Source organism: Melanotaenia boesemani, chromosome 6 (genome assembly GCF_017639745.1).
Source record: "Melanotaenia boesemani isolate fMelBoe1 chromosome 6, fMelBoe1.pri, whole genome shotgun sequence".
Lineage (NCBI taxonomy): Eukaryota > Metazoa > Chordata > Actinopteri > Atheriniformes > Melanotaeniidae > Melanotaenia > Melanotaenia boesemani.
Genome location: NC_055687.1, coordinates 4605947 through 4725374, shown reverse-complemented (window position 1 = coordinate 4725374; position 119428 = coordinate 4605947). Strand labels below are relative to the sequence as shown.

Below are 119428 nucleotides of genomic sequence, written 5' to 3'. Positions count from 1 at the left end.
AGTGTTTGGTGTGTAACATTTAAAGTGTTTATAGTTTTTACATATTCAGTTCTGTGTGGTCTGTTGGGATCAGTACAGATTGGATTCTGGGGGCAGCAGCAGGGAATAACCTGTCATAAAACACCTGATCTCATTTTGGATTCAGCAGACTGTCCCTGAAGGAGCTTCAGGAGAAGGCCATCAAAAAGGCAGAGATACAAACTACAGAACCAAAGCCTTCATTTCTCATCGTGGGGCTTCCTATCTTTTAGATAGGGGGGTTTGTATTTACTCGCAGCTTTTGTTTATATTGCATAAAGCAATGATGGAGATGGTGAAGAATTTTCCTACATTTTTGAACGCCTCGCATTTCCTCGTGCTCCGTGTGAAGGGAAAGCATCTGTGACAACCGGACTGGCAGTATTGGAGTTTTTCTGAGAAATGGCTCCCAGATCCGTCAGAGAGTGTATAAACGAAATCCTGAGCAAACTGTCCAATGAAAACTTTGACAGGTTCGTCCACGAGCTCGTGAAAAGAGAGCAGGAACCGCGCGTGTTGCTGGACAGGGTGGAGGGGAAAAGGCGCTGGGAAGTTACGGATGTGATGGTGGATACTTTTACCGACAATGCAGCCGTGGAGGTGGCCAAAGAGTTACTTGAACAGATGAACCTCAGCAAGACAGCGCAGGATCTGGGTAAGCGTCCCCACATCTGCTTCACGCGGTTATTCAGGCGGAATTTTACCAAACACCCACGCCTCAACTCCCATCTTTATCCGGGGCGGTCTTGGCAAATGGACTTGTTAAAGTAAAGGGTCATCCACGAGCAGTGTTGGAGTAGTTACTCTAAAAAAGTAATTAGTTACTAGTTAATGATTAATCCTATAGCCTATATTGTAATGAAATTACTTTACTTGTTACTGCATTTGAAAAGTAACATCACTACTTATTACTTTTCTTAATTCACCCTGTAGACCTGGACTAACACCATCTCTGCCTGTCTGTAGAGTGTTTACTGTATATTGTAAACAAAATGGCTTTAAAACCATAAAAACAACGTCCCTGTCTGTGGGAAGAAATGAACACACTTCTCTCCTCATCATTTTATCTTGTGTTTTTCTAAACCTGGGCCGACAGGGGGAGCATGTCTCCTACAATAAACCTGCAACTAGCTTGTTAAATTCTGTCGACTGGCTGCTGCGCTCCAGGAAATATTGAAAAAGGCTGAGCTTCTTTGGGTGGATCGGATACTTGTTTAGGCAGGTCGGCTGCTTGTTAAGGTGGGTCGGCTGCTTGTTTAGGCGGGTCGGCTGCTTGTTTAGGTGGGCCGGCTGCTTGTTTAGGCGGGTCAGCTGCTTGTTTAGGCGGGTCGACTGCTTGTTTAGGTGGATCGGATACTTGTTTAGGCGGGTTGGCTGCTTGTTAAGGTGGGTCGGCTGCTTGTTTAGGCGGGTCGGCTGCTTGTTTAGGTGGGCCGGCTGCTTGTTTAGGCGGGTCAGCTGCTTGTTTAGGCGGGTCAGCTGCTTGTTTAGGCGGGTCGACTGCTTGTTTAGGTGGGTCGGCTGCTTGTTTAGGCGGGTCAGCTGCTTGTTTAGGCGGGTCAGCTGCTTGTTTAGGCGGGTCAGCTGCTTGTTTAGGCGGGTCAGCTGCTTGTTTAGGCGGGTTGGCTGCTTGTTAAGGTGGGTCGGCTGCTTGTTTAGGCGGGTCAGCTGCTTGTTTAGGCGGGTCAGCTGCTTGTTTAGGCCGGTCGGCTGCTTGTTTAGGCGGGTCAGCTGCTTGTTTAGGCCGGTCGGCTGCTTGTTTAGGTGGATCGGATACTTGTTTAGGCAGGTTGGCTGCTTGTTAAGGTGGGCCGGCTGCTTGTTTAGGTGGATCGGATACTTGTTTAGGCGGGTCGGCTGCTTGTTTAGATGGATCGGATACTTGTTTAGGCAGGTCGGCTGCTTGTTTAGGCGGGTCGGCTGCTTGTTTAGGCGGGTCGGCTGCTTGTTTAGGTGGATCGGATACTTGTTTAGGCGGGTCGGCTGCTTGTTTAGGTGGATCAGATACTTGTTTAGGCGGGTCGGCTGCTTGTTTAGGCGGGTCGGCTGCTGAAGGACTCCTTCCACTGACCGGCGAGAAGGATCTTTCTTCACAAGTTTGGACTGAAAACTGAACTGAACTGAAAATAATGCGAACATCGTATTGCCGACTCTCCAGCTACCTCACGCAAATCGATCTCTATGGCAACGTGCCCAGGCAAGCACACACACAGGCAGCAGCATGCACGTACCACTTAAAACAGATCAGAACTTTACGTTTTACGCAAACACGGCTTGAATAACACAGAAAACATGTTACTGTAGTCCAGTAAAGTAATTTTGTTACCAGTATTTTAAGTGTAACGCATTACTTTACTTCGCTGCCCAAAAAAGTAATATTGTTACTCCCAACACTGCCCACGAGTGCATATAGGTGTGCATGCACATGTACTACAAACAAACACTTGTGTCTTTAAACACACCTGAGAAGTCTGGTTAGAGTCCAGTGTGTCTTCATCCCACGTAACTGGAGACACATGAAAATGTAAAAGGAGCTCCAAAATATTTGCTTTTAGGCTATATCACCCAGTTATACTTAGATAATAATTCAGTCTCCACAATCCCACCCACTGCCTGCCTGGATGATAAAATCTGTCCAAACTACATTTCATGAGGATGTAAAAGTCATAAAACCACCAGATGAGACAAAATTAAACGGCCAGTAATGATGAAGAAACACTGATAAATTTGGCTCAAAGCAAGTTTTTCCTCGTTTGAAGGCACATATCCATCTGTATAATATGTTCAGTACCCACTCTGTAAATCACCTGTAAATTACTGGCATAATGTACTATGTAGGCTACATACAGGTAATTTATGCTTATTTTATCTGCTCTTGCTGCTTCTGGTTAGATGCTACACTGCCTTCTGTTGCTCTGAACCGGTACATGTGTAATGACAGTAAAGTTGAATCTAATCTAATCTACTGATGGACATTGACATTTTAACCAATATATGGAAAAGAATGCCCAAAACATACACAGTAGTAACCCGGTGAGACTGTAATCCCTGCTCGGATTCATCTGTCCTTTCGTGCCCGTCTCATCTTCCACGATGTCATATTTTAATATCTGATCTTCTACCTTTGTGCACCAGGCTGTAGTTGCATCATATTTTTAATGAATGAAACTGTGTGTCCTCCTTGTTTTTACAGTGAAATCAGCACAGAAATGTGGATATAAACAAACATCTGGTCCTGGTGATGGTGAGTTCGCCTTAACTTCTGGTGTAAGACGAGACGTGTGCACTCCTCCAAACACAGCCGTGACATCATATCTTAATACCACAGCTACTAAAGTTGCATAACAGTTTTAACTGCATCACATGGAACGAATCTAACACTGTTGGTTGTATTTTCACAGCTGTAACAGCTGTTCATCCTCCAGGTGAGTTAAACAAGAGACACGACCATTTATCTGAACATCTGATGTTTTATGTGCATTTTTCAGTGTTTTTTTTAACAAGTGGTTGAGATAACAGTTAATAATCTAGTAAAAACAGAGAAAAAGCAGAGTTACAGGTAGAACCTCTTTTTTTTACTTTTGTTTTTTATTTTGCAGTCTGGTATTTTTTATAGCAGCTTGTAGATTTTGTTTAACACGTTGCTCTCAGAGTTAAATCTGTATTTCTGTAAATCAGGGGTACCCACGTCCGGTCCTTAAGATCAACTATCCTGCAGCCGTTAGACGCATTCTTTCTCCAACACGCCTGATGTCACCTTAGCAGGCCTCTGCAGAGCTGAAGGGCTTGCAGATGAGGGAATTTATACATCTGATTCCGGTGTGTTGGAGAAGGGTTGCATCTAAAAGCTGTAGGATAGCAGATCTCCAGGACCGGACGTGAGCACGTCCGTCCTTAATGCTCGATGGTCCGCTCAGGTCATGATTTTAGAACAAAGTATAATTATTGTTTTTCAGCCTAAAAGAGAGCTAAAATGATATATTACCTGTTCTAACGTCCCATTTCTTGAAGTAAATTGTGCAAGTGAAACACCAGGTCCATGATGACAATGTTCAGCTGTAGACTCATTTCTTGTTGTTATGACATGAAATCTTCCTGGTTCACCGATTTCCTTCTCATTCAGCTGAGAGGAAAGTATCAGGTGTGATACGAGGATCAGCAAGTATGAAAGGAAAGGTGTAGAACAGGGCTACTCAATTCGGTCCTACGAGGGCCGCAATCCAGCAGGTTTTCCATGTATCCCTGTACCAACACACCTGAAAAACCTGCTGGACTGCGGCCCTCGTAGGACCGAATTGAGTAGCCCTGGTGTAGAAGATGGTCTGGAGATGGTGGCCTTAAGAAAAAGACAGGAAAGGGAAGGAGGAAAGTCAGAGAAGCCAGACTGAGGTGGTTTGGGTAGGAGGGTTGGTGAAGGATGCTGAGATTGGAACTACCAACCAGGAGGCCCAGAGGAAGAGCAAAGAGGAGATTTATGATGTAATGAAAGAGGACTTGAAGATTTGGGTGTAAGAGAAGAGGATGGGGTTAGATGGAGGCAGATGATTCGCCATGGCGACGGGACCTGATAATGTTTCATTATATTAGTTTTTTTTAATGACTGTTCTGTTTCCAGGACATCGTTTTTATTTTTTCTCTGCTTCTGTCCTCAGTCGTGTCTTTCCACCATTATATAGCCTACTCTGTAAATATGAAACCTGACATTAGAATCGATTCAGTCTTTTTAGGATGGCTCTTACTTTAATTCAGTGATTAAAACATGCTTTCTTTCCTTTTCCTTAGTTGCATGGGTTGAGCCCACAATGGATCTTAGATAAAAAAAAGGATTGAATCCAGGGATGAGTGTTAAATTTAGAGGTCAGCAAACCCTCCGAGAAGAAATACGGAAGCTAAACGAACATCTCGATGGAAGTGGTGAAGAAGGCAAAGACGACTGCTTGTCATCGGGCTCCAGCAGCAGTTTCTCATCAGGACTCTTAAAGGCGTTAAAAAGTGGAATCTAATCAGTTTTGCAGCCCAACAGAAATGATCTATCTGAACATGAAAAGATTTTAAAGTAGAAATGTGTGATTTTACCTGATAATGTGTGTAGACCGGAAACCGCGACCACTGAGCCTCATTTAGACCTCATTCTATAAGCAACACAGAGGAAAATGTTTTGGTCTGATCATATAAATGTTTATGAATTACAAACTCGATGCTATTCAGAAAAAAAATGTTTCAACGCAGTAAATATCTAACGAGGATCTGATTTAAAGCTTTTCAGTTTCACTAGAAAGAAGAAAAGTGCCTTAATGTTTTATTCAGGAGGACATTTTCCCCGTCTGAGGATGATTTTCTGATGGTTCTTCATGCAAAATGTTGATCATTTGAACGTTTATAATAAAATCCTCTTTTTCAGTTTATTTTGAGTGACTCACTTTACCTTAATTTAGTTTAATTCTCTTTGTCTTTTATTTTACAAAAGAGGGAGGCTGTCAGGCAAAAGAGATTATGAAGATACTTCTCTTGTTAGATACCTGTGTGTGTATATATATATATATATATATATATATGTATGTGTGGGGGGGCTAGACCATAATTCATCCAGCATCACCTCACCAACCATCTCCAATATCTCTCATGAAACCACCAGATGTGACGACTGAAGTTCAACAGCCAACACTAATGAAGAAACTCTGATAAAACTGATGATCTGAAAGGTCTCATTTGTGCCCCCCGGGTTGGTTGTGGTTGGAACAGAGGACCACCACGTAGATAACATGAGATCTCTGATATTCTTGCAGGGTTTTGATTTGGTGTAAACAGCTGTGGGTATTTTAAATAAAAGTTTGACAACTGTAGCTCTGAAATTCAGCGAGTTACGGCTGCTGAAGCAGATAACACCTGCTGTTATAAATTTAATGTCTGCCAGAAACTGATAAGACGACAGTGCAGCTTGTTAACGCTCAGTTTCTCTCTCTGGTCTGCGGCTGTTCCTCTGGATATAAAACATAACACACAAATGCAAGTGACAGCGTGTCCGTTCACTGCAATGGTTCAGTTTTTTCACAGCAATGGCGGCGTATGGAGCCCCTCAAAAGTTCCCGGTAGTTAGCAAAAGCTAAGCGACGGTCAATGTATTTCAATGGAGCAGATTGTCGGAGCTACACTTCTTCAAGGTAAGATGTTTTAATAGTCATATTTCCATATCAGTTGGGAGTAAATAAATATGTTGACGGATTGTCCCCGTCTAGATTAATATATTTAGAGATTACAAACCGATAAAAGTTTATGCTAGCACACTGATAGCAACAGATGCCACAGGCTGATGAATGTAAATTCTGTTCGTCAATATAAATTGATCCAACGCCGTTGATAGCGAGGTTAATGTGTAGGGAGAGCGATTGTAGTTACATTTTTATTTAATTTTAATGTATTTATAAGGCTGTGGAATTATGGACAAAGATATGAAGATGAATACACAGTATTAGATAGCACAATACTCTTAGTATATATGTTTACAATCTTTGCAACTATAAAACCTAACCTGTTAAATGTAACAAACATGTTAACCTTAAGAACTAAAATATACAAAATAAGTGGCTGATTGTACTTGAGTGCATTTGCTGCACTAGACAGCACTCAGTGTGCAGGATGAGAGCAGAGAAGCAGAGAGATGCTTAAGGGAAGTATATCACTCTTCCCTCGTGCAGCATTGTCCTGAAGAACTTTCAGCAGTTCTGGGGTTGCCTGACGTTAACTGGGATACTGTTCTTCTTAACCTTCCTGGTTTGGCCACTTTTAAGTGTTGTTTCCTGTCTTTTTTTCTACATTCTGCAACCTCAACCATATAAATCTCCCTGTGATGTGTTCTCTGTGTTTAATTTAAAAATATTAAACTTCCCAATGATATGGTCTTTGAAAATGTGTAAATGCATTGTTTTAATATGATTACCGCACATATTTTTTTGTTTTCACAGTCCCTGATGGTGGTCAAATGTATCCTGCTGACTTTGGCCATCCATATTTTCCTTCTGTCCCTGTCTTTGGGGAAGCCATACATACGCACGCCTTTCTCTGAGCGATTGGAGCATCCCCATGCAGCACAGCATACCATGGTGAAGACTGTATTCAAGGATAGCAGAGAAAAGAAATGGCTAGATATGCTGATCTTGTCGAGTTTTATTGTAAAGGAATTCTTTTAGGTATTAAATGCATTTGGAAAACAAAGGGTGTTTGTCTGATTTATTATGTATATGTAGGGAGTAAGTCTTGGGATAGTTAACAAATAGTGATAGAAAGCCATGTATTTTCCATGAATTGAAATCAAAATTTTATTTATTTGCCATGGATTTTCTGTAAGAACACATTATATTGTGAGTCCAGACTTGTGTAGTTATCAGTCTGCCTCAGTCAAAATAAGTCTTAAGACTTAAAAGCAATTCACACAAGTAGATACTAATAAGTAAGAATAGATAACGCATTTATTTGAAATGAATTGGGATCTAAATTTTATTTATTGGATATAGATTTCCAGTAAGAACAGTTATCATTATGCTGTGAGCCTAGATTTATTGTGTAGTCACTTGGTAAATCATTGTCGTCACCTGTTGGTATGCCTCAGTCTGAAAGATAAAGTTAAAAAAACAGAAAATATTACGATTTACATGCTGCTGATGTCATACAGGTTTAGTTAACATGATTCATATCAATGAACACAACTATAAAAATATTGCAAAGCAAAGTCTTCATTGATCATTATTTACCGATTATCGTAGTTTTCTTATTATTTTGTATTGGCCGCCAAGCACTTCCTGGAACTTTTGGAGGCTACATGGACCACGTGATCGGCAAGCGTTTTGAGCTTCCGGTGGCGCGAGAGGAAAACGCGCTGGGAAGTTGTGGATGTGATGGTGGATACTTTTACCGACAATGCAGCCGTGAAGGTGGCCAAGGAGATACTGGAGAAGATGAACCTTAACCAGAAAGCACAGGAACTGGGTAAGCCTCTAAACAGGATTCATATCGGTCATTAGTAGTAAGTAAGTTTATTTCGAGCTCATACAAAACCACATGTACAGCCATGAGAATCCCAAATACAAAAAAAATAAAAATAAAAACAGATCATGCTCGAAAAGGGCGGGAAGAAGTCAAACTTATTAAACCCCACCCCTTCTCCAAAGTTAAAATATTTTCCACTTCCTGTTAATTTTCCATCTGAACTGTACAGTCCTATATCACAATACACATTTAAATGATTTCATATTGTTCGACCATCGCAAGTATTTCATTTTAAACCAACACAAAAATACATATTTCAAAAAGAAGCTTCTTCATTCATATATTGTGTGAAAGTAACATCGTTAAACATTTAGTGAGAAGGTGTTGTATTTTTGGGAGGGACAGGGATGAGTAGAATCAGGAATGAGGGATAACACAAGATGTTTCAGAGACAAAGTCAGAGAAGCCAGACTGAGGTGGTTTGGGTGCAGAGGTGAAGGATGCTGAGGCTGGAACTATAATGAGACATGAAGTGTGGTGAAGGAAGACATGATGGGTGCAAGAGAAGAGGATGAGGTTAGATGGAGGGAAGAGCCAAAAAGGAAATGACGTTGAGAACTAGATAATGGTTCATTATGTTGTGATACACAAAACCGTAGTTTTGTTTTTAATGACTGTTCTGTTTTCAGGCCATCTTTTTTCTCTCTTCCTCTGCCTCAGAGTCGTGTCTTTCCACCATTATATACTCTGCAAATATGAAACCTGACATTAAACTTGATTAAATCTTTTTAGGGTGACTGTTATTTTATTTTATTAATTATTCAGTGACTAAAAGACTCTCTTTCCTTTTTCCCTTAGTGGAGCTCGCTGATCCCCCTATGGATATTAGATAAAATATATTAAAAAAGGATTGAATCCAGAGATGAGCGTGAAATTTAGAGCTCAGCAAACCCTCCCGGAAGAAGAAATACGGAAGCTCTACGAACATCTCGATGGAAGCGGTGAAGAAGGCAAAGATGTCTGCTTGTCATCGAGGTCCAGCAGCAGTTTCTCGTCAGGACTTTTAGAGACAACGCAAAAAAATCAGTTTTGACTACAAACAAAATCTACTTGATGAAATATTTAGTTTTTGTTTGTTGTTTTGGCCTGAACATATAAATGTTCATGAATAACAAACTTGATGCTTAAAAAATAATTTCAAACCAGTAAAAATGTGATGGAACGGGGATCTGATTTAAAGCTTTTTATTTTCACTAGAAAGAAGAAAACTGTGGTGCCTTATTGTTTATTCAGGAGGAACTTTTTCCAAGTCTGATGATGATTTTCTGCTGGTTCTTCATGCAAAATCTTTAATAATTTGAACATTTATAATAAAATTATGTTTGAATTCGTTTTGAGTGACTCATTTTACCTTAATTTGATCTTTATCTTGTTCTCATATATTTTACAAGCAGAGATTTTTGGGGTACCAACGTAAATATTAGTTTATGTTGACAAGAGTCTTTGACGAAGTCTTTTTGTAGCCTATGTACACGTTAGGGTCAGTGTTATATAGTTGATATTTCTGACTAGAAATGAGCTACAACCACCAAACTATACTGTTTTTAAATCAAAGATTATGTACTCCAATTAAATAATTGTGAAGGATTTAGCAAACTGGACCGTAAACAGTGTCAGGACAGAGGATTGGATTGGAAACAGGTTTATTGAATAATTGTGAGTAGCTTCCAGGAAAACCGGGTCTGGTCTCGTAGCCCGCTAGCCTGCGAGAATAGGAGAACCAAGGTGAGAACAGGTGTGACAAAATGGGGATTTATGTATACAGAAGATTACGTACCTGTGGAAGAAATAGGAGCGAGCCGGCAGAATCCCTGTACTGCAATAACAGTGAGGAGATCCGCTGCGTCTGTCGGGGCTGCTGAACCAGGACGGGTTAGCAGGGGTAGATAATGGTTAAACTGAGACTTTGAGTTGGGTATATGTTCAAAGAAGGGGGGTCCGGATGGATCCTCCAGCGGAAGGGAGAGAGAGGCAGGTTGCGTTAATCCAAATCCAAAATTCACATCCACATCCAAATCCAAAATTCAAATCCACATCCAAATCCGATATTCAAATCCTCATCCAATAACACAGTCCAAGGGTCAGATTACCAGCAGGGTCCAAACAACAGAAAAGTCAGAATTACCAGACAGGGGACAGGCAAAAATCCAATATCCAGGTCAGAAGCGGGTTGGTGGTCAAAACAGGCAGGCAGGCCGAAATCAGGGCTGGAAACGTGCAGGGAGTTAACCAAGACGACCTGGCAAAGAAGTGGTGTTATGCACTGGTATATAAAGCACGCAGCGCAGGTGGAGCGCATCAGTAATCAGGAGCGCGCTGGAGGAAGGATGCCTTCAGGGACAGCTGAGAGATTCTGACTATAGGCAACCACCGTGACAAGTAATGCTGGGCCCAGCCTTCCTCCTGTTTCAGACTAAGACTGCTTCTCACGCACACCAGCATCTACGAGAGTCGTACATGCACATAATTTGACATTAAAATACAACATCTGGTGGGAAATAAAGGCCCTTGATCAAAATATGTGAACCCCCACGATGAAATATTCTAATTCCTCACTTTGACGATAACAAGCAATCTAATGGAGAAACTTCCGACAGTACGTGAACGCATCGCTTGTTTCCGCTCGTGCTCCGCGTGAACCGGCATCTCTAACAACCGGATCGCCAGTCTTGGAACTTTTTCTCTGACAAATGCCTCCCAAATCCATCAGAAAGTGTTTGGACGGGATCCTCGGCAGCTTGTCCAAAGAAAACTTTGACAAGTTCGTCCACGAGCTCGTGCAAAGACAGCAGGAACCGCGCGTGCTGCGAAACAGGGTGGAGGGGGAACGATATTGGCGAGTTGTAGAGGTGATGATCCAAACCTTTACTGAAAATACAGCTGTGGATGTGGCCATGGAGTTACTGGAAGAGATCGAACTCAGCTGTGAAGCAAAGGAACTGGGTAAGCGTGTCAGCGTCTCACCAGCCAGCATTTTACTAAAGATTAAAGCTTCAACTTCCATCTTTATGAACTCATTCTAGTTTGGTTCAGTTCATTGTGAGCAGGGAAACAAACACACACACAGTAAAAGATTCCCGCTTCTTCATTTCTTCTTCTTTTTTTAAACTTTCACTTTGACATTAACCCCTTCCTCCCGGGTCACATTGTTCCGGGTGTCTGGAGACGTCGAGCGTCCTCAGAGAAAATCTTCCGTATCACAAATGTGCCTGTTACTCTGTTTTCTGGTTTCAGGAAAACTAGTTTGTGCTGATGATTAGACTGTTAGTTTAGCAGACAGATATTAAAGTAGTGTTGTGAAAAGAAAGTACACACTCTTCTGAATTTAAGGTTTTGTGAACCATAACAGTAAAATTATCAATCTGGTTCTTAGCTCTTAAAATGAGGCAAGTAAAAGCCCAGATGAACAATACAAACATATATTATTTATCAAAAAGAAATCAAACATGTAAGAAGTCCACCCCTTTAAGTTTGTGTTCGGGGAATAATAACAGTATAATATGTCATGTGTTGTTCATCTGAAGTTGCTTTTTACTTTACTTAAATCCCATCAAGCTAATGGTTAGTCTATATAAACAAATAAATAAAAGGATGAATAGAATCAGAATGAGTGGAAGGTTAAAAGAAAATGGAAAACAGAAGCTGTGAGGCTGTAAGCATGAGCTTCTAAAGACGTCTAGTTTTAGTTCAGTCTGGAGACAATCAGGAGCTTTATTCTTCAGACATTTATAGGAAAGTATTGCCGTCTGAGCAGCAGCTCAGATCATTTGTGTTGGAGGAAAACCGTCAGCAGCAGGGCTGCAGCAGCTGTCGTGGTTCAGTGTACCACCTCTACCAGCCTTTCTTATTTAAAGCTATTCTACACCAAATCACGTTAGCAAGCATTTTTCTGCTTCCCAACCTCATAATCTAACCCAAACCACTTGATGCGATTACTCGAAAATATGCATACACACCCAAAGTGGCGTGCTGCTTATTCTCATGCTATGAGATTATGTTTGATGGTACAAAAAACTCAAGAGACACAAGAACCGATATTTTAACGTGATCATCAGCGTGACACAAACACACCAGCAGCCCGGTGAGACCATGATCCCCGCTCAGATATCTGCATCATCACATCATGCAGTCATAGTTAAACTTTCTAACTCTGTCAGGCTTTAGTTGCATCATATTTATAAATGTAACTCTGTGCCTTCCTTGTTTTTACAGGTAAGTCAGCCCGGTCATGTGGGTATAAACCACCATCTGGTCCCAGTGACGGTGAGTTGTCCCTAACTTCTGTTATAACACGAGACATGTGGGGTCCTTATACACAACCATGAAATCCTGTCTTTATATCAAAGCTTCTAAAGTTGCATGAAAAGTTGCATCACATTGTAAGAACTGAACACTTGGTTTTATTTTCACAGCTGGAGCAGCTGGACCTCCTCCAGGTGAGTGTGTTGGCTCTACTTCTATGTAAAGATGAGATTTTTTTTCATTTATCTGGTGCTAAATAACAGCGTTTAGATCTGAACGTATTAAGCAACAGAAAACACAAAACCCTTAAACATCTGTAGCTCCGAGGGACCAGCTTCTCACTTTGTTATAATATAATTATCTAAGTCACATTTGAATGTTTTATAAGCAGAGACGTGCAGTGAATCAGCCGTACAGGAGAGCAGAGTCAGGCAGAATTTACAATTTGTGTCATCACAACCATGAAATCGTGTCTCAATATGACAGCTTCCACACTTGCATGGAAAGTTTTAACTGCATCAAACTGGAAGAATCTAACGCTGTTGAACTTATTTTTGCAGCTGCAGCAGGTGGTCCTCCTCCAGGTGAGATAGCTTCACCCATTTACACTGAGACTGTTGTTAGAAAAGCACAAGCATTACCTCATTTAAATCATTGTTAGCTTTTTGTTTGTTCATTCTGAATTTCTTGTTCAACGCTGTCCTGGAAGAACCGAGCCATGAAGTCAGAGATAAATCTGTTTCTCTACATGCCAGCCTGACAGTCTCTTAACCGTTCACTCGGTGCCCTGCTCAGAGTAAAATATAATTATTGTTAGTCTCCCCAAAACTGAACTAAACGATGATTTAGCTGTTCTAACATCAAATGTCTTTACTTTGGAGTCGGTGCTGATAATGTTCATCTACGCTGTAGAATCTGAATCAGAACGTCTCTGTTCGACGTGAAGACGTCACCTTAACACATTTTCCTCCTGCGGTTAGTGTCAAAGATTTTATGATTGTCAGAATTATTCTGCGTTAATTTCCCAACACTGTACATGTAAAACCACATGAACATCCCTAAAAGTTCTGCTTAGTGAAAATGCGGCGTTATCTCAGCCAGACCAGAGAAGGTGATCTTCAGCATGTAGATGCTTTCTCACCACAGTGAACAGAATCCACCAAAACCCACGTTTTCCTCCTTATTCCTGAAGATCCTGACAGTTTTGTCTGACATATGAAATAACTTCGTAGCGCTGATCTGCGTCCTGGTTCTGACTTGATCTTTTATGGGAAGTGACAATATTAAGGAATCTTTACGATGAATTGTGAAACACCAGGTCCATGATGACAATGTTCAGCTGTAGACTCATTTCTTGTTGTTATGACATGAAATCTTCCTGGTTCACCGATTTCCTTCTCATTCAGCTGAGAGGAAAGTATCAGGTGTGATACGAGGATCAGCAAGTATGAAAGGAAAGGTGTAGAACAGGGCTACTCAATTCGGTCCTACGAGGGCCGCAATCCAGCAGGTTTTCCATGTATCCCTGTACCAACACACCTGAAAAACCTGCTGGACTGCGGCCCTCGTAGGACCGAATTGAGTAGCCCTGGTGTAGAAGATGGTCTGGAGATGGTGGCCTTAAGAAAAAGACAGGAAAGGGAAGGAGGAAAGTCAGAGAAGCCAGACTGAGGTGGTTTGGGTAGGAGGGTTGGTGAAGGATGCTGAGATTGGAACTACCAACCAGGAGGCCCAGAAGAAGAGCAAAGAGGAGATTTATGATGTAATGAAAGAGGACTTGAAGATTTGGGTGTAAGAGAAGAGGATGGGGTTAGATGGAGGCAGATGATTCGCCATGGCGACGGGACCTGATAATGTTTCATTATATTAGTTTTTTTTAATGACTGTTCTGTTTCCAGGACATCGTTTTTATTTTTTCTCTGCTTCTGTCCTCAGTCGTGTCTTTCCACCATTATATAGCCTACTCTGTAAATATGAAACCTGACATTAGAATCGATTCAGTCTTTTTAGGATGGCTCTTACTTTAATTCAGTGATTAAAACATGCTTTCTTTCCTTTTCCTTAGTTGCGCGGGTTGAGCCCACAATGGATCTTAGATAAAAAAAAAGGATTGAATCCAGGGATGAGTGTTAAATTTAGAGGTCAGCAAACCCTCCGAGAAGAAATACGGAAGCTAAACGAACATCTCGATGGAAGTGGTGAAGAAGGCAAAGAGGATGATTTTCTGATGGTTCTTCATGCAAAATGTTGATCATTTGAACGTTTATAATAAAATCCTCTTTTTCAGTTTATTTTGAGTGACTCACTTTACCTTAATTTAGTTTAATTCTCTTTGTCTTTTATTTTACAAAAGAGGGAGGCTGTCAGGCAAAAGAGATTATGAAGATACTTCTCTTGTTAGATACCATATGTGTGTGTGTGTGTATATATATATATATATATATATATATATATATATATATGTATGTGTGGGGGGGCTAGACCATAATTCATCCAGCATCACCTCACCAACCATCTCCAATATCTCTCATGAAACCACCAGATGTGACGACTGAAGTTCAACAGCCAACACTAATGAAGAAACTCTGATAAAACTGATGATCTGAAAGGTCTCATTTGTGCCCCCCGGGTTGGTTGTGGTTGGAACAGAGGACCACCACGTAGATAACATGAGATCTCTGATATTCTTGCAGGGTTTTGATTTGGTGTAAACAGCTGTGGGTATTTTAAATAAAAGTTTGACAACTGTAGCTCTGAAATTCAGCGAGTTACGGCTGCTGAAGCAGATAACACCTGCTGTTATAAATTTAATGTCTGCCAGAAACTGATAAGACGACAGTGCAGCTTGTTAACGCTCAGTTTCTCTCTCTGGTCTGCGGCTGTTCCTCTGGATATAAAACATAACACACAAATGCATGTGACAGCGTGTCCACACTAACAAAGAAAGTCTCCTTTTCCAAGTGCTTTAACGGATTATTTACAGCTGCAGAGTTTCTGTACAGTATGATCACTTTCTGGCACAACGATAGTTGGTCAGTAATCTGTACGGTGTAACTCTTGAATGAAAGCAGACCAGTTTCATGTAGATTCTGCATTTTATTAACAAGAAATGTACTGTAACCAAACCTAAACAGTGAAGCAACATGCCTGAATATCGTTTCTGATGACAGCACCACTGTAATTAATCCGTGTTAAGTCTGTTTTATACCCAGAGGAACAGCCGCAGACCTGAGAGAAAAACGGGGCAACATGGCGTTAACAAGCCGCGCGGTGGCAGGCTCTTCAGTTTCTGGCAGACATTCACTTTATGGAACAACACTGGAGGTGTTTTTTTAAAGCATCAGGACAGACGTGCTGAAGCAGAGACACATTGAAAACCTGCAGGACACTAGAGGTCCGGATTTGATCCTGATGCTTGTCTTTGATTTATTCGTGTACACACAGTAGTAATGTGGGAGTTACGCAGGACATGCCGTCACCTGCCTGCCCGCAGCGAGTCGGTGCGTGCGTGCATGTGTGTCTGTGTTTTGCTCTTACTTTTCATTCACCAGCTGTTACACACGTCTTAGCTAACTCCTGAAAACTACAATACAAATAACACACATGCACCGCAGGGAGAATAAAGCTGAAGACGCAGCATGGACATACTGACAGCGTCATTATGGGGCGCCAAGTGTAAAAGTTCAGTATAAAAGTTGTAGCTGACACATTTTCATTATTTATCTCACTTTTCTCACATTTAGCACATTTTCCCTACATTTTCCTACATTTAACATAACTTTTAACCACATGTATAATGGTCCAACAGAACATCTAAATCTAAATGTTAAATCTAAATCTAAATGTTATATGTTAAATCTAAATGTTAAATCTAAATCTAAATGTTATATGTTAAATCTAAATGTTAAATCTAAATCTAAATGTTATATGTTAAATCTAAATGTTAAATCTAAATCTAAATGTTATATGTTAAATCTAAATGTTAAATCTAAATCTAAATGTTTAAATCTAAATCTAAATGTTATATGTTAAATCTAAATGTTAAATCTAAATCTAAATGTTATATGTTAAATCTAAATGTTAAATCTAAATCTAAATGTTAAATCTAAATCTAAATGTTATATGTTAAATCTAAATGTTAAATCTAAATCTAAATGTTTAAATCTAAATCTAAATGTTATATGTTAAATCTAAATGTTAAATCTAAATCTAAATGTTATATGTTAAATCTAAATGTTAAATCTAAATCTAAATGTTTAAATCTAAATCTAAATGTTATATGTTAAATCTAAATGTTTAAATCTAAATCTAAATGTTATATGTTAAATCTAAATGTTAAATCTAAATCTAAATGTTAAATCTAAATCTAAATGTTATATGTTAAATCTAAATGTTAAATCTAAATCTAAATGTTAAATCTAAATCTAAATGTTATATGTTAAATCTAAATGTTAAATCTAAATCTAAATGTTAAATCTAAATCTAAATGTTATATGTTAAATCTAAATGTTAAATCTAAATCTAAATCTAAATGTTATATGTTAAATCTAAATGTTAAATCTAAATCTAAATGTTGAACCTAAATGTTTCGAATATATGCTAATTCACCCCGCCCCTTTTAGCCTCAACCAATAGGCTAGTAGGGAAACACTCGCGCACGCACACACACACACAGGCGCTCGCACACACGTCTTTACTGTGAATGTGTTGGTTGTTATATCTTAAAAACCAAAGCAGCAAAAACGAAGATTTTTTCAGCACAAACCAGCACTAACGCAGCACAAACGATCGAGACCATTTTTGTTCAATTTGAACAATGTGGGGGGCTGGATGAACTTACAGTGACCTTAAAAACATGTTTTAATATTGTAACGTCCTGCCGGACGTGTAAAGAACAGGTCGGAAGCTTCTCCAAGAACGGCAGCTTTATTGCTCTCAATAACGGTTACTGTTGGCCGTAACCACGCCGTACACTTGACAACAGCTCTCCCTCCAAGAACTTTTTGAGCAGAGAAGAAGAAGAAAAGAAACTACCCCCCTCCTTTTCCCCGCCCCTCGAACATTTTAACACTCATAACATTGGCTAGAACCATGGGAGAATAACACAACTCTTAACATTAGTGGGACCACAATGGAACCGCTACAATATCTTAAAAACTAAAGCAGCACAAACGAAAATGTTTTCAGCACAAACCAGCACTAACGCAGCACAAACGATCGAGACCATTTCCGCTGTGTTTTGCGTGGGGTGGGGGGCCAGCTTCACGCAGGTCATCCACCGACACATTCACAGTAAAGACGTGTGTGCGAGCGCCTGTGAGTGCGTGCGCGCGCGCGAGTGTTTCCCTACTAGCCTATTGGTTGAGGCTAAAAGGGGCGGGGTTAATTAGCATATATTCGAAACATTTAGGTTCAACATTTAGATTTAGATTTAGATTTAACATTTAGATTTAACATATAACATTTAGATTTAGATTTAACATTTAGATTTAACATATAACATTTAGATTTAGATTTAACATTTAGATTTAACATATAACATTTAGATTTAGATTTAAACATTTAGATTTAGATTTAACATTTAGATTTAACATATAATATTTAGATTTAGATTTAACATTTAGATTTAACATATAACATTTAGATTTAGATTTAACATTTAGATTTAACATATAACATTTAGATTTAGATTTAACATTTAGATTTAACATATAACATTTAGATTTAGATTTAACATTTAGATTTAACATATAACATTTAGATTTAGATTTAACATTTAGATTTAGATGTTCTGTTGGACCATTATACATGTGGTTAAAAGTTATGTTAAATGTAGGAAAATGTAGGGAAAATGTGCTAAATGTGAGAAAAGTGAGATAAATAATGAAAATGTGTCAGCTACAACTTTTATACTGAACTTTTACACTTGGCGCCCCATAACAATACACATTTAAATGATTTCATATTGTTCGACCATCGCAAGTATTTCATTTTAAACCAACACAAAAAATACATATTTAAAAAAGAAGCTTCTTCATTCATATTGTGTGAAAGTAACATCGTTAAACATTTAGTGAGAAGGTGTTGTATTTTTGGGAGGGACAGGGATGAGTAGAATCAGGAATGAGGGATAACACAAGATGTTTCAGAGACAAAGTCAGAGAAGCCAGACTGAGGTGGTTTGGGTGCAGAGGTGAAGGATGCTGAGGCTGGAACTATAATGAGACATGAAGTGTGGTGAAGGAAGACATGATGGGTGCAAGAGAAGAGGATGAGGTTAGATGGAGGGAAGAGCCAAAAAGGAAATGACGTTGAGAACTAGATAATGGTTCATTATGTTGTGATACACAAAACCGTAGTTTTATTTTTAATGACTGTTCTGTTTTCAGGCCATCTTTTTTCTCTCTTCCTCTGCCTCAGAGTCGTGTCTTTCCACCATTATATACTCTGCAAATATGAAACCTGACATTAAACTTGATTAAATCTTTTTAGGGTGACTGTTATAATTATTCAGTGACTAAAAGACTCTTTCCTTTTTCCTTAGTGGACCTCGCTGATCCCCCTATTGATATTAGATAAAATATATTAAAGAAGGACTGAATCCAGAGATGAGCGTGAAATTTGGAGTTCAGCAAACCCTCCCGGAAGAAGAAATACGGAAGCTCTACGAACATCTCGATGGAAGCGGTGAAGAAGGCAAAGATGTCTGCTTGTCATCGAGGTCCAGCAGCAGTTTCTCGTCAGGACTTTTAGAGACAACGCAAAAAAATCAGTTTTGACTACAAACAAAATCTACTTGATCATGAAATATTTAGTTTTTGTTTGTTGTTTTGGCCTGAACATATAAATGTTCATGAATAACAAACTTGATGCTTAAAAAATAATTTCAAACCAGTAAAAATGTGATGGAACGGGGATCTGATTTAAAGCTTTTTATTTTCACTAGAAAGAAGAAAACTGTTGAACTTTTTCCAAGTCTGATGATGATTTTCTGCTGGTTCTTCATGCAAACGCTTTAATAATTTGAACATTTATAATAAAATTATCTTTGAATTCGTTTTGAGTGACTCATTTTACCTTAATTTGATCTTTATCTTGTTCTCATATATTTTACAAGCAGAGATTTTTGGGGTACCAACGTAAATATTAGTTTATGTTGACAAGAGTCTTTGACGAAGTCTTTTTGTAGCCTATGTACACGTTAGGGTCAGTGTTATAGTTGATATTTCTGACTAGAAATGAGCTACAACCACCAAACTATACTGTTTTTAAATCAAAGATTATGTACTCCAATTAAATAATTGTGAAGGATTTAGCAAACTGGACCGTAAACAGTGTCAGGACAGAGGATTGGATTGGAAACAGGTTTATTGAATAATTGTGAGTAGCTTCCAGGAAAACCGGGTCTGGTCTCGTAGCCCGCTAGCCTGCGAGAATAGGAGAACCAAGGTGAGAACAGGTGTGACAAAATGGGGATTTATGTATACAGAAGATTACGTACCGGCGGAAGAAATAGGAGCGAGCCGGCAGAATCCCTGTACTGCAATAACAGTGAGGAGATCCGCTGCGTCTGTCGGGGCTGCTGAACCAGGACGGGTTAGCAGGGGTAGATAATGGTTAAACTGAGACTTTGAGTTGGGTATATGTTCAAAGAAGGGGGGTCCGGATGGATCCTCCAGTGGAAGGGAGAGAGGCAGGTTGCGTTAATCCAAATCCAAAATTCACATCCACATCCAAATCCGATATTCAAATCCTCATCCAAATCCGATATTCAAATCCTCATCCAATAACACAGTCCAAGGGTCAGATTACCAGCGGGGTCCAAACAACAGAAAAGTCAGAATTACCAAACAGGGGGCAGGCAAAAATCCAATATCCAGGTCAGAAGCGGGTTGGTGGTCAAAACAGGCAGGCAGGCCGAAATCAGGGCTGGAAATGTGCAGGGAGTTAATCAAAACGATCTGGCAAAGGAGTGGTGTTGTGCACTGGTATATAAAGCACGCAGCGCAGGTGGAGCGCATCAGTAATCAGGAGCGCGCTGGAGGAAGGATGCCTTCAGGGACAGCTGGGAGATTCTGACTATAGGCAACCACCGTGACAAGTAATGCTGGGCCCAGCCTTCCTCCTGTTTCAGACTAAGACTGCTTCTCACGCACACCAGCATCTACGAAAGTCGTACATGCACATAATTTGACATTAACATACAACATCTGGTGGGAAATAAAGGCCCTTGATCAAAATATGTGAACCCCCACGATGAAATATTCTAATTCCTCACTTTGACGATAACAAGCAATCTAATGGAGAAATTTCCGACAGTACGTGAACGCATCGCTTGTTTCCGCTCGTGCTCCGCGTGAACCGGCATCTCTAACAACCGGATCGCCAGTCTTGGAACTTTTTCTCTGACAAATGCCTCCCAAATCCATCAGAAAGTGTTTGGACGGGATCCTCGGCAGCTTGTCCAAAGAAAACTTTGACAAGTTCGTCCACGAGCTCGTGCAAAGACAGCAGGAACCGCGCGTGCTGCGAAACAGGGTGGAGGGGAAACGATATTGGCAAGTTGTAGAGGTGATGATCCAAACCTTTACTGAAAATACAGCTGTGGATGTGGCCATGGAGTTACTGGAAGAGATCGACCTCAGCTGTGAAGCAGAGGAACTGGGTAAGCGTGTCAGCGTCTCACCAGCCAGCATTTTACTAAAGATTAAAGCTTCAACTTCCATCTTTATGAACTCATTCTAGTTTGGTTCAATTCATTGTGAGCAGGGAAACAAACACACACACAGTAAAAGATTCCCGCTTCTTCATTTCTTCTTTTTTTTTTTAACTTTCACTTTGACATTAACCCCTTCCTCCCGGGTCACATTGTTCCGGGTGTCTGGAGACGTCGAGCGTCCTCAGAGAAAATCTTTCGTATCACAAATGTGTCTGTTTTCTGGTTTCAGGAAAACTAGTTTGTGCTGATGATTAGACTGTTAGTTTAGCAGACAGATATTAAAGTAGTGTTGTGAAAAGAAAGTACACACTCTTCTGAATTTAAGGTTTTGTGAACCATAACAGTAAAATTATCAATCTGGTTCTTAGCTCTTAAAATGAGGCAAGTAAAAGCCCAGATGAACAATACAAACATATATTATTTAACAAAAAGAAATCAAACATGTAAGAAGTCCACCCCTTTAAGTTTGTGTTCGGGGAATAATAACAGTATAATATGTCATGTGTTGTTCATCTGAAGTTGCTTTTTACTTTACTTAAATCCCATCAAGCTAATGGTTATTCTATATAAACAAATAAATAAAAGGATGAATAGAATCAGAATGAGTGGAAGGTTAAAAGAAAATGGAAAACAGAAGCTGTGAGGCTGTAAGCATGAGCTTCTAAAGACGTCTAGTTTTAGTTCAGTCTGGAGACAATCAGGAGCTTTATTCTTCAGACATTTATAGGAAAGTATTGCCGTCTGAGCAGCAGCTCAGATCATTTGTGTTGGAGGAAAACCGTCAGCAGCAGGGCTGCAGCAGCTGTCGTGGTTCAGTGTACCACCTCTACCAGCCTTTCTTATTTAAAGCTATTCTACACCAAATCACGTTAGCAAGCATTTTTCTGCTTCCCAACCTCATAATCTAACCCAAACCACTTGATGCGATTACTCGAAAATATGCATACACACCCAAAGTGGCGTGCTGCTTATTCTCATGCTATGAGATTATGTTTGATGGTACAAAAAACTCAAGAGACACAAGAACCGATATTTTAACGTGATCATCAGCGTGACACAAACACACCAGCAGCCCGGTGAGACCATGATCCCCGCTCAGATATCTGCATCATCACATCATGCAGTCATAGTTAAACTTTCTAACTCTGTCAGGCTTTAGTTGCATCATATTTATAAATGTAACTCTGTGCCTTCCTTGTTTTTACAGGTAAGTCAGCCCGGTCATGTGGGTATAAACCACCATCTGGTCCCAGTGATGGTGAGTTGTCCCTAACTTCTGTTATAACACGAGACATGTGGGGTCCTTATACACAACCATGAAATCCTGTCTTTATATCAAAGCTTCTAAAGTTGCATGAAAAGTTGCATCACATTGTAAGAACTGAACACTTGGTTTTATTTTCACAGCTGGAGCAGCTGGACCTCCTCCAGGTGAGTGTGTTGGCTATACTTCTATGTAAAGATGAGATTTTTTTTCATTTATCTGGTGCTAAATAACAGCGTTTAGATCTGAACGTATTAAGCAACAGAAAACACAAAACCCTTAAACATCTGTAGCTCCGAGGGACCAGCTTCTCACTTTGTTATAATATAATTATCTAAGTCACATTTGAATGTTTTATAAGCAGAGACGTGCAGTGAATCAGCCGTACAGGAGAGCAGAGTCAGGCAGAATTTACAATTTGTGTCATCACAACCATGAAATCGTGTCTCAATATGACAGCTTCCACACTTGCATGGAAAGTTTTAACTGCATCAAACTGGAAGAATCTAACGCTGTTGAACTTATTTTTGCAGCTGCAGCAGGTGGTCCTCCTCCAGGTGAGATAGCTTCACCCATTTACACTGAGACTGTTGTTAGAAAAGCACAAGCATTACCTCATTTAAATCATTGTTAGCTTTTTGTTTGTTCATTCTGAATTTCTTGTTCAACGCTGTCCTGGAAGAACCGAGCCATGAAGTCAGAGATAAATCTGTTTCTCTACATGCCAGCCTGACAGTCTCTTAACCGTTCACTCGGTGCCCTGCTCAGAGTAAAGTATAATTATTGTTAGTCTCCCCAAAACTGAACTAAACGATGATTTAGCTGTTCTAACATCAAATGTCTTTACTTTGGAGTCGGTGCTGATGATGTTCATCTACGCTGTAGAATCTGAATCAGAACGTCTCTGTTCGACGTGAAGACGTCACCTTAACACATTTTCCTCCTACGGTTAGTGTCAAAGATTTTATGATTATCAGAATTATTCCACGTTAATTTCCCAACACTGTACAACACTGTACATGTGTAAAACCACATGAACATCCTTCATCCAAGTTCTGCTTAGTGAAAATGCGGCGTTATCTCAGCCAGACCAGAGAAGGTGATCTTCAGCATGTAGATGCTTTCTCACCACAGTGAACAGATTCCACCAAAACCCACGTTTTCCTCCTTATTCCTGAAGATCCTGACAGTTTTGTCTGACGTATTAAATGACTTCGTAGCGCTGATCTGCGTCCTTCTTCTGACTTGATCTTTTATGGGAAGTGACAATATTAAGGAATCTTTACGATGAATTCATCTATTTATTTGTTTAAAAGACACAATGCACATTAATGAGCATAAAATGTAAAAAAGCAGGAATTAGCCGGTGGCATCTTTCCGTCTGTGGTTCCTAGCAGATCAAGAACATATAGAAGCAGTTATTAAAGACAAGGATCATCCACACAATCCAACACTGGAGCCATGAGACGTAACTGAGAGAACAGTCACACGTCTGCGTCCTCTTTAGCAACATCTGAGTTTTGGTTTAAATATTTTTAATGTGGCAAACTTTCCTGATATCAGCTGGGTTGCTGTTATAAATTCCAGTTTTTAATTCTGTGATTAAATATGAAATTTATTTATTGTTACATCTCTGATAGAGAGATTAATTAAAAACAGTATCATAACATAAATAGATCAAATAAATAAAAAAGGAACAATAAAAAACACCTCCACATGGTGTTATGGCTTCTGTAGCCAGACCTTTGATATCAGACACTCCACATACAAAAAGTTCAGCCTCTTTTCATTTTAAATGTTTAATAGAAGAATCCTGCAGAGCAACATAGTGCTTTTATTTAGGATCAGTTTCCATGACGACCAGATCACTTTTCATTGATGCATAAAACCTTAGTTTTCTTTTTCAAGACAATTGTTGTCTTTTACCCTTATTTTCTAGTTTCCCCAAATACCTGCAGCAGACGTAGATTTAAAGATAAAAAATGAATAACTGTGACCAACAGAGCCATAACTTACACACTCATGAAAGTCTTTTCAGGTAGTTTGTTCCTGTAATTATTCAGGAACTAAAAGACTTTGCTTTCTCCTCAGAGAGGCACTTCGTGGACACACACAGGACGGCCTTGATCCAGGATCTGAGCCTCGTTGACCCCATTTTGGACGTGCTCCGGGGAGAAGGAGTAATCAATCCTGAAATGTACAATAACATAAGAGCAGAGAGAACTCCCCAGAATAAGATGAGGAAACTTTTTGAATATCTTGATGCAATGGGTGAAGAGGGAAAAGATGTCTTCCTGTCGGCCCTCAAGGACCAGCAGCCGTTTCTTTACAACAAACTTTGTTCGTCTGCTCAGGTTTCCAAATGAGTTTGTCCAGAAACATCTCACCTGGTAAAATAAAGGCCCAGAAAAATGTAAAATATTGTGATAAAATCAAGTTTGGAGCCAAACAGAAAGGATCTACCTGAACATAAACGTCTCTGTTCTACCGTAGAAACCAGCAAATGTACCTGATAATGTATCTTGATGCCACTGCTCCTCATTTGATAGAAGAAATTTTATTTTTACAAGTCAGATTATTTAATCTGTTTTGAATCTTTTTATTTACACATTTATGTTTGTTTGGGTTGAAATGTGTCATTTCATAATCAAAATGTTTTATAATCTGGAAACTTTAATTCTGATTGACTCAAAGTGATTTTTATTGCTTTCTGATGTATTTTACCAGAAATAAAACAGATGCTGCAGATGAAAGAAATGTCTAACTTGTGATGAAGTAGTACTTCATGCTGAGGCATGGAGAGATTCTGCTGGATGACGCTGTCATTATGTCCATGATGCGTCTTCAGCTTTATTCTCCCTGCGGTGCATGTGTGTTATTTGTATTGTAGTTTTCAGGAGTTAGCTAAGACGTGTGTAACAGCTGGTGAATGAAAAGCAAAATACAAAACACAGACACACGTGCACGCACGCACCGACTCACTGCGCGCAGGCAGGTGACGGCATGTCCTGCGTAACTCCCACATTACTACTGTGTGTACATGAATAAATCAAAGACAAGCATCAGGACCAAATCCGGACCTCTAGTGTCCTGCAGGTTTTCAATGTGTCCCTGCTTCAGCACGTCTGACTCAAATTAATGAGTGATTGTGTAGAACTGGTTGCTGGATCCATTTCATTTAGGTCATGTGTGTTGGAGCGGGGACACGTTGAAACCCTGCGGGGCACTGACCCACGAGGTCCGGTTTGGAGCTATCTGTATGGCGCCTCAATGTTTCGTGTCCCGATATTTTAAGATCACAATAACATAATTTACATATTCGCGTGTCACGTTATGACAATAAAACTATGACGTCATAACCCCACACCCTCAAGCTGGCTGCAGATCGTGTTTATAAAAATTTCCGGCACTTTCCGCTGCTCAGTTCGAGGTGGAAGAGCTTCGAGAGTAAAGGCATCCGGACCGCCAGTCTTGGAACTTTTTCTCTGACAAATGCCTCCCAAATCCATCAGAAAGTGTTTGGACGGGATCCTCGGCAGCTTGTCCAAAGAAAACTTTGACAAGTTCGTCCACGAGCTCGTGCAAAGACAGCAGGAACCGCGCGTGCTGCGAAACAGGGTGGAGGGGGAACGATATTGGCAAGTTGTAGAGGTGATGATCCAAACCTTTACTGAAAATACAGCTGTGGATGTGGCCATGGAGTTACTGGAAGAGATCGACCTCAGCTGTGAAGCAGAGGAACTGGGTAAGCGTGTCAGCGTCTCACCAGCCAGCATTTTACTAAAGATTAAAGCTTCAACTTCCATCTTTATTTAACTCATTCTAGTTTGGTTCAATTCATTGTGAGCAGGGAAACAAACACACACACAGTAAAAGATTCCCGCTTCTTCATTTCTTCTTTTTTTTTTTAACTTTCACTTTGACATTAACCCCTTCCTCCCGGGTCACATTGTTCCGGGTGTCTGGAGACGTCGAGCGTCCTCAGAGAAAATCTTTCGTATCATAAATGTGTCTGTTTTCTGGTTTCAGGAAAACTAGTTTGTGCTGATGATTAGACTGTTAGTTTAGCAGACAGATATTAAAGTAGTGTTGTGAAAAGAAAATACACACTCTTCTGAATTTAAGGTTTTGTGAACCATAACAGTAAAATTATCAATCTGGTTCTTAGCTCTTAAAATGAGGCAAGTAAAAGCCCAGATGAACAATACAAACATATATTATTTAACAAAAAGAAATCAAACATGTAAGAAGTCCACCCCTTTAAGTTTGTGTTCGGGGAATAATAACAGTATAATATGTCATGTGTTGTTCATCTGAAGTTGCTTTTTACTTTACTTAAATCCCATCAAGCTAATGGTTAGTCTATATAAACAAATAAATAAAAGGATGAATAGAATCAGAATGAGTGGAAGGTTAAAAGAAAATGGAAAAAGAAGCTGTGAGGCTGTAAGCATGAGCTTCTAAAGACGTCTAGTTTTAGTTCAGTCTGGAGACAATCAGGAGCTTTATTCTTCAGACATTTATAGGAAAGTATTGCCGTCTGAGCAGCAGCTCAGATCATTTGTGTTGGAGGAAAACCGTCAGCAGCAGGGCTGCAGCAGCTGTCGTGGTTCAGTGTACCACCTCTACCAGCCTTTCTTATTTAAAGCTATTCTACACCAAATCACGTTAGCAAGCATTTTTCTGCTTCCCAACCTCATAATCTAACCCAAACCACTTGATGCGATTACTCGAAAATATGCATACACACCCAAAGTGGCGTGCTGCTTATTCTCATGCTATGAGATTATGTTTGATGGTACAAAAAACTCAAGAGACACAAGAACCGATATTTTAACGTGATCATCAGCGTGACACAAACACACCAGCAGCCCGGTGAGACCATGATCCCCGCTCAGATATCTGCATCATCACATCATGCAGTCATAGTTAAACTTTCTAACTCTGTCAGGCTTTAGTTGCATCATATTTATAAATGTAACTCTGTGCCTTCCTTGTTTTTACAGGTAAGTCAGCCCGGTCATGTGGGTATAAACCAACATCTGGTCCCAGTGACGGTGAGTTGTCCCTAACTTCTGTTATAACACGAGACATGTGGGGTCCTTATACACAACCATGAAATCCTGTCTTTATATCAAAGCTTCTAAAGTTGCATGAAAAGTTGCATCACATTGTAAGAACTGAACACTTGGTTTTATTTTCACAGCTGGAGCAGCTGGACCTCCTCCAGGTGAGTGTGTTGGCTATACTTCTATGTAAAGATGAGATTTTTTTTCATTTATCTGGTGCTAAATAACAGCGTTTAGATCTGAACGTATTAAGCAACAGAAAACACAAAACCCTTAAACATCTGTAGCTCCGAGGGACCAGCTTCTCACTTTGTTATAATATAATTATCTAAGTCACATTTGAATGTTTTATAAGCAGAGACGTGCAGTGAATCAGCCGTACAGGAGAGCAGAGTCAGGCAGAATTTACAATTTGTGTCATCACAACCATGAAATCGTGTCTCAATATGACAGCTTCCACACTTGCATGGAAAGTTTTAACTGCATCAAACTGGAAGAATCTAACGCTGTTGAACTTATTTTTGCAGCTGCAGCAGGTGGTCCTCCTCCAGGTGAGATAGCTTCACCCATTTACACTGAGACTGTTGTTAGAAAAGCACAAGCATTACCTCATTTAAATCATTGTTAGCTTTTTGTTTGTTCATTCTGAATTTCTTGTTCAACGCTGTCCTGGAAGAACCGAGCCATGAAGTCAGAGATAAATCTGTTTCTCTACATGCCAGCCTGACAGTCTCTTAACCGTTCACTCGGTGCCCTGCTCAGAGTAAAATATAATTATTGTTAGTCTCCCCAAAACTGAACTAAACGATGATTTAGCTGTTCTAACATCAAATGTCTTTACTTTGGAGTCGGTGCTGATAATGTTCATCTACGCTGTAGAATCTGAATCAGAACGTCTCTGTTCGACGTGAAGACGTCACCTTAACACATTTTCCTCCTGCGGTTAGTGTCAAAGATTTTATGATTGTCAGAATTATTCTGCGTTAATTTCCCAACACTGTACATGTAAAACCACATGAACATCCCTAAAAGTTCTGCTTAGTGAAAATGCGGCGTTATCTCAGCCAGACCAGAGAAGGTGATCTTCAGCATGTAGATGCTTTCTCACCACAGTGAACAGAATCCACCAAAACCCACGTTTTCCTCCTTATTCCTGAAGATCCTGACAGTTTTGTCTGACATATGAAATAACCTCGTAGCGCTGATCTGCGTCCTTCTTCTGACTTGATCTTTTATGGGAAGTGACAATATTAAGGAATCTTTACGATGAATTCATCTATTTATTTGTTTAAAAGAGACAATGCACATTAATGAGCATAAAATGTAAAAAAGCAGGAATTAGCCGGTGGCATCTTTCCGTCTGTGGTTCCTAGCAGATCAAGAACATATAGAAGCAGTTATTAAAGACAAGGATCATCCACACAATCCAACACTGGAGCCATGAGACGTAACTGAGAGAACAGTCACACGTCTGCGTCCTCTTTAGCAACATCTGAGTTTTGGTTTAAATATTTTTAATGTGGCAAACTTTCCTGATATCAGCTGGGTTGCTGTTATAAATTCCAGTTTTTAATTCTGTGATTAAATATGAAATTTATTTATTGTTACATCTCTGATAGAGAGATTAATTACAAACAGCATCATAACATAAATAGATCAAATAAATAGAAAAAAGGAACAATAAAAAACACCTCCACATGGTGTTATGGCTTCTGTAGCCAGACCTTTGATATCAGACACTCCACATACAAAAAGTTCAGCCTCTTTTCATTTTAAATGTTTAATAGAAGAATCCTGCAGAGCAACATTCTGCTTTTATTTAGGATCAGTTTCCATGACGACCAGATCACTTTTCATTGATGCATAAAACCTTAGTTTTCTTTTTCAAGACAATTGTTGTCTTTTACCCTTATTTTCTAGTTTCCCCAAATACCTGCAGCAGACGTAGATTTAAAGATAAAAAAATGAATAACTGTGACCAACAGAGCCATAACTTACACACTCATGAAAGTCTTTTCAGGTAGTTTGTTCCTGTAATTATTCAGGAACTAAAAGACTTTTCTTTCTCCTCAGAGAGGCACTTCGTGGACACACACAGGACGGCCTTGATCCAGGATCTGAGCCTCGTTGACCCCATTTTGGACGTGCTCCGGGGAGAAGGAGTAATCAATCCTGAAATGTACAGTAACATAAGAGCAGAGAGAACTCCCCAGAATAAGATGAGGAAACTTTTTGAATATCTTGATGCAATGGGTGAAGAGGGAAAAGATGTCTTCCTGTCGGCCCTCAAGGACCAGCAGCCGTTTCTTTACAACAAACTTTGTTCGTCTGCTCAGGTTTCCAAATGAGTTTGTCCAGAAACATCTCACCTGGTAAAATAAAGGCCCAGAAAAACTTAAAATATTGTGATAAAATCAAGTTTGGAGCCAAACAGAAAGGATCTACCTGAACATAAACGTCTCTGTTCTACCGTAGAAACCAGCAAATGTACCTGATAATGTATCTTGATGCCACTGCGCCTCATTTGATAGAAGAAATTTTATTTTTACAAGTCAGATTATTTAATCTGTTTTGAATCTTTTTATTTACACATTTATGTTTGTTTGGGTTGAAATGTGTCATTTCATAATCAAAATGTTTTATAATCTGGAAACTTTAATTCTGATTGACTCAAAGTGATTTTTATTGTTTTCTGATGTATTTTACCAGAAATAAAGCAGATGCTGCAGATGAAAGAAATGTCTAACTTGTGATGAAGTAGTACTTCATGCTGAGGCATGGAGAGATTCTGCTGGATGACGCTGTCATTATGTCCATGATGCGTCTTCAGCTTTATTCTCCCTGCGGTGCATGTGTGTTATTTGTATTGTAGTTTTCAGGAGTTAGCTAAGACGTGTGTAACAGCTGGTGAATGAAAAGCAAAATACAAAACACAGACACACGTGCACGCACGCACCGACTCGCTGCGCGCGGGCAGGTGACGGCATGTCCTGCGTAACTCCCACATTACTACTGTGTGTACATGAATAAATCAAAGACAAGCATCTGGACCAAATCCGGACCTCTAGTGTCCTGCAGGTTTTCAATGTGTCCCTGCTTCAGCACGTCTGACTCAAATTAATGAGTGATTGTGTAGAACTGGTTGCTGGATCCATTTCATTTAGGTCATGTGTGTTGGAGCGGGGACACGTTGAAACCCTGCGGGGCACTGACCCACGAGGTCCGGTTTGGAGCTATCTGTATGGCGCCTCAATGTTTCGTGTCCCGATATTTTAAGATCACAATAACATAATTTGCATATTCGCGTGTCACGTTATGACAATAAAACTATGACGTCATAACCCCACACCCTCGAGCTGGCTGCAGATCGTGTTTATAAAAATTTCCGGCACTTTCCGCTGCTCAGTTGGAGGTGGAAGAGCTTCGAGAGTAAAGGCATCCGGATCGCCAGTTTTGGAACTTTTTCTCTGACAAATGCCTCCCAAATCCATCAGAAAGTGTTTGGACCGGATCCTGGGCAGCTTGTCCAAAGAAAACTTTGACAAGTTCGTCCACGAGCTCGTGCAAAGACAGCAGGAGCCGCGCGTGCTGCGAAACAAGGTGGAGGGCGAACGAGACTGGGAAGTTGCAGAGGTGATGATCCAAATCTTTACTGAAAATACAGCTGTGGATGTGGCCATGGAGTTACTGAAAGAGATCGACCTCACCAGTGAAGCAGAGGAACTGGGTAAGCGCATCTCACCAGCCAGCATTTTACTAAAGCTTCAACTTCCATCTTTATTTATCTAAGTAATCTAAGTATCTAAGTGAGCAATATATATATATATATATATATATTGGACTTTCCCATTTTTAGTCTAATAGCAGAATTTCTTAGGTCATGTTTAAAGGTTTTAAAGGAAACTATGCACAATGATGCTCTGAGGCTTTTCCTGTTTGTGTCATAACATCCATGAAATCGTATCTTGATATTAAAGCTTCCAAACTTCCATGAAATAAAAATTAAATGCATGAAATTTTTCAGAATCTAACCGTGTTGGTTTTATTCTCACAGCTGGAGCAGCTGGTCCTCCAGGTGAGTTTTCACTACTGCTTCTATTTAAACAATAACAAGTATAACTTTATTTAAATTTGGCTGTTTCTCCTTTAAAGATGAGAAGATTTTTGCTTTTTATTTCTTCAGTCTGAACTTTTATTCAACACTGTTGTCAGACTTCGTCTATCTTTCTATAAATGTTAAACTATGACGTCACTCTTTATAATTCACTCAGTTTGTTTCTATAATTTGAACAAAGTATGAGTATTGTTCGTTTCCTGGCGGTTACATGAAAACGAAAGTCCATCATTTTAGTTTTAAGGATTTATGGAATAATCATGCAGAGCAGCAAAATGACTAAACTTCTGCTTTTATAGACGATCCCACTAATGATGATGAGTTGATCAGCAGCACGACGCAGTGGGACATGTGGTGTTACTGTTCAACTGAGGTTATATTTACCTCATTTTAGGTTTCCATGACAACCAGTAAATTTTTCTTTAGGTGACGTAACATTAAACCTTAGTTTTCCTTTTCCAGACAGTTATCTTTTAGGCCGTCCTCTGCTTCTGTCCTCAGTCTTGTCCTTCCACCCTTACATATTTTCCTTGTTTCCCTAAACGTCTACAGCAGACATAGATTTAACAATAAGTAAATTACGGCAACCTATAGAGACAAAAATGACACGTTTATGAAAACTGGATAAATCTTTTTAGGATGGCTGTTTGTTTATTCAGGAACTAAAAGATTATTTTCTTTCTTTTTCTCAGAGAAACACTTTGTGGACAAACACAGGACGGCCCTGATCCAAAAGCTGAGCCTGCTTGACCCCATTTTAGATGTACTCATGGATGAAGGTGTAATTAATTCAGAAATGTACAGTGAGATTAGATTAGAGAAACAGACAAAACAGGAAAAGGTGAGGAGACTTCTAGATTATCTCGAAGGAACTGGTGAGGAAGGTAAAGATGTCTTCTTGTCGGCCCTCAGGGACCAGCAGTCGTTTCTCGTCAAGAGCCTAGAAAAAAATTAAAAGAAAAACACAAAAGAAAACACAAGTTTAGTTTTATAAAAATAAAAATCTTCTGGTCTGAAAATATGAACATTTATTAATTAGAAGTTCACTTTTTTTTTTAATGCAATAAGCACCAAACTGAACGGGAATCAGTTTTTAGGCCTTTGAATTTGAGTCAGAAGAACAGAATTATACCTAAATGTTTACTCAGGTTTATTCAGGTCTGAGGATCATTTTCTGTTGGTTCTTTATCATTTATTATAAAATGATCTTGTTGGACTAATGTTATTGGTTTTCTCATATAGAGAGGAGAAAGGAGAAGCAAGAAGACAATATTATGACGTTTCTCCTTTATATGCCAGCATATATATACATATATATATATATATGTGTGTGTGTATATATATATATATATATATATATATAAGTTACTAAACTAAGCAGTGATATGAGTGAAATAATTACAAGACTCTTGCACATTGATCCCATTTATCAGGACTCTCTTTTGTGTAAGTGTGTGTATGTAGGTGTGTGTACCAAGCGTTATGGGTAAGTTGTGTTGAGTGATCATGCAAATGTAACTGCTCCACCTCCGAGGATCAGAGGCAGACCGAGAGGGCCCAGGCCCTGTGTAACCAGCAGCCACAGAGACCAGAACCGGGGCAGACCACCGCAGGAACGGCCATAGACCCGGCCCGGTCAGAAGGAGCCAGAACCCCTCTTCATCTTCAGACTGAACCGTTTTCTCTCTGACAATCAAGCATAAAACTTAACATATCTGAGTATTACATTTTAAACAAGTTAGTATTTTATTGACAGTTATTTAGTTTTATCATCAGTAAGTTGAGTCTCAACATGAATCTCACATATAAAAGTCTGTATTTAACAGGTGTGGATATAACTACGTATCCATACATTGAGGAGTGAGTGTTTGTTACTTGATAGATATTTATTCTATGGTATATGACTAATTAGAATTGTGTAGAATTGAGGGTTCCTAAGATCAACTTTATATAAGTTTCTCCTGTTTATATTATCGCAGAAGCAGCTAAACCTGCTGAGACATGAATACTTATTTCCTGTGTCAGAGGAACATCTCTGAACTGTTCCCACACACTTCATAGCGTAGCGTTCAACTCTCGTTTTACATTAACTGGTAGAAAATTTCCATTGTGACATAAAGTTACAGCGTTTATTTAACACGCATCACTTTTTAGGTCCACCTACCTACGATTTAACTTGATGCTAAAGTGGACCTGATCATGTGGTCGATGAGAGTGTAAATGCAACAGGAAGCATAAAGGTAACGGCTGGTATGTGGAGCTGCGCAATAGCTGCAACTAAAACTACATGTTTATCAGAGAAGAATAACCCGCTCAGATTTCTGCTTCTGGGAGCTGAATAAGCTACAGGTATGAACATCAGTGTGTTATTAAAGTTTTCAGTCTCACAGACGAGACCGGTTATTTCACTCTTTCACTCCGCAAGACGAGACACGTTCACTGATGGGAAATACTCGCTAGTGGCAGCAACATGAATCATTTTACATAGAAGTAAACATAAGAGGATGGATTTCAGATAAACTACTTAATGTGAAAGTTATTTTAAAACATGTTATATCCCAAATTCCTTCCCTCGCATTTCCAGTCCTACTTTCTCCGTCAAGCTGGCTTTAAAGTGAGCCGGTCAGCAGTAACAACAGACTGCTCCATTTGGTAAAAGCTGCTCGTCATGAGGGAAGAATGGAGCAGGAGATCTTTGAGTTCTGGAGATCTGCAGGAGCTCTGTGGGGTTGGCACTAATGCAGGCTCTGCATCAGTCTGATTTACATCTTTCTTTACTGGTTGATCTACATTCCTACCCTCACCCATGGCCATGAGCTGTGGGTAATGGCAGAAAGAATGAGATCACGAGTACAGGCGGCCAAAGGAGTTTCCTCTGCAGGGTGTCGGGCTCTCCCTTAGAGACAGGGTGAGAAGCTCAGACATACAGGAGGATGCCTCGTGGACACCTCCCTGTGGAGGTTTTCCCACTGGGAGGACACCCCAGGGAAGATCAAAAGCAGGATGGAGGGATGGCTGGTTTGAAAACGCCTTAGGATTCCCTCTGGGAAGCTTGAAGAAGTGGCAGGGAGCTGCTGCTACTAGTCCACCTGACCCCATAAGCAGTAGATAATGGATGGATGTGTGTTGTTAACTGGGAATTTAGCAATATCAAAAAATATGAAATCTTTTATTCAACCTTTAGCTGTTTAAGAGTGACTGTCTCAGACTTTGGAAACAGTAATAACTTAAGAGTTTTATTTGTCATAAAGGGAAAAAAATGTAACTCTTGCAGCAGAAAAAGGAGGGAAAAAAAACAGCAGTCAGTACTGGAAATCCAGTACTGGCTTTAATACTGGAGCTAAATACAGAAAAACATTTAAATATTTACATAAAACCTTTTTTACAGACATCAGTGACATGTGGTGAGGCTCAAGGCTGGAGTCACATTTACAATTAGAAGAACTGAAAAGAGAATCTTATTTTACTATTCATCCAACAGCATGCAACTACTGGTAATGCTTCACATCCCTCTTTCAATCACAACACAGTGTGTGGGTGTGTGAGTGCGCCCCCTTGTGGTGAGGCAAAGTACTGCCTGCCTCACCTGCTGACTTTTCTTGCACTTCATTGTAGATCAGCAGGAATAATTCTCTCACACACATTAAAGACATTACACAGACTGTGGAGAGTCATGGTGTATAACAAATATTTCTGTGATGTTCATATTGGCGATAAGCTGAGGACCAGAATGCGTCATGCAACCCAGTTTAAATTGGACCGGGCAGCCGAGAGGAAGCACAGCTTGCTACCGCCTCACCTGAAGTTTCTGCCCTGGATTTGATGGGGAAATACTCAAAATCTGCAATTTTTACTTAATACAGTGTCAAAAATGTGTAGAGTCATACTGAAAATGCATTTTAACACAGATCCGTGGAAAATAATAATATTTATGTCCTGTACTTTTTTTCTTGACCGTTTCCACTTTGTTCGTAGTGCTGAGGGACGATTCCTCTGACCAATCACATTTCCCAGTTTTTGGCAAAAAATGCGTATAGACCCATAATGTACCGAATCCGTTGGTGATTATTTACTGATCATATAAAGGAGATTAAACATGTTTACCAGTTATTGGCTACTTAGCAGTCATCGCTGCGAATCAAAACAGAAGCAGTGTTCGTTGTGCCAACCCGGAACGCCTGGACCGAGAGACGGATTTATCCTCATCTACTTCCTTTGTTGAGGTCAGCGATGAGATGTGGTTCAGTTTTCAGAAGGACTGAGTAGAAGATATCTTTGCAGGCTTTGCCAGCTTTCAGGGGACCACAGTAGAGCTCTCTTATCTGACTTTCAGAGGTATCAAGACGTTGTATCTTATTGTAAGTTTCTTGGTGGATAACTTCTGCCTTTAGAAGGGCATCCAAAATGGGTCCAACGGGGCTCACTCTCTGGATCAACTCCACCATGTGTTTGTCTACAAAATGTTCCTCTGGAAAAGAAGGAAAGATGAGCTCAGATCAGTTCAGGCTTGATGTAAGGATCCAGGTATCTCTTAAATGATCCAGGATCAGTGACAGTCCGCCTACCTTCAGGCTCAGGGTTCCCTCCAGCTGCTGCAGACAAGGCTGTCGCAACTGAAACAAAGTCAAAGAAAAATCATCAGTTTACTGTTTTCCTGTTCTTCCTCTGTGTCGGATAAATATTCAACTAAAACATCTCGATGTTCTGATGCTGAGTTGATATTTGGATCAGCTCCAGAACAGATGTGACAGTTAGAGCCTTTAAACTCACCATCAGCCATGGAACTGAAGCCTGTTGCTCCTCCTGAGGACCCTGCAGCCGTAACATAAAACACTTCAGTAACGTATTCCTCGTTATTGTGTTAAAGCATTTATAAACAACATTTACAGCTTCCCTCCTTAACAGAAGATGTTCTGGACCTGTAGGAAGCTGAAATCTGATGTTTTCATCAGTGTGTTTTCTTGTATTTCTGCTGCATTATGAAGCCATTTCTGAGCATAAAGAATCAATTCTGCATCTTCAGGCGTCTACAGAAAAATAACCAACCACAACATAAAACTGTAAGAAAAATTACAGCGATATAAACATTAACTCCACCGTATGACGTGTGGTCTCACCTCAATTAAAGATTCTCTAAGCTGAAAAAATTAAACCAAGTTTTATACCATGAACACATTTTCCTTAACCAACATCCATCCAACAAGGTCGAACCAGAATGGACGGAGAATACTTATTTTAATTAATTTATTGTATAGTTCCAACCTTTCGCTTTGTTATCTTTATCTGATTTGATGGATAGTTTATTATAAAAAAAACATCTTAATTTAAAAAGGAAAATGTTTTTCATGGTAGAGGTGGTCAAGATGCCAAAGCCTGAACAGATCTTTAGTGATGAACAAGGCAAATCCACTTACCTTGTGTGTAGCTTTCATATTCCTCTGAAAATAAAGACAAATATTTAGTGTTTATTTAGAAGTAAAACATCAGCTTTTCTCTGTTCTCATGCCTTATAAGCTGGAGAAAAGAAGATTTCCTGTCTGGTTTTTGGGGGTGGAGAATGTTGTATTGCTTCATGAATTAATGTTCTATGGAGCCTCTTTTACAACAAGCGACGCTCCGTGTGCTGCATCTCGGTGTAAATGTTGAAACGTTTGGCACAATTTGCACATTACTCAACACAAACTGCTCCAGCTCCTTCACCCTGGACGGGTTCTGATGGTTTTCAGAAATCATGATGACAAACCTCCAGTTCTTAATCAGTCTCGGGTCGTTGCTGTGACGACGCCATTCAAAGACATTTAAACATGTCCCTTAAACCTCAAAGTTCCTTTAAGAGGATGTTGGTCTCAAATGTGTCCCTTTTTAGGACCCTGCATCGTTCCTTCAATTCTGGCCAATTCCCCATGACAAACATCAAAACAGCATGATGCTTCCGCCACCATGCTTCATCATGCTGTTCTTAGGCTAATGGGTCATTGGAAACTCCTGAGTTGGTCTATTATAATAAAATGTAATACATTATTTCTTTGAATAATTAGAATTATAAGTTGTAAGGCAACAAAATGCAAGCGGTATTCACCTCAGGGGGAATACTTTGGAATCAACCGTTAACTAATTAATTAGTAAATAAATCCAAATGAAATTCTTTCTAAAAGAACTAAAATAATTCAGCACAGACCTCTTCGAATGTCGCACCCCCACACTGACTGAGTGTCCTTTGCAGGAGTGAGTTCAAGGTTGAAGTTTCTGTCTGGATTTTCAATGTACACTTCGTAGAAATCTGGCGATCCAGCGGGATATTTAAGTTTTACTGCTTCCTAAAGAAAAACATGAGAGAAGGATTTCAGTATCATTAGCTGCTGGTGTGACGATGCTACGCTAAAATCCAGGATTTCCAGCCATGATCATGAAGATGGTATCATGTTTACCATGAGAGAGATTCTTTGCATCATAAGAAAAAAGTTTTGCATGTAAAACAGAAACAAATTGTCAACAAGATGCAGTCTGGAAACTTGAGGTGGTTGAAATAAAGCTAAAGCTCAGGCTCAGAGATGAAGGTTGGTGATTCTCTGACAGCATGTCAACAAGCTATTGGGTGAAGCCGCTGGTTTGATCCCATCATAGAAAGAATTTTATGGTCTAACACATATGTAAATAATTAAAAAGCATACCCTAGGATAGATAACTGCTTCCTCAACACTGGCTGTGAGGATGAAACGCTCACGCATTTTCAGGGATCTGGTTGGAGGCGGCTTTGAGATTATTTTATGTCCACAAGAAGTTTTCTCGAGGTCCATCTTCTGTAAATAACAACATGAAACAAGATTACAGCAGTCTATTAATTAAGCTACGACATGATAATAACAACAATAACAGCAATAATTACTGTATACATTTTACAGTGTGTTATATTTGGGACTGTGCTATACAGTCTATGTCTGATAAACACGGCTGCTGGTGAGGAGAAAATCTTTAATGACCTGTTGGAGACCAGGATCACGTGGGATCAGATAAACATGCAGTGTGAGAAAAGCTGTGTTGATCTGATATATCAACACGTTACACTTGTATTTCACAGGAACGCCGGCTTTCATCAGGACCGCTCTCGGAGAGAAGATTGGTTCTGTTAACTTGACATGTGACGGTGTGACCTCAGACACTTTCTCCACGACATCTCCACAGTCGTCTATGTGTAGGACTGCAAACTCGTCCAGTATTTTAGGATTATCCTCTGCACATAATAAAAACAACAGCAACAGTTACAAGAAAAGGCTTGCATCCAGAACGTTTCAGACATTTTTATCTTCATGTCCTCTTACCTATGCAGACCCAGTGTGGCAGGTACACCTCATTAAACTTCCCAGTAAGGACTGTGAGGTCAATTAGAGGACCTGCAGGAACGTAATGTCTGCTTTCCATCCTCTCCATGTGTCCATCCCAGGAGCAAAACTGGTACTTAAAGCTGGACCTTTCCTTACAGACCCAGCGTAACCCAGAGACACTGCACTCGAAGCGTCCTGCTTCAGACTGCAGGCTGAAATTTAATAAATCTGGTTTAATGAACGTGCCATGAGACAAAGAAAAAGTAGCTGCTGGAGCAACACACAACCAGACAAAGGTCACGTAAAACGTGACAATTACATGTTCGTAAAAGAACTGCTCTCACATTTTAGATGGAAAAAAGATAAATCAGGCCAAGCAGAGGATTCTTCACACAGCTTGTTATTTGGTAAATGAAAATAACAAATAACAGATGTGAGATAAAACTGTTTTAACTTTTGATCCTCCTAGTTTTGTAAAAGTTTGAGCCTAATTTACATTATTGCTATGCTATCTGGTGACACACATTTCCAACCTAACTCCAAAAGTATGAAGCTCTTCTAAAGGAAGTCATAAAGAACTTGGGTCTAAAGATGAGTTGATTTATACCTGAATGTTATTTCCAAATTAATTTAGTCATTTCTCTTCATTCGTGTTGCATAAATATCTATCTGTATGTTGTTGTAGGCAAAGAATAACTAGCCCACATTTTGTTTATTAGCATTTTATTAGCAGGAAACCCTCCTATTATGAGATGCAAGCAGCCTCCATCACACTCCTGTCATCATAAAACTTTGTACTTTTCTTTATTTGAGTAGCATAGCGCTGCCGGCCCATCGCTGCAGTCCAGACTCTCCCACAGACATCATGTGTTTATGAATAAAACCCCTTTAAATCAGTTAGCTAACAACCTGCTGCACTGTCCTGATTTCATCTGATCTACTGTAAATTCTTTCCATTATCTTTGTAAAATATCTGAATCAGGCCTCAGGTTGGTAGTTTTCCTTCACTGAAGTGGATTTTTTCCAGTAGTTCCAGTTTGTTTTTTACCTGTAACTGGGAGCTTCGCCTGCATCTGTGCTGTTCACCTCAGGTTCAAGTTTAGTCCAGCTGCTGGAGTCCTGCAGACAAAATCATTTTCACAAACAAGTGCAGATTTTATTTGATTCATAAACACAGAAAAGGTCAGAAACATGAATGAATGGCTTAAAGTTAGAATTACCGCTGTGCTTTCAGGCGCTTGAAGGGTCTTTTTTAAAGCTCCTTGTTGAAACAAAAAAAATCAACTTTCTTTAATAGAAATCATGTTATTTTCCGTATGTCTAGTGGAATATTGTCATGTGTCCATAATCCCTCCAAATCTATGTTTTTATATGTATTACCTTTAGATGCTGAGATGCTTTCTGACAACTTCTCCACCAAGTCCATCCTGTCAATATCCTTTAAAGCATCCATGACCACCTCCACCGTGCGCTCACCAAACCTCTGCACAGTCAGCCAAACTAAAGAAGGAGTGTCCCTCTCATATTGGAATCTTTGGAATCTGGGGAAACTTGGGCTGTCTCTGTACTCCAAGATCAACCAAAATCTTCTACGTTCTTCATATTTTAAATGCTGCAGCGTTTCCAGGACCTTCTGGACCATGTCTGCTTCCTGGTGGAGCGGGAGAGGCGGATCTTTTCCTGTAGATATCAGTAAAAACAAAGACGTCATTTATTCATTTCTAATTAACAAAGATTCAAGCTAAATACGTTAATGTGACTGGAATTCTAGTGAATAAGAAAAAATATATTTCTTAACCAGTTCTGAAGTATAGAGTCTAAAGTGACAGTTTTTTCTTACCTTTGCCTCCTCGGCTCCTTTCTGACAGGTTCCTCTGAGATTTCCAGTTCATGTACATGAAAACCTCCTCAGTCACTTCCACAGACCGCCATCCAAGTTTCTTTACCATCAGATCCACCAGTTTCTGTGTCGTGTCCGCTTCCTCCACGTTTCTCTTTGAGATCCGATGGGACGTGATGTGCTGCAGCCACCACTTGAATTTCTCAAAGTCCATGTAGCTCAAAGGATTTAATGTTTCCATAAGACGCTGTTTGATTTCTGCATCCTGAAAATCAGAGGCAGTGTTCACATTTTCATTTTTCAGTGATTCTGTAATTAGGGGTACATTTCAGCTCAACTTAAAAGTAAAAAAATCTGTGTACTTTTTGGCTTATTAGTCTATTTGTTTCCATAGTATACCCCTGGACTATTCTAAATCCATTCATTCGCAAGCTTAAGCTCTAATTGTTTTTAAATATTCAAATCAAAATAAACAGCTGGTTCATTTTTTGTCAACCGTGGTTATTAAACAATTATTAATGTAACAATTAGGGCTGTCAAACAATTAAAACTTTCATCAGATTAATCACAGCTTTACAAATAAATCATGATTAATCACCATTCATAACTATGCCTGAAATCTGCCCCTTTTAATTTTATTGTATCACCAGAACGAGCCGATGCTACAAACATTTACTGTTAACTGACCTTCTCTTAAACGTCAGATGTCCAAGGGTCAGTAAATGCAGCATTGTCATGTACTTCTATATGTTGTTATGTTGTTAATCCATCTTTACCATCTTCTCAGTCACAATTCAGAATTCATATATCATCATCTCACCAACCGTCTCCACGGTGATAATTTCTGTCCTAAAACCAGCAGATGTGACGACTGAAGTTAAACATTGAAGAAGAAACTCTGATAAAACTGATGATCTGGATAAAAACTGCTTTTTCCTTTAAGTGTTTGTGCAGCAGCGGTAAAAGTCCTACAGCAGCATCACCCAGAGTAAACAGCTGTTGATAAAACAGAACTTTAGCTGTTTGTTTTACACGTTTTTCCCTTTTTTACACTTTTTTTCCTGGTCGGTGCTTCTGCCTGCACATACCAGAACTTTTCTAGACTCGCCTCTGCATAGTTGTACTACAATTCTTTCAACAGCTACATCCCTTCGTCAGCTACTTTATTAGAAACGATCCTGCCAAAAACAATACTTTGGGGTAAATACGTGTGAACCATGAACCGTTAGTTTCCTCCTTCTCCAGAGTTCCCACCAAAAAAGATGTGCCCGCCAGCAATGTGAGTCATGTGACTTTGGAGTAAACCGTTGCTGATTTATAAGGGTTTTATCAGTGGGGTAACACATTTGACAATTTCTCAGACACATGTGAAGTGAATAATTTAATTTATCTTAATGTTTTAACTAGATCTGAAAACAGGTTTATCAGGTTTTAATAATGATTTTTTTTAACAATTCCAATTTATAATTTTGCTAAATAAACTAATATACTATGGAACCTGGTAACTTTTTGTATGAAATTAAAGAGAAATATCATCCAATATAAAATTGGTCATTGTTTGAAATAATAGCCAATAATATTTGATCAAATTGACAAGTACACCATATGGACCTGAAATGTACCCTTAAATATAGAATCACTCTTTTACAATTTACATCACTGATGACTATGAAAAGCTTAAATACTCTGTTAACCCCACAGTTATGTGCTTGAATTAGTTACAATGATTTGAACTGTTTTATAGTATAATGTATACCTAAAAGGAAGCTATAAGTCCAGACAAAGTCCTGACATTAACTGGAACATACAAACAGTTTTATCCAAGAGAAGAATCTTAGAACGATACAGGTTAAATTCTAGTCTTTGTTTCGTTTAGATCATGATGATTTGAAGTGTGAATCATCTGAATGAAATCTGTGAAGTTACTCACTCTGCGAAACCGATCAGCTGATTCGACAAGTTTGCCTTTTTCTAAGTAGAGAAAACAAACATTTTAGTTTCATAAGAAATCCAAAAGTGTCCACGACGGCCACCCAATGCAAATCCAGTTTGATTAAACATTTACACAATGACTTGAGCCTGATCTCACAGAGATACTGGAAATAAAAACTTTAACAGCACATGATGCGGCGAGATGTGTTGAAATGATCAGGTGATGTCACAGAAAGCAACAAGCTTCTCCTCCACAGACTGAAGTGTGTAAATAAATCAGTACATTGAATGGTAAATGGTCTGTACTTATATAGCGCTTCTATCCAAAGCACTTTACATGTACGTCACATTCACACACACATTCACACACTGATGGCGGAAGCGGCCATGCAAGGCGCTCAACCACGACCCATCAGGAGCAGTTAGGGGTTCGGTGTCTTACCTCGACATGAGCTCTCAGGGCCGGGATCGAACCGGCAACCCTTGGGCTGCAGGACGACCGCTCTACCCACTGAGCGCTAAATAAGTACAGACCATTTACCACTTAAGTAGAGAAAACCCACTCACCTGCAGGAGGAGCTGCTCCAGCTGTGAGATCAATGTTAGATTCTTACAATGTGATGCATTAAAACTTTTTCATGCAACTGTAGAAGCTTTAATATAAAGAAATGATTTCATGATTGCGTGTAAAATAAATGTATTGTGTTAAGAAAGACACAGAGTTACACAAATAAATATGATGCAGTGTTGTGTGATATGAAGATCTGGTAAAAACCAGGTTAATATTATTATGTTATAGTATAAAACCTAAGAATAAAAAGGGTATGAATTAATTTTACTGCTGTATTTTTATATTTCTGTTTGCTGAACTAACAGTCTAATCATCACAAACCTGTTTAAACTTACCTAAAGAGTAAAAGAGATCCGGCTGCTGGTCCCTGAGGGCCGACAAGAAGACATCTTTGGCTTTATCGCCAGTTTTACTGAGATAATCTAGAAGTCTCCTCACCTTGTCCTGTTTTGTCTGTTTCTCTAATCTAATCTCACTGTACATTTCTGAATTAATTACACCTTCATCCAGGAGTTCATCTAAAATGGGGTCAAGCAGGCTCAGCCTTTGGATCAGGGCCATCCTGTGTTTGTCCACAAAGTGTTTCTCTGAGAAAAAGAAAGAAAATAATCTTTTAGTTCCTGAATAAACAAACAGCCATCCTAAAAAGATTTATCCAGTTTTCATAAACGTGTCATTTTTGTCTCTATAGGTTGCCGTAATTTACTTATTGTTATGTCTGCTGTAGACGTTTAGGGAAACAAGGAAAATAAGTAAGGGTGGAAGGACAAGACTGAGGACAGAAGCAGAGGACGGCCTAAAAAATAACTGTCTGGAAAAGGAAAACTAAGTTTTAATGTAACGTCACCTAAAGAAAAACTTACTGGTTGTCATGGAAACCTAAAATGAGGTAAATATAACCTCAGTTGAACAGTAACGCGACATGTCCCACTGCGTCGTGCTGCTGATCAACTCATCATCATTAGTGGGATCGTCTATAAAAGCAGAAGTTTAGTCATTTTGCTGCTCTGCATGATTATTCCATAAATCCTTAAAACTGAAATGATGGACTTTCTTTTCCAAACCTGGAAACTGCTGTTCGGTTTAGGATCGACTAACAATATTCATATGTTCATACAGCTTTAGTATAAAGTTATGAGCTCATGGTTGAATGTGAAGAACAATCCATCAGATAAGCTGTTATGTACGTATGTATGTGTGTTTGTGTGTGTGTGTATGTATGTATGTATGTATGTATGTATGTGTTTGTTTATTTATTTGTTTATTAACTATACTGAAGGTGAATAAAACATTTGTTTAAAATTACAGAAATGAAAATGGAAACCCGAAAGTGTGTAAGCAGAAGCTAGTAGCTTATAAAATGACTACCCATTACAAAACAAAATGTTACCAAATTACTATTACCAAACACAATTAAGTTAAATAAAGACAAGAACAAGAAAGCAACTTATAAAACTATTACCCACAACAAGAGCTTTAGCATTTCATTCATCATGCTAATTTATTAATCATGTCTCGTGTTATAACAGAAGGAAACGACTCACCATCACTGGGACCAGATGTTGGTTTATATCTACATGTCTGCGCTAATTTACCTGTAAAGAGGAAGACTCAGAGTTACGTTGATAAATATCATGCAACTAAAGCCTGACACAGAAACTAGCCAAACTTTTGTCAAACGCTGCCACTGACCCGCTGGATTCCTGTGGAGGTGGTGAGGGTGGACGTAGTTTTTACACAGTTTCTGTATTTTGCCTTCATTTTTCTTAAATAGTGTGTGTCGTATTTTTGTTTATCTAAGATTTTATTTATGTGATTTGAAGATTTGGTCCCATCAGCCACCTGTCAGGTTTCTGCTGCTGGAGGCTGAATCACACCAGCTGGTGGGGTTAACCCATTCTAACTCCAGTTACTGGTACAACTTCACATTTCTGCTGTTATTCTCATTTATTCAGGCAGAGCAACAGACAGATTTATAATGGAATATTTTCTCTGGGGACACTAGATGTCTCCAGACACCAAGAACAATATGACCCGGGCTGAAGGGGTTAATGTCCACAGTGAAAGAAGAGTAGAAGCTGATTGTTTGTTTTCACTGCTCACAATGAAGTGAACTACAATTAGATAGATAAATAAAAATGGAAGTTGTAAAGGTGGCTAACGTGAGTTCATAATTTAAAGAATTTTATCTTAAATTGTAATTGTATCATTCATAGATTTTATTCTAGAACTTCCTGTAAACTCGGAAATGTCTTATTTTGAAAGGGCTGCATTTCATGTTAACAGCAATTGATGGTGTAAAAAATCATTGCAGACGGTGTAAAACGTATTTCAAGAAGCTAAAACATTCATAAGATGCAGTAAAAAGCACAGTACCTAGCACCAGTCGAAAGTGGCAACATGGTAAATGTAATGAATACATTAAGACGTGTAAAAAAACTGAACATTTTTTAGATGTAAACATTGCTAAACTGTGGTGCTATAAGCTAATTGAGGTATCAGAAGTAATGGTATACAGTTATGTAATTAACCCCTTTTGTGTTTATTTTTTGTTTAGCTCTTTAGTTGGTTTATGATCAGAAAGTTTTGATGGAATAAAAACCACCACAGACCATCAGTTAAGAGTGTTTATTCGACTGGGACGCTACAGAAGTTGAAGCTTTAATCTTTAGTAAAATGCTGGCTGGTGAGACGCTGACACGCTTACCCAGTTCCTCTGCTTCACTGGTGAGGTCGATCTCTTCCAGTAACTCCATGGCCACATCCACAGCTGTATTTTCAGTAAAGGTTTGGATCATCACCTCTACAACTTCCCAGTCTCGTTTCCCCTCCACCTTGTTTAACAGCACGCGAGGCTCCTGCTGTCTTTGCACGAGCTTATGGACGAACCTGTCAAAGTTTTCCTGGGACAAGCTGCCCAGGATCCCGTCTAAACACTCTCTGATTGATTTGGGAGGCATTTTTCAGAGAAAAGGTTTCAAAACTGCCAGATGCCGTTACTTTCGAAGCTCTTCCACCTCGAACTGTGCAGCGGAAAGTGGTGTTGTGTCAAGGCAGTTATCCCCGACAGAAACTGTATCCCGTGACGCGGGAGCGCGCACTCGTTGCGTCTACCGTTATTTTCTTCATTGTGCTGAATTTCACCACATAACCTTAAAATGAACAGCGTGCTTGTTGCTGAAGTTTTTATGTGAGGACTGTTGTTCTGCCAGCGAGCTTCTGCGAAGTTTTTCTTAGCTTTTAGCGCGATATATTTTTCGTTTTTTTTCTTTTGTTTTTCTTTCTTTCCTTCTGCTTTTTATTTTCGAACATGTGCAAGTAACACAAAAGAGTAAACTGAAAATAAACAAAAACAGGACAAAAACAAAACATGAATAAATACATAACAAAATAAAAAACAATACAAAAATATTAATAATATAATATATTATTGAATTATATTATATATATTATATTATAAATAATATATAAACCCAACATGTCCGAAACGGAGTAAGTTGAAGCATAAGCTTATTTACACCTACCCCAGTCTCAGAAACACACACACTTACATAAACGTATTTACAACAATTAGAAAATAAATAATTTAAGCAAACAAATAAAAAAATAATACATATATATGACATATTTATTGGAACATTGTTAAGGCCCTTCTTCTTCCCTGCACCATGTAAGAACCACCTGTTTTTACCGCCTTTTAAACTGGATCATGCTTGGACACGCTTGAGCTTCACCTCCAACCTGTTTCACAACCTCACTCCACAAAAACACAAAAACTTTTTAATGCTGTACGTGAAAAATTATGTTTTAAATTAAGTTCTCCTTTCAGATTATAGCCCCCAAACAATATTTGAATTTTTCCAGGAAGTAGATTGTGTGTGGCTTCGTACATGATCTGAGCTGTTTGAAAATGAACCAGATCTGTAAATTTTAATGTTTCAGATTTTATGAACAGTGAATTTGTAGGATCTCTGCAACCAGCATTATGAATATTTTTTTTATTTTATTTTATTTTTTTGCAGAATGGATAGTGGTAGTGTTGTACCATTATAAGTATCGCCCCAAACTTCAGCACAGTAATGTAAATCTGGTGAAATCAGTGAGCAGGAGAACTGGCTCTGGTCCTATTCAGAAGGCCAGAGTTATTTTGTTACGATCGGCAGCTATAAATCTGAATGAGTGGACCTTGGACCTCTTCTGTTCAACTTGTATATGCTCCCTTTGGGTCAAATATTACAGAACTTTCACATTAATTATCAAAGTTATGCTGATGATACACAACTTTATGCGTCTCTGTCACCAGATGACTGCAGTCCAATAGACTTATTGTGTCAGTGTCTGGAGCAAATAAACACCTGGATGAAGGAGAATTTTCTACAATTAAATGAAGACAAAACTGAGATTATTCTGTTTGGTAGAAAGAGAAGAGGGTCAGCATTGGCAAACACCTGGAGACTCGGGCTCTTAAAATCACTGACCAAGTTCGTAACCTGGGAGTGTTGATAGACTCAAACCTGCTTCCAGAAAGACCAAGAGAAACTCATCCATGCATTCATCTCCAGTAGGCTGGATTACTGTACTGGTCTTTTAACAGGACTTCCTAAAAAGAGCATTAAACATCTGCAGCTCATCCAGAACCCTGCTGCTAGAGTTTTAACCAGGACTAAGAGATCTGAACACATCCCACCAGTTTTAAAATCTTTACACTGGCTTCCAGTCAGTCACAGAATAGATTTTAAAACCCTTCTGATTGTTTACAAATCCCAGAACAGTTTAAGTCCAGATAACATCTGTCATATGTTCCACAATCCATCTGTGATATGTTCGGAGAAAACTAACCAAACAGAGCTCTTAGATCCAAAGACTCTGGTCAACTAGTCCAGACCAGAGTCCAGACTAAACATGGAGAAGCAGCATTTAACTGTTATGCTGCAAACAAGTGGAACAAACTGCCAGTGGAGATTAAACTTTCCCCAAATGTAGACATTTTTAAATCCAGGTTAAAAACATTTCTTTTCTCATGCGCCTATGCATGAAATCTGCACGTTAACTTTTTAAATCATCTTGCTTTTTATCATTTTAATGTAATTTATTATTTTATTGTGATTCTTGCTATGTGTTGCTGCATTTTACTGTTTCTTAATATCTGCAGACATCTTTTATTGAGATATATGAAGCAAGATACATTCTCTCTACTTGTGGCCTCTGTTACAGATAACACTGTAATCCAACTGCCTTTCATGCATAATAATTTCTGTTAACTTAAAAATATCAATAATTTGAAGTTAAAGAAAAAGTAATGGGTTTTTGGACATTTTGAAGAAACTAAAGTTCATATTTTATGAAGATCTTTTTAAAAATATTATAAAGGAGATTAAAAATACAGTCTGCTTCTTGCAGCAGGTTAAAATAATGTCCTTACAATGAAAATCACAATGGTTTTTAGCAAATTATCTGTAAACTCCTCAAGACAGGAACACACTACAGGATAATCGGGCCAATTTTTGTCCCAATCTCTCCCTTTTGATAGAAATGATAAGAATCCAGTTTCTTATCAGTTCCAGAGTCAGAACCAGACATGGAGAAGCTGCATTCAGCTTCTATGCTACACATTTCTGGAACAAACTCCCAGAAAGCCTCAGATCAGCTGAAAGCCTCAGATCAGCAGAAACACTCAGTTTATTTAGATCCAGGTTGAAGACCCACCTGTTTTCAGCTGCATTTCAATAGTTCTTACTAGGAGACCAGATCTGCAGCTGGTTCTTTCACGATGAAATCTTAACTTTTTTTCTCTATCTGAGCTTTTTCTTTGTTTTTATGTAATGAATTTAGTCTTTTTTAATCTTTGTTTTTCTAATGCACTTTTATTTTTTTATATGTAATGTTTTTATGTGTTGTATAAAGCACTTTGAATTGTCTTGTACATGTAATGTGCGATACAAATGTATTTGATTTGCCTTACTCCTTGGTCCGATTCGCTCGGAAGGCCTTGGAGGAGAGATTGTAAATAATTAACCTGTTTAATATTTGTGACTAGAAATCCTGTAGTGTGGGGGGTTGTCTGAGAAGACCTGAGCATACAGTGTGTAATGTCACATGTACCGAACAAAAGCCAATCAAGACGTGAGCTGACTCACCTGACTGATGGAAGACAAAGTAAAAACAAAAAACATGCCGATCGGCTAGAGATCTAATGGTCTGATGAAAAAACAGCTTCGATTATAGTAATCGTAACAGGGTTGTAATGATGGGGAAAATTATCAATTACAATACTCGTTACTGAACAAAGGACCGCCATTAGTAAGGCCATTATTTATAACGCCATTATTCTCATCACTGGTAGTTTCCAGAAACTTTTTCCATAGTTGTTTTGTGTGTGTGTGTTTTTCATAATGTACACTATATTGCCAAAGTATTCACTCACCATCCAAATATTTTAAACATGGTGTTCCAATCACTTCCATGGCCCCAGGTCTATAAACATCAAGCACTGAGGAATGCAGAGTATTTCTACAAACATTTGTGTAGGAACAGGTGGCCCTCAGGAAATCAGTGAATTCCAGCGTGGTACTATGATAGGATGCCGCCTATGCGTCCAGTCGGGAAATTTCCTCACTCCTAAATATTCCAGTCAACTGTGGTATCATGACAAAGAGGAAGCGATTGAGAACGACAGCCACTCAGCCACTACGGCTCCTTTTGACCAAAGGCGAACAGGTGCTGGTTCGGTGTTGGTGCTAGAGCCGGTGCTTAGCTGGTGCTTCCAGCGAACCTGTTCGGTTTTCCAGCAGACGCAGCCAAGACGGTGCTGCGTTATTACGTTGTCTAAAACACAACTGAATACGCTGCCTCGAGGAGAAGAAAGGAGGAAGCACTCAGATTAACATGGAGTTTACTGTAACTGATCTTGTTCTTCTAAACTTGCCTAGACTCCCACAGGACAAGTTATCTGTTCATGGCTGTCCGTGAACATTTGATTATCAAGCGCAGAGAACGATGACTACGGTTAAGGAGAGAGGTAATTATTCAAAGTTATGTTACAATGTTTGTAGCTGTTAGCTACAACATGTAGCCCAAAATAGCATTGACAATACTTACGTGGTACAAACTTAATGACATGTATGTAGGTTTTGCATTTTCTGTTTGGGATTAATGATGTATTTTTTAATTATTAGATGGAGTTAGGGATGATTCTGATGTGGAGGCTGCCTGCTGTCTCGTCACATCAGTGGTCAGAGGTCAAACCTTTTTAGGGACAAATGGGAACATATATTTAAAATTACAGGAAAAACAAACTGCAGACAGTTAATTCCTCACAGACCCACCTTACTCGGTCTCCCAGTGGTTGGTAAAGAAATACAAAATGGTTAATAAGTAAGGGATAATGCCCTTTGAGGTGTCCATTATAATAAATTAATGGACGACGTGGAGGCGTGAACCGTCCATTAATTTATGATAATGGACACCTCAAAGGGCATTGTCCCGCTTATACCATGGTCACTTATGAAAAAAATAAATATTAAATAAATTATTAATGCATTAATGTTGTTTTTTTACCATTAAAATCTTAAGTTTTTGACAAGAAGCGACTGAGTGGACTATTTCGTTGTGACGCGTTGCCAAGGTAACCGGCTCTGACACAGAACCTGCAGCTCGGTCGGCCGTAGTTATGTTACGTGACACAAAGAATCATTTCAGAGGGCAGGTGCAGCTCTTACAACTTGTGTGTGTCCAGAGGATGATGCGAAATTTTGTTTCAAACAGTCAAAGTCCACAAATAGTTTTCTAAATCATTTTTATTGTAAGAAATATTATCCACTATTCACTCTGATCATTAAATGTGTATCAAGCAAGCAAGTCTATCGTAAATCATTTTTATGTTATCCACCATTCACTCTGTATCAAGTATGTAAGTAAGGTAATCAAGACAGAAAGACAGGCGACGACCCATTTAAAATTAAATACAACACTGCCGTTGATCTTGACATTTCATAAAGACACTGACATGTCCATAGTGGTGTTCGAAGGACGGAGATTTAACAATTGTGGACCCTGACCACTGCTAATTGGGACATTGCGGGAGAACAAAATGTTGCTCCATTCTTGTCTCTCCTGGACTGACGGAGCATCAAAGTTACTATTGCTACGGTTACCAACTACCGTTTAGTCAGTGCAATAATTTACAACAATAAGGCTATTTGACAGGAACTTCTTTCTTAGGTGTCCATTATCACTTTTTGATAGACACCTTACAGCCAATCATAATCAAGTATTCAACCAGACCAGTTATAATTAAGGTGAAAGCAGTACAGAGAGAGATTAGTGAAAATCATAGAGAAACTGTGTGTGAGACCTTTGTTCAAGTCTGTCTTCATACATTGTTTACAGATTTGCAACAAAATCCTTCAAATGCGTCATGTCTATTTTGCGTGGACACGCATGTGTCCTTTTAAAGAGGCACGCCACCTAAATAATTCACCACAAACCTCACAGGGAAATGGCCTCTGTCCTGTGTGGATTCTCATGTGTTGGTTTAAGTATGTCTTTTGACTAAATCTTTGTCCACATTCATCACAGAAGAATGGTTTCTCTCCTCTGTGGACTCTCATGTGTTGGTTTAAGCTTGTCTTGTGACTAAATCTTTGTCCACACTCATCACAGCTGAATGGTTTGTCTCCTGTGTGGATTCTCGTGTGTTCGTTTAAGTGTGTCTTTCGACTAAATCTATGTCCACATTCATCACAGCTGAATGGTTTGTCTCCTGTGTGGATTCTCATGTGTAGGTTTAAGTGTGTCTTTCTACTAAATCTTTGTCCACATTCATCACAGCTGAATGGTTTGTCTCCTGTGTGGATTCTCATGTGTCGGTCTAAGTTTGTCTTGTGACTAAATCTTTGTCCACATTCATCACAGCTGAATGGTTTTTCTCCTGTGTGGATTCTCATGTGTCGGCTTAAGTTTGTCTTGTGACTAATTCTTTGTCCACATTCATCACAGCTGAATGTTTTGTCTCCTGTGTGGATTCTCATGTGTATCTTTAGATCTGCTTTATGACTACAGATTTTACCACAAACATCACATCCAACAGTTTTTTCCCCTGTGGGGACCCTTTTCTGAGAATTTACATTTGGTGTCCCTTTAAAACATTTCTTATGATTCAAACAACTCAAAGGCTTCTCTTTTAAATGTCTCTGGAGAGATTGTTGGTCAGTAAACGCTTCACCACATTCAGAGCAGCTGAGGGAGTTGTTGACAGTGTTACACTCTACATCATCGTTTAGACCTGAACCATGTGCCCTTTTATCACTTTTATCACATCCTGATTGGGCAACAGTTCCTCTGGTTCCTCTTCTATGCAGAGAGGATCTGAATCCTGCTTGTCCAGACTCCATTTCCAGGGAACTCCCTCTTCAATCACCAACAGCTGTTGACCATCTGCAGGTAACACTGAAAAACAAAAAGATCAAGCTGGATTTCAAGACCACAAAGCATAACAACTCCCACCTCCTCCCCTCAGAGCTTCTTCAAAGTCACACCTTTAAAATGTCTGTATGCACAATATCTCCATCAACAAGAAGAAAAGTGAAGTAGAAAACATTTAAGTGTTGCAGAGAAGACTTTGTAGAGAGAAAAACTTATTACAACTTCAACTTCATCCATTGATCAACAAACACAACAGCAAACAGACACCGAGATCCACAAACGGCCCCCCACTCTCACTACAACGTTGTTTCCTCAACGGTCTATTGCTGCTCTGAGGCATCAGTGATTGCTGGTGGGAAGTGGCTTTGGCCACTTTATAGCAGCGACAGATAATTGAAGAAATGACAACTGCTGTTCCAGGTTCGGCAACTACTGCTCCAGGAACAGCAACTGCCCTTGTAGTGAGAGGGGCAGGTGGTTTGCCGTTTGTGGATTTCGCTGCTGCTGAGCAAACAAGAGGTTGGTGGTACTGACAAATTCATGTCAGCCGTTTTTATTGGCTCTGTGGTTTGTGATCAGCATCTGTAACCCAATGTTTGATAACTCTGAGTCTAAGTCTATACTCTAGCGAGATTTCCCGCAAGACTTGGTGCAAGACTTTGATGAGACTTTCATCGTAGTGTTATAAATATGGTGGTGGCCTTCGATCGCGAGAGCGTACGTGGGACCGGGGGAAATTCCTTTAATCTCTACAGGTATGTATTCAACCACCTTCTAACTCGATTTTATCTTTACTGTTGGAGATTTACTGTTATGCCTTCTAGTTGTAGATGCATCTATCATATCTGACAGTATACTGCAACTACAAACAGGTAAACTGGTGTAGGAATTGTTTGTAGCATGCTAATGCTAGCGCTAGCATGCTACGCCTAAAACCTGTAGTTGAATGATGTGTGTGAATTGTTTGCAAAGCAGGGCGCTTTCGCAATTAGTTTTGTAATTATGATGTTGAACACTATTTAAAACTAAAACATTTTACATATTGTAGTGTGGGTACAAAAACTACTATGTATCTGACTGACTGTTCTTTTAAAGAGTACTCTAATATTTAATAGGATCTAATATTTAATAGAATGTATTTAATAAAAGTGTAGCATTAAGGCTCAAGACTCAAAATTCTGCAGCCCTTTTCCTTTGTTTTTCCAATCATCATTTGCTATAACTTTACGACCCAAGGAAGAAATCCCTTTTTCCCTACAGATGGCCAGTTTGCTTGTTTAAACTGGATTATCAACCTAAACCCCCTCTTTCATTCAAGAGGATCTGATTTGTGAAGCAATAAAAAAAGGGAGAACACTCAGGCTTAATTAGCTTCAAAAAGAAACCTTGAGAAACACTCTACATTGATTAAACCCAGAACTGAGACCTAACAACCTTGTGATTAATGACACTTAGCCATCTGCACTCCTTTTCAAACGCTCCGTCTCCTCCGGACGTTTCTCACCTGCAAATCAACCGACCCGGACGTCTCCCACCGTCGAGGTACTCCAGAAAACATTCCTTGCACAGCTAAGTTCTGTTAACTCTGTCAGGAATAACCATTTTTCTCTTACAGGACTGTTTTAAACTACATTCCTTAAAGGCAAGGCAAGGCAGTTTATTTGTATAGCACATTTCATGTACAGGACAATTCAAAGTGCTTTACATAAAACATTAAACTGCATTAAATGTTTGATTTATGTGATAATGTATGTTTAAAATAATTGTACATATCAGGGAACGACCACTGGTAATTTGAACGGGTTTTCTGTGATGTCCCGTTACAGAGTTACAATTAAATAGATTTTTTACCATGGAGCAACAACTCCTCCTAGTGTCCCCTACTAATGCTTGCTGCTTCGCTCTCCCCTCTGCTTGCATTTTTCTGCCAATATTCTTATTTTTCTTCTCAAGAAACTCATGAGCAACGGCTCCTGGATACTCATTAATCACTGGAACTGTATTTTGTGGTAGATTTTGTTGGAAACTGCTATTTTTTAAGACTCTTACAATCTTGTCGGTGTCACGTCAGTGTGGCCTACAAATAGCAGAAGCTACAGTTACTCAGGAGCTAAAGCTAACTAGCTACAAGATGCCGCCCTTCTCTACAGATGAATATCGCAAACTTCTACAGAAGATCAACATGCTGGAAACAAAGATGCAACAGCTTGAGGTGAATGTGGAAGTGAATGGATTGTGTGGAAATGAAACAACCTTGCCTTTAATTAAAAACAACAGACAAGATCTTGCTAACACACAGCTAATTAGCACAAACTTAGCTGGAAAGAAAAAGGAGGACAATGTACAAGGTAATAACTCTTTTACTGATCGTCCTCCCTGGAATGCTCTTGGTGCAAAGCCAAAGAGTAAATCATCTCCCAGGGAAATGGGAGGACGACTAACAGGCAGAGCCAAGTTTGCTGAGATTAGCGATGCCACTGGCTGGCCTGCGCTGGCATCCAGACCAAGCACATCCTTAACCCCTCTCATTAGCAAGACACAGTCGTGGCCAGAAGGAAAACTAATAAATCCTCTCCACAACAACCGGACATGCAACTACAGAACAGGTTTGCTCCACTGCTGCAGGATTCTGGATCTACATCCGATGACCAAAATGAAATCTCCCTACACACCAGGGTAAGACCAAAGAACAAGTCAGAAAGGCGACAAGACAAGCAAATGGCTGGGCCTCAGACTGACTGTTGGTGACTTCAGTGTGAAAGACGTGAGAAATGTGTGTGGAAAACGTACAAAATTACTGTGCTTTCCCAAGGATATGGTATCAGATGTAAGAGGCAAAATTATGCAAATTGTGACAGCAAGCCCAATTGTGGAAAACCTCATCCTGCATGTGGGGTTGAATGATGTTGTTAAACAACAATCTGAGGTGCTGAAGCAGAATTTCACTGAACTGCTGGATACGATCAGCTGTCTGGATGCCCGGATATTCATCAGTAGCCCTCTCCCTCCCATCAGAGGAGGAGTGGAGAGATTCAGCAGGCTGTTTAGTCTGAATGCATGGCTGTCGGCTGTATGTACCACACATCCAGTTCATTTCATAGACAACTTCAGCTTCTTCTGGGACCGCAGGCACTTTTTAAAAATGGATGGCTTCTGCCTGAACAGGTCCAGAGTGAAGCTGTTCGCATCCAACCTGTTTCATTTTCTGAACAGACACTCTGTTCCCTCGGACAAGGACAACAGACAAGAGAGACCAAAACAACGTGATAAGACAGAGCCTAGAGCAGGGCTACTCAATTCGGTCCTACGAGGGCCGCAATCCAGCAGGTTTTCCATGTATCCCTGCACCAACACACCTGAGTGTTGTTTTCAGTAGCGTACCATGTTGATCCTGCCAAGTCTCTCCGAGTCTCACGTTACAGCATGCTGTGAGAGGAGCCTTCCTGTGAGAGGCAGTTCTCAAATCAATCTTAATGTTTAGCCCTTCTCATTTCCTTTTGGTCTGATTTTACTGTCTGATTCTACTTTTATTTTGTGTTTGCACTACTTTAAGTGGCTGTTTATCTACTTACCTACTTATGTATTTCTTTTAAACTGTAGCTGTGCTTTTTAATGTGAGCTGCTGGAAAAACGAATTTCCCATTTGGGTATAAATAAAGTAATTCTATTCTATACTATTCTAAGTATACTAGCAAACTTTGAAGAAACAAAAGAGAAATAAACCATTGAACATGTAACATTTCTATTTCTGGAAGGAAGTCAAGGAAGTCTTGTTGCCAAGAAAGAACGTAAATTTTTTCTAGTCAGCTTGAGATACGTTTTGACTTTTCATTTTTTCCCCCATTCTGGGTGAATTTTTGGGAAGCCAGCACATATCTGCCCACCAGAGCCAGTTGAGTGTGAAGCTTTTGATGACAAATGTCACCTTTGAGTGACAGACTCAAAAGAAACCACCAAATCACTACGGTGAAAATTACAACTAGGATTTACTGTTTTATGGACATACACAGCTTGGAAATTTTTCCATGCCAGGAAAGTCAAGGAGGGAGAGGATGTGACGAACACACCAACATCTTCCCCAGAAAATCACACTCATTAACAAATTATTATTATCTGACTATTAGCTGGTCTAAGACTGTATGCCTATGGCCCAGTCAATATGGATATTTCGAGGCAGATACCGATTCCGATATTTGCCAGAAAAAATTTCAGATTACTGATTACATCGTCTGATTTTTAAAAATAATATATAATGAATAAATTAACTTAATTTTTGGTTCTTTAACACTTAAAATAAGCGTTTTCTTCTCATTTTAATAGACCGATCCAAACTCCACTACCCTGTATTGCAGATTTCTTTACTTATATAAATATTATAAAGCTACCAACCAACAAAAACCATAACCCTCACACCACTTTCTTTATTAGGCATTGATTTAATTGAGTTATATGTTAAGATATATTTATATGTAATTTTTTACTTCGATTTTGATGATGTTCCCCATATCTGTCTCTGTCAGACACGTGACCTAACTTGCCGACCCTCCCCACACAATGAGCAGTATTTTAGTTAGTATTACGTTTTAAAACCGTTTATTCAGTCGCCAGTATGGAGAAAAAGAAGAAAGATGAGAGGATACCGTACAGGGACAAGCTTATCAAGGAGGCCCGGGATCGGGATTTGGCCAAATTGTCAACATTCGACCCCACAGCTAAGGAACGAAGCTCCGATGCTACATTACTGCCTCCAACCTCATCGCTGGACATAACAAGCTACCTCGTTTATGTATCAGAGTTTACACGTATGAACAGTTCAGAAACCACAAATCTCTGGAAGCTCCTGGACATTTCAAGAATGGCTGGGAGCAGGATCTGTTCACATTTCCACCGCAGGACTGCACAACACAGTCTCACTGCAAAGGTAAGCTCACCTGCTGTTAGTGAAGTTATGATGGTGGTTTGGGTTACTTTACTTGTTTTGTCTGATTTCTTTACTTATTTAAACTGAGCATAAATGATTCATGTGCATTACAATGTTGTAAAAGAAACAACTTCATATTTATATTACATAACTCAGAAAAAGATTTAAATGATCTAATAATCCTACCACATGTTCATACAACATAATTACTCAGCTAACACGTCAGTCTGGCATCAGCCTGTAAACAGAAACTGTAATAATATAGATGTCCTTATAAATGAAGCTAAATAAAGCTGAACACTGGTGTAAACGGTTGTTTGTCTGCCAGTGTGTGTCTACAGGTCCTGCTCTCCCAGCACCTGACCGACTCTCCACTGAAGCTCTGGGTCATCATGGAGGTCTACAGCCTGCAGCAGATAAAGAAGAAGAATCTGGATCTGTTCTCATTGTTCCTCGTGTTGACAAATTTGCACATAATTTGCTGATTTTAACACAATTGCTCATTATATTTATTTAGTGTTAAAATTGCCATCAAAGATGTGAAATTCTCTCTCTACATGACTTGAAGATATTTTGCCACAACTTCAGTATTTTATTATATCACGTGTACATATCCTGTATTTTCTTTTATAAAATTTGATCTGTTTAACGTTGTGCTGCTACTGTTCATTCTTACTGAGAACTTCAATAAAAACTTATATGAAAAAGTAAAACTGTCAAGCTTCTCATTCGATTAACAATCATGTTTCTATTCAGTGTTTATCTCCACAAGATTTTTAATGTAATTAAAATTTAATGTACTTTTCATTATAAAAACTGACACTGGTTATTTATGTGTTTAAAAGGCAACGAAGAGTCAAAATACTTTAAAAATGCCATTGACACACTTTATTATTCATGTTTAAATCATGTACAAAAAGAAAAAAAATTGCACATTTTTGCTGCACAAATAACATTAAAAAAAACTTCCAACTGTGTGACTGTACACACACACATCATCATAGTCATCATTTGTCCCATCCTCTGTGATCAGCTGATCACCAGCTTCTCCAGCTTTATGTGTCTCCTCTGGTTTGTAGATGACCGCTTTCCTCTCCAGCATCAGGTGTTCTCTTCGTGGTCTGTAGATCTCCAGGGTCTGCATCCTGGTGGACTCCATCTCTGCTGCTTGCAGCGTCTCTGTCCTCAGCTGATCCGTCTTCTTCGTCTTGCAGACGTGCAGCGTTTGTGGGTGTAACTGATGTGTGTCCTAGAAGCAGGGATGGTGAACAATCTGAGCCTCCATCATTTCTTAAGCTGGTTGACCTGCAATCACATATTTGGTGTTATTAAAAAACTAGTGAACACTGGATGCTTCCATTACATTTCACAATCTGAACCACTTAATCCCACCGGTTAACCATCCCATCAGATCTCACAGAGCACTCTTGGTATTTACCTGTATCTTTACAGGTAAAACTGGGACGTTTTGATATAAAGATGATTAAATAAAATAAACACTGATCAAACACAAACAGATGAACCCGTTTCCGTCCCTCTTTGCCTCTAGTTTACACGTGAAGTTAGCCAATGTGAATATAGCGACTTTAAAAAGACAAATAAAGCATATTCATTAACATTATTTAAACAATAAAAACAACAGCAACAACAAAAACTCTCCTACTTGCCTTTATGAAAATGCAGACAGCAAACAGCATGAAGGGAGATGGTGGTGAAAGTGACGTCCTTCCATCACTGCTGCGACCGGCCATCCAACGCCTCAGTTACATCCTCAACCTGCTGTCCATAGTCTCTTAAAAGTGGGAAACCAAACAAATCTAACGTTGTGGCCGACTTTTCTACCTTTTTATCGTGTGACTCTTTAACACAGTCTTTCACACAACACGAGACTCCCATTTTACCAAAGATTATAACGCAGCAGTCGTTTATAACGAGGATGCAACCAACATGGCGACCGACTGCGGCTAGAGTGTGACGTCAGCTGACACAGGCCAATACCAGACTTTTGTACTCTACTCATTGACTAACTTGTTTTATTGTTCCTTATTTATTGTACATTACTGTTCTTCTAAATAAAGCGTGGAATGAAAAAGAAATCTTAAAATCAACTATTTCCAAACAGCCAGTTACTGCTGTTTGGAAATGGCAGTAACAGTCGGCTTAGCAGAGGGAGGTAGATGGAACATAACGTTGCTCATTTCATAAACATGGCCGATCTTAGCCCCACAGATCCACCACACCAGAACATAATCTCACTAAGCTCCAAACATCACAACCACACACTTCCTGGGAATATGACCACTTACCGATTAAATCAAACACATCTCACCAAGGTCTGTTAATTCTTACCTTCCTTCCCGACGAGGGTCCCGTCGATAACAAGTCTTGGTCCGATCCTTCTCCCGCCCCGTCGTTTCTCCCAGAGAGCTGGTCTCCACAGAGGACAGAAAGCAGCAATAGTCAGTATCCAGATACGCCGGAGTCTCCAGCTGTAGTTTCACCTTTTCATTAAAGAATATTACAGAAAATACCTGAAAACAAGTGAAGCGGATCCTCGAGATCTTCTATCTCCGTCTCAACTTTGTAATGTTTCTTCTACTATTAAAGAAACTTTTGTTCGGTTTACCAACGTTTGTAAACAAGCTGTAGCAAAAGTAGCAGCACTGTACGCCCACGTACTCACGTTAGCATCAAACGTTCTTGCTGCGTGACCCGGAAGTTAAACCTCCCGTGAAGGATGCACTGCCCTCTAGCGGACGGAGGTATAACAGGTTCCTACCGTCCCAGCACTAGCTCACCATTTTCTTAAAAAACATAAACAGATTAAAGTCACACAACAAAGTCGGCTAACAATTTTCTCATATTTAGTTATCTTCCTTAACAATACGATTTAACATAAAAACATAAAACCCCATTTGTGTATGAGCCTGTTTGTAATTAAAAACACAACTTTTATTTTAACAACCATAAACAGATATCTAATTTTAGGTGCAATATTTCTGTTTCAAACAACAGTCCAGTTCAGTTTTCTTTCTTTCTTTCCTTCTTTATTTATTTAAATAAAAGGACACACACCGCTGTCTTGGGTGTTAAAAATTCAGTCTGTCAGATGGATCTTCTGAGCTCAGGTGGAGAGGGAAACTGCTCAGCTGTTACACTCTCATCCACACCTCTGTCAGCTGGCACTGACGGTGGTTCAGAGGATGGTGCACAGGTTGGAGGTTCTTCCTATGGTTGATCTAGGAGTGTCTCTTAAGTTGTCAACAGGATATGACCATCTCCTTTCCTAAAACTGTAGGATGTTGAACTCACCTCCTCCATCACAGCTGCCTTTTCACTCCAAATAGTTTAATCCTCCAGCCTCACCACATCATGTCTGGTTGGTGGCAGCAAGCTTCTTCGTAATTTGTCTTAATTTATTTTTTCTTCTTTTGAGGCTGTTTTTATTTCTTCCTCAGGTCATGGTATTTATTTTCAAGTCTACCTTCTGGATCTGTGATTGTTTTATCAATGTCAAAGTTTAACCTTCTATTAATAAGAGTTGCTATTCCTCTGCATAGAAATATAACAAGCTAAATACACGTCTGGAAACTGGGCTATTGAAAAAAGATCTCCCAGGTAGCAACATTGGTCTGGTCCAGTTCTGGCCCACACAATGCACTTAAACCTGGCCCACATACCGCAAAGAATGACGGCCCTTTGCTGGCACAGATATGGTTTGCCAAAGGTGGCCCACACATGGGCCAGCCTGAGGGCAGCTGCAGACACCCTGGTGGCCTTGTGTTGGCCCAGAGCAGTTTTCACACTGGCACCTGGTGTCAGCATAATGAATGCCTTAATCAAACTGTGCAATATCCAGCCTAGATTAAAAACACATCAACAATGGCGATACAATTATACAAAAAACATTTATTTTGATTTGAATAACTTGTTAAAAATAACAATATATATTAAATAACATTTTCCCCAATCAGTCTGTAGGCTCATAGTGAGTGAACTTGCATACAATTTAAACCAGGTCAAAACTAAACAAAAACCATGCAATAAATAAAACCAAACCAGATAAAAATATGCAATAAACACAAATAAAAACTTTATCAAAAGCTAAATAAAAAGAAAACCACTAGGCAATAAAAAACACAATGTTCACTCACAAATACAGGAGTAGGGTGGTGGTGAGTGAGACACTAAAGGTAGAAAAACATTTTTAAAGTAAGACTTAACTATTTTTGTGGTTCACACATTAATATGAGACAGACACAGGCAACATGAGCTTAACAGCAACTGGCCCACATATGGCATGGCTAGATCTGGATAGATAGAATTAAAAATCCTATGAGGAAGATTAAAAATACAGTTTGCTTCTTGCAGCAGGTTAAAGTAATCCCATTACAATTAACAATCACAATATTAAAATTTGTATAATTTAGATAAGGCCTTTTGTTAGCAAATTATCTGAAAACCCCTAAAGGGAGGAACACACTACAGGATAATCAGGCCAGTTTTTGTCCCAATCTCTCCTTTACAATCAAGGCCAGCAAAAGCCCGACTATTGGATGTTTTTAAATGACATCGTGTCTGATTTTCTTGTGGTGTGGCATTTAAGAGTGATTTTGTCCGGTCCGATCCGCTCAGACGGAGAGATTGTAAATAATGAACATGTTTAATATTTGTGACTAGAAATCTTGAAGTGTGGGGGGTGGTCTGAAAAGAGCCGAGCAAACGGCTGTAATGTCACACGTACCAGAACAAAAGCCAATGAAGCTGACTCACCATGGCCCCAGGTCTATAAACATCAAGCACTGAGGAATGCAGACTATTTCTACAAACATTTGTGTAGGAACAGATGGCTCTCAGGAGCTCAGTGAATTGCAGCGTGCTACTATGATAGGACGCCACCTGTGCAAAAAGTCCAGTCATGAAATTTCCTCACTCCTAAATATTCCAGTCAACTGTCAGTGGTATCATGACAAAGAGGAAGTGATTGGAAACGACAGCCACTCAGCCACTAAGACTCCTTTTCAACCAAAGACGAATGGGTGCTGGTTCGGTGTTGGTGCTAGAGCCGGTGCTTCCAGCAAACCTGCTCTGTTTTCCACCAGATGGAGCCAAGACAGTGCTGCATTATTATGTCGTCTAAAACGCAACTGAATACGCCGCCTTGAGGAGAAGAAAGTGCTCAGGTTAACATGGAGTTTGCTTTTTTGGTTGAACTTCCGGTATGATAGAGACTGTGTTTGGCTTTGCTGCTACCGGCAGCTTTCTGTCTTGAAAAACTGCAGTACTGCTGTTTTTTGCATTACTGTTATTGTTTAGTTCCACAAATTTTTTGTTGCTATAATTTACGACCGCCTGACACTTTTATCTATCGGATCTGATATGATTGGTAAGGATACCTCATCTCCCTGCGCGGGTGTTCATTCTCTACTCTCGGGGGCTGGTTTCTCATCTGGTGTTTCGGGACCACGTAGACCGTGGAGGACAGGAAAAGAGCTTGTGTCCAGGTTATGATCAGGCTGCTCTGGAAGCGTGGAGTGTCCAGTAAGCAATGTTGAGCGTTTTTGGTCAGTGGTGCTCGTCATTTTCCATGGGTAAGAGTTTTTCCTCCACATCCCTGCCTGGACATGCAGGGCCTGGATTTCTGAGACCTTGCTACCTTCGGATTGTTCATCCAAGCTCTTCATTTGCTTGGTCTCATTTATCCTTTGTGAGTGGATTATCCAAGGATCAAGGATCTTGATCAGGACATGTGGAAAAATTGGCTTTTAGGCAAAAATGTCTCTGGACGCTGACTTAAATGATAAAAAGAAGTTTATTACAAAAGTTCAGACATCAAAACAGATTTCTGCAGAAAAATCTGGAGGTCCCAAAACCAGAACGAAGACCTAAAGATCACAGAGTTTGCCTATAGGATGCTCATTTGCATTGAATACATGTTCGTGTGTGAATCCAGTCTTTAGGACAGAGAACTTTGTATGGTAAAACATGAGTGTGTACCATACAAATGCTATGCTTAGGTCCCTCATTAGTTTCTGTGGCTGCTGCAAAGTTCAAATCTTCTTCATCTCTTGATTATGGTGTTCCACAGGGATCTGTTCTGGGTCCTTTATTGTTTATTTTATATTTGCTGCCTCTGCAGACATTATAGGCTCTTTTAAAGATATTTCTTGCCATTGTTATGCTGATGATATTCAACTATTTATTTCTTTTAAACCTCAGCATGTTTTTAAGATTCAGAGCTTGCTTGGGTGTTTGGATGCTGTCAGAAGCTGGAACTTTCTTCAGCTTAATGATGCAAAAACTGAGGTCCTTATTTCTACCCCTGATAATTTGTCCCTAAGGTAGCTGAGAGTCTTCGCCCACTTGCCTCATTTATTAAGCCCTCGTTTCATAATTTTACTGCATATGGTAATCACTCACATTTACTCATGTAATAACCACACGTATAATCCTTCTTCTTTATTCATTTATTATTGTTTACTCATTTATTACATTACATTTTCATATTGTGTGTTCTCATTTTACAGAATATTATAGTTATTGCTTTTCTGCTGGGTTATTGTATTTGTGTGAGGTCAGACTGGTCACTCTCTTCCAGGCCTTGGATATGGGAAAGTTGAGACTAGTAGTTGCACCTGCTAGATAGTAGCCATTGTTTAGAAATACTAGCCTGTATTTTAGGCCTCTCAGGATCTCTCAGGATCTGTGGACTCCATAATCGCTTTTAAAAAGCAGCTAAAAATGCATATTTTTACACTCGCTTTTACTTAATTTCTTTTTATGTTCTCTGGGTTATTGTGTTATTTTGTGTTCAGTTTTATTGTTAAGCACTTTGTGATTTTTATCTTGAAAGGTGCTATATAAATAAACATTTACTTACTTAGTTTATCTGCTCTTGTTCTTCTAAACTTGCCTAGACTCCCACAGAAGGACAAGTTATCTGTTCACGGCTGTCCGTGAACGTTTGATTATCAAGCGCAGAGAACGGTGACTACGGTTAAGGAGAGAGGTAATTATTCAAAGTTATGTTACAATGTTTTTAGCTGTTAGCTACAACATGTAGCCCAACTTAGCACTGACTATACTTACATCAATTACATGGTACAAACTTAATGACCTTTATGTACATTATGCATTTTCGCTTTGGGATTAATATATTTTTCAAATATTAGATGGAGTTAGGGATAATTCTGATGCTGAGGCTGCGGTCAGAGGTCAAACCTTGTTAGTAACAAGTGGGAACATATATTTAAATTTAAAGGAAAAAAAAACAAAGTGCACTGACAATTAATTCCTCACAGACCCTCCCTACTCTGTCTCCCAGTGGTAAAGAAATACAAAATGGTAACCTAAGATTAAAGCAGTACAGTAGGAGATTAGTACCTTACTGGACAATCAGAGAGAAACAGTGTGTGAGACCTTTGTTCAAGCCTGTCTTAATACATTGTTTACAGATCTGCAACAAAATCACTCAAATGCGTCATGTCTATTTTGTGTGGACACACATGTGCCCTTTTAAAGAAGCCCGCCACCGAAATAATTCACCACAAACCTCACAAGGAAATGGTCTCTGTCCTGTGTGGACTCTCATGTGTTGATCTAAGTGTGTCTTTCGAATAAATCTTTGTCCACATTCATCACACCTGAATGGTTTGTCTCCTGTGTGGATTCTCATGTGTTGGTTTAAGTGTGTCTTTTGATTAAATCTATGTCCACATTCATCACACCTGTATGGCTTGTCTCCTGTGTGGATTCTCATGTGTTTGTTTAAGTCCCCATTTCCAATAAATCTATGTCCACATTCATCACAGCTGAATGGTTTGTCTCCTGTGTGGATTCTCATGTGTTGGTTTAAGTGTGTCTTTTGACTAAATCTATGTCCACATTCATCACAGCTGAATGGTTTGTCTCCTGTGTGGATTCTCATGTGTTGGTTTAAGTGTGTCTTGTGACTAAATCTATGTCCACATTCATCACAGCTGAATGGTTTCTCTCCTGTGTGGACTCTCATGTGTATCTTTAGAGCTGCTTTATGACTACAAATTTTACCACAAACATCACACCCAACAGTTTTTTTCCCTGTGCGGACCCTTTTCTTCAAATTTACATTTGGTGTCCCTTTAAAACATTTCTTATGGTTGAAACAACTCAAAGGCTTCTCTTTTAAATGTCTCTGGAGAGATTGTTGGTCGTGAAACTCTTCATTACATTCAGAGCAACTGAGGGAGTTGTTGGCAGTGTTAAACTCTACATCATCGTTTAGACCTGAACCATGTGCCCTGGTGTCATTCCAACTTTTATCACATCCTGATTCGGCCACAGTTCCTCTGGTTCCTATTCTATGCAGAGAGGATCTGGATCCTGCTTGTCCAGACTCCATTTCCAGGGAACCCCCTCTTCAATCACCAACAGCTGTTGACCATCTGCAGGTAACACTGAAATACAAAAAGAAAGATCAAGCTGGATTTCAAGACCACAAAGCAAAACAATTCCCACCTCCTCCCCTCAGAGCTTCTTCAAAGTCACACCTTAAAATGTCTGTATGCACAATATCTCAGCCCCCACCCCCACTGTACACAGTGTTGACGGAACAATCCTTTCTCTTTCTGAGCCGCCGTATGGTGGACCAGAATCTTCTCGAAGCTGTCCGGAAGTCATTCTCCATGGCCTCTCCAAACTCCTCCCATGCCTGAATTTTTGCATTTGCATTAACGACCACCGAAGCTGCGCTCCACTGAGCCCGCCGATACCCATCAGCTGCCTCTGGAGTCTCACAGGCCAAAAAGACCCGATAGGACTTCGTCTTCAACTTGATGGTATCCCTCACTGCTGGTGTCCACCAACGTGTTCGGGGGTTACCACCATCCGGCCCACACAAAAGGATACCACCTAGCACAACCGGTACACAAAACACAACACCACCACCACAAATGAGGGGAGACAAGACGCCCAGTCTTGCCTCTTCCTCCGAAGGTGAGGGAAACAAATCAATCTCACTCCACACACGAGCGAACCTTCTCAGCCACCACAACCGAAAGGAGGCCGACGGCGAGTGCACCCCCACCAGGCTTCAAATGACAGGCTCACCACACACAATTGAGCAGCTAAAAAGGCATAAACAAAGGAGAGTGCCTGAACATACGCAGTCTTTGCACATCCGCAATGTCTACACCTTCGCCAGGGTGTCAGAACTAGTGTCGGCATCTCAGGGGAGGACAACAGGTACTCAACCTGCAGCGCCTTCTCAACGTATGAGAGGGAAGTCCTCCACCTCAAGCAGGGTCGCCCCTAGGCCAGAGCGCCCTCAAAAGCTGCAACTTCGCGTTCAGATCACGTTCACCTTTACACACAAACACACACACTCCCGCAGGAGCCATTGCCACAACCGCTCCAAATGCCCGTCACCAGCATGTAGAGAATTCACCCGAAGGCACCATGCTCCACCGGAAGCTGCCAGCAGGAAGCTCCTTGAAAATAATAGTTCCCCAAACACACTCACAAGAAAAAAAAACAAATGGCTAAATTCTCCACACCGCGCAAAACCCCAGGAGATCCTTCAAGGTGACAATAGAAGAAAATCTCCCGGACAAGCCCCCACTTGTTACGACCCGACTCAGAGGTATGGAAGGGCGTAACAAAGAATACGGTGTGGACAGGTGGTAAGTTATAATGAAAGCACATTTATTTACAATTCCCGTGAAAAGTGATGGACAACCTGTAAAACAAAATAAAGATGAGCTGGGGTTAGCGGACCTGCAGAAAGAAACAAACCAAAACCTATACCAAACACTCACCGAGTGCACACAAAGACACGACCGCAACTCGGTGAGGAAACTATAACCAAACAAAAGCAGCAGGCCCATAAACTAAAGTAACCGTTGTCACAACACAATAAAACACTAACCTAGCCCAGCACTAAAATTATCACCATAAAGTAAACTTAACCACAAGACTAAACACTGTAAGCACCCATTGTGGAAAAGGAGGTGGTCGCGAAACACACACACACACACACACACCCGGTGCACAACTTGAGAGGGAAAGCGGCCTGAGCCATCCCGGCTCTCCCCCTCCAGACTTGCCTCGGCTGCAGCCCTTTCAGCCTGAGCTTCCCCGTAGGCTGCAGCCTGACTGGTCCAGAGGAGTGCCAGTCACACAGGGGCGGGGACAAAGGCGCTAGCCTTAGCCACTCCAGGCAGCGCTCTGCCGCCCCTAATCAGAATATAAACGGCCACAGTTGTCTCTGACAAGCACGGGCCGTAACACACCACGACAGACACTGACGACCGTACGGCCACAGCTGCGGCTGGCCGCATCAACAATAGAGACACAGAACACAGGTCACTCGGACTCAATGTCCCCCGCCTCACCCGGGATATGGTTGAAGCTCTGTCGGAGATGAGAGTTGAAACTCTTTCTGGCTCTGCCAGACATTCCCAGCAGACACTCACAACACGCTTGGGTCTGCCAGGCCTGACCGGCATTTCTCCCCAACCATCTGAGCCAACTTACCACCAGGTGGTGATCAGTTGACAGCTCCACCCCTCTCTACACCCGAGTGTTCAAGACATGCGGCCGCAAGTTTGATGATACAACTACAAAGTTGATCATCAAACTGCGGCCTAGAGTGTCCTGGTGCCAAGTGTACATGTGGACACTCTTATGTCTGAACAAGGTGTTCATTATGGACAATCCATGACACACAGAAGTCCAACAACAAAACACCACTCTGATTCAGATCAGGGGGGCCATTCCTCAGGATGAGCCCATTGATAAATATGTCACGGATCTGAGAGATTTGGCCGGTACATGCAACTTCGGTGACATAAAAGACTCATTAATAAGAGATCGCATAGTATGTGGTACTTACAGCTCTGCCATTAGGGAAAGACTGTTAAGAGAAGAAAATTTGACCCTTGATAAATGCATGCAAATATGCAGAGCAGCAGAACTGTCAAGAGAGAACAACAAAACTATACAAGGGGAAAACAGAGGAAGAAATACATGCAATAAAAAGAGGTCCAAGAAAAGACAGAAAGAGTGAGATAAACTGTAACTATTGTGGAATACTACATGAGAAAAACAAGCTCAAATGCCCAGCTTACAGCAAAACATGTAAAAAGTGTGGAAAAGAAAGCCACTTCGCCACAAAGTGCAGAACAAAACAAGGGGAAAAAGGTAAAAAAAAAAAAACAGACTGGTACACTCAATCTCAGAGTCAAGTGAGTCATGTGTGGATATCATGACCATTAAGAATGTGTTGGAATATCAGGAAGGAATAAACCAAGTAGAGGAGGCGCAGAGCAAAAGACGACAGCTCTTTGCAGGGATGCTAGTCAACAATAAAGTGATTGACTTCCAGATAGACTGTGGCACTACTTGTAATGTTATACCACTACATCTGCTGAACCCAGACACACAACTGGAAAAGTCTGAGAAAGTACTTGTGATGTACAATAAATCTAAGCTGAGACCACTGGGAAAGTGTAAAGTTAAACTCAGGAACCCCAGAAATGACAAACAGTACAGGCTGGAGTTCCAAGTTGTGGACCAGGATGACAAAATACCCTTGCTAGGAAGAAACGCCAGAGAGGCTATGAAACTGATCACGGTGCAGTATGAAAGCATTCTAACCATAGACAACATAGGGACAGAACAAAGTCTGCAACAGACACCTGCAGGGAAAGAGAGAATGATGGATATAGAGTCCATAAAGACTGAATTCAGAGCGTATTCTCAGGCATTGGTTGTCTAGAAGGAGAGTACAAGATAGAGATAGATAAAAGTGTCCCACCAGTAAAGCTTCCAAAGCACAGAGTCCCAGTAGCCATGATGACACCGCTCAAAGAGGAACTAAAAGACTTGGAGGAGAAAGGCATCATAGCACCAGTTGAGCACAGTACTGACTGGATAAGCAGCATGGTGACTGTAACCAAGCCAAATGGCAAACCAAGAATCTGTATAGACCCCAAACCGCTGAAGAGAAATCATTTTCCTCTACCCACCATTGATGACATCTTACCTGAGCTCTCCAAGGCCAAAGTATTCACAGTGTGTGACGTGAAACATGGCTTTTGGCATGTTAAACTGGATGAGGAGTCGAGCTATCCCACCACATTCGCAACCCCGTTTAGGAGGTACCGTTGGCTCAGGGTGCCAATGTGTATAAGTCCAGCTCCAGAAGTTTTCCAAAGAAAACTGATGCAAGCGCTAGAGGGTCTGCCAGGCGTGTACGTCATCGCTGATGATGTACTCATTACAGGTGAGGACGACACACAGGATCTAGCGACAGACAGTCATAATGAGAACTTGAGACGCTTTCTACTGAGATGTAGGGCAAAAGACATTAAACTGAACGCTGACAAGCTTAAGCTAAGGAAAGAGTCAGTTCCTTATATTGGACACCTACTGACGGCGGAGGGCCTGAGAATCGACCCTGAGAAGGTGCGAGCGATCACAGACTGGCCCAGACCCACTGACGTTAAAGGGATACAGAGACTGGTAGGGATGTTGAACTACCGGTCAAAGTTTTGCTCACACCTGTCTGACGACTGTGAAGTTTTGAGAGACAGTATGTGGGAGTGAACTGAGGTACAGGAGGCTGCCTTTAAGAGACTGAAAGAGAAAATCAGTAAAGCACCACTGCTGAAGTACTACGACCAGACTGAAGAGCTGACATTGCAGTGTGACGCCTCAGATACAGGTCTAGGTGCTGCATTGACTCAGAGAAGCAAACCAGTTGCCTTTGCGAGCAGAGCCCTGACACTCACAGCAATGGGGCTATGCACACATAGAGAAGGAATGTCTAGTCATAGTATTTGGGATGGAAAAATTCCACCAGTACACATATGGTAGGAGGGTGACAGAACAGAGTGACCACAAACCATTAGAGAACATTGTGAGGAAACCACTATTTAGTGCGCTGAAAAGGCTTCAGAGGATGCTTCCGAGACTACAGAGGTATCACATTGACATGACGTACGTACCAGGTCGAGATATGCTGTTAGCTGACACACTGAGCAGAGCATACTTACCTGAAAGCCATCCAAGGAGACGCAGAGACGGACATAGAGAAGATCAATATGATCAGCTACCTGCCCATTTCGGCAGAAAGATTATCTGCCATCAGAGATGCGACTCAGGGTTGACGCTAAGTTGCAGAGACTGATAACGCTGGTCCAGACAGGGTGGCCAAAGAATAAGAGGGACATGGATCTGGATATCCAACACTACTTCGCCTTTCAGGAGGAGTCAAGTTACCAAGATGGCATTCTGTTCAGGGGAGAGAGAGCAATTATTCCTGACACTCTGAGAGAGGACTTAACCCACCATATACATTCTTCGCACCTGGGAGTCGAGGGATGTCTCAGGAGAGCACGTGAGTGTGTATACTGGCAGGGCATGAATGACAGGCTTAAGACCTTTGTTTCGAAGTGTAACACTGGCCGATCAGTGGACCCAAGACAACAGAAGGAGATACTGCAACCACATGAGATCCCAAATAGACCCTGGTCTAAAGTTGGTACAGATCTATTTACGTGGCGGGATAAAGCATACATGATCACAGTGGACTATTATTCAAACTTTTGGGAAGTGGACAGATTACTGGACACCACGACCCTCAGACAATGGCCCACAATATTCATCCCGAGAGTTCAGAACATTCAGCCAACAGTGGGAATTCGAACATCGGACTTCATCACCTGGATACCCACAGAGTAATGGGAAAGCCGAGTCCGTTGTTAAAATGGCAAAAAGACTGATGCAGAAGGCCTCTGATGCAGGTCAGGACCCGTACTTGGCTATTTTAGACCACAGGAACACCCCTAGCCAAGGCCTGGGTACCAGTCCGGCACAAAGACTTTTAAGCAGGAGAACAAGGACTCTTCTGCCCACGAAGGAGTCACTGTTGGAGCCCAAAGTCACGATCAATCTTCAAGGACTGAGAAACAACAGGAAAGGACTGGAGAGATATTATAATCACACAGCCAAGTTGTAGGAGCCATTCTTTCCTTTCCTTATTTGGTCCAGGTTCATCACGGTGGTGGTTATTGTTTATATTAAGAACGGCACAGGTGACTTCAATTCCCCTCCGCTATTGGTGGCGGGGTGGAGGGGAAGGGCATAAATGGGTGGAGACGGCAGAGCGCGGTGTGCTTGGGTAACAGGAGGTCATACGGTTTTTTACCGCTATATTTACGCTATATTTACGCTATGCTACGCTAAGAGGATACACTGACAGAGAATGCTGAGATCACGCTGAAAGTCACGGTGATAGTCAGCAAAAAATGAAAGGTTAAGAAGTCAGAGAACGCAAACCAGATTAGCACCTGGACACGTCTTACCTGTTGATCGTCATAGCTCATTAGGCTCATCTTTATCACTTCCACCTGCCGTTGTATACCGCCACCTTGGAATGCAAGTAACTATCTTTTGTGCAATAAATGGGAGCTAACCCGAACAAACATCATCGTCTGGACGGTATTTAATTGAAGCGCATTATAACCAGGATCCCCCGTACCCAGAGCGACTAATAAAGGATAGGACAAGATAGTCGCTACACAAGTATTTGGATTTCCTCAAGGAGGGAGACAGCGTGCGAGTACAGCCCTTTGACCAACGCAAGATCTGGAAAGCTGCAAAAGTGAACAGACCAGTAAGCCCGAGATCATATGAGGTTGAGCTGGAGTCAGGTGGAGCTGTGCGAAGAAACCAACGTCATCTCAGACATCACCGCGGCCGGCCTACCCCTTCGACAACGACACAGACTGTGGTGACGGATGGTCCAAGTGGGGATATCATTATTACCACCAGGTCTGGCCGTCAGGTTAAAACACCAACATATCTGAAGGACTACTGTACATGAGGTGATCATTAGTGTGTCTGTTTACTGGTTACATACAGTATTGCAGTTGCACTGTGAGTTGTAATGTTAAAGAGAAAAAAAGAAAAAAAAAAAAGGTGAAGAGTACGAAGACCAGAAACTGTTGTTAGAATAACAAAAGAACAGATAATGCATTTAAGTTAGAGTTTGAAATAAATGTATTTTTTTATTTTGAGACAGAGTACAGAAATGGTAGTTCACTGATTAAAAAAAAAAAAAAAAAAAAAAAAAAAGAGAAAAGATGTGACAAGAGGGATGTTAATATTACGTGTTCCTAGAGGGACGTATTAGAGTGTGACACGGGAGAGTGAGGGAACCGTAGAATGTGATGTTCGTAAGTGCTGAAGAACAATAAAGTTCCAGTAAGAAAACACCGGCATCCTTCATTCTGTTAGAGCAGCCGCAACTGAGAAGAGACAGAATGAAACAAGGTGGATGGAGGAGGAGGAGCTGAGGGGACGGACTGGTATGGAGACATGGAGGAGATCAGAAAGGTAGGGAGGAGCGAGGTGATGGATGGCCTTTGTAGGTGAACAGCAGGATTTTGTAGTGGATGCGGCAGGTGACGGGGAGCCAGTGGAGCTGCTGCAGGACAGGGGTGATGTGATGGGTGGATGGGGTTCTTGTAAAGACTGCTGTGTTCTGAACCAGTTGAAATTCATGAAGTGCTTTCTGGGGAAGACCAAACAGAAGGGAGTTGCAGTAATCAAGGCGGGAAGTGACAAGACTGTGGACAAGTTAGGGGTGAGGGAGTGGCAGAGGCGGTTGATATAGCGGAGGTGAAAATATGCTGACTGGATTATTTTGTTGATATGTGATGTAAAAAACAGAGTCCTGTCGAGAATGACACCCAGACTCTTTTAGGGATTTGGGGATTACCAAAGTATTTCTATTCTTTACTATTAGAAGTATACTAGCAAATTTAGAAAAACAAAAGGAAAATAAACCATTGAACAGGTAACATTTTTATTTCTGCTCATTCTTAAACAAGGAAGTCTCGTTGCTAAGCAAAGAACATAAACTTTTTCCAGTCAGGTTGAGATACATTTTGACTTTTCGTTTTCTCCCGTTTTGGGTAAATGTTTGGGAAGCCAGCCCAAATCTGCCCACCAGAGCCAGTTAAGTGAGTAGCTTTTGACCACAAACATCAAACTTGCAGTGACGGACGCAAAAGAAACCACCAGATCACTTTGGTTAAATTACGACCAGGACTTATTGTTTTACAGACATACCCAGCTTGTTGGGCTGGGCGATTAATCGCATTTTAATCGCAATTACGATCTGGGTTTTCAACAATCATAAAAATGAAAGGATCCGATTATTTTTGTCCTTCGCAGTTTCCTCTTGTGCTGTTTTCAGTTGCAAATCGAGCGCAGCAGGCATTGCAGCGCTTTGCTGCAGACTCCTCCCACAGTCCCGTCTGCTTTGGTTTTATTCAGCGCAAGTTGCAAACACCTCGCCAGTTATGGGCTGGACACACGGGAGGCGACGTCGCTCCTTCTCCATCATTTTCTATCGAACTTGCGTGATGAGGCGGAAATCGCTGTCCTCCTCCAGCCAAGCGACAGGCAACATTCGTGCATGTGTAATGTTGCACTTGTTCACGCAGACGTGCACATGGGGGCTTGCGACGCAACACAAGAAAATAAAAAAATGTTCAATTTTTGTGAGTTGCGACTAAATAATCTAGAGACACAAAGCGACAAACGTTATAAACAAACAGAACTTTTTCTCAGTTAACACAGTGATTAACCCGGGATTTAAGAAACTCAGTAACACTTTGGACAAACGGAATCACGGCCATCTCGTCTCCATGTTAGTGGAGTGTCTGCCAGCCCTGGATGATGAGGGTGGTGAGGGTGGTGTGAAGGACGTGGCTACAGTCCAATGTTTCACCACCGCTACGGACCTGTGGTCAAGCTGCACCATACAGCCGTATAGAAATGTCGCGCTACATTTTATTGACGCGGAATTCGACGTGAAAACGAAATGTCTTCAGACCCATTTTTTCCAGATCACACCGGGCAGAACATAGCTGCTGGTCTGAGACAAACAATAGCTATGGGGACCTGGTAGAAAGAAACTAGTCTGTATTACCACAGACAAGCTTACACACACACACACACACACACACACACACACACACACACACACCACACCCCGCGCACTCTCTCTTTCTCTAATTGTGTTAAATAATCGAGATCTCAATTTCAAACAAAATAATGGCGATTATCATTTTTCCCATAATCGAGCAGCCCTACCAGCTTGGAAATTTTTCCAAGCCAGGAAAGTCAAGGAGGGAGAGGACATGACATATTTTCTGGCACCGAATTGAGATCCAGTTCTAACACCAACCTTGAATGGCTTCTGTTTGAGCATCGGTGATCAAACTTTTCTGAGCTTCTGTTTGCAGAGGCACAAGTCAAGGCTGCCTGCGTTCTCCCTGACTTTTTGATATTCTTTTGAACCCTTAGCAGTTGCCATAAGAAAAAAAGGGAAATTAAAGGAATTCATGCCAAAATATAGAACACAAGTCTTTATGCTGATTTTCCTCCAAAACTCACAAACATCTCTCCCCCAAATAATCACACTCATTAACAAATTTTCATTAACTGGTCTAAGACTACAGTTATGCCCATTAACTGTGACTTACAAAAACATACCCGATACTACAATACAGTCTGGAAACATTATTTAGCCATGAACATTTCTCCCATCAGAACTAACAAAGATAAATTATATCCAGCCACTAAAAACAATAGAGGATGATTTCATGGTGGAGGTGCTTACCATATCACTGATGGCTGCAATATCTCCAAATGGCTTAAACCTAGCACTGTGGATGAACCAGGATTAGACGCAGGGCAAGCAATACGTGAGGATCTAGTCATCTCTGACCTTTTTTCATAGATTTAGCTGACTATCATCGGAGAACTAGTGGAATAATGTCTCCTAATCCTGCAGTATCAGTGACCTGCAGTGAGTGTGAGCAACTTTCTTTGAGATAATACAGCTTGAGAAGAGGTGAAACGCTGCAAGGGATTCATATTAATGAGGACTTTGTTTACTCTATTGCAGCTTCTGTTCAAGCTACTGAGTCAAATTTACATACGCGAGGTCATGTCGGATGTGGAGCCTCCCGCTACAGACCTGGCTAATACACTTCTTAGGATGTGTTCAAAATGACACTGGAATAGCTGGGGAACATCCCAAACCAGACGGTCAAACTGATCTCTCCTACCGGAAAAGTGCTGGTGCCAGACCAAAGTCATCAACTCCAGCCAGAACCTGGTCTGTTCGTCGCAGAGGGAAATCCAGTAAGACATTTTAAGCCCCAGCACTCACTCCACCACCTAAAGTCTCACTGCATTATAAATATATGTTGAAAATCAATGATGATGAATGTAATGCAAGGATCAATAAAAACTTGAGAAATAGACCGAAAACTCTGCCAAGGGCTAACCAAACCAGAAGGAGAGGCCAAAATTCCATAACCAGGACGACTAGAGAAGCTATCGCACCTCCACACAAAAAGAAATAGAGTTCTGATTGGGGACTCTATAACACAGCATGTGAGAATGGCAAAGACAGAAAATCTAACTTCGTCTAATACATCAATCAGGGAACTGACAGAGATGTTGCCGACCATTCTGTAATTACATCCAGATGGCATGAAGATTATTATCCACACAGGGTCATTTGATATTTGAGGAGGAAAACTGGCTCCGAGATCCCGAAGAAAGACTTTTCTCTGCTGTTGGAGAGACTGTGTCAGTTTGGAGCACCATGTTTACTTTTCAGGACCCATTCCTACAGCAGGTAAAGGATTTGAACTTTTCAGTAGACTTCTTGGCCTGAACACGTGGTTGTCAAATGCATGTATCGCCCATGGGATAAAGTTCACTGATAACTTCAATATGTTTTGCAACTGTAATGAGCAACTCATACCTTATGGTTTATATCCAAACCTAACTGAATGCAGATTACTTGGTGCACACTTGCGTCATGCTGTTGGGATGGTGAACTCAATCATGAGTGTACAGACAAGATCGAAGGACACGGCAGTGAGGCGATCAATCCCCAGCTCTCCACATCACCCAAGGTCTTCAAAGGATGTCTCTATCCTAGTCTGGACCCCAGCGACAACCATTTACCATGAAATACAGGGCCCCTCATCCTCCTCTTACATCATCTGTCCTGGCAGAGCAGGGCACGGGAGGATGTGCAGAAGGTTCATGGAACAGCAGCAGAATTCACAACAAAGATAATATGCCATGATGCGTTCAGGGTCCTTGCTGTAGTAGATCACAGCTCACAGCTGTTCTGAGATCAGGCCTGGACTCAGTGGGATTCCAGTGTTCGTAAAATAAGGAATCGAACACTTCTGGGGTGAATAGATCTAATCTGTTAAATGTACCATGTAGAACTCAGAATACAACAGAGACCAGACTTCATGACGCTGCTGTACTTAATATTTAATCTCTGTCCAAAAAGTCACTGTTAGTTAGTGATTTCATTTCTCATAGTTTAGACTTTCTTTTTTTTACAGAAGCAGATTTAAAGGAGACACAAGTGCTACATAAGGGGTATATTTTAAGGGATGTTTCTAAAATCCTATTTTTAATCATCTACAGGCGTCCTGGACACTGCAAATTTATTGATGGATTTTCTGAATTATTGTCAGTTATCTCTAATGATTTTAATCATTTTATATTAACTGGGGATTTTAACATTCACATAGATAACATGCCGGACGGTGACAAATGTCAAGGAATTTTCTTCCATATTGGACATGTTTGGTTTGTGGCAACATGTAAAAGAACCGACCCATATTCGAGGTCACATTCTGGACCTGGTTATTTCAAAGGGTGTTCATATTTCTTCTGTTGCGGTCACTGACTTGGCCTTGTCTGACTATTTTTGTATTTTTGTTTAATTTACTGATCACTCAGAATGTCCAACCAACCTGCTCCTCGGTTAGGAAGAGGTACATCAATGAAAGAAAAAGTGCTAAGTTTGTGGAGGCCATAGCTATGTTGCCAACAACCAGTGTAGAGTCAGTTGATGGACTCCTGGATAATTTCAATCTGAAAATCTTGAATGTAATGGATGCTGTTGCACCGATAAGAATCAAGAGCACTTTGATCAAACAGAAAACACCATGGAGAAACACCACTGTGGTTACCAGCCTAAAAAGAGAAAGCAGAAAAACTGAGCGGAAATGGTGGAAAAATAAACTTCAAATTCACTATGAGCTGTACAAACAAAGCCTGCATAACTATAACAATGAGCTGTGCAAGGCCAGAGAGCTGCATTTATCTGAAATGATTAACAGGAATGTCAACAATTCTAGCACACTGTTTACTATGATTGACAAAATTAAAAATCATCATAAAAACATAAGGCCAGAGCTCCTTTCCACTGAGAAATGCAACCAATTTGCCAACTTTGTTTTAGCCCAAAAATTAAAACAATTAGGCAAAATAATAATTCCACACAGTCAAACAAGAAAACTAGTTTGTGTCTAAAACCTGGAAACAACTGATGTTATGTCACAATTTAATATGGTCAATTTAAAAATCCTACAAGAAATAGTTTAGCATTTGAAATCAACAACATGCACTCTGGACATGATACCATCCGACTTTTTAAAAACAGTTTTTACCTCAGTAGAAAGTGATCTCCTACTGATAGTTAACAGCTCACTGGCATCAGGCATTTTTCCCAAGTCACTAAAGATAGCTGCTATTAAGCCACTCCTAAAGAAAAGGACTCTAGATGCCTCTATAATGAACAACTATAGACCTGTCTCTAACCTCTTATTTATTTCCAAGGTTATTGAAAAAGTTGTATTTCACCAGTTTCATGACTTTTTAAATGAAAGTGGAAATCTTGATAAATTTCAGTCCGGCTTCCGACCTCATCACAGCACTGAAACAGCTCTGGTCAAAGTGCTAAATGACATTAGGTTGAATACTGATTCTGGTTAAGTATCAGTCCTGGTTCTGTTGGATCTCAGTGCTGCGTTTGATACTGTAGATCACAGAATCCAGTTGCACAGGCTGGCAAACTGGGTTGGACTTTCTGGAGTGGTTCTTAACTGGTTCAGGTCCTATTTAGAAGGCCGGAGTTATTTTGTTACGATCGGCCGCTGTGAATCCAAGCGAGTGGCCATGACTTGTGGAGTCCCCCAGAGGTCAGTCCTTGGACCCCTTCTGTTCAACTTATATATGCTCGCTTTGGGTCAAATATTACAGAACGATAGTATTAATTATCAAAGTTATGCTGATGATACACAACTTTATGTCTCTGTCACCAGACGACTGCAGTCCACTAGACTTATTGTGTCAGTGTCTGGAGCAAATAAACACCTGGATGAGAGAGAATTTTCTACAATTAAATGAAGACAAGGAGAAAAGGGTCAGCATCTGTAAACACCTGGGGATTTGGGCTCTTAAAATCACCAACTTTTGTTCGTAAACTTAAGGTGTTGATAGACTCAGACCTGACTTTCAGCAGCCACATCAAAGCTTCACTATGATAGCTTTTTACCAACTCAGACACATCAACAGAAATACACGTTTAGTCTCCCGCAAAAACCAAAAGAAACTCATCCATGCGTTTATCTCCAGCAGGCTGGATTACTGTAATGGTCTTTAACAGGACTTCCTTAACAGAGCATTAAGCATGCAGCTCATCCAAAACGCTGCTGCTAGAGTTTCAACCAGGACTAAGAGATCTGAACACATCACACCAGTTTTGAAATTTTTACACTGACTTCCAGTCAGTCACAGAATAGATTTATTTTAAAACCCATTTTTACAATACCACCAGCTTCAATCTATTATATGTAGAAAATATACCATTAACCAATTAAACTTGCAGCCACCTATTAGGGTGGCAGAATTCTTGAATCTCGATGCCCTAAACGTATATCAAAAATATATAGACTATTATTTAAGCTAGAAGATTCAATCTCTCTTCCAACATCAAAATGAGAGGCTGACTTATCCAGTAATTTTAATCAAAATGAATGGTCACAACATGTTTAAACAGCTTTAAAATGACTAAGAATTCAAATATTCAACTAATACTATTTAAAATACTTCATAGAATTCATTATACAGGACAAAGGATGTGCAGAAGGGGTCTGTTACAATTCAATATCTGCCCACATGGCACTGATAACACGATTGAAAACTACTTTCACGCCTTGTGGTCCTTCACTACTGTCCGCAGGTTCTGGCTTCAGGTATGTAAAAGTAATATTCCTGCAAACCCCACATTCTGCCAAGTAGGTGACTTGGATGACATTAACATGGTAATTAACTCGGTACACATGATTCTCACAGTTTTAAGCATCACAAATAAAACTATCCTTGTGAACTGGAAAAGCAAAAATTATATGTGTATTCAGCAATTTAGCAATTTCTTATGAGACCACATCAGTACTGAGATAATGTCAGCCTCCTCAAAGAATCAGTTAGCTAAATTTCACTCCCTCTGGTCCCCTGTGATTACCTGCATCAGTTAGTGTAGGTGGATGATTGTGACCATGTCACTTTGGGGGTTGGATGTTGGCTGGGGGTGCCAGACGGCTGACGGTCCTTGGTGGTTTCCTGCAGTGGGGATGTGGTGATGGCTCTGTGTCTGGCTCTGTCGTGGGGTTGTGGGGGGACTGCGGGTTGTGTTGTCACATGGTGGTGGGGCATGGGTCACATGCACTGTACACAGTGTTGATGAAGCACTGCCTCCCCCTCCTGAGCTGCCACATGATGGACCAGAATCTCCTTGAAGCTGTCCGGCCATTCTCCATGGCTGCTCCAACTCCTCCCATGCCTGAGTTTTTTTCCTCAACAACTGCCAAAGCTGCGGACAGCAGAAAAGGCCAGGCCTGACCAGCTTCCTCCCCCACCATCTGAGCCAACTCACTACCAGGTGGTGATCAGCTGACAGCTCCACCCCTCCCTTCACCCAAGTGTCCAAGACATGGGGTCGCAAATCCGATAATACGACTACAAAGTCGATCATCGACCTGCAGCCTGGTGACAAGTACACGTCAAAACTCTCATGCCTGAACATGGTGTTTCTTGTGGACAGTCCATGATGAGAACAGGAGTCCAATAACATAACACCACTCGGATTCAGATCAGGGGGGTCGTTCCTCACAATCACATCCCTCCAGCTTTTATTGTCATTGCCCACGTGAGCATTAAAGTCCGCCAGCAGAATGAGGGAGTCCCCGAAAGGAGTGCTCCCCAACACCCCATCCAAGGACTCCAAAAAGGGTAGGTACTCTGAACTATTGTTTGGTGCATAAGCCCAAACCAAAATTCGGACCTGTCCCCTTACCCAAAGTCAGAGGGAGGCTACCCTCTCTGCCACTGGGTTAATCCACAACGTACAGGCACCAAGTCAGGGGACAATGAGCATGCCCACACCTGGTCCACGCCTCTCACAGGGAGCAACTTCAGAATGAAAGATGGTCCAGCCCTTCTCATGGACAGTAGTTCCAGAGCCCAAGCTGTGCACCGAGGTAAGTCAAACTATATCTAGCCGGAATCCGCTCAGCCTTGCACACCAGCTCAGGGTCCTTCAGCTCCGAAGAGGTGACGTTCCATGTTGCTAGAGCTAGCTTCTACCACCGAGGATCAGACCGTGAGGGTCTCCACCTTTGGTCACCGCCCAGCTCACATGCAGCTCAAACCAAAAGAATGCCCCCATGACCTCGTGACCCAAAATGCAGCAGGGAGGGCTATTCTTGCTCAACAGGTCTGCTGAAGGACTGCTGAACGAGAAGAGGAACCCTTGACTGGGAGGCCCGACCCCAGAAAGAGGGAAGAGGGGCAACGCCAATGCACAATACACATTCACATGAATTTACATGGCATGCACTCACATAGTCACACCTACTGTAACAGTATAAGAAGGGAGGTTAGGAAAGGTAGGCAGGTCTTTTTGGCTGAACCTGAAGGCTCTGCACCCCGTGTATTAGAGAATCAGCAGCTAAGGCTAAAACACACCTCCTTTTAAGAGACATGTATTACTTCCTTTTTGCTGGCTAAACAAAGAATTGTCAATTCTACTCAATCTCTGGTGTTTTCTGCCTTTCTTTATAAGTGGATTTTGAACATTCTCCTTCTTTAATGAATATTTACAGGTAATGAGAAAATTTGACCCTTCAGACACAATTGGAAAATAATTTATTTCTAACTTACACTTTTATATTGACTCACTCTAAACTATCTCCTGACGTCCTCTTTTCTTTTCGTTCTGACTGAGGCAACCACCGTTAGCACCGCTGACAGTAGCAAGAAGCGCTAGCTTGTTGAACAGAGTGACTGACAATGAAAAAGTTCTCTAGTGCGTCCAGCCTTAAATTGAATATTAGGAAAAGCAAAATCTTATGCTTATATAAAACATGTAAGACTAACGTGTGCAATATTCCTGTTAAACATTGTGTCAAATATCTGGCCATTCACATTACAAACTATTTATTTCTCAGGCAACAACAAAATTTTGCTCTAACAATCAAGAAAACCAATTGATTTTTAACCTCTGGCTCCAAAGGGATCTTTCAATGTATAGCAGAACATTACTAACTAAAGCTGAAGGAGTGTCAAGACTTGTATACCCAGCTCTCTCTCTCTCTCTTAGTTAGCGACTCCGTCTGCAAAGAAATCAATGATCCATCTGGAAAAATAAACACCTCCTTAAAAAAGCTATTCTTGGACTAGAGAAGACTGAGGAGGGACCTGAAGCTCGCAGCTTCTTCCATCTTAAATACACCTTTAAAATGAGATGGCTTGCTAATGTTAATAAAAACCCTGACTCCTTCTAAAACTTTATCCAGAACCATATTTTCAGCTCTTTAGGAGGCTCAGGATTTCTACTGAACTGCAACTTTACTGTTTTAAAATTGCCAATAAAACTCAAGATTTCACCAACAAGCTCTGCTGGCCTGGAAATGATCTTACGTTCACAACTTCTCTCCACACAGATCTGGAACAATGACACCTTACTGTTAAAAACAAGAGTTTATAGAAAGAAGATTGGAATAATCTAATTGTAATTACAGACATTTTTATGATAATTGTCATGTTTACACTTATGAACAATTCCTGAAAGCAAAGTCCTTTCCAGTTAAATCTGAAGACTTTGCTATACTAACAAATGCCATTCCTTCAGGTGTCATTGAATTATTGAAATGTCCCTTAGCTCAAAACCCTCCTAACCTGCATTCACACAGCCTGACAATCAATGGTACAGATACCACTAGTAGTAAATGTACCAACAGTCTGATTAGAAAAAGATTTCTCTGACAAAATAAAACTACACCAGAGGAAAAAAAAAAACAAAAAAAAAAAACAAAGCAACATAAAATGGAGAAAAGTGTGGATGACCCCATTTCAGTTCTGTATATCCATCAAAATCAGAGAAATTCACTTTAAAGTCCTGCATAACATTTATCCCTGCAAAGCAAATATTTCCAGGTTCCTTGATATTGACTCCACTTGTACCTTTTGTAATAGTGAACCTGAAACTGTCATGCACTTGTAATTGTAAATTCTCTTTATTTTGGTCAGACACTGAAAGTTTCATATTAGCAAAGAGCAGATTTTCTATATCCTTCACACCAAAAGAGGTCATCTGTGGCTCCGAATGCAAAGAAAAACCTCTCAATCATGTTATCAATCTCCTGATAATAATGAAATATTTCAATCATAAATCCAAATTCCTTAAGACCGATCAAAACTCCACTATATTGCAGTGTTCTTTACTTATATTTTTCCCTGTTAAGATATATTTATATGTACATCTTTCTTCTATTTCTTGCTGTCACATGATGTTCCCCATATACCAGACTTTTGTACTCTACTCCCTGACTGGAAATGGCAGTAACAGTCGGCATAGCAGAGGGAGGCAGATGGACATAACGTTGCTCATTTCATAAACATGGTAGATCTTAGCCCCACAGATCCACCACACCAGAACATAATCTCACTAAGCTCCAAACATCACAACCACACACTTCCTGGGAATATGACCACTTACCGATTAAATCAAACACATCACACCAAGGTCTGTTAATTCTTACCTTCCTTCCCGACGAGGGTCCCGTTAAATAACAAGTCTTGGTCCGATCCTTCTCCCGCCACGTCGTTTCTCCCAGAGAGCTGGTCTCCACAGAGGACAGAAAGCAGCAATAGTCAGTATCCAGATACGCCGAAGTCTCCAGCTGTAGTTTCACCTTTTCATTAAAGAATATTACAGAAAATACCTGAAAACAAGTGAAGCGGATCCTCGAGATCTTCTATCTCCGCCTCAATTTTGTAATGTTTCTTCTACTATTAAAGAAACTTTTGTTCGGTTTAACAACGTTTGTAAACAAGCTGTAGCAGAAGCAGCAGCACCGTACGGCCACGTACTCACGTTAGCATCAAACGTTCTTGCTGCGTGACCCGGAAGTCAAACCTCCCGTGAAGGGATGCACTGCCCTCTAGCGGACGGAGGTATAAAAGGTTCCTACTGTCCCATCCCAACAATTTTCCTCATATTTAGTTATCTTCCTTAACAATACGATTTAACATAAAACATAAAACCCCATTTGTGCATGAGCCTGTTTGTTCCTAAAAACACAACATTTATTTTAACAACCATAAACAGATATCTACTTTTAGACCCAATCTGTCTTTCAAACAACAGGCCAGTTTAGTCTGTTTTCTTTATTTATTTAAATAAAAGGACACACTGCTGTCTTTGGTGTTAGTAATAGCCGGTGATTTAACGTAAAATAAAATACATAAACGCTAAAACGATACAGAAATATGATGGAAAAGATGCGAACAATGTTTCCATTTGCAGTTATCTGACAAAACATTTAAGTTTATGTTGCTCCCTGCTAATGCTACTAGCTAATTACTAGCTAAACATTAGCAGTAGCTAACAAAGATATCAAACACCAAATCCAGGGACTGGTTCCCTATAAATTAACCTTCTGAAAAGCAGAAAGAAATTAAAACTGTCTGTGTGTAATATGTTCAAGATGCTGACATAGACTATAACCTTATCTTTTTCTTTCTCTACTGTTTCTCGTATTCCACTGGCTGTTATACATATAAGTACGTTAAGTTTCCTTTTACCACACACATATTTAAGTTTAGTTTATTTTATGTTATAATCAACTGTTCTTTTGTAAGTGCTGGAGTAAAGTTGTTTTTCAATCCTATAAGTTCATCTTATATTAGCTTGTTGCACAACTACAAACTAGTTAATGAACTTAATCATTTGTAGAAATTGATAGCATGACTGTCATTTTTTGGTATGAATAAATGTGGTAATACTAAATCTAAACAATATTTCTTTATCAGTCTTTTTAGGTTGAATGCATACAGTTTACCCTTTTAATATGATTTAATGTAATATTTCACTGCACCAGTATTTTAATTGTTCAAATTATATGAGATCTAGTCTTAGAAAAGGATTTATTCTAGGTGGGATTGAAACCTGAACTATTTAATATATGGTATGTGTACATAGGTGATTTGAACCATAGAGGATAGAGGCAGGATCAGAATGTCAAATTTGTGTTGTGAAAATACAAATGATCTCTAATAATAATAATAATGTATGTTCAATTAGAAGAACATTCTACAGGTTTCCCACAGCAATGTAAAAAACTAATTCCAACGCATGACTTTGCCTTAGAATTATTTTCTTAAAATTAATTATAGATTCATAAAAATCATTAAATTTGATTTAGTCAATGAAAAGCAAATCTGATGGTGTATGGTAACGCAATGTTCTTTCCATGCTTCCTCAGTGGGCGGTGTTATGGGGCAGTGAGGATCCAAATCTGCTCAGATGCTTGGCAACAGACAGCACTTTTTCTGGTTTTTACACACCTTTGAGCTGGACCAGGGTGATTACAGTCTCAGTTTTCATGTCATGTAATGTTTCCCTGATGGATGTTGTCTTGCACCCCCCTCACAATGTCCTTCCTGAAGGTATAATCCTTGTCTACCTTCAGTGGCGTCACCACATACTTGTAGTGCTGGTGTCATGGATTCGTTTAATTTTACCCAGCATGTGTCTGTGCCCACACATGCCAAATGCTTTAGAAACACATCATATCCTGGATCATTTTCGGTCTGGCTTATGCAGGGCTCACTCCACTGAAACAGCCCTGCTCAGAGTCTCCAATGGCATCCTGTTTATTTATTGATTTATTTCAGCATAGTGAAAGTAAATAAAACATATTACAGAAAGGAAAAAAAACAACAACAACAAAAAAAAAAAAAATACAAAGACCGAAAGGGTGTAGGCTGAAGCTAGTAGCTTATAAAATGCCTACCCATTACTAAAACAATGTTACCAATTTTCTATAATTTACTAAATTGACATTGAAAAAAGATTTACATCATTACCACAATTGCTAATAAGGGCAACAATTGAAAAAAAAAAAATTACCCACAAAATCTTTTGCATGTCATTTATCATGATACTTCATTATTATGTCATTTATGTACTTTCTTTTAAGTGATTTCAAAGTAGAACTCATTTTTAAGTCATCAGAACAGTTTTTCCACAATTTGACACCAGTGACAGATAAACAGTGAAACTTAACATTTGTCCGTACCCTGGGTTTGCTAAACATTTTATTTCCTCTAAGTTCATAACATTTCTCCCTCTTTTTAAACAGCCTCTGGATACAGAATGGCATTTGATTATTATTAACTTTATACATGATTTGAATTGTGTTGTAATCTACTAGATCTCTGAATTTCAGTATGTGTAACTGAATGAATAGTTGATTTGTTGGTTCATAATACTTTTTTTTTTTACAAATTATACGTATGGCCTTCTTTTGCAGTAGAAAAACTGAATTTGTGTTTGTGTGGTAAGTATTTCCCCATATCCCTACACAATAGGTCATATATGGAACAATCAATGAGTTATATAGAATAAAAAGAGATTTTTGACACAGATAGTCCTTTACTTTGTACAGTATTGCAATAGATTTTGACATCTTGATTTTAACATAATTTATATGTAATTTCCAATTTAGATTATGGTCTACAATAACTCCTAAAAACTTAATTTCTGTAACTATGTCAATTTCATGATTTATTATTTTAATTTTTTTGTAACTATTTGATGTACGTTTTGCAAATATCATACATTTTGTTTTCCCAAAGTGAATGTATAATTTGTTGACAACAAACCATTGGTTAATAAACTCAAACTCTTTTTCCACTGTGTCCAGAAGCTGTTTTAAGTTGTCTCCACTACAAAAGAAAGTTGTATCATCAGCAAATAAAATGCACTTTAACAACTTGGAAACAGGACATAAATCATTAATAAACAGTATAAACAATAAAGGGCCTAGTACAGAGCCCTGTGGTGCCCCACATGATACCTGTAATAACTCCGAATCAAATTACAAATTGATATCGGTTCTCTAAATAACTCCGTAACCATTCAAGTGCAACACCACGGATTCCATAGCCATGTAATTTTCCAAGAAGTAAATTATGATCGACCGTATCGAACGCCTTCTGCAAATCCAAAAATACACCAACTGTATATTCTCTTCTATTAATTGCATGTTATCTGTTCAATAAATGTCATTAGTGCCAGTGAAGTGTTCCGATTTTTTTTAAAGCCATATTGTTGTTCACACAGTAAACTGTACTTATCAATGAAGCCATTAAGTCTTATGGCAAATATTTTTTCCAGTATTTTAGAAAATTGAGGTAACAAAGATATGGGTCTATAATTCAGCAGCAAATGTTTATCACCAGTTTTATATAAGGGAATGACTTTTGCTATTTTTTACTTGGTCACCATTAAAGTACTGACAATCATGTTTTATATTGTGAAAAAAGTGGTTTTCAGCATCAATGTCATTTTCTGCACTATTTGGTCTGTGCTCTGTATATTCAAATCCTTTAAAACGTAAATCATTTTCCATAATATCTCTTTCACGATTAATTATACTAAGCTCTATAGCTGTGTCGGTTGAAATCATTCTGTCATTCATCATACACAATAAACCCTTTACAGCCCACCATCTTGACTGGTTAGATAACCAGTTTCATGTTGAAGATTATCACTGGTATTTTTTCAGTTCTGTTATCTCTCTGATGACTAGAACCTTCACCTGCTCTGGGGGTCCCATTCAGTTTAATGTATACCTTACAATCTGAAGTCCATGTTGACTTTATTTTTTTTCTGTTTTCTCATTAGTCGTGCCTGTCTTGCGATGTCTGCATGTTTTTTTATGAGGTGTTCATTAACGTAAACATTAGTTCCTTTCAGCTTTCTTCCCTTGTTGAGCAGTTCTTTTTTTTGTTTTCTGTTAGTGAAGCGGATAATGATAGCCGGTTTTTCATTTTTATTTTTTTTTGGAAGAGGGTGACATGCCTCTATATCCTTACTTTCCATCTTTATGCCCTTGCTGTCAAAGTAGGCAATAACTTGTTGTTCTTGCTCTGGTGGGTCCCCAGTTTCCGTTGCTGTAACCCTTGCATATGACCGGTGTGTGGTTTCCAGACCACTGATTATCACATCATTCATTCTGGAGTACTGTTCCAGTTCTGACACTCGAAATTCCAGGAAGGCAATTTTCTTATCCTTTTCCTTGTTTTGTCTTTTCATGTCTTTTATTTCTCCCATTAGGTCCATAATCACTTTTTGTTGTTTTGAAATTGTTGATATTTCTTGAGACATAAAGTTAAGAGACTTTTTTATTTCTTCTATTTCCTCATCAGTGACAACATTTCTTTTGGGTGGCATATTGAAAACAAACTCACCAGTGGTACAGGAGACCAGGTGGCTGTAAGCTGATGTAAATCTAGCCTAATGGCTAATAGTCATTAGCATGGTACCTGGCTAGTCAAGTAGTCACAGCCAGGCTCCTCTTCGTAAACTCAGCGGCTAGTGGTGGTACTCGGGCCCGATGACTGCTGGTAGCTCTGGGCCTGGTGGTTACTGATGTCTCCTGGGCCTGGTGGCCGCTGATCCCTCCTGGGCCTGGTGGCTGCTGGTAACTCCCGGGCCTGGTGGTTGCTGATGTCTCCTGGTCCTGGTGGCTGCTAATCCCTCCTTGAAACTAGTTGTTTGTTGTTTGTTTGCTGCTGGCACAGAGTCTGGTCATGGTAGATCCTGGGCCTTCTTTCTGACTTCCCTCGATAAAACGTCTTTGTCCGATCCTTCTTCCGTCCGATCTTTCCTTCCCAGCGAGCTTGAAAGGATGTAAATCAAATGTATTCTCTGACCAACAAACACAACACAGAGTTGCAGTGATGAGGTCTTCTCAGAGTGATGCTGGTCATTGCTTTGTGTTGTTGTTACTAGACTTTACCCCAGCTTTTGAAACTGTAGATCATTGTGTCCTGCTGGATAGACTGAAACACTGGGTTGGGGTTTCTGGATCTGCTCTTAAATAGTTCTCCTCTTATCTCTCTGGGAAATTAGTTTCTGTGGCTGCGGCAAAGTTCACATCTTCTTCATCTCTTGATTATGGTGTTCCACAGGGATCTGTTCTGGGTCCTGTATTGTTTGTTTTATATTTGCTGCTTCTGCAGACATTATAGGCTCTTTTAAAGATATTTCTTACCATTGTTATGCTGATGATATTCAACTATTTATTTCTTTTAAACCTCAGCATGTTTTTAAGATTCAGAGCTTGCTTGGATGTTTGGATGCTGTCAGGAGCTGGAACTTTCTTCAGCTTAATGATGCAAAAACCGAGGTCCTTGTTTGTACCCCTGATAGTTTTGCCCCTAAGATAGCTGAGAGTCTTGGCCCACTTGCCTCATTTATTAAGCCCTTGTTTAGGAACCTTGGTGTAACTTGTGAAAGTAGTTTTACATCATATGATAATCACTCATATTTACTCATATAATAACCACAAGTATAATCCTTCTTCTTTATTCATTTATTATTGTTTACTCATTTATTACATTACATTTTTCATACTGTGTTCTCATTTTACAGAATATTATAGTTATTGCTTTTCTCCTGGGTTTTTGTGCTTGTGTGAAGTCAGACTGGTCACTCTCTTCCAGGCCTTGGATATGGGAAAGTTGAGACTAGTAGTTGCACCTGCTAGATAGTAGCCATTGTTTAGAAATACTAGCCTGTATTTCAGGCCTCTCAGGCCTTGGGTGCCTGGATCCTTTCTGGGAAGTGGAAGACAGTGGTGCCATTTAGTCTCCTTCCATTCGGTTTATCAGTTTTTGTTGTTGACCTTCAGCTAGAGATGGGCTGAATAAAACTGTTTTCTCTAATGTAGCAAGGCAGAGGTCTCTGCTGAGAGTTCAGGAGACCGCTCTCCACTTGCAAGTAATTCTGTATTCTATACTTCTCCTGTAATAAACTTTATGTACTTTTACTCATACCAGACCCTTGGTAATTTTTCTACTACAAACTCTTGACCCTGCACTGTCTTTAGATGCTCATATAAAATCACTTGTTCACTCTTGTTTTTTTATGATCCCAGAAACTTTGCCAAGCTGAGTCCAGTTGTCTCACCATCTGAGATGGAGATGATCGTTCATGCCTTCATCTCATCTAGACTTGATCATTGTAATTCCATCTTCACGTGCTTAAGCAAAAAATCTCTTGATTGTCTCAAATTGTTCAGAACGCTGCTGCAAGGCTGATAACAAAACCCTCCAGATTCACTCATGTCACTCTGTTACTAATTCAGCTGCACTGGCTTCCCATTTGTTACAGAGTGCATTCTAAAATTCTGGTTTTAACTTATCAAGCCCTTCCTGACCAAGCACCTGAATGTATCAAAGACCTTCTGCAGCCCTACATGCCCAGTAGGTCCCTGAGATTAAGTGATCAAGGTCTGCTGGTTGTTCAGCTAACACGGCGGAAAACTAAAGGTGACAGAGCTTTCGCAGCAGTGGCTCCTTCCCTCTGGAACTCCCTTCCTCTCAGCCTGAGATCTGTGGACTCCATAATCGCTTTTAAAAAAGCAGCTAAAATGCATCTTTTTAAACTTGCTTTTACTTACTTTTATTTCTTTTTATGTTCTCTGGGTTATTGTGTTATTTTGTGTTCTGTTTTATTGTTAAGCCCTTTGTGATTTTTATCTTGAAAGGTGCTATATAAATAAACATTTACTAACTTACTTTACCTGCTCTTGTTCTTCTAAACTTGCCTAGACTCCCACAGAAGGACAAGTTATCTGTTCACGGCTGTCCGTGAACGTTTGATTATCAAGCGCAGAGAACAGTGACTACGGTTAAGGAGAGAGGCAATTATTCAAAGTTATGTTACAATGTTTTTAGCTGTTAGCTACAACATGTAGCCCAACTTAGCACTGACTATACTTACATCAATTACATGGTACAAACTTAATGAGCTTTATGTACATTATGCATTTTCTCTTTGGGATTAATATATTTTTCAATTATTAGATGGAGTTAGGGATAATTCTGATGCGGAGGCTGCGGTCAGAGGTCAAACTTTGTTAGCAACAAGTGGGAACATATATTTAAATTTAAAGGAAAAAAAAAAAAACAAACTGCACTGACAATTAATTCCTCACAGACCCTCCATACTCTGTCTCCCAGTGGTAAAGAAATACAAAATGGTAAACTAAGATTAAAGCAGTACAGTGGGAGATTACTACTTTACTGGACAATCAGAGAGAAGCAGTGTGTGAGACCTTTGTTCAAGCCTGTCTTAACACATTGTTTACAGATTTGCAAGAAAATCCTTCAAATGTATCATGTCATGTCATTTTGTGTGGACACGCATGTGTCCTTTTAAAGAGACACACCACCGAAATAATTCACCACAAACCTCACAAGGAAAAGGTCTCTGTCCTGTGTGGATTCTCATATGTTGGTCTAAGCTTGTCTTCTGACTAAATCTATGTCCACATTCATCACAGCTGAATGGTTTGTCTCCTGTGTGGATTCTCATGTGTTTGTCTAAGTTTGTCTTGCGACTAAATCTTTGTCCACATTCATCACAGCTGAATGGTTTGTCTCCTGTGTGGATTCTCATGTGTCGGTTTAAGTGTGTCTTGCGACTACATCTTTGTCCACATTCATCACAGCTGAATGGTTTGTCTCCTGTGTGAATTCTCATGTGTACGTCTAAGCTTGTCTTGTGACTAAATCTATGTCCACATTCAGCACAGCTAAATGGTTTGTCTCCTGTGTGGATTCTCATGTGTACGTCTAAGCTTGCCTTGCGACTAAATCTATGTCCACATTCATCACAGCTGAATGGTTTGTCTCCTGTGTGAATTCTCATGTGTTTGTCTAAGTTTGTCTGGCGACTAAATCTATGTCCACATTCATCACACCTGAATTGTTTTTCTCCTGTGTGGATTCTCAAGTGTCTGTCTAAGCTTGTCTTGTGACTAAATCTATGTCCACATTCATCACAGCTGAATGGTTTGTCTCCTGTGTGGATTCTCATGTGTCGGTTTAAGTGTGTCTTCTGACTAAATCTATGTCCACATTCATCACAGCTGAATGGTTTGTCTCCTGTGTGGATTCTCACGTGTTGGTTTAAGTTTGTCTTGCAACTAAATCTTTGTCCACATTCCTCACAGCTGAATGGTTTGTCTCCTGTGTGAATTCTCATGTGTAGCCCAAGTTTTCTTTTATGACTACAGATGTGACCACAAACATCATATTTAACTGCTTTTGTTCCTGTGTGAACTCCTCTACGCAAATTTATATTTTGTGTTACTTTAAAACATTTCTTATGCTTCAAACAACTCAAAGGATTCTCTGTTAAATGTCTCTGGAGAGATTGTTGGTTGTCAAACTTTTCACCACATTCAGAGCAGCTGAGGGAGTTGTTGGCAGTGTTACACTCTACATCATCGTTTACACTTGACCCATGTGCCCTGTTGTCATTCCAACTTTTTTCACTCTTTTTGCATCCTGATTGGGCCACAGTTCCTCTGGTTCCTCTTCTAAGTAGAGGGGATCTGGATCCAGCTTGTCCAGACTCCATTTCCAGGGAACCCCCTCATCAATCACCAACAGCTGTTGCAGGTAACACTGAAAGAAAAAAGAAAGACAAAACTGGATTTGAAGGAGCCTGAACAGTGATGTTGACAGGTTCTCAATGTAGTGAGTCTCCGGCACCCATAGCTGGTGATTTGAGTCGGTCCCTGGGAAATTCAGTGGCTCCCCAATGTAAAAAAAATTCTTTTAAGTTTTTATATTCTTCTATTTCTTAAAATGTATTGTTAAACTTCTTTGATGGGTGTATGCTATGACATGGTTATAATTAACAGTCTCCCTGTGTTGTACTTTGGTCCATATCAAGTGTTAGGATAAGTAAAAAGTATTAAAATAAGGAATAAAAGAAATATCAATAAAACAGACTCTTATATAGTGTTTACTATACAGAGCAATATATGCAAATATACATGCATTAATGTCTAAAACTATAAATAAAGTATATAATACTTAATTTCCTATTGTCACATCCCCAGGCCTGTGGCCGGTGGTTGTGGTAATTTACATTCTGGTGCTCGGTTGCTTCTCTGCAATTGGCTGTGGATGCAGCAGGGACCTCCCTCCTCTTCCCACTTCCAGAACCCCTGCTCTTCTGTTATTGGACGACTACAGTCCTGCACTTCTTCTCTGCCAGCCAACCAGAAGGACTCCAGGCCTTTAAGGAGGAAGTGCCAGCCCTCAGGGCAGCTGTGTACCATTAGGCCCACAGTTCGACAACTGGGATTGTGTATAGTAGTGGCTGGTCTAAGTAACCCTGGTGGTGTTTTGTAAGAGCATTTAGAATTCCCTTAGTTTAGTTCACGGTTGTGATTTTGGTTGAGATAATTGAGCATATGCGCTCCCATCGTGTGTGAGTGGCTTTTGAATTAAGTTTTATAGCAGATTTTGGTTTGTAGTTTGAATAGTTTTTGGTTTGTATTGAAGGCTACCGTCTGGTATTGCATTTTGGTTTTGGTTTGTATAAAAAGCACCAATTTGGTTAAGGTTAAGAGTAAGAGTAAGATTTTTGGATTTAGATTAGAATAAGTATTTTGTTTTCGTATAGTATTTGGGAATTCTAATACGTAAAGAGAATTGTTTATTATTTTGTTTAATTGTTAATTGTTATTGGTAATTATTACCTTATGTTAATTGGTTTTCTTTTTACTTTTACCGGACTTGATATACCGACTATTGGACACCTTCTTTTTTGAACCTGGTATTGTAATAAATTTCTTGTATACATCTTTATGTTTGGTCCGGCTTGTTTTTGCTATTGATCCCAATTCCCCTGGATTTGAGATGGGGTCGTAGCAAAAGTGGGGGCTCGTCCGGGAGCTTTTTTTTATATTGGAGGATACGGTGAGAGCATATAATCTCAATTTGTGTAATGATATCTGCATTGTTGCCTGTGGTGGATGATCTGCCCAAGGAGGCGGGACCTAGAAAGACTGAGCGTGATTGTCAGTTGGGCTCAGCTGGTGTCGAGAAAGCATCTTCTGTGGGGGATGGCAGGATGACTCCACCTGTCACTCTTCCTAAGTATGATCCGCTTCTCTCTGAGAATGGCTAAGGTTCCTCCCGGCTAGATGCCCGGTTGAGGATGAAATTGACAAGGCTGCAGTTGGAGCATTAGCGCAGTTTGCAGCTCGAGATCCGTCGCATGGAAATCGAGGCTGATAAGCACGTGCGCATGCGTCGTTTGGAGCTGGAAGCTCAAACCCAGTCCACTTTACCGGCGACTGATGGCTCTAGCAGGTCATCAGATGCCTTGGTCCCCTCTAGTCCCTTGGATATCACTAAATTTATTCCTTTTGTTCCAGTATTCGGGGATGGATACTGCTATTTTGCAGCGTTTGAAAGAATAGCGTAACTTTGAAGTGGCCAAAGGACTGGTGGGCCTTTCTTGTGCAATGCAGATTAAAAGGGAAGGCTCAAGAGGTCGTAGTAACGCTCCCTCTTCATGACAGCCAGCACTACGTCATTGTGAAGGCTGCGGTACACAAAGCTTATGAATTAGTACCGGAAGCCTACCGACAGAAATTTAGAAAGTATCAAAAGACCTAATCCCAGACTTACGTTGAATTTGCACAGGAAAAGGGCAGTCTCTTTGACCAGTGGTGCTCTTCAGGTGGTGTGAGCACTTTTGATTCTCTGAGAGAACTAATCCTCTTAGAGGAATTTAAGAAACGGCTACCCGAGAGTGTGGTAGTTTATTTAAATAAGCAGCATGTGGCTACTTTGTCGGCTGCTGCTGTAATTGCTGACAAATATGTACTGACTCATAATACGGTATATAAGCCCGCTGTGAAAAACACTACTGTTGAAAACATGAAATCAGCCATCCCTCGCGTTCAAGAAGAACGCTCGTTATTATTGCCACAAAGTAGGGCACTTAATAGGAAACTGCATGAAGCTTAAAAATAAGCAGAAAGGCCAATCCTCACCTCCTAAAGAAAAAGGAGTGGGATTTGTGGCTGGTAAAAGCAAGGGAAGAGATGCTGACACAACTCTGGACCCATGTTTTGCACCATTTATTATGGATGGCTTCGTAACTCTGTCTGAGGATTCATCAGAACCCATGAAAGTAATAATGTTAAGGGATACGGGAGCTTCCCAGATGCTCATTCGAGCAGATGCCATGCCATTCACAGAAAGTTCATATGCAGGGTACAGCGTAATCTTGCGTGGAGTAGAATTGGGATACGCACCCCGTCCTGTACATTTAGTATATCTAAAGACAGACTTGGCAACCGGTGTATTTCCTATGGCTGTCTGTAATGAGTTGCCCGTTGCTATCGTCTCTATTCTCTTAGGGAATGACATCACCGGAGGCAGAGTAACTCCTGTTCTGGAAGTGCTGGATGCCCCTAAGATCAGTAAACAGACATGTGTGGTAACATGTGCTCAGGCACTCCGACGTAACCAGTTGAAAGATGAAGATGAGATCAATTTGACTGACAGTTTTCTTTCAACATCTCTTTCAGATGATGTGAAGCTGGTGGGATAAACAGACGAAACGGCAACAGCCTCTGACATAAAAGTTTGGGAGGCTCAGCTGTCCCCGCTAGCTCCCCCTTACCTATTTCACATGAACGCTTGTGTGACGCACAGAGGACGGACCCTACATTATACAAGTGCTTCAAAGAGGTGGTAAGTGCTGTCAAGTTAGCAACAGTTAGTAGTGGTTTTTACATTAAAGACAAAGTGCTTATGCGACGCTGGTGTCCGGTTGCTATGAGAGGACTGGAATGTAGAAGAACAGATTGTAATACTGGCGCCATTCCGACAAGTACTGCACCTGGCGCACGATGATCACTGGTCAGGACACATGGGAGTGAATAAAACTTACAGGCGTGTGTTGAGGCATTTCTCTTGGCCTGGTTTGAAGAAATTCAATAATTCAATAACATTCACCATGTTAGCAGCTGTCATGTGTGCCAGATAACTGGGAAGCCTAATCAGAAGATTCCATGTGCACCGTTGCATCCGATCCCAGTTGTGAGTGAACCATTTGAAAAAATTATTATCGATTGTGTAGGTCCCTTGCCACGTACACGATCTGGAAAGAATTTTTTGTTAATGTTAATGTGCGCCGCAACTCGGTATCCGGAAGAGATTCCCTTACGGCGGATCACTGTTAGAGCGGTTACCAAGGTTTGGATTGCCGCGAGTGATACAGTTGGATCAAGGCAGTAATTCCACCTCCAGACTGTTTAAACAGGTCTTAACTGATGTGAACATCCATCATATCACTAGTACAGTTTACCATCCGGAAAGCCAGGGAGCATTAGAAAGGTGGCATCAGACCCTTAAAAATATGTTACGTAAGTATTGTTGGGAGAAAAGCAAAAAGTGGGACGAAGGACTCCCATTTGTTCTTTTTGCCGCTCGTGAGTTTTCACAGGAATCACTCAGATATAGGCCCAGCGGAGCTTAATTTTGGTCACTCTCTTCGAGGTTTGTTAAAGGTCTTGAAAGCATGAATTACTGTTTCAAAGTCCTGCTTTAAAAGAATGTCTTTGGCCTTTGCCAGTTGCCTCAGCTGGAAAAAGCTAGCTTTCACAACTGCACTGATCTGCCTGTCTAGGTTAAAATCACTGTCCATTTTTACTCCCAAGTTTGTCACATCAGATTTACAATACTGTGCCAGAGGACCCAAGTCGACAGGAGAGCACCTACTGTCAACCAGGACTAAAAACCATAACTTCAGTCTTCTTTTCATTAAAATGAAGAAAATTTAAGGCCATCCAGGCTTTGACTTCATTGAGACAGATTACGAGTTTTTCTAAGGAATAAGAGTCCTTCCGTTTAAGAGGGACATAGACCTGACTATCATCAGCATACAGACGGAAAGCACAATTGTGCTTCCTAATAACTGACCCAAGGGGTAGGAGGTATAATGAAAAGAGCAAATGCCCAAGAATGAATCCCTGGGGGACACCACAGGATAGAGGAGCAGGGGATGACTGGAAATGGTCCAATTTAAGAGAGAATGTCCTCTCACACAGGTAGGACCCGAACCATTCCAGGGCAGTACCATGAATGCCAACACAATGCCCCAGACAAGTCATTAAAATGTTGTGATCCACTGTGTCAAAGGCTGCTGTTAAATCCAATAAAACCAAGAGCGCATGGTCACCAGAATCTGTAGCTAATAAAAGATCATTAAAAACCCTCAGTAGAGCCGACTCAGTGCTATGAAGAGGTTTGAAACCAGACTGAAAAACCTCAAAAACATTATTTTCCTCTAAAAACTCTTTTATCTGTGTATAAACAATCTTCTCTAGGATTTTAGAAATGAAAGGAAGTTTGGAAATTACACAGAATGATGGGATCCACGTTGGGTTTTTTGAGCAGAGGTTAGACTATAGCATGCTTGTATTCTTTAGGATTCTTTAGGATTGGCTTGCTACGTAACTAAATTAGATCTGTTAAAAGGATACTGGCAAGTCCCACTAACAGAAGGAGCATCTGAAATTCTGGCCTTTGTAAGCCCTGACAGATTCTTACAGTACACAGTGATGTCCTTCGGTATGTGTAACGCTCCTGCTACATTCCAGTGTTTAGTCACACTGGAGGCCTCCCGTACTGTACCACATACTTAGACGACATGGTGATTTATATGGATACGTGGGATGACCATTTGTGTGCCCTAGAAGAAGTGTTCACTCGTTTAGAACAGGCCACCTTGACCTTAAACGTCGCTAAATGCGAGTTCAGTTGGGCCACTGTCTCCTATCTCGGAAGACAAGTGGGTCAAGGAGTGGTGTGCCCTCTCGAGGCGAAAGTAAAAGTCATTAGCCAATTTCCTGTCCCAGAAAATAGAAAGGCGTTGCCAACTCTTTGGTATGACGGGATATTATCGAAACTTCTGCCGCAACTTTGCTTCTGTTGTCTCACCCTTGACAGCTTTAATCAGTCCTAAGCAGGAATTTAGATGGAATGAAGAATACCAGCATGCTTTTGATAGTGCCAAGGCTCTGCTTCGATTTGCACCAGTGCTAGCGGCTCCCAACCTCCAGAAACCGTTCCATCTAGAGATTGATGCCAGTGCAGTAGGAGCAGGTACTATGCTTCTACAGACCGACGATCACAGGACTGATCACCCTGTAGGCTATTTCTCGTGGAAGTTCAGCCAGCACCAAATGCATTATTCCACCATAGAAAAAGAGACTCTGTCACTGTTGTTAGCTCTGCAGAATTTTGTCGTTTACGTGGGTTCCTCTTCTCAATCAATCAATCAATCTTTATTTATATAGCACTTTTCATACAAGAATGCAGCACAAAGTGCTTTCCATGGTTAAAACAACCCCCCTCCCCCACAGATAACCCCCTCCCTCCCCGCTTGTGTACAAGCAAGCATACACATACACACACACATACTTGCACATATTAAAAGACTAATGCGAGGTTGAGCACAGATGAGCCTGGTAAGGAAACACTATCACAGGGAGCCGTCTGCACCGGGAGCCGCCCACCGGCCACGACCGCCAGGACACCGACCCAGGGCACACGGCCAATTGAGAGGCAGAGGAGCCACCCAACTAGGCCGAAAGAACCCGCAGGACAGAGCCGCAGCAGCCACAGCCGATGAAAGCCCCCGGTGCAGAGAGCCCCCTCCGAGGAAACACTGGGGAAATAACCTAAAAATAATATAAATAGAATAAAAGCATAAAATAAATAAAAATGGGTTAACATAGAAAAATAAATAGGCTAGGGAAATAAATAAATAAAAATAAAATGAATAAATATTAAGTAAAAGCTAAATTAAAAAGGTGAGTCTTGAGCCTGCTCTTAAAAACATTAACATTCTCTGCAGCCCTGAGCTCCTCCGGCAGGCTGTTCCACAGACGAGGACCATACCACTGGAAAGCTGCCTCTCCGTGAGTATGTGTCCTGACTTTAGGTACAGTCAGGAGGCCAGTACCGGAAGACCTCAGGGGCCGCGAGGGTTCATAAGGTAAAAGCAAATCTGAAAGATAAGAAGGCCCAAGACCATTAAGACATTTAAAAACCAATAAGAGAGCCTTAAAATTGATCCTGAAACACACGGGGAGCCAATGCAGTGATTCTAAAACCGGTGTAATGTGGGCCCGCCCTCTGGTCTTTGTCAGCACACGAGCAGCTGAGTTCTGTAGGAGTTGTAGAGGTGCAATACTCTTTTTGGGAAGACCAGAGAGCAGGGCATTACAGTAGTCAATACGACTGGTGATAAAAGCATGCATCAGCATCTCCGTGTTGGCCCGAGAGAGAATGGGACGGACTCTGGCTATGTTTTTTAGGTGATAAAATCCTATTTTAGTAACATGTTTAATATGTGGAATAAAACCAAGCTCAGAGTCAAAAATTACGCCCAGGTTTTTTACTTGTGATGATGGGTTTAATGCGGATGCCTGTAATTTAGCTAAGAGTTTCTCTCTCTGAGCCTCAGGACCAATGATTAAAACTTCAGTTTTGTCCTGGTTAAGCTGTAAAAAGTTTTCTGCCATCCAGGATTTGATATCTAAAATACAGTTGAAAAGGGCATCCATTGGTCTCGTGTCATCAGGAGACATGGAGATGTACAGCTGAGTATCATCAGCATAACTGTGGAAGTTTACTCCATGCCTCCTGATGACACTGCCAAGAGGGAGCATATACAAATTAAAAAGAACAGGGCCTAAAACTGACCCTTGAGGCACACCACATGTCATTTTATGGATCTTAGAGGAGCATGTATCCAAACTTACCATGTAAGTTCTGTCTGTGAGATAGGAAGTGAACCAGTTGTGAACAGCACCAGAGAGGCCCACCGGGTGTTTCAGTCTGTTTAAAAGAATAGTGTGGTCTACTGTGTCAAATGCTGCGCTAAGATCCAGTAGCACCAAGACTGAGAGGTTCTGTGAGTCACGGTTAATCCTAAAATCATTTAAAACCTTCAGGAGAGCAGTCTCTGTGCTGTGGTTCACCCTAAATCCAGACTGATATATCTCAAGGATATTTCTACTATTTAAAAAATCATTAAGCTGAATAAAAACCAGTTTTTCTAAAATTTTACTTAAAAATGGTAAGTTGGATACAGGTCGATAGCTATTAAAATCATTACAATCCAAATTGCTCTTCTTCAGAAGAGGCCTCACCACCGCCGTTTTAAAGGCCGCAGGGAAGACGCCCATCTGAAGAGAGCAATTTATCATGCATAAAAGCTCGTCTTTAAAAAATCCATAAAATGATTTAAAAAGTGAAGTGGGAATTGGGTCTAAAAGACATGTGGTGGGTTTTACTGTGGAGAAAACTTTATCAAGGATCTCAGCATTAACCAGGACAAAACTGTCCAGTGTCTCCTCAGGTAAAACCAAGCACTCAGATGTGTTCGTGTTCTGGTTGCATAAAATACCACATCTGATGGCACTGATTTTACCTCTGAAGTGGTCTGCAAACTGCTCACAGAGAGAGTCCGTGGGGGTTCGCTGGGAGCTGTTAAAATCAGGGTTACATAGGTGATCGATGGTGGAAAAAAAGAACCTTGGGATTATTTTTATTGTTACTGATTATTTTTGCGAAGTACATGTTTCTTGAGTTGCTTAGTGCGTTATGGTAAATTTTAAGTTGCTCACAAAATATCTGATGATTTATTGTCATTTTATTTTTCCTCCATCTCCTTTCTGCCGCCCTGCAATTTCTTTTGAGTTTTTTAACCTCCTCATTCCTCCAGGGAGATATGTTTTGGGTAAATCTTTTTTGTAGTGAGTGGAGCGACAGAGTCGAGGCTTGTCTTCAGTTTACTGTTAAAATGTTCAACAATAAAATCACAGGGTGCAGGTAAAATCACAGGAGGACATTTATCTCAAACCTTGATAAAATTTGCAGCCACTTCAGAGGTTAGATAGCGCTTCCTCACAGTTCGCACTGAGGTCTCCCGCTGAATAAAACCGGTGATGTTAAAAAACACACAGTAGTGGTCAGAGACAGCCAAGTCAACAACAGAGGACACACTGGCAGAAAGGCCATAGGTAATGACCAAGTCCAGTGTGTGTCCTCTGTTGTGAGTCGGCTGCGTGACATGTTGCGTAAAATCCATATAGTTAAGAATGTTTAAAAATTCTTTTGAAACAGAGTCTAAAGGATTATTTATGTGCAGGTTAAAATCACCGGTTAAAATTATCATGTTGTACATTGTGTGTATGATTGATAAAAATTCTGAAAACTCATTAATAAAAGCAGCACATTTTTGGGGTGGTCTATAAACGGTGACACATAAAACTGGAGGGCTGCTAAAAACAATGGCGTGATATTCAAAAGTGGTAAAATTATCAAATAAAATCTGTTTGGTGGTGAGAGTGTTATTGGTTAAAGATGCTGTGCCACCACCTTTCCTACCAGTTCTTATAGAGAAAGAATAGTTAAAATTTGGCGGGGAGGCCTCAGCTAGAACAACAGGTGCATCCAAACCCAACCATGTTTCAGTTAAAAACAAACAGTCTAGTTTGTTGTCTAAAATCAGGTCATTGACAATAAAAGACTTATTTAACAGAGAGCGTATATTTAAAAGTGCCATGTTGAGTGTGACTGGTGACATTTGAACTGAAAAGGCAGGTACTGGTTGACATTTTGGAAGAGGCCTGAGATTATTGATGTGCCAACCGTCATCTTTACTGATCACAATCCGCTAACATTCCTTTTAATAATGTACAATCAAAACCAAACACTGATGCCCTGGGCACTCATTGTTCAGGAATACAAACTGGAAATTCACCATAACAAATGTACCGACAATGTCTGTACAAAAAAAAATTTATAAATAAAAATTAAATGTGAGAAATGTGAAGTTGAAAAAATGTGACTGTTTGTGAAGGATATTAGCATTCTTTCTTTGTTTCCAGTGATGCAAAAAAATGTTTTGTGATGGACCTAAAAATTTAAGGGTGGGGGTATCACATCCCCAGGCTTGTGGTAATTTACATTCCATCCATCCATACATACACACACACATATATACCTGTACCAGACGGGGCGGATGCAAGGATGGGACCTGCCAATCACAGTCGACTAAGTTAGAGATAGCATCCAATCACTGTCTAGCTTAGGAGAGGCTAAAAACTGGGTCCAGGAGCTTAGCGGGAGTTCTATCTGGGTTCAGAACAGTGAAACTCCTTTTTCTCTGTAACCAGCAAAAAGGAAAACTTAGACAGAAGGATCCAGAGCTCTGTACTGCACATTTCTCATTTCAATTGTAATTAATAAATTTTGTAATCTTGAGAGAAGTTTTCTTGTCATCTGTGATCTGGATAAAAGAACACGGCTAGAAGAAAACCACAGGTAAAAGTATATTGTGGGTAAATACCTGTTCTCTATTACTTGTGCATTCTTAGGGTTTTCTTTAACACTAGGCCACTCCAGGACCTTGAAATGCTTCTTACGAAGTCACTTCATTGCCCGGGCGGTGTGTTTGGGATCATTGTCAAGCTGAAAGAACCAGCCACATTTCATCTTCAATGCCCTTGCTGATGGAATGAGGTTTTCACTCAAAATCTCACGATATATGGCCCCATTCATTCTTTCCTTTATACGGATCAATCATCCTGGTTCCTTTGCAGAAAAACAGCCCCAAAGCATGATGTTTCCACCCCCATGCTTCACAGTAGGTATGGTGTTCTTTGCAACTCAGCGTTCTTTCTCCTCCAAACATGACAGGTTGAGGTTTTACTGGAAAGTTCTAATTTGCTTTCATCTGACCATATGACATTCTCCCAATCCTCTTCTGGATCATCCAAATGCTCTCTAGCAAACTTCAGACCTTCAGGCCTGGACATGTACTGGCTTAAGCAGGGGATCACGTCTGGCACTGCAGGATTTGAGTTCCTGGCAGCGTAGTGTGTTACTGAAGGTAGCTTTTGTTACTTTGGTCCCAGCTCTCTGCAGGTCATTCACTAGGTCCCCCCAATGTGGTTCTGGGATTTTTGTTCACCGTTCTTGTGATTATTTTGACCCCACTGGGTGAGATCTCGTGTGGAGCCCCAGATGGAGGGAGATTATCAGTGTTGTATGTCTTCCATTTTCTAATATTTGCTAATAATAATATAATAATTGGAACTCTTATTTTGAAGGAGAAAAACTTGACAAAGACATTGTTGATGTAGGAGACAGATTTTTATAGGGAAGACTCCTTTCATCCCTCGCAGCAAATGAGAACATTTTAAATTGTTTTTAAGGAAAAAATCCTAATTATTCAGCCTTTAACCAAAAAAGGCTCTGGGCCATGTTGTAAATATTTTATTTCATATGCTTTCTTAATGCTGGGCACAAAGTTTAAGTTAAGGTTGTTAGTAAGCTCAAAATAGCTTAATCATTAGAATTGCTACAGAGTGTCAAACAGATACTAGACTAAGGAAGAAGCTCATATAAAAGAGGAAACTAGGTAAAAAAGGGAACCTTGAAACTTCTGCTAAGACGTAGTGAAAAACAACTAAGGCAGAAGTCATTTAAAGGCCAACACTTGGGCGCATGATATTATGACCCAGTGACCAAAATGCTGCAGGGAGGGCTATGTTTACTCAACAGGTCTTGTGATAGACGACTGGACAAAAAGAGGAACCCTTGACTGAGAGACCAGGCCCCGGGAAGAGAGAGGAGGAGCACTGCCCATACACAATACACATTCACATGAATTTGCATAACATGCATTCACATAGTCACACGTATTGTAACAATATATAGAGGAGGATTATTAATGATAGGCAAGTCTTTTTTGCTGAACCTGAAGACTCTGCATTTTCGGTGTTAGAGCTCAGCAGCTAAGGCTATGACAGACCTCCTCTTAAGATATATATATTGCTTTCTTTTTGCTGGCTAAACAAAGAATTGTCAATTCTACTCAATCTCTGGTGTTTTCTGCCTTTCTTTAAAAGTGGATTTTTTAACAAACTCCTTCTGATATCATTTTAACAGGTTGTGGAAAAATTGCACACTTCAGCCACGATTACTATTTACATTTCCTGAGACCAGTAACTAACAAAATTAAAAACCAAGAGAGACAGCTATTGGACTTGTATTTGATAAAGTGTGTATTATGTGCAGTAGTACAGCGCGCTAAACGGAGAGTATCAAGGATTAAAAATGTATAAGGTGAAAAGTCTTTATAGATACCTTGTAGAAGATCATTTTCATGGTAACAAACAGCCAATAGAGAGAGTGCTCCTTGTTTAGGAACATGCATATGATCAAACGATAAATTCATGTATAATGGATGCACAGCAACCACTGTAAATTGTAATAAGACAATAAAAACAATAAAAAGCGATGTCATTAAGTTACAAAGCTATAATCAGCTATGAGTTTGCCATGTATCATACTCACTACACAAGTTTATGTACTGATGTTGCTGTCCTGATGGAGAAGCCATTCTGGCCTCTTTGGTTAATTCAGCCAAGTCACTAAGACGTTTATCTGCAGCTGTAACACTGATCAATCTTCCCCTGGTCCACTGAAGGCTTCTCTGCATTGTTTCCAGCCAATGAAAAAGTCACTTGCTACACTTTGTTTGCTTTCAATACCAAACATTTGAAATTTTACTTATTTTCTAGAACACAAAGATATGAGAGTGCGTCCAAAAAATGTTTTAATCAAAATGTTTTATGTTAAATCAGAATAACATTATTTTCAAAGTTATTTTTGAACTTACAAAAGCATATCATGTTAGTGTTACACATGAACATTGGATGCAGCATCCTCCATCAGGATATGCCGTGTGCATTCATTAAGAATCTGCCTACACCTCAAGATAAAAGTCCTTCGAGCCATGGTGAACTTGTGCCTCTACCCACTCCGGTTGTAAGGACAAGGGTGATTGGGGACGTGTAATGACTGACGAGTGCCACACACTAAATGAACTGAGAAGCAGGAAGACTAGTTAAAAACACCCCAGATCTAAAAGAAGAGCAAAGAATAATGACAATAAGGACAAACTGGATAGACAGTAGACGAAAACCAGTTACTACAGATCTGTTCCTGTCTACCTGATGTTTTTTAATCAAAAAGCCAGATTTTTATGAGAAGGACAGAAACATTATGTTCAAATTCTAGTTGTTTTTTGCAATAAACCAGAGACCTGATACCATTGTTTCTTTGCAACTTATGTACATTCTGCTCTGACACCACCCAAAGTTTATTAAATGCTATTTTAACATGATATATTGACTTTACAATAGCATAAAATGAGTCGCTCAGCAGCTGTCAACTATTATGTATTTAACCATGAAAGACCAAGATACAGAACAAAAATAAGCTAAATTATTTTTTATTTCAAATCTTTTGTTTTAGGAGGCCTCCGATGCAGGAATTTGAAAGTTTTCAAATTCAATGCTAATGCTAATCAAAGGTCCACTACACCCAAATAATACTGTCTGGTTGGCCTCTTATACTCTCTCCTTAACATAAAATCCAGAAAATTCAGTCTGTTGTTCTTTCTACTAAAGCTACAAACTGCTCTCAGTGATGCACATTTTTGTAAATGATTGTGAAACTTATGCTTATGCTAAATTCAGTGGTCAAACACTTACGTAAGTACGTGTCTCCGTTAGCAGTAACGGGGCATCAGATTGGCTCCAATCAGTTTGCTGGGTGGCAGATCACAACGGCAGAAACCATCGCAGTTTTTCTAAAAAAGATACACATTCATCCAATTAGATTCAAGTTCTTGTTTGCACGCTGTTATCCCAACGAAGTTTTGAAAATTGGACGACTTTATAAATAGATCAATATTCCGGGCGGTTTTGTTGTGGAAAATGAGTGAAAGGTGATTTCAAATAAGGATAGTGGAAATTCAAGACATTATATACTGTGTGTGTATATCTCTCTCTCGCTATAACGTGAATAAGAAAGGAGGAGAATGGGAAACACAGGGTACAGCAGAAGAGATCTTCCTCTTGTCGATACAGCCATGGTCACTGTCAAAGAAAGGTTTTCCTATGTGGAAACATTTTTCCAGCTTTATGGATTTCTCCATTCTAAGGACCTGATAAAAGCACAGAGGTGGTAGGGAGGCTAGGGGAAGGCTGCCACAAACTGGAGCAGTCAACAGAAGATGTTGAAGCTCAGGACCTGAGGCTGGAGGTAAAGGGGGCAGTTCAGTCCTTCCCCACAGACATCTCAACACCATCAGAGATGTTAAATCACATTTATAAGGAGAACATCGTTGACCTGTCTCCAAATGTAAGTACTGCAGTTATTGTAGCTTCAGGTGAGAGAAGCTTTTCTAAACTCAAACTCATAAAAAACATACCTGCAAACCACCATGATGCAGAAAGGCTGTCCTCCCTGGCTGTTCTTTCGATTAAGCAAGAAATCACAAAATCCTTAGACATGAAAGATGTCATAGCAAAATTTGCTGATGCCAAGCTTGCAAAGTCAAGTTTTGATAAAGAGAGCAGGAGTAACAGAGAGAGAGAAGAAAACTCAGAGAAATGAAGACAGAGAGAGAAGGAGAAAAGTTCAGAGAGAGTTCAGAGGAAGGGCTGACAGTGTCATGCAAAGAAAATAACCTGACACACTATGTAAAACAAATAAAACTAAATAGAAACAAATATGTCATTATTGCCTTTAGTAAAAAGAAGGATGATAACACAACACTGTACATCAATACTGAGAATCTGGAGAAGCTTTAAATTCCTCAGCACTGTGGAAGAAATTTGACTTATTATGCCTTATTGCTTCATATATTCACTTCATTAAGGGTTCATTTATCCCATTATTTCTTTCATTATATATTCATTCATTTATTCATTGATTGTTACTTACACTTTTTAGCCGTCATTTTCTTGACCATCTTTGCAAAGTTAGTGTCATGACAATTTCTCATGTAATCCTATTTCACTAACAGAGTCTCCTCTAAATGATTATAAAATACACTATTAGAAATGGTTCCTTTTGAATGAACCCTTCAGTACTTACTCTTGTAATTCTATGTTTATTTTATTTCTTTGACGTTGTGTTAAAAAACGTCTGTTTTATATTGGTGTTGTGTTATTTGGTGCCTTTATCAGGTTCATTACTTGTTGGGCTTGTCACATCAGAATCAAAATGGCGAGACGAACAGATGAAACTTTAACTGAGGCATTTCATTTTGGGGGTATTTCTGGTAAATTTTTTATTTAGACAATCCTTTTATTGAATGAGTGGTTTTCTGTTTCTTTTTTTATTTTGTTTTTTAGGCATTCCTTTTATTTTTATTTATTAATATTTTATTTTATTCATATTATAAAAATAATAGAACTCCATATATGAGCATCACTATTATTACTCTGAGGATTGTAGAAAAAATTCAGTATGCATGTGGGTGTGTCTGAGTGTGTGTAAGTGTATGATATAAAATAATAAAAAATAATCTGTTGTGTTCCTCTGACTGCTTCCTGCTTCTGTCCCCTCTGTCTGCCTTTTTCTGCCAATATTCTTATTTTTCTTCTCAAGAAACTCATGAGCAACGGCACCTGGATACTCATTAATCACTGGAACTGTATTTTGTGGTAGATTTGGTTGGATCCTGCTATTTTTTAAGACTTACAATCTTGTCAGTGTCACATCAGTGTGGCCTACAAATAGCAGAAGCCTTATCTAGTTACTCAGGAGCTAAAGCTAACTAGCTGCAAGATGCCGCCCTTCTCTACAAATGACTATCACACACTTCTACAGAGGATCAACATTCTGGAAACAAAGATTCAACAGCTCGAGGTGAATGTGGAAGTGAATGGATTGTGTGGAAATGAAACAACCTTGCCTTTAATAAAAAACAGTGGACACGATTGTGTTAACAAACAGCTAATTAGCACAAACTTAGCTGGAAAGAAAAAGGAGGACAATGTACAAGGCAATAACTCGTTCACTGATAGTCCTCCCTGGAATACTTTTGGTGCAAAGTCAAAGAGTAAATCATCTCACAGGGAAATGGGAGGACGAGTAACAGGCAGAGCCCAGTTTGCTGAGATTAGCGATGCGACCGGCTGGCCTGCTCTGCCATCCAAACCAAGCACATCCTCAACCCCTCTCATTAGCAAGACACAGTCGTGGCCAGTTATCAGAAGGAAAACTAATAAATCCTCTCCACAACAACTGGACATGCAACTACAGAACAGGTTTGTTCCACTGCTGAAGGATTCTGGATCTACATCCGATGACCAAAATGAAATCTCCCTACACACCAGGGTAAGACCAAAGAACAAGTCAGAAAGTAGAAGGCGACAAGCTGGGCCTCAGACTCTGATTGTTGGTGACTTCGGTGTGAAAGACGTGAGAATGTGTGTGGAAAACGTACAGAATTACTGTGCTTTCCCAAGGATATGGTATCAGATGTGAGAGGCAAAATTATACAAATTGTGGCGGCGCACCCAACTGTGGAAAACCTCATCCTGCATGTGGGGTCGAATGATGTTGTTAAACAACAATCTGAGGTGCTGAAGCAGAATTTCACTGAACTGCTGGATACGATCAGCTGTCTGGATGCCCGGATATTCATGAGTAGCCCTCTCCCTCCCATCAGAGGAGGAGTGGAGAGATTCAGCAGGCTGTTTAGTCTGAATGCATGGCTGTCGGCTGTATGTACCACACATCCAGTTCATTTCATAGACAACTTCAGCTTCTTCTGGGACCGCAGGCACTTTTTAAGATGGATGGATTCTGCCTGAACAGGTCCAGAGTGAAGCTGTTTGCCTCCAACCTGTTTTATTTTCTGAACAGACACTCTGTTCCCTCGGACAAGGACAACAGACGAGAGAGACCAAAACAACGTGATAAGACAGGGCCTAGAGGAAACCTTAAGAAAAAACCACCTTAGCCCCCACTGAAGAAAGCCCCAAAGCTCTCAACGAGGACCCACCCCCTTCCTCTCATCATACTCCATCCAAGTCACCCTGCCTCTCCCCCTCCTCCATACCCCTCCTGGACTTTTCCTCCCAGGTGACAGAGCTGGTCACTATTGTGACCAAATGAACCCCATGTCACAGTATGTTTCTGTCCCCCATAAACCCCCCACCGGGGCGGCTAAAGGGGGGGCGCCCAGCCCTCCTGTACCACCATGCCAGCTTCATGTTTCGGATGTATGATGTGTGGAGGGTCCAGGCTGTGTAGATAACGGCAGTCATGATTTTTCCCAGGTCCAGCTGGACCCCTGTTTATTAGAAGGTTCAAAAATATCTACTGTTTGGCAATAGAAGGAGAAAAGTAGCTCGGTCAGAACACAGAGAGCTGCTTTCTAAAAGGTTTCTAAGTAGAGTTAACGTACCCTGTGAGCCACAGCGTGCCCCCAAACATAGGGTAAACAACACCAAGCCCATTAAGTTAGCTTTATTAAATGTTAGGTCATTAGCAGGGAAAACATTTTTAATTAATGATTTTATAACTGAGCACAACCTTGATTTTATGTTTTTAACAGAAACTTGGTTAAACCAAGATAAGAACACAGCTCTGATAGAGTCAACCCCTCCCAACTTTAGTTTTATCAGTGAGGTCAGACTGAACAGGAGAGGGGGGGTTATAGTCTTATTTAATGAATCATTTCAGTGTAAGCAGTTATCTCTTGGAAGTTTGACTTCTTTTGAATATGTGGCTCTTCAGTTGAAAGCTTATTATAAAATAATATATCAAAATTACTATAGACCACCAGGGCACTGCGCAGAATTTTATGAAGAGTTTAGTGAACCGCTGCTACAATCTGTTTGGATTTTGACTGTAATTATTTTTGGCGATTTTAACATCCATGTAGACAATCCTCAGGACAAAGCGACTAAAGATCTGGGTAACAGTCTGGAGAACTTTGGGCTGAATCAGCATATATCAGAGCCCACACACATTAAAGGACACACTCTAGACTTGGTGATTTCAAAGGGTTTGGATGTTTCCAAGGTTACTGTGTGTGATGTGGGCCTGTCTGAAATATTACTGTGTTTTCTTTGAGTGTACAGTTTCTGTTCACACAAATGTCTCAACAGAGATGATCACAAAATGCTGTATAACTAAAAACACGACTGGGATGTTTAACCAGGTCTTCTCTTCAACACCTGCCTTGTCAGGGGGTTCAGCTAATGAGCTTGTCACTAGTTTTAATACTAAAATGTTAAGTATTATGGATGTCATTGCTCCTATTAAGGTAAAAGTCTCCATGGAGAAATTCCACACTGGTAAAGCATGGAAAAAGAGAGGGTCAGAAAGCCGAGCGCAGATGGAGAAAAACAAATCTACAGGTTCATTATGACATGTATAAAGAGAAACTTCACTCTTATAATCTACAACTGAAGAATGCAAGAAAGTCCTATTTCTCTGACATTATTAGCAAAAACTATCATAATGCTCTGGTCTTATTCGCTATTGTTGACAGGTTAACAAACCCTCCTGTTTCAATAACACCTGAACTTTATTCCACCAAGGCCTGCAATGAGTTTGCCAAATTTTTCATGGAAAAAATCCAAAATATCAGACAAGCCGTTTGTTCATCAACAGCAGGTTCAACAGACATACTGTGTCCATTGAAAACCAGTTTAAGCACCATGACACAGTTTAATCCCATTAACAGCAAAGATCTGGGCGACATCTTATGTCAGCTAAACTCCTCTTGCTGCTTGGACATCCTGTCCACAGGTTTCTTCAAAAAGGTCTCAAAGACTCTGGAGCCAGATCTGTTACAGATTGTGAACTTGTCTTTAATTTCTGGCGTCTTCCCAGAACTTTTAAAAACAGCTGTAATCAAACCCCTGCTAAAAAGGGACAACCTAGACAAAACACAAATGAGCAACTACAGACCGATCTCAAATCTTCCTTTTCTAAGTAAGTAACTGAGAAGCAGTAACTGGAAAAAGCCGTTTTTCATCAGCTAAACGACTTTTTAACACAAACAACTGCTACGATGTCTTCGAGTCAGGTTTTAGACAGCACCACAGCACTGAGATGCTCTGACCAAAGTCACTAATAACATATGTTTGAATACAGATGATGGAAAAATGACAGTCTTAGCATTACTGGACCTCAGTGCTGCATTTGATACAGTCGACCACAATATATTACTTAAACGACTGGAGAACTGGGTGGCCTCTCTGGCACTGCACTACACTGGTTTAAATCTTATTTAGAGAATAGAAAGTACTTTGTGTCAATAGGTAACTTTACATCTGAGTAGACAAAAATTACATGTGGAGTTTCCCAAGGTTCCATCCTGGGGCCTCTTCTGTTTAACATCTACATGCTCCTGCTGGCACAGGTTATAAAGAAAAACAAAATTAGTTACCATAGCTACGCAGATGACACAGAGATATATATTACAATGTCACCAGGAGACCGAGGCCCCGTACAGGCTCTTGGTAAATGGATTGAGGAGATTAATGACTGGATGTGTCTGAACTTTCTTCAGTTAAACAAAAACAAAACTGAGGTGTATTTGGAGCCAAAGAGAAACGATTAAAGGTCACCACAGAGCTTCAGTCTATACACCTAAAAACCACCAACCAGGCCAGAAATCTGGGTGTACTGATGGACTCAGACCTTAACTTTGAAAAACACATTAAGGGAATTACAAAATCAGCCTACTATCACCTTAAAAATATATCAAGGGTAAAAGATCTGATGTCTCAGCAGGACCTGGAAAAACTAGTCCAGCTTTAGTCGGCTTGATTATTGTAACAGTGTTTTTACAGGTTCTACCTAAAAAAATCAATCAGACCCCTGCAGCTGATTCAGAACTCTGCTGCTCGAGTCCTCACCAAGACCAAGAAAGTGGACCACATCAGTCCAGCTCTGAGGTCTTTACACTGGCTGCCTGTTCGTCAGAGAATAGACTTTAAAGTTCTGCTGCTGGTTTATAAAGCTCTGAATGGTTTAGGACCAAAACACATCAGGTTGAGGTCAGGTTTTCAACATCGCGATGGGGAGAGACTGTGGTTCAGCACTCAGAGAGTATCTGGTGTCAACTCCAAAGTCTCAACCCCAGAGCAGCTTTTTTATTGAGCAGATTATGCAAATCACATGAACCAGTAAAGTAAGTCAGTCAGAATGGAAAAACACAGCATTCATCATTTCATAACCTTTATCATGAAGAGCAGTTGTAGCCACAACTTTAAAAGAGGACCTTCAAGATGTCAACACTTCTGCTTACTTTAACAATTTTATTTTAGCGTATTCCTTCTGCTTTTATTTCATTAACTGCATTTCTTTTAATCTTTATTTTTTTATTATTATTTATTATTTTTAATGCACTTGTCTGCACCCTGCTGTAATGATTTATGTAAAGCACTTTGAATTGTCTTGTACATGAAATGTGCTATACAGATAAATTTGCCTTTGCCTTTATAAATATGTATGATGTTTCTAATGAACCAAACAGATTAAAAATCGTATAAAAATTCAGCGAGTTATGGTGATTTTAATCATTGATAGACCTCTGCCTCTGTTGACTAATGCAGGAAGTAGACACGGCCCAAGATGGTGGCCAAGTTGACGCATCGTTCCAATGGACAGCAGCGTCAGAGGCAGCATCTACGTGTATATATCTATGGTGACCATTGATGCTCACTACTTTTCAAGATGCATTGTGGGTAATTTTGAGTGCCCTACTTTTTCTCTCTGGACATTCGGACACTCCGACAAAATGGCGTGAGCCCTATACAGGGCACTATGTAGGGAGTAGGGAGCCCATTTGGACACAGCCTCTGTCTACTGCTGGTTGCTCGGGCATCTGGTTGAAGGAGAGATGTCTAAATGGTATTAATTACTTTAATAGTTTTACTAATTTACAACCAACTTTATTGAGGACTTCATTTATCCCTCAGTAAAAGAAATTAAATAATATTAAAGTCATCCTCTTGTATGAGTGAATGTAAACTATGGTAAATACTATGAAATAATAAACAGTGATTTATACTTTAACTTAGAAAATACATGTAGGAGGTTGCAGGTAAAGCCTAAATAAACTTGAATGGTGTTGGATTTGTCATAATTCTGTCGTGCATATATGCCATCAAAAGATTTGAGTAGTTATTACCAAGTATTCTCATTAACCTGTTATTAATCTACTGCAGTCAAATGAAAGATGTGTTTTAACATCCAAGTTACACATTTAGACAATTTTCACTCATCTGGGTCTTTTATTATATAAATGGATGTGAATACCCAGGAAAATCTAACTGGTTTGTCTTTGCATTCATTAGATGAACGTTTCTTGCATGATGCCAAGTTACAGCATGATCTCCATTAGAAGGATGCAGCTCTATGAAGTCTGGATTGTATTAACTGATAATATTACTGCTTTTTACTTACCTTTCAATCTTTTGAGAAACAGTAAAAACTAAATTGCTGTTTAAGGAGAAGAAAAAAATAGCTAAGGTTACAGCGATTTTTCCGTTATAAAATGTTAGGGCTGACAAGAAAACCGTTGGTCCATAAACTGATTTTACGACACAAACGTTTTTTAAATTTATACAACAAACTTTTTTGGATATTGGATTAAAACAAGGAAGAAGCTGGATGATTAAATTGTCGGTGACTATCATCAAAAGACAAAGCCACCTTCTTCTAAAACCACACTACAACCTTCTTCTCTGTAAAATTAATTATTCTCCAGTTTTCTGGGTAATAAAATCGGACGAATTGTAAACAACCGTTTTCGTGAGGCTGCGTGAACGGTCTAACATTTGAAATATTATTTAGCCTTTAGAAACCAAAGCAGCACAAACTATTTTTTTCTTCTGGACAAACCAGCACTAACGCAGCACAAACGATAGAGACCATTTTCACTGTTTTGCGTGGGGTGGGGGGGCAGCTTCACGCAGGTCTGGACAACTGATCTCGACACGAGACCAACTTAACATCACTAAGCACCAAACATCACAACCACACAGTTCACAGGAATATTACCACTCGCTGATTAAACCGAACACGTAACACACACCAAGCTGTGTTAATTCTCACCTTCCTTCCCGACCAGGGTCCCTCGATAACGAGTCTTTGTCCGGTCCCTCTTCCACGCCGTCGTTCCTCCCCAGCGAGCTGAACCTCCGCAGAGGACAGAAACGTACAACCGTCAGAATCCAAGATACGTCGAAGTCTCCAACTATAGTTTAAAGTTTTCATCAACTAATGTTGCAGAAATACCTTGAAAAGAAGTTAAATGGATTCTCCAGCAGTGATGAGGTAAACCCGGAAGTTAGATTTTTTTTCCTTCTGCTTCTTCTTCTTCTTTGGGTTTTAAGGCGGTTGGCAGCTAACTTACTGGTGCATTACCGCCACCAACTGGACTGGGGTATGGAACATGAGTCTTACCTGTCTAACGTTTAAAAAACAAACAAACAAACAAACAAAACAACCAAAACAAACAAACAAAACAAAACAAAAAAAACTAAATTCTGTATATCAGTCCTGTAGTCCTCAGGAAACTAAATACATAATTGAAACAGACTTCACCTGAGCTTCCCTGAAGAATGTCCTGCAAGTTAAATGTTATCTTTTGTCCCTGCAACAGTGAGGCCAATATGCGCCTATCATCCTGGTATTTAGGGCAATATATAAACACATGCTCTATACTCTCTGGTCTACCACATACTTCACAGTTGCCATCTGCATGTTTCTTCATCATAAACAGACTGTTGTTTAGCCTTGTGTGCCCATACCTCATTCTTGACAGAACATCCTCCTCCTTCTTACTTCTGTTTGTATACCTGCCCTTTCCCACTTTGTTCTGGATGTTGTAGAACCGTCTACCAGTCTGCCCATTATCCCATAATGTTTGCCATCTTCCCTTTATTGTGCATTAACCATGCTTTTGATTTCCGCTTGACTGTATTTGATTTCTATATCTATGTTGGTATGTCCAGCTGCTTGCTTGGCACATTTATCTGCCAACTCATTTCCTATAACCCCTACATGCGCTGGGACCCACACCAGCGTTAGATTAATACCTGCCTGAAGAAGGTTGTTAACAACTTTGCAAGCTTTGCATCCTTGTCACATTGCCCATATGTTCTCCGCTGCATTTACTGCACCTTTGTTTTCCTTTACACACCGCAGCTACATGGCCAAACTTTTGACAGTTAAAACACCGAAGTGGAGGTGGAATATACATCTTGACCTCATAACTCATGTAGCCTATGAATACTCTGTCAGGTAGCTTAATTTCGTCAAACGTTAAGACAATTGATAAGCTATCAGTAATAGCACCATCCCGCTTCATTTTCAGTCGTTTCGCGTCCTTTACCTTCGCATTACTTATGCTTTCCTTAATGACATCTACTGATTCCCTCAGAGGGATTCCCGAGATTACTCCCCTTACAAGCTTCTTGTCAAACACCATTGAACATTTAACTTTATTATTATTTATTTTAGTGACACCGGTTGCTTTTCTTTGTTGTTCTTCATCTTTACATGTAATCATCAGACTCCCATTCCTCAGCTTTTTAGCATTCCTTACCTCCCCAAACTCCTTATGCAGTGCTTTAGTCAGTCGAACTGGGCCCCAGTCATCAAAAGTAGCTCCCTCCTGGACCAATTTCACAAACACTTTGTACTCGGGATCGCTCCTTATCACTACATCACATTCTCCGTCCTCATCTGTGTAAGATGTTCTACCTCTAGATTTTAGTTTACGTTTTTTCCTTGCTGTACTCCATGGTCCATATCTCCCACTCATTTCCTCCTCCATCCCCTCGCATTCACTTCCAGGACCATCGCTTTCTCTTGCATACTCCTGACCATTCCCAGTCCAGGTGCCACCAACCGCCCTAGCAACACTTCCTCCACTCGTCTCAGCCATCCTCCAGCGGCGACACTGTTCTTCTACGGTGGTCGTTAAAGAGGCAGCGTAGCGGACACCATAGAAGAAGAACAGTGCAGAAACAGGACACCCACGTCACGTTTCTTCTTCTTCGTCCTTTCTTTTTTTTCCTTCTTCTTCTTCTTCTTTTTTTTTGTAAACCATTTAAAGACAAACAGTGCAGTACAGAACAATACAGCCGCCAGGGGGCTACAATCTTTCAGAAGCAGAGTTTCTGAATATCGTTTAACACAAATACATGAACGTGGTAAAGTTTTAAGGGGATTTTTTTCAACATTATAGTTACAAAGTAAAAAGAAACTCAGTCCTCCTAGTGTAAAAAATATAAAGTTTGTTGTGAAGTTCCAGATTGAAGATGGTTCTTGATGCATTCTGAGCTAATTTATTTGTAAAGTATTATTTAAAGTGTAAAAGTCTAAAAGGTTAAGGCCATCCTCATCATATGAGTTCATTATAGAGGTTTTTGTTTCTCTATATAAAGCTGAATAACATTTGGTAAATTTCTTTAACTTTGATTTTATTGGTTATTGGTTTGTTATTGTTATTCTTGCTGCATGAAACACACTAACTTTCTATAAATGATTCACACACAAAGACATTACAATTCTTCCTCATTTAAACTAAAGACAGTTTCTTTAATGACTTCACAGCCCAGACCCCCGGGATAAACGGACCCCACCACCTCGGAGGGAGGGGGGACCACCTCCAGGCACCAGAGCCCAGAACCCCCACCACGAGGTGACCCCAACCACTGGCCCCCACAGCCCCCAACAGGGCCAGACCCAGAGCCACCCCCACCGCAGAGCAGCCCGATCTGAGAGGAAACCTGAGAGGATTTAGGCAGAGCCAACAGAGTGAAGCATGGGGAAAAGGAGACAAGGGACGCTGCTGGGAGAGAGAGACGACTGTGATCGGAGGCAGCGGCGAGAACATGGCTGGCCGAAACCACAAGCGGCTAGAACCGGAGGCGACCGTGACCGCACCTTGCACTCCGCAAGGTACCAGGGAAATAGGCGACCAGGAGGGACCACAGAGAAGCGAAGGCGGCTGAGAACATGAGGTGCCATGGGACTTCCAGAGGAATGGCGGGCGGATTGCATGGAGGAGCGCAACAGCCCACCCGAAACCCATGACACAGCTACTCAGCCCCGGGTAGTGATGTTACGTCTGACACAAAAGCCCCAAAGCCTGCATCGAGTAAAGGGGGTGTGTCCAAATGAAGCCTGATGCGAAGTCCATATTCTTTCCCTGAACATCACGTGACCAAAGACAAATGAGGCCCCGTTTTTCTTGATTCATGCAAGTGTCTCGTGTGATTTAAGCCAATAAGATTTAACTAGATAGATAGATAGATAGATAGATAGATAGATTTTAAAATATTTACAGATTTACAATACAGTTGCATCATTGTGTTTATATTTCCACCAATATGTAGTTTACAGGACTGCTGGACATCAAATGACCAGCATATGTCAGTACTACCAAATGAGCTGTTAAATGGGGCCTCGAGTAATGACACTTTTGGCGATGCAATTGGCCAGAAAGACTCAACACATTCACGGGGCTTCATTAAACCATCACTAGCCCCGGGTCGCAGGAACACCATGTCGGCCTGGGAAAAGCGTAAATACATCTCCCTGTCATGTGTCCTGTCTTGAAGTGAGGTACTGGCTGTTAGGCAGGCGGAAAGGGGTGGGGATATCCCCCAGAGAAACAGAGGACTGCTGTATGTGTTCCCTTTTCTTCTCAGGTCATTGGTGGGCTAGGCCCTGTGATAAAGAAGAGGCGTGTAGACACATAGGAAGTGTCGGCAACATCCCGCCCAGAACTCTGCCAGAAGCTACATGCCTGGACACTCTATGGACTTGAAGGCCCAAGACGTGAACATTTTGGAGACTGGGAGATGGCAAACCTTTTTATATTAATAAACTGTTTTAATACCCTTTTACTTTTATTGTGGCTTTTTAACTCTGCTCCTCCCTGACCCAAAAAGAGGCGGTGGCCCTTATCGGGGCCCACGTCGCCACCTGTGACATAAAGCACTCAACAGCCACTGACAGAACAAGACAAATGTATATAAATAAAAATTCATGAAAAACTATACAGGCAAATATTTCACTCTTGGAATAGCGTTAATAATGAGACAACTATACATAATACACAAGTTATTTATTTGATGGTGTACAAGGTGTCCAAATTAATGAATATTTAAGATGACTATGAATTTTCTTTGTTTTTATTTAACTACAATAACATTCAAATATAGCATTAACTCTGTACATTTAAATAGTTCCTACCAGCTGTAGTCCAACATTTACCTAACTTTACGCTTCTCCACTTTAACCAAGGATGGTTGTTTTTAAATTCCCTTGCCTGATTCTCAGTCCACAAGGTGAATTCTCTTCTACGAGGACGCACACACACACACACACACACGCACACGCACACACACACACACACAGAACAGCAGTACCTCTCTTAGTTTCCACGAAACCACCAGTTAGCTTATTTTATATATCTTTTAATGTGCCAATCACCTGCTGTTTAACACTCGAATTCCACTCACCTGGAAAACTCAGAAAGTGGCTTAAACAAACTCTTAAGTTTAAAGCGCAACTCTGGGTTGACCAACTCCGAGCTGTCAATCTCAGACTTTTCACTAAACCTGCTTTCTGAAGCGGGGCCCAGGTTGAACGACAGCGTCAGGCTCTCCACCCGCCCATCAGGAGAAGCTGCAGCCTCTTTGCAGTCATCAGGCTCCTTTCTGAATTGTCAGTGAATCAATAGTAGAAATGGCACAAGTAGCAGCACACTTACTGAAACACTGAAACATTGTGATTTGAGTTTGTTTTCGTTTCATGTTTTTTTTTCTCTGTGTTCCCTCTCCACTAACTACTTGTACCGCCCAAAAAATTCTTCCTCTTCTTTTTCTGCTGCTGATACATCTTCTTCTTCCTCTCATCCGCTACTCTTTAATTCGTGGTTGTCTAGCAACCAGCCACCAGCTGATAGGCACACAGGTCAGGATCAGGACAGACGGCCAAGCTGCTTTCCCTCTGCAGCGGCTCAACGTCACATTCGACGGAAGTGCTCGTGGTCTAAACGAGCCGGCTTTGTGGTTAATTTATAACCGGAAAAGTGAAAGTTATGTCACAAAACCATGTTGACACGTGTCTGCACATTTTTTAGTGGTTATATGGACATTTGGGACCTTTTCTAGTGGGTATACGGCGTATACCTGCGTATCATGTAGACTACACCACTGGTCTAACACATTTTAGTTCAAGGTCCACATTCATTCAGCGTGATTCCATTTCAAGTAGGACAAAAACTAACAAAACAAATAATCTATAATAAAGACACCCCCATGTTTAAGTGCAAAGTACAAGTACTTTGTCATGTTTACATTTACTGAATTAATGAATTTAATGAAAATGTAGAAAACATTTAACAAACATTTAAAATTTATCTTTTCAGAAAACATTAACAGCCTGGAACTAGTGAAGAAAAAAATTAAGTTAGTTTCATTAAGTGTAGTTTGGGTTTGAATTAGAAGTCCACAACAAGTTACAGCCCTTTTAACTTTTTGTTTTTGTTCATAATCTTCATTATAGACATTAATATCTGACTGTAGGCCAGGGCGGGATCGATGGCAGCTTTGCATGATTTATTTTTAGCCTGGTCATGGAGCAGAGGTGAACATCTCATGCTCTGATGGTGCGCTCCACTTGCTTTAAAATAACTTTGATAAGGCCAGTTGCTTGGTCCAGAGGTCAAAGGTCAAGTGCTCTAGCACC

General features: G+C 40.3%; 5 protein-coding genes and 4 long non-coding RNA genes across 17 annotated transcripts; 3 read left to right on the top strand and 6 right to left on the bottom strand.

Annotated features, from left to right (window-relative positions):
- Window positions 1–8013: 8013 nt before the first annotated feature.
- Window positions 8014–20271, bottom strand: LOC121641709. The gene is made up of 3 exons (XR_006010762.1): window positions 20210–20271; window positions 9839–10268; window positions 8014–9764 (listed from the first exon to the last, which is right to left on the bottom strand). It is a non-coding gene; the product is annotated as an uncharacterized LOC121641709 (long non-coding RNA).
- On the top strand, window positions 10667–29728 carry LOC121641696 (apoptosis-associated speck-like protein containing a CARD). Of its 3 annotated transcripts, XM_041987984.1 has the most exons (6): window positions 10667–10751; window positions 25779–26031; window positions 27293–27343; window positions 27493–27516; window positions 27883–27906; window positions 29429–29728. In XM_041987984.1, the coding sequence occupies exons 2-6, from the start codon at window positions 25779–25781 to the stop codon at window positions 29701–29703; spliced, it is 627 nt and encodes a 208-aa protein (XP_041843918.1). In that variant the 5' UTR covers window positions 10667–10751; the 3' UTR covers window positions 29704–29728. The 3 variants fall into 3 exon arrangements, with proteins under 3 accessions (XP_041843918.1, XP_041843919.1, XP_041843917.1); XM_041987983.1 differs by lacking the exon at window positions 10667–10751 and having other exon boundaries at window positions 25679–26031; XM_041987985.1 differs by lacking the exons at window positions 10667–10751; window positions 27883–27906 and having other exon boundaries at window positions 25677–26031.
- LOC121641697 (apoptosis-associated speck-like protein containing a CARD) lies at window positions 20616–24677 on the top strand. Of its 2 annotated transcripts, XM_041987986.1 has the most exons (5): window positions 20617–20968; window positions 22230–22280; window positions 22430–22453; window positions 22820–22843; window positions 24378–24677. In XM_041987986.1, exons 1-5 carry the CDS (start codon window positions 20716–20718, stop codon window positions 24650–24652), a joined length of 627 nt encoding a protein of 208 aa, XP_041843920.1. In that variant the 5' UTR covers window positions 20617–20715; the 3' UTR covers window positions 24653–24677. The 2 variants fall into 2 exon arrangements, with proteins under 2 accessions (XP_041843921.1, XP_041843920.1); XM_041987987.1 differs by lacking the exon at window positions 22820–22843 and having other exon boundaries at window positions 20616–20968.
- Window positions 29729–30764: 1036 nt separating the features above from the next.
- On the top strand, window positions 30765–34349 carry LOC121641699 (apoptosis-associated speck-like protein containing a CARD). Its single transcript, XM_041987989.1, has 3 exons — window positions 30765–31082; window positions 31410–31430; window positions 32162–34349. Exons 1-3 carry the CDS (start codon window positions 30830–30832, stop codon window positions 32422–32424), a joined length of 537 nt encoding a protein of 178 aa, XP_041843923.1. The 5' UTR covers window positions 30765–30829; the 3' UTR covers window positions 32425–34349.
- A 342-nt stretch (window positions 34350–34691) lies between these two features.
- LOC121641650 lies at window positions 34692–46211 on the bottom strand. Of its 4 annotated transcripts, XR_006010753.1 has the most exons (17): window positions 45842–46210; window positions 44679–44729; window positions 43470–43721; window positions 42562–42602; window positions 40632–40896; window positions 40172–40471; window positions 40012–40052; window positions 39840–39910; window positions 38789–39003; window positions 38450–38700; window positions 38141–38269; window positions 37648–37786; window positions 36884–36907; window positions 36240–36287; window positions 36035–36082; window positions 35574–35937; window positions 34692–34913 (listed from the first exon to the last, which is right to left on the bottom strand). XR_006010753.1 is itself a non-coding variant. In XM_041987920.1 (16 exons), exons 1-16 carry the CDS (start codon window positions 46092–46094, stop codon window positions 35672–35674), a joined length of 2394 nt encoding a protein of 797 aa, XP_041843854.1. In that variant the 5' UTR covers window positions 46095–46210; the 3' UTR covers window positions 34692–35671. The 4 variants fall into 4 exon arrangements, 3 of the variants coding, with proteins under 3 accessions (XP_041843854.1, XP_041843855.1, XP_041843856.1); XM_041987920.1 differs by having other exon boundaries at window positions 34692–35937; XM_041987921.1 differs by having other exon boundaries at window positions 34692–35937; window positions 36240–36281.
- A 5774-nt stretch (window positions 46212–51985) lies between these two features.
- Window positions 51986–60947, bottom strand: LOC121641705. Of its 2 annotated transcripts, none has more exons than XR_006010758.1 (3): window positions 60162–60947; window positions 59828–59979; window positions 51986–52581 (listed from the first exon to the last, which is right to left on the bottom strand). It is a non-coding gene; the product is annotated as an uncharacterized LOC121641705 (long non-coding RNA). The 2 variants fall into 2 exon arrangements; XR_006010757.1 differs by lacking the exon at window positions 60162–60947 and adding an exon at window positions 60010–60155 and having other exon boundaries at window positions 59828–59905.
- A 4468-nt stretch (window positions 60948–65415) lies between these two features.
- On the bottom strand, window positions 65416–83800 carry LOC121641704. The gene is made up of 3 exons (XR_006010756.1): window positions 83644–83800; window positions 83461–83539; window positions 65416–65913 (listed from the first exon to the last, which is right to left on the bottom strand). It is a non-coding gene; the product is annotated as an uncharacterized LOC121641704 (long non-coding RNA).
- A 6665-nt stretch (window positions 83801–90465) lies between these two features.
- Window positions 90466–91880, bottom strand: LOC121641703 (gastrula zinc finger protein XlCGF8.2DB-like; the record flags this gene model as incomplete). Its single annotated transcript, XM_041987991.1, has 1 exon — window positions 90466–91880. A coding segment is annotated over one exon (759 nt), but the record flags the coding sequence as incomplete, so codon positions are not given.
- A 3-nt stretch (window positions 91881–91883) lies between these two features.
- On the bottom strand, window positions 91884–114019 carry LOC121641721. 2 transcript variants are annotated; one of them, XR_006010777.1, is made up of 4 exons: window positions 113957–114019; window positions 113774–113857; window positions 105391–105488; window positions 91884–92407 (listed from the first exon to the last, which is right to left on the bottom strand). It is a non-coding gene; the product is annotated as an uncharacterized LOC121641721 (long non-coding RNA). The 2 variants fall into 2 exon arrangements; XR_006010778.1 differs by lacking the exon at window positions 91884–92407 and adding an exon at window positions 104541–104758.
- Between the last annotated feature and the right edge of the window lie 5409 nt (window positions 114020–119428).

Bases quoted from the DNA above. Each gene is read 5' to 3' on its own strand.
- LOC121641696 (XM_041987984.1), top strand. From the start codon at position 25,779: ATGCCTCCCAAATCCATCAGAAAGTGTTTGGACGGGATCCTCGGCAGC. The intron at 26,032-27,292 runs GTAAGCGTGTCA...TTGTTTTTACAG, and splicing joins CTGTGAAGCAGAGGAACTGG to GTAAGTCAGCCCGGTCATGT. The intron at 27,907-29,428 runs GTGAGATAGCTT...CTTTCTCCTCAG, and splicing joins AGCAGGTGGTCCTCCTCCAG to AGAGGCACTTCGTGGACACA.
- LOC121641697 (XM_041987986.1), top strand. From the start codon at position 20,716: ATGCCTCCCAAATCCATCAGAAAGTGTTTGGACGGGATCCTCGGCAGC. The intron at 22,454-22,819 runs GTGAGTGTGTTG...TTATTTTTGCAG, and splicing joins AGCAGCTGGACCTCCTCCAG to CTGCAGCAGGTGGTCCTCCT. The intron at 22,844-24,377 runs GTGAGATAGCTT...CTTTCTCCTCAG, and splicing joins AGCAGGTGGTCCTCCTCCAG to AGAGGCACTTCGTGGACACA.
- LOC121641699 (XM_041987989.1), top strand. From the start codon at position 30,830: ATGCCTCCCAAATCCATCAGAAAGTGTTTGGACCGGATCCTGGGCAGC. The intron at 31,083-31,409 runs GTAAGCGCATCT...TTATTCTCACAG, and splicing joins CAGTGAAGCAGAGGAACTGG to CTGGAGCAGCTGGTCCTCCA. The intron at 31,431-32,161 runs GTGAGTTTTCAC...TCTTTTTCTCAG, and splicing joins TGGAGCAGCTGGTCCTCCAG to AGAAACACTTTGTGGACAAA.
- LOC121641650 (XM_041987920.1), bottom strand. From the start codon at position 46,094: ATGCCTCCCAAATCAATCAGAGAGTGTTTAGACGGGATCCTGGGCAGC. The intron at 43,722-44,678 runs GTGAGTCGTTTC...TCTTTTTCTCAG, and splicing joins AACATCTGGTCCCAGTGATG to AGAAACACTTTGTGGACAAA. The intron at 42,603-43,469 runs GTAAGTTTAAAC...TTCTCTACTTAG, and splicing joins GGATCTCTTTTACTCTTTAG to AAAAAGGCAAACTTGTCGAA.